This window comes from Anoplophora glabripennis, unplaced genomic scaffold (genome assembly GCF_000390285.2).
Source record: "Anoplophora glabripennis isolate ALB-LARVAE unplaced genomic scaffold, Agla_2.0 scaffold468, whole genome shotgun sequence".
In the NCBI taxonomy this organism is placed as follows: Eukaryota; Metazoa; Arthropoda; class Insecta; order Coleoptera; family Cerambycidae; genus Anoplophora; species Anoplophora glabripennis.
This window is the reverse complement of record NW_019416618.1, coordinates 249,474-385,738: the sequence shown is the minus strand read 5'-3', so window position 1 is coordinate 385,738 and position 136,265 is coordinate 249,474. Positions and strand designations below refer to the sequence as shown.

General features: G+C 32.4%; 3 protein-coding genes across 3 annotated transcripts; 1 reads left to right on the top strand and 2 right to left on the bottom strand.

Moving 5' to 3' along the window:
* The first annotated feature begins 7,042 nt into the window (after positions 1-7,042).
* On the top strand, positions 7,043-8,398 carry LOC108910201 (FERM domain-containing protein 3-like). The gene is made up of 2 exons (XM_018714744.1): positions 7,043-8,093; positions 8,394-8,398. Exons 1-2 carry the CDS (start codon positions 7,043-7,045, stop codon positions 8,396-8,398), a joined length of 1,056 nt encoding a protein of 351 aa, XP_018570260.1.
* A 9,121-nt stretch (positions 8,399-17,519) lies between these two features.
* Positions 17,520-113,147, bottom strand: LOC108910215 (zinc finger protein 836). Its single transcript, XM_018714763.2, has 5 exons — positions 112,799-113,147; positions 83,112-83,270; positions 60,262-61,159; positions 57,848-58,029; positions 17,520-17,727 (listed from the first exon to the last, which is right to left on the bottom strand). Exons 1-5 carry the CDS (start codon positions 112,959-112,961, stop codon positions 17,534-17,536), a joined length of 1,596 nt encoding a protein of 531 aa, XP_018570279.1. The 5' UTR covers positions 112,962-113,147; the 3' UTR covers positions 17,520-17,533.
* A 14,346-nt stretch (positions 113,148-127,493) lies between these two features.
* On the bottom strand, positions 127,494-132,299 carry LOC108910209. Its single transcript, XM_018714754.1, has 2 exons — positions 132,268-132,299; positions 127,494-128,098 (listed from the first exon to the last, which is right to left on the bottom strand). Exons 1-2 carry the CDS (start codon positions 132,296-132,298, stop codon positions 127,653-127,655), a joined length of 477 nt encoding a protein of 158 aa, XP_018570270.1. The 5' UTR covers position 132,299; the 3' UTR covers positions 127,494-127,652.
* Between the last annotated feature and the right edge of the window lie 3,966 nt (positions 132,300-136,265).

The following is a 136,265-nucleotide window of genomic DNA, read 5'->3' as shown; positions in this document are numbered from 1 at the left end:
TGTGATAAAACACGTACAGAAGTTCTTGGCGCATTTTCCATTATTTGTTGGACATTTTCTTTTAATTCTTCAGTCCGCTTTTTAGGTCGGCCGCTTCCTTCTTTTCTTGTTACACTGCCCGTTTCACGAAAAACATTAACACAACGCTGAACTGCACTTTGAAAAATTTTGTACTCAACAACGCCGGGAAATTGATTTTGAAATTCTATGAAACATTCCTCAATAGAATACTTCCATATTCCATCAATCTTGCGTCCATTTCTAAAGTAGGACTCTATGATAAACACTTTTTGTTCTTGAGAAAACACCATTTTAAACGCTTTTTAAAACGAAAATATTCAAATTGATAGCGGCGATATAGCGCTTTGACAGATGACGTTTAAGTTCATTTGCTATACGCTACGCCCTACGTCCAAATTTTCAGAACCAACTTGACCACGTTTTTATTTGAACGCTCGTTATATTTAGAAGGTTATATCTCAGTAGGCGTGCACTTTTGTATATGGGTAAGTTAGGCTAAATAGTCTTGTTTTCGTCCAAGGAACCTGTGGTCAAGCGTTGTCCATCCTTTTCAGGGACACCCTGTATATTTTGCCACTAAAGTGCCTGTACTAAACTAAAACATTTTTTTTTTCTATTTTCTGGTCAACAATGAATTGTAATTAAACGAATGAATCGTCCTTGGCGGAGTTAATGCACGACGTCAATTTACAACCTGCTGACAAAATTTTAAAACAAATACACGATACCGCGCGCAACATTGGAATCCACTTAGTTTAATAAAAACAAGAGTACAAATAATATGCTAATTCCCCTCATTACCAAAACCTCTAATTAATAAATCGCAAAGAGACAAATTATACCCCTCTATATCATGTCAGCGCTGTATGACACCTCTGGGAGATCGGAAGGGTTAGGCCGGGGCGGCATCGTCTCCAATGGCCCCGGATCAAATTATCGGGTCCGCGCGCCTCACGGAACACCCCGTCTCTCCTTTTTTTGCTCGTCGCGACGGAGGGAGAGCCGGCGGCGACGTGGGGACGGAAAAAATCGCTCCAAATCACACGCACATGTGCAGTTACATAAGACCAGCCCATACATACATTTTAAAATATTGGATATAATAGTCTTGAATTTAATCAGTACATCGTACGCGGATGTGTGATAGCGCTGTCATTTTAAAAGAACGATAGCACCTACGGGATATGCGCGTTTTCCCCATAGAAATATAGTAAATTTATTCGCATATTTGTATTATAATGTTATTTTCAGTTTTATATTATACGACACCATATGCGGAGAGCGTCAGAGCGGTAATAGAACATTATGGAATTAAATTATTTTCGGAATGGCTGCTCCGGTGAAATCGGGGGGAATTTCGCTAAATGATTTATTTAATGTCCGTGTTTTGATAAAAACACCGCGGGCCGTCGCGTCGCGTTTAATGAAATGGACATCGTACACAGAATTAAATTAAATTTTTAACTTCATAAGGTTCTAGGACGTGTCATTGTATCGTACAGCATACAACTGATTTATTTAAAATCATTTGGATAAAATTACAGAGGAATTGTTTCATATGGGACATTCTATGCTAAATCACTGAGGTCGTGACCCGACCATTTTTAATTTTCCTGATTTTTTTGGTATTACTTAGTACCCATTTAGGGTAGTAAATTTTTTTTTCAAATACCTGTAACTTGTCAAAAATTAAAAATATCATAAACTTTGTTTTCATTTTGTTCGTTCTGAGATGCAGTTTTATAAAAAAAATTATGAAAATAATTAATTTTTATTTTTATTTTGAAACCAAAAAAGTGATTTTTAAAAATGACTATTACTACTATATATTACTTCGAATAATTCTCAAAAAAAAAAATAGTCTTTCAATATTCAAATCTATAAAACTTATTTTTATTCAAATTTAGAAAAATTTGTTCAATTTTTTGCAGATAATGTACGCTATTAAAGTGTTAAAGTTTTTTCGATTTTTTAGGAATAATTTCCAAACAGATTTGAATGTTGGCATAAAACCTAAAACTAAGCAGTCATAGCCTACTGTTTTTTCTCTATGTATTTTGATAACGACCATACCTCCGTTTAGCCAGCAGCGATTTTCTCGAAAACTGTTAGTTGTATCAAAAAAATGTAGAGTTGAATTGATTAGATGGTGAATATAAATTTAAAAATTTTTCACCCTAAATAGTTAATAAAATTTGAAAACATGCTGTGTCTTTATTTTCCATCAGCGAATATCTCGGAAACGGTCGGTTTGAGAGATTTCGACCAAGTAGGTATACCTTTTTTGCTTAATATTGATGGGGTAATAAACGCCCTAATATGATGTAGGTCAATGTACAGGGTAGCAAAAAAGGTAGGGCAAATTTAATTCAAGCGTACCCTCATAGATCATCCTCTACAAGCAGCGTTATAAGCAATGACATATTTAAATTTAGTATCCCAAAAAACTTCCGTACCCCAAGTTTTATGCGAACATTCAAATCTGTTTGGAAATTATTCTTAAAAAAATCTAAAAAATCAAAAAACTTTAATACGCTGTATATCTAAAACTAAACATTTGTGGACCCACGTTCATAGGAAAAAAGTCTTATTTTCACCTCAAAAATGCGCCCCTAAATTCTTTGTACCGAATTTTGAGTCAACCTGTGTAAATGTTTTTACTAAATACAAATGGTCAAAACACAACAAGTGTTATGGCACTACGCAAAACAAACTTTTTAATATTGAAAAAAAAGTCGGAATATTTACATATTTAATAATGACAATATTAGTAGTATATAGTTTTAAAAATATGGTATTTTTAGTAATTAGTTATCGCGATTTACTTCTATAATAATATTGGTGTTGAATTTCTTGTATTTTCAGTGAGAACGACTCCCAGCATCTCAACCATTGGTTCACATATTTATATCTTATATCGATTAATTTGTACACTTAAATTAATCATTAGCCAAGTTTTACCATTTTCCATAATACGTTTTCAAATGTTTTCAAAAAAAGAAGAATTTTCTTAAACTTTAACACCGTGTATTGCAAAAACTGTCGATTTGTGAATCCATGCTTATATAACCTTTTTGGCTTAAAATATCTCAAAGAGTCACCCCTTGAGTTTGTCGACGTACTTAATTAACACCCTGAATATGTAGTAAGTAGTATTAAAAATTAAATATTTTGTGCTTCATAGCCATTGTTTCGTAAATGTCATGTTAAAATAAACATTTTTTTTATACGATCGTTACTCATTTGATATTTTCGCCAATTCTAAGTAGGTATTTTTGGTATGTTTTGGTGCTTGGGTAACATTGTTCATTATCGGAAAAATTTTTCGTTGTTAGTTTGCTCGCGTGATATTCGTTTTTTTTATTTTATGTTTGCAGAGATTGTTTCTTTAGACTAGGTTAGGTTAGGTTAGGTTAGGTTTAGATTGGTTGTGTTAGGTCATGTGAAGTACGTATTTTTAATAAAAAATTTTGCAATACTATTTTTTATTTACACCTCTATGGTGTATTTCTGTTTATTTTTTCTTCAACCATTCTAACTTTTTATCTTTTTACTACCTCTTTAATAAGTATTATTTTTCCATCGAAAAGTTTACCATTTGTATTAATTCTGTTAATTGATCAAACTGTTTTTTAATACTACTTTACTGATTTTAGACGAAATTGTTTTGGTTTTTCTCCAATTCGGTGAAAAAAAATTATATGCTACTATTAAATTTTCATGGAAACTAAGAAAAAAAATTAAAATAGTCATTCATGAAAATAGTCATTCATGTAAATTTAACAAAATATTATTTACATGTAAAAATGAGCGTTTTACGGTCGAATTCTCGCCGATATTGAGCACAATGCAAACAACGAGAAAATGAATGACTAACAACGCGTAATGACATCAATAAATAAGAGAGGAATAACAAAGTTCGGAATAATCGCCCTGCCCCTACAGAGCACTATCAAATACAATTTGTAATGGTTAAAGCAGCTTTTAGTTCACACCACACACAATGGTCCTGTGATTGCCAGAGGATAATCCTGGCTTACAACGGCGATTGACAGGATCCGTGACATTTCACCACAACACGGGGATCCAAAGCCGCCGCAGGATGTTTGTCTAGAGTTCGCTAGAGTCGCTGAACATACGCCGCTTGCCTCTTTGTTCGTTCTCCCGAAATACGAAACAATCCAAAAGAACCTCCATAATTTTTTGAGAAAGAATTCAAATTCTTCCAATATAGCAAACATTATAAAAAATTTATTGATTACCGGACTAAGAATAACATGATCTTTTTTAGATAATGTACTATCGGTATATTTTTCTGCATTGATTAAAAGTATGAAATCTTCATTATGGTCAATATATGCGATGCTCACAACTGGTTTGAATGTCTACAACATCGATATTGGAAAGCACCTAAAATTAAAAGCATTCTTTTACTCAGAATACTGACTATTTTTATTTAAGGTGGCAATGATTTTTGCCATATCTGGGGCGTGTCGATGTGATGAATTACTTCAAATAAAAATTGGAGATATGGAAGATATGGGAAATAGATTGCTGATCACTGCCAAATACAAAAACAAAGAAAAAAATCCTCTATTGTACGCTAATATTTGTCATATCGGAAACATTAACATATACTTTTTTTAAATATTCAAATGGTAAAGCGTATAATTAATTAATAGGAACCTAAATAGAATTGGTGCTACTGAATATATTAATAATCACTAAAAATCATCAAGATTGGTCAATAAATTATAATTGTAAATTAAGTTTTAGGAAATGTAGGTACTACAATTTATTGTTTTTAAAAAATATTTATATCAATTACATAGGGAGTTTCGGAGAAAGATACCATAAATTCAGGAATGTAAACAAAATTAAAAAGTAGCAAAAATTGGAGACCTATCATCTTTTGTTTTTCAGATACATATTAAAGACGATTTTTCAAAAATGTGTTGCATTGAAATTTTGTAAATTTTTAAGGACGCTAAATATGCCACTGTTATTAATTTTTGACCATCTGCTAGAAATCGCTAGTTACGATCTTTCAAAATGACATTTACGACAACTTTTATGCGAACAAATAACCACCATTGAAGTATGGCCTATTCATTTTCGGATACCCTGTATATTAAGGAATAGAATCTAGTTAGGTCTAGGTTAGCCCATCGTTTTTATTTTCATAAAATCTGTGTATTTTTTGCGTTTTCTATAAGACTACTTTTTTTTTTACTCAAAATGACACTGTACATTATAATATAAACTAATGCAAAAAATTAAAGGGTCAAAAGAATTTCCGAAATTTTTCCTTGATTTTTGATAGACTGTACCTATTTAGGTGAAAAATGGTGGTATCGGGAATTAAAAAAAGCATTTTGAAGCTCTTAAGATTCTAGTTTTTAGATCTTTCGGTATAAATTTTTTAGGAACTATGGTTATCAAGCATTTTGCAAATTTTCCACGGACTTGGAAAATTTTTTTCAGCTAAGTCATCGCATGGACCAGATAGCTTGTTTATTCAGCTTCAATTTATTCAATTTAAAAAAAAACAGTTTTTTAAGTAATTACAGATTGCACAAAAATTAATTAGAAATTTGTCTCAAAAAACGGTATGAATCGGGGTCGAAATCTGGTTTGGGTCATTAACTTTAATTTTAATTTAATTAAAAGTTGATGAACAGAAGTATAGGACGAAAAAGCCGAATCGTGCTGGAAATTATTGGATTTTATTTTCTTCAATGTCCGAAATGTTTTCCAAAAATCATTTCGTGAATATTTCTAATTTAGCCGTCAGTTTTCTAAAAAACCATAAATTACCTATTTTCCTGGTTTTTAAAATTCGTGTAAAAGATGAAAATAAAAATTTTTCCGAAAAGTTGCGACAGCATGTTATAGGAAATTTATTTCAGTTTTCGAAACTGCCCTTCAATTCTCTGTACGACCATTTGTCGCCGAGATATCGATGATTGAAGACAAAAGGATCCTTTTCCATTAAAAGTCCGATATTTCGATGAAAAATGGTCGTATCGAAATTTAAAAAAAAAAGGAAATTGAAGCTGAATAAACAAACTATCTAGTCCATGTGATGGCTTAGCTGAAAAAAAAAAATCCAAGTCCGTGGACTCGGAAAAGAAAAGAAAATTTGCAAAATTTTTTTGTCGCGCTATATCTTAGAATTGCATGATAATCGTAGCTCCTAAAAAATTTCAACTGAAAAATCTAAAAACAGAATCTTAGAGGTTCAAAATGCGTTTTTTAACTCCCAAAATGACCATTTTATGACCACATAACCTCAAAAAAGTTATGTCATGAAATGTCAATGGGGAAAGATGTAGCTTACGCCCTCTAGCAGATGATCAACACCTGTCAACGCTGACATGTTAGCTCCCTAAAAAATATAACCGTAGCAAATTTTAATGCGTTACAAGGTTACGTCGCTTTTTAGAAAAGATAGGGCTAAAATTTAATTTAAAAAGTCATATATAAAATATAGACACATAATCTACACCACAAAATCTTCTTGTTTTTGATGTTCTGCATTTATACTCCAACAACACTGCTTATAAACATAAAACCGGGCAAATAAAACATGTAAGAAACGTTAAAACTAATTAAACTTTGGTTTGTTGCTGTAAGAAAGAGATCTTACTTAAATGACAAAGACGGACAGATACCAAATTCGGTTATCTTGCTATTGATCTTGGTATGATATTTCTCTCACTCATCGCGGTAAGTTATACGTCACTAATATTCTCATTCGAAATATTTTGTATGTGTTATCCGAAAGGATTAATTATTTTTATAAGAAAATGCAAAAATCTGCTACTTTACTTTTTTTAAGTGTGAGCCAGACAAACTAACTGACATCTTACCAAAACAACAGTTATTATTGTCAAAATTGCCAAAATATACTGTCAAGATGCCATTTTCACAAACGTCAACAATATACCCAACATCCAGTTTACTTTCCCCATTCCACAAATTTTAACTTCGGAACCATACTAAATTGCTAATCGTGAATATGAAGACAGTACTTTCCAAAACTGGCATAGAGGTGCTGTATCCCTGCACTATACACCTGTTGAGAAATGGAGAAATTCTGGAGTGCGAATACAAATCAGACCACACGGGAAGGGAATTGCTAAACTATATCTGCGACTACCAGGGCTTATCAGAGAAGGAGTACTGGGGTTTGAAGTATGTCGACACCTTCGAACAGAGACATTGGTTGGAGCTCGACAAATTGATCAGAAGTCAAGTGAAGAATGTATGCCCCATACATTTCCATTTTAGAGTCAAAGTTTACCCACCAGAACCTTACAAACTCACGGATAAAGAAACCAAACACCAAATTTTCTTGCAACTCAGGTACGATCTCGTAAGTGGGCGTCTGTGTTGTGGCCCAAACGACTCAGCTCTACTCTTGGCGCTTATTCTCCAATACACCCACGGCGATTTCAATCCAGAGATACACATAGGGAACTACATCAAAGACAAAATCATACTGAACCAGAACTTCATGGTGGAGACCAAAGCCATCGAGATACACAGAAATCATTTGAGTGATCTAAAAAAATCGCACATAGAAGACCTTTTTCTTCGCATGGCTTGTCAACTGGAAGCTTACGGTATCGACCCCTATCTTGTAGAAGCGCACAATCACAGCAATTTGAACCTCTGGGTCAACCACAACGGGATGGTCACCTACGTCGAAAATAGGAAAGTGCATCACTTGAAGTGGATGGACATCGCCAAAGTAGAGCAAGACGATTGCAAGCTCATAGTGAAGATGGGAAACGACGAAGTCGTGGAATTCGTTTGTTTAACTAAAGCTGAGTGTAATTACATCTACAGAAACGTCGTGGATCATTTGATACATTTCACTGCTACGGATAAAAAGTCTACCGCGAGCTTAGTAGGAAGTGAATTTGCTGATATGTTTGACGAGGCAGAAGAAGAAGCGGCCAAAATTATAGAAACCATTACCAACAATGAAGGTTCTTTCGGAGAAGGAACGTCGAGTCAAGGTGCAGATGGTGTGACAGAAATCAATGTGCCCAAGTCGTCCATAGGTAAAAAAGTTTCGCAATCCCAAAATTATGCGATTTGCTTCTTGTTTTTGTTAGTTGTCATTGGAATCGTTTCAAATTGGGAAATGTTATTGGAACGTAATTATTTCGGGTTACAAATTCTGAATCGTACTGTAGGTTTCCTAATAAAACATGTTTTGTCAATAAAAAGATAAATTTGGCGGAGCTTTCTTTATCACTATTAATTAAACTGTTATGAAAAGATATTAATGTTTTCTCCAATAAAATTTATAGGACACATATTCTTTTATTACGTGTTACCTATTATACAAGGTGTTTCAGAATGACGTACTATGTGTAACTAAACGTCAAAACAAAAGATCTTTTTCCATGAATTATGAGTCTATCGTCGTTTGTTTTAGAGTTATTCTTTTCAATTACTTTTGGCTGTATCCGAAAATAATCGACATATTGTTTTGAAATTTGATGAACAAATGTTTCGAAATGCCCTAAACAAACCGGTTTTTTATTAACTATTCACGACGACTGTTATGCTGCAAACCAGAAATATACTTTGAAGAATAAATTCAGATTTTTTTCGCAAACGTTATGTGGTTTTAACATGAGTGCATTTTTTGTGTTGAATTAAAAAAAAAACAAAAGAAAATCGTGGATTAAGGATCGATAAATCGTGACTACAAAAATTTCACCCAAATCCATGCCTTTATATTTCAATGCAAATGTCATTTATATTTGGAGTTACAAGAAAATAATTTAAAAAAATTACTTTAACGCTAACATAGATAAAATTAATTTTCTTATTGCACTTTATTTTGAAAAACCTATATTTATTTTTTATCCTAAATATTTTTTAGTTAATGCTTTATTTTTGTTATCTTTTAAAATATACAAAATTCATGTTAAAGGTGATTTTTTTATTCGTAGGAAGTCCAGATTCTGGTATGTGGTTAGAAAAAAATTGTTTCGGATTGCAAATTTTACGTCGTGCTGCAGTTTTCTTAATAAAATATATTTTTTAATAAATGGCTAGTTCTAACAACGTCTTTTTTTTTCGACAATTTAATGAAAATTTAAAATTTATCATTAATACACCTTTTTTCAGAATTTATAATTGATTTATTTATTTAACCAAGTACGTTGTATATAAAATTCTACATAAACATAAATTGTTTCCTTACAAGGTGAACTTGGTTCAACATCTTCACGAAAATAACTTTGAAAAAAGAATAGTTCTGTCGCTGGTACTTCAATAATGTAAATAATAATCCCCACATTCCAAACATGATTTTATGGACAGATAAAAGTAATTTTTCTAACAACAGAATGTTTAACCATTTACCATTGGACCCATGATAACTTAGAAGTATAAGAGAAAGAAATTTTCAAAATCGATTTCATATTAATATGGTGTGGTACCCTAGGTTCAAAAATATTGAGGCCATCATCTATAATAATAATTCTTTAACTGATAAACGGTAGGTATTTTTTGAGAAATCAGTTACAAGAGTATTTGAAAGAATTAACAGTTAACGAGTACCTATGTCCATATTATTTCCACATAATGCCCATATAAACATAAATTATTTGAATGCTACATTTGAAGATCGCAGGATTGGTACCTATAAGAGGACCCATACATTGGCCGCCACGATTCCCAGATATTAATCTATTTGATTTCTTTTTCTGGTGTTTTTGGGAGAACAAGACATAAAGTCTTTGGTGCTGAAGAGCTGCAAGGGGTTGAGGTGGGAGACCTTCCATGGACCAAATTCCTGGCGTTCAACAGGGCGTCGGATAGGTCAGAGGCAGATGGTGGTTAGGTGATGGGACAGCGGGGTAGGCAAAAAGGGCCCACTTGTGGCCTAATTGCCATGCTGAGGCCGCCCCTTTTTTCTACTACTTCTCTGGTGTACCACCAAATAATAACACTGATCAGTTGAGAGGCAGAATTAGTATCGCATTCGCAATAAATTATATTGCACATAACGTTAAATTAAATGTAGTTAGAAGTGTAATTCGAAGATTCGAATAATGTATCGAAAGAAATAGACAACAGTTTGAACGGTACTTTTAAATTTCACTATTCATTTTACATTTTTTGTTTGCATTTAATATTGTATTGTGCAACTTTTTGTTTATTAATATTAGTAAGTTATTGTTATATACAGTTTGTTTCAGAAAGACCTCCCGTAAATACAGGGGACATAGTACTACAAAAATAGGGATTTTTTTGTACTATATGTCTATCTCCTCTTATTTTCGAGATACAGAGCGACAATATAAAATTTTTTAAATATAATTTTTAAGAAAACTTCCAAACGGTGCGAAATATTTTTATGAAATTTGGTATTTCGGGGTTTTTAAGGTTGCCAAATGCGCTGGTGTAATTATTTTTTGAATACTTCATAGAGGGCGCTAGTTATGCTATATTCCTATTACATTTTAACTTCTAATTTTTTTAAGGTTAGGTTTTTTACCATTCGGGCTCCAATTTCTAACGTACATTTTTATTTTCTAAAAATAATGTACTCATGTTAGAACTTCCTAATGTGGACGGTTTTCGAGGAAAAAGGCTTTTAAGGTGGCCATATTCCCGGCCGAGAAATAGTGAAATTTCTGGCGTTTTTAGGTACTGAAATCTTTGAAAGTAAAACGTGTAGAACAAAAGTAAGCACAAAAATAAAATCCTTGATGTTTTGTTTATTCATTGTTACCATTTAAATTTACTCAAATAAAATAATAACTAAAAAAAAGCGTTTGTAAAACATGCGTTTGCTGTTATTCTAACCCCACATTTTAAGAATTATTTTCACGTACTTATAAATAAAAGTAAACAATTTTATATGTAGGACTAAGCAAGTAAATGTTATAAGAATATTTACATGTGGAATTATATATAAAAAAGTTAGTATTTTCGTAGATTTCAGTACCTAAAACCTTGATGGTTTGATCGTTTTTTGCACCTGTTTATTCGTTTTACTGCGGCGTCTTTGAAAATAACCAGATGGCATGACATAACATTCCTATTATTTGATAAGCTTTAGATTATTCAGTTATTAAATGTTTGAAATTATTTGTCTTTGCGGAAAACACTATATAAAGAATATGGGGCCCTTAAGTATTTTCGTAAAAAATGTTTAAAAATTAAAAAATAGTACCAAAATTTCTAACGTACATTTTTATTTTCTAAAAATAATGTACTCTTGTTAGAACTTCCTAATGTGGACGGTTTTCGAGGAAAAAGGCTTTTAATTAATCTTTTACAATATTACGGTGTATAAAATAAGTGGGCTTATGTCAAAATTTATTTATAGATGTCTCATAAACAATGCATACATTCTTAGTAATATTTTAAACTCTAATTAACTTTATATCAAAATTTTAGTGATTTTAATTAGTCGTTACTAACTACAGTCACCAAAATCACTAACATTTTGATATAAAGTTAATTAGAGTTTAAAATATTACTAAGAATGTATGCGTTGTTTATGAGACATCCATCAATAAGTTGACATAAGCCTACTTAGAGAAAAGTCAGTTAATTTGTACACGGCAATATTGTAAGAGTTTAATTAAAAGCCATTTTTCTCGAAAACCGCCCACATTAGGAAGTTCTAACAAGAACACATTGTTTACACACAAAATAAAATTATACATCAGAAATTGGAGTCCGAATGGTAAAAAATCTAACTTTAAAAAAATTAGAACTTAAAATGTAATAGGAATGTAGCATAACTAGCGCCCTCTATGAATTATTCAAAAAATTATTAGACCAGCGTATTTGGCACCCTTAAAAACTCCAGAATACCAAATTTTATAAAAATATTTCGCACCGTTTGGAAATTTTCGTAAAAATTCTATTTAAACAATTTTATATTGTTGCTCGGTATCTCGAAAACAAGCGGAGATAGACATATAGTCCATAAGACAAAAAATTCTTATTTTTTGTCGTACTTATCACTCCCAGTATTTACGGGAGGTCTTTCTGAAACACCCTGTATATTTTTCCTATATCTTAACGGTCTTTAAGTTTACTAAACTTTCCTCTGCTAGGAAAAATTATGTTAGGATAACGTTGTCGATATATGTAAAATCGCTACACTGTTTTTTTATATTCATAATAAACCTGCAGTATATCAGCTAATTTATTAAAATCATTCATTTTGTTATACCTAAGTTGAAAGGTGACAGCAATTACAAACAAACCGATATGTGACAGATAGCAGCACACAAAATTGTTTTTCCAGCGCCTTCTATTTGATATGATTTAGAAAGCGAGCACCGTAAATAAAAGTCAAAGATTGAAAGTTTTCTAATTTTTTTCAAAAATTTCGTTATGCAAAGGCATACAAATTTTATATGGTTGGAAAGAAAATGAAAAAATCGATCAAAAGATGCAAAAAAACAATCCCATGTAAAAAATAGCAATGACGACACTACTCCACAGAATGACAAAAAAAATATTTGTGTCAATATAAAGGAAATAATATCCTATTTAAAAATATATATATATACTCTACAGGGTGTCCAAAAATGGGTAACCGAGGTTCGGGGTCTTTATAATCAAACAGACTTATTTAAACTGTGAACCTAAATCTGGGCTAGGGGAAGAAAAAAGCTGCGAGATCGATCACAATATTTTATTATCTTGTGTGTTGGAATAAGTTTTGTGTGATAAAACATTCACAAAGCTTAGGTACAGATATTTTACATACAAAGTGCTTTACAAATACTTACTTCAATAATAATTTACATATCTCATATACATTCAACACTTACTAGTACTATATCAAAAAGAAATAAAAAATTAACAATAGTCATAGTAATAAATATTTACATATATTATATAGGGCTGCTGCAGACTGCAACAAAAGGAACACGATATATAAAAATATAAATAAGGATGAATATTTTATAAAAATAATAATCCTGTTCTTGGTGCACCAATTTTTCATTTACCATGTTATTTTTTTTAGAGTAACTATAGCTAAAATTCAGGAAAAATCGTCACTGTAAAAAAAGCTACAGTTTTCGTCATTTTTTTTTTGTAAATTGCATCAAATTAAGGAACAATTTAATAAAATATAAATTTAAACAGACATGTCTTTCAGTGTATTCATAATATTTTATGTAGACATTTCACTACTTTCATTTTTGCATCTCCAGAGCTTTGAAAACAAGTTTTATTTTTGGCGCAACAAGAACAGACATTGCTTGTCCACAAGGACCTAGAACAACACTTTAACTAGCACAAGATAATGAATTCGATAGTGGGGTAATGAAAATTGCGCCCCGACGACGCTCCGAGGCGGGGCGTTTATAAATATTAAAGTGACACCTGAGCAGACGCTGAAAGTGGCAAATCCAGAATCGCACCAGCCAAATCACAAATTTAAGAGAATGCGAACTGACAGCCGGAGGCTCCGGGAGACCCGGAGCGGGGCGGCAGCGAGCTCTGTAACCGGAAACCTCTTTCCACTGTCGTCGTGATCTTCCCTAGCGGTGCTCGGGGAGTATGAGGTTACACGACGTGACAACACCGCTTTCTACATAATTTAATCAGCAACGTTAATCTTAATGACGCATCGCGGCGTTTCGGGTATAGGTCGTTTCGATATAGCACGCACCCGTTTCTCGGGTATGGCTGGACAGTTGGATAATTTTTAGGATTTCGTTACGGGGTGTTTAAAATTTAATACCTATATGATTTTGCAGTTTTTCTGATAAGGCCAACACTGTTCCACATTAAAACAAACCTTCCAATAGGAATAATATAAATCTGCACAACGTTTCGAATTTTTTATGTAAAACATGAAGGGTGTATTTTATTTACCAAAGTTTTGTTTTGAATATTTTTTATTGTTTTTTTTTAGAGTTACATAACCGATTTTACCAATTTGTGATAATATTTGAACTAAAACTGAGTATTTTCACTGAAATATAGTACCCGTTAAAGAAATTTTCCAGATAAACTCGCATTTGGTACACTTGTACCTAAATCGGAGTAAATGTCCTCATTATTGAATGACCCCACCCTATTCTATGGTTGTCGTGCGTTGTCTTTGTTTATTCCCATCGTCCCCATTAGATTATCTCGTGGTGTGCAGTGCTGGACAAGTATCCGTATATCCGGTTATTTTGGTGACAATAAACTGGTATGATTACAATAATTAAAAACAATATTGAGTCTCGATTAATATTTAGTTAAATAAACGGATAGTTAGATTGTTACTTATACTTACTTACATATTGATACATTTATTGTGCTCAAAATAGAATAGGTTTATTAAAATTCTCATTGCCAATATCAATTTTGGGTTTCTGAAAATTTGCCTTTTTTAAATTTTGTGTACCTTTCATTGTAACAGGAAACACCGATAAATCGTTATATATCTCCACAAATTTTGTTACATCGGTAGATCTAGCTAGTCAGTTAAGGAGCCTCATCTAATGTGGAAGACGTTGATTGAAAATATTTTATTTATTGTTGTTAGAAATATATCCTAGATTCTTAAAATTCGAAAAAAATTCAGTTAAACGTTAAATCAAGTTACACTGTAAAAAAAGTTCACTCAATTTTATTCAAAAACGTATCAATTTCTGTGGACACCCTATTGAGTCAAATATCAGACGAATAGATTGCCATAACCTATAGTCTACCTTACAAATACGTAATTATAGATCACAATTTAACTATCCTTTTATTTAACCAATCACCATCATTTTCAGAGTACATCTTAGCTTTGAAAATTCCATTATTATGTGGCATCCATTTTTTAACGGGAAAATTGCAACAAAAAATAAGAACCGTTAAAAAATTTGGCAAATTGTTAGAAATAGACTCCACATATCTTAATAAAATATACAAGTCAGTTAAATTTTGCATCTGTATTTATGAAATTTGATTTCATTTAAATTTCATTTAAAAAAAAATAAAAATATCCGTAATTGAAAAATTTTAAATTTCCAATAATAAATACTATTTTTATATTTCAAATGTATTAAGTAATGCAAAAGACTGGATTCGTCATGCTTGAACGGATGATACAGCAAAATCGCATCTTATCTAGTTTCGGAGATATTCGCTCCCAGCATCAATTTCTTATAGAAACATTAAGTAATTCCAAAAGTTAATCCTTAATATCTATTTATCAAGTAAGTAAGCTTAAAATTAAACTAGGAATTCGAAAATGTAATAATATGCAGCCCAGAAGAAATGAAACACCCTGTATAATTGAAATATTTATACTTCTTTAATATGCCGTCTTGAAATTTGTTGTTGCCTTACAGATAAAATAATTGCGGCGATGTTATTTTTGTGAAAGGTTGCTAATAAAATCAGTTAACAGTCCTTTTATTATTTTTTTTCTCTTAAAATCCACTGTCAAAAGATAATTTTGATTTCTATTTTCATTATCGAAACTCTCAATATTGCTTATATCAAAATTGGATCATTTTTATTGGCCATTACTATGACAAACAAGTAACTATATTGGCTTAAAATTTAATTATTGGGGCAGGCACTTTATGGGTTATTTCAAATTAATCAGAAAGATTTCTGAACAGAATTCGAAAATGTTGGAACCGACTGTAACTTCGTTGTTTTTGAAGATATCGGAAAAGTAAATTATCATTCATTGTTAATTGTTTATTAGGAAATCATTTTAAACATGAAATAGTATTTTTCAATATATTTTTCTAATTCACACGGAATATACAACCAAAACTACGACCAATAATTGATGTCGTCTACTCACGCTATAACAGTATCTGCAGGCCATGCGTGATTTTTTTTATTTTCAGATAAAAAAATGAAAAATTAGTGACTACCTCATATTTTGCGATGTCTTTAAAAACAACAAAGTTGATATATCAAATATAACACTTTTTGTGATGAATCTTCACATATTTATTGACAAAAATAAAACATTTTAAATTTCTAATTTTTGTGGCTAATATTCTCGCGACTGAAATTACATTTCTCACTTTTTGAAGCTATTAAACTAGATGTAACAAAAACCTTTAAATAATTTCATCAGTTCTTTACGTAAATTTTACGTTTAATTTTATGGAATTACTTAAATCACAGCTAACGAGAAACCGAAGGGAACGAGGCTTCTTTCCCGCTTTCTTCGCTTATTAAATCTGCACCTAAGACCCGGTCAACAAAAAGGAAACTCCAGGAAGTAATAGTACTCGAATCGGAAGAGATACGGTATCTCCTAGGGCGAGAGTTGGCGCGTAGAGGCCATATCTTTATTTACAAGGGAGCCGCGACGCCTCAGGAATACAAAGCAGGCTTCCTTGATTGAGCAACTTGATTTTTAACCAGACTCTCCTCCAACTACGGATTGAAATCGTAGTCTCGAGAAATCGCGAGATTTCTCCCGCAGCATCGCCGTAAATTCGAACAGACTCCCTTTTGCTGCATTTGAAATGAATATAAATGATATAAACTCAGGTATTTGGCGGTGGAGAAATTAAAATAAATCAAGTTCTTTCGGAAAATCGGTAGCTTGCTGTTCAAGTGACACAACTGCTTGCAGGTCATCAAATATAGCGAAAGCTTTGGTTTTGTCAGCCGACTGATGCGCAGTGGACATAGGTATCACGTACTGAACAGATCGAATGCATATCAGCTGCACTGAATCAGTAAATGTTACTTGAATGCAAAAATACAATTATTCACTATGATTTTTAATTCAATATTCTATTTTTAATAATAAGTTACGAGAGAATCCCAAAGCAGCGCAACCGAGTCCGCGCCAGACCCGTGTTCAGAATCAAATCCTGTTAAAATCGACGCGGTGGTGTCTTTTTTTTAACTGAGGTTCGGTTTGAGCTCAGGGTTTTTTCTACATTTGATGACCTGTGCCTCGGAGAAATCGTCGTTTGCATCTTCGTGATATGTAGGTTCTGTAATGATTAAAAAAATATCCTCTCAAATTGCACAGTGAACAAGGAATTGCACATGTAAAACATCCTGTGGCCAATTACGGGTAACACTTAGTACACTTATCAGATAGTGTTCTGGTAAAGATTCTTCCGGTAAGTCAAAAATAATAATAATAAACAAATAAAATTAACAAAGAAACTCTCAGTGTACAAATCCGTACCAAAACAGCCTACAACCTACTTAGCACCATATTTCATATGGCTAAAATCACAGATGAAACGTCTAGAATGTATAAAATCTTTTTTGGTAAGTCTTTGGTATTTTACGTCGTCCAGCAGACGTTGGAGAACACTGACCGTATCGGCGGCAGCGGCAACGGCGGGTTCACCCCCTCGCCGACCTCCTGGTTAGGGCTGGGCCTCAGCATCTGCGTGCAGGTTTGGTCCAGGTTCATGCCCATCTGGGGTCTGAACGGTTGCATCATTTTGTTGTCTTCTAGGGTATTTTGTACATCTTTGCTGAAGGTGGTGGCCGGAAGCGAACTGGTGCTTCCGGAGGTTTGGCACTATGTGACTATGGGGCGCAGCTCCGTGTGCTGCGTCTCCTTGTGTCTCCGGAGGTCGACCTTCCGCTGGAAGGCCCTGCCGCAGAGGTCGCAGGCGAAGGGCTTGAAGCCCGTGTGCTTCCTGGAGTGGGTGATGAGGTTGGAGGACTGGCTGAAGGCCTTCCCGCATACCGTGCACTTGTGGGGTTTCTCACCTGGAAGCAACAGAAAAATTCGATTAATTTTTATAACGCAGAAAGAGGAGAAGAATAGATTATAGATATGTAACCGAGAGAACGTCGATTGTAACAGCATTGAATTACACCCCCGCCTCTTTGCAGTAGATACGAAATACTGCTTTTAGACCAACCAATAGAGGGAAAAAGAGGTTGTTTTTACACTTAAATATTACAACAAATTTCATGTACTTCCTTTTGAAAAATGCTTAGTAAATGAAAACCCAAGTGATTTCCCCAGCAAAGTCGTGAACATTTTTTTTAAACAATAAAAACTGCAAAAAACTGACTTTTTTTGATTTTTTGTAGAGAATAAAAAACCTATAAAATGGTTTTTTGTGCGACCCGATCGGTTTATTTTTTACAGAGACAATCCGGAAAAACTTCTAAAATAGACCTTTTTTCAAAAATTTATAACTCCGTCAAATTTGAAACTGGAAAAATAATCTTGGGGAAAATGACAGATAATAATATGTTGTTTAATCGTGCGTAAGATGGTTTCTGTCCGATGCATAGTCTTTGCACAATTGCATTATAAGCAAATTAGGGTCTTTTTTGCAGGCAGCGTGGCGATTTATCAAAAATGGTCCGATTTAAATTCTGAGAACGGTATCTGAAAGTAGACGACAAAATCTCTAATTTGTATATACAGGGTGGTCCATCAGTGTGAGAAAGTAAAATGACACCCTTGCTATTCATAATACAGAAAAAAAGTTTATATAAAAGTTGTACAGAAATCTATACTACAAAATTAATATGAAACATACAGAGCAATGACTAAGAACGGGACACGCCAAAGATTACATTTTTTAAATGGAACACCCTGTATATTTTTTAAACATATGGATTTCTGGGAAAATTCTATATATGACAATATAAACAGTTTAAGATTTTAGTGCGGGGTTGCCAAGTTATGTAGAAAATTCTTCGAATTTTGGAAAAACATGACCTCGAAGAAGTTGTATTAACTTTCAACTACTAACACTTGGAGCAAAAATATTTGACAGAGTTGTAGACAAATGTTAGGCAATGATTCCTATATTAGCTAATATCGTTATTTTATACAAGGCATTTTTTATAGTTCGATCATTTTTAGAAAGTTCAAACTTGATTTTCTAAAATTTTTCTAGTGGAACACTTAGTATTTTATTGTTATATTTTATTCACGTATCAGTCCACTTCAACTTTTATTAAGTATGTTCTACACCTAAAGTTGTTAGTATTTAAGATAGCAACATTTCTGGAAAAACCTAATTTTTATTATTTTCGGTCGCACGAAATGGCTTTGGAAAAAACTGGCACATTGTGTCAACTTGTCAGTTCATAATTTATCATTCCATTTTGAGTTAATTTTATTATTTAATATTTATTTGTGGTTTTCTATAAAATAATAAAAATTAATTAATTTCTTTCAGAAATGTTGCTATATCTTAAAAACTAACAATTTTAGATATAGAACATGCTTAATAAAAGTTGAAGTGGACCGATATGTGAATAAAATAGAACAATAAAATACATACAAATACAATTTGAAAAATTTTAGAAAATCAACTTTAAACTTTCTAAAAATGATCGTATTATAAAAAATGCCCTGTAAAATTTCGATATTAGGTAATATAGCAGCGTTTGTCTAACATTTGCCTATAACTTAATACAACTTCTTCGAGGTCATGGTTTTTCCAAAATTCTAAGAACTTTCTACATAACTTGGCAACCCCGCCCTAAAATGATAAACTTATATAAAAATATACAGGGTATTCCATTTAAAAAATGTAGTTTAAGTTTCTTGATTCTGAACAACTTTTATATAAACTTGTTTTCTGTATTTTGAGTAACAATGGAGTTATTTTAGTTTCTCACACTAATGGCCCACCCTGTATATGCTAAAATTGCCCTTGAAAGTCGCCCGAAACGATAGAAAGTACTTCTATTTTCGAGAAAATTAATTAAGAAAATTAACCATAAATGTAAGTCGACCCTGTGCATCTTGTGCACGTGCATTGTGTATTACACTTAGCCGGCGTATAAAACGTTTTTTGATCAAGAACTAGCAGATATGGTGTTAATGTACGAAGAATGTCATTACAATTTAAATGAGACTTATCGTTACCGTAACAAACGACAACCTAACAATAAAACAGTGTAACAGGTTCAAAGATTACGGGATACCGGGAATGTCCACATATGAATGTGTTTTCGACAACGAAGAAAACAACATAAACCTCGTCGAGGAAGATCCGAGGCGCAGTACTCGCAACATTGGTCGGGAAATGGGTGTATCTAACAGTACCGTGTGGTGTGTACTAAGGGAACAATTATTATTATTACACTTATATCATGTAAAAGGGTTCAGGCATTAAATAACAATGATTTTCAGCCCCGTGTGAAATTCGATGGCTTCGACATCAAATAGCAGAAGATTTACAAGCAAGCTGCTTTTTACGGATGAATGTTGTTTTGCTAGACACGGCATACTAAATTTTCACAATATTCACATTAGTGTAATGCAAATTCTCAGATTGTACAGAGATCTCGGTTCCAGCAATAGTTTTCAATGAATGTGTGGTGTGGTGTTTTTGGTGATAGAATTGTGACCGTTCGTCGTTTGGAAGCATGTTTATTAGCACATGGAAACAGCTTTGAATAATTTCGGAAGAGCATATCGTCTATTGGTAAGTAACTCGTTTATTCGTTTAATTTTTTTGTTACTCTTAAACGAGATTTGAATAAATTTAATTTTCGTGTCCAAATTGCCTCCAGTGATTAAAATTACAAATTTCGAATAAACTATGAGAGTAATCGAGTCTTATCAAGAGTACCTCTTTTGTAGTAAATAATTTACTTAATCTAAATTTTATACTTAAAATTTTTTCCTTCCATTGGTGTAGAATTATGGAAGGTGTAATTACTAAAAAACCCAAGTTCTACGCCAATGAATGAATGATATGGGGTTTATTGTCCTATAGAGCGGTGTCGACTTAGCAAATTTAAGCAAAATCGCATAAGGCGTTTTAAATTTATAAAAAAACGCGTTTTCAGAATTATGACCAGAGCCGTATTCCGTCCAAACGAAGCAACTTTGAACTAAGGTAAGTTTAGCTAAATCGACTCATTTTGAGCAGCAACTGCATCTTGTGGAGCCTTGTAACGACCTTTTAGGGACACCCTGTATATTTTTGTATATTATTACGTACGTGCTGTTGGCAACGGTTCCGTGCTAACTTATTGGTCGTTACGCCATTAAACTGAGAAATTTGTTACGTATCAGTATTTGTGAAAAGCGGCACATATTTTAAATGCCTTTCTTTCGTCGTCCGCTAACTAGAGATTGATTCTACAGTTGTGTACCGCTATCCGGGCCCTAGATTACAGTTCTTGATTTATCCCTGAACGGGATATCCGTCCTCCCGGACCTTATTAAATAAAAACTCCTTTTATGGCCGACCTCAACTCCGGGCTCATCCGGCGATAATCGCGTCGGACGCCCTCCACATCCTTAAAGACTTCTCTATAAGTTACGTGTTATCGATTACTATCAGTTTGCGGCGGCCGTGATTCGCCCCGTCATTTCGGGAGAGGCCCCGCCCGGGCCCTCCCGTTGCCATGGGAACGGGATCCTCACGCTCGCGGGAGCGGGACGGAAGACGGGACACGGCGCGGGGGCGACAGAGACCGCCGAACTGATTCGCGAATCGTAAGGGAGACGAAACGGCGGGGCCATTCCATGAATAGCAAGGAGATAAAGTCAGCGGAACCGTAAGAACTCGCCTGCGTTGATAGGAAACGATATATCCGCGAGATTTACCTTAATTGGGTTAACCGCGGGCTTTATTGTTGGAGCGCTCCCGCTACCCGCTTTTTTAAGTGTTATACGATGGGCCCATAAATTCGAATGGTTTTATGGGCGTCGTAAATGATAAGCTGCGGTATGTCGTCCGAAAACCTTTATCTCCGCTTTTGTCTAAACCTAAATCTATTTTGCTGGATTACGAAAAAAAGTGAAATTGAAAACATCAGCAATTTTAATGGATACACCGAGAAAACAATTTGATATCTCGGTAATTATTTGCTCTACCGTAAGACTTTCTGATCTTCACGATATTTTGCTTACCCCTCTGTTGACGAGACCCAAACTAGTCTTATACCGAGCGAACCAGAATGATTGAAGCCGACGTCACACGTAAATGTTACCAACTATATTAAAATTTACTTCCATTTGATCAAAATTACTTTCCGTTGTCTTAGATTTCAGACCGACACGATATGTCAATTCAGAGACGTCTATGCTTTCTGTGTGTGCTTGCTGTTGTGTTTATTTGTGTTCGACGATTGTGTTTTTATTTGAATTTATCGTTAATCTTCTAAATAATCAGTGTTTTTCAACGCTAATCATCTGTTAATTGTTAGTTTTGTGGTAAGCAAGCAAATATTAATGGTTTTGGAGAAGCCTACTTTTGGAGTGGTCAACCAGATGAAAATGGATGGTATTATTCAATCCATTCATGTTTTTTGTTGCAGTTCCACGAAGAGTTTCCAAATCATGAAGCCGCAGATTATAATATTTTTGCTCAGCATGTTCGATGTTTGGTGACACGATTCAGAAAGCAGTGATTGTAAAGAGAAGTCATTTGGAAGAAAGTCAATTGAATATAAAAGTACAGAAATAATATTGAAATAGAAAATGTTAATTTACAGTACCTAATAGCTCCCTTTAAAAATCTTTTAAAACTAATGAGCGAGGAATGAAAGATATCTAGAGTACTATTCTATTTATAGGAGAGTTTTGACCAGAATTAGTTCGATAAAAAGTCTCATGAAACAGTGCATTTACTCTAAAATCATGTTTGTGGTACATGTAAACAGATCAAGGCTAATAAATCTGGTGAATCGATAAAATCATTAAGAAGCTTATACAGAAATACTGCTTCGGCAATTATTCTTCGATTCTCCAATGAAATAATATGATAATGATTTCGTAACATCGTGCTACAATGAAAAGAATACGCACCGCTCTCCTTGTAGTGTAAATATGTCAAAAATCTTCAACATGATTTAAAATATTCTTATTAAAGTTATAATTATTAGAGTATATATTTTGGTTACGGGTAAAACAAAATATAGAAACATTTACTTAAATTTGCTGGCTTGTTCAATTTACAGTATTCAAACAAAGAGTTTAAATCTTCCTGATAGGCAATACAATTATCGGAATTATTTATTTGAGAGTAAATTTTCAAATCGTCTGCGTAGAGTAAAAATTTACAAAATTTGAAACAATGACGGATATCGTTGATATAAATTAAAAATAGTAATGGTCCCAAATGTGATCCCTGAGGAACACCTGACATTACAACCTAGGAGGGAGATTTGTAACCACTAATAGTTACCAATTGCGACCTGTTGAAAACATAAGAGGTAAGCGATCTCAGTAGGTTACCATGTACACCAATTTCAGACAATTTAGATATAAGTATATTATGATTAATTTTATCGAATGCTTTGCTAAAATCAGTGTCTACGGCGTCCACCCGAGTCTGGCTATTCAAAGCAGTTGTATTGTATTGAGAGTATATTACTAAATTAGATTCAACTTTCAGCTCAGGGTAAATATTTATAAAATGTTAAATATCAGTATTTAAAAATATTAGTTATAGCAATGTCATATGGTTCAGTACACAGAGCTGTAAGAAAATTACTTTTACATCCATATAAAGTTTCCATGGTGAAAGAATTATTATATTAGATAATGAAAGAAGAGTAAACTATTGTGACGGGTTTAACAACAACTTAAACGATGACAATTGACAATCTTTTAGATATAACTTTTCTGGAGCTGCTGAGCGATATAGACAATACATTTTACAGTCATTTTTAAATCATGCATGATGACGAATTGCACAATGGTTAATTTCAACAAGATGGGGCAACAGAACACACAGCTAACACAACACCGGAGTTCCTAAGAGAATTTTATGATGATCGCATTATTAGTCGAGGCTTATGGCCTCCAAGATCTCCGGACTTAACTCCCTTAGATTATTATCTCTTTGGAATATTAAAAAATTCCATATATGTAAACTATTTACACACAGTGGATGAAGTAAAGGACGCCATAACAAATAAATTAGCTAATATTACAGAAAATTTATTAAATAATGTATTTAACAGTTGAGGTTGAAAAATCACATTATCCACTTTTTAAAATTTTTCAGGAAGAAGGAATAACTGATTTCTCACTTTTTAAGTGACTTATGGCTCTGAATTTTTTTTTTTTTTTTTGGTATTGTATTAGAACTTTAACTTTGCTTCTTAATTGATGAAATGACAGCACAACAATATTTGACTCCAAGAAAGTGAATTAAAGTTTGGATAATGTGAGTTTCGATACAACTTTTTGGATAATGGTAGTTTTGCTCCAAATTATTCTACATAATATTATTTTTTACACCAAAATTCATGAAGTTAAAGGAACTTTGAAACAAACTCGATATCAATAAAACTTTTATGTAATATGGAAGTTCATAATCAAAATAAAAAGCTGCACAAAGTACTTAGAATACGGTTTTATTATCAGTGAGAAGTGAAATATTTTTATAATGAATCTAAAATTGCAAAGTACAAAAAATGTTGATAGTAAAAAGTCCTAATATCCGATATTTAAATATGAAACTTCAGAACTAAACTTATCTTACTTATAATCAGAAACTCATAGAAAAACACGGAACGAACCATCTAGAAAAGCAAAACAATACGAGAAGCAAAACTCACATTCTCCTTAGGCAGTCGGCCATATTGGTTTATCGCTTTAAGCTTTTTCATTGGTGGATATATGAATAATGTGAGTTTTGACAACATCAGATCGTAGGAGAATTTGACTTTTGAAACAATTCACAGATTTCATACTTTAAAAATAAATACGAAAATGTGAGTTTGTACCACTTCTAAATTTTAAAAAGGTGTAGTTCAACACCATAAACAAGATAGCGCCACTAACTCTATTTCGAAAAATTATGGATGGATTCATTATAAAAATTATTATTAGTGGTAGAGACAGAATTTTGGTCAAATTTAAAAATATATATAAGTATTCACTATTTTTTAACTTTAAATCAATAAAGCAATTATTATTTTAAATTTTCTTATAGGTAACATGTCCTTTTTATGTTAGAATTGAAGAATATAAACGTAAATTTATATAAAAATTGAAGGTTTTACTTTGAAGTTCGCATAAAGAAAACTAGATAGATAAATAATTGTTAAAAATCGATTCTTATATTAGTTTTGAGGTTAATAATAATAATCTCTAAATTATTTTTATTAAATCCATTACTTTAACAAATTAATTATTGCCAACATTCTGCTTCTTGTGTTGTATTTTTGTGATTAAGATGAATATTTAACCATATTGCCATTGCACTTAACCCGCCACTGAATGAAGTAAATCATTGTCAGTGTTGCCAACTACGAATAGTGAAAATAATAAGAGAGCGGCACACAAAATACTTGTAAGTAGCGCTATCAATCGCTCTGGATCTCTCGGTACTTTAAAATTTTTACACTAAAAACGGATCTAGAGAACTTTTCAAGTTAATGATTTGCAAATACTGTCACTTTTCGAATTTTCCCTTCAATTTTAACACCCTGTAGACTAAAACGGAGCAACATTCGATGGAGGGATTTGGCTCAATCATCATTTTATTTTGCTCTCAGGAGGATAAATCAAACAAACAATTCTTCTCAGTGTATCCTTATAAAACGAAAAGTTGCAGCTTCTCAACTTACCCTGGAATTCACAGTGATCAGAATCAACTTTTCGGAACTAATAAACTTTCGGGTGTCACCCTGTACGCGAAAGTAAACAAAAAAAAATCGATTTGCTGCGGCGGAATCAGGCCATGATTCGGGGCGAACAGCGCATTACAAGGAAAACAAAATGAAAACAAGCCGCCGCGAATAGGTAGAAAAATTGTTCGGCAACAATAACAAATCCATCGCCGGTTTTGGAGCGAATGTAGCCGCTCGAACCGTTGCGCAAACTTTAATCCCGCCGTGTTAGCAAAGAAAATATTTAGCCAGAGGCCAATCTAAATTTGGTGGTTGAAGTGCGCGGCCTGATTGGCTGTATCGAGAGCGGCTCCGTCTAGTGTTGTCTTTCCTGGATTGCTTCGGCAAAGGAAGTGGATTTTTCATTAAATTGCGGGGTCGCCCCAAAAAAACCCGGGATTCCTATTACGTCGCACTCGAGTCAATTAATTTTTAGCTGCTAATTGTTTTGATTTATATTTAGCACATTTTAAAAAAGACCAGTTGTTATACTTTACACCAGTTGCATAGTATTTTTTCATACACTACGCCACGTTAGCAATCTTGTTTAAAATTTCACAAGATTGGGGGGGGGGCTTTTCCACCGCGGCACTTAGGCCTTATTAGGCTCCTTGTACACCCTCCTTCTTCATTATTCGACTACTTTTCTTCAAACCATCCTATTTACTACACGAGTGGCTTGGTGGTAAAGTCTCGTACAATTTTTTATGTATGATAGCAATGGTCTTGAGTTACAGAGATTTTTGCTCTATTCTCATTACCATTTTATTTGGTACCACACGCAGGCGGAAGGTATTGAGCGACCCAGGTCTTTGGTAGGCTGCCACAGCCACGTCCCCGAGACTGCCTTAGGTCACCCATCCAAATTTCAGCCTGCGTCCGTGATGCTTACCTAGGTCAAGACATCCGGCTAGGCGGTCCCCCAAAGTAAAGGGGTATTGCAACTTATTCAAATTGAACGTTTTGTTTTCCCTAAAACACAAAACATATCTAATAATGAACAAGCTATGTCCAAACACAACCACTTCCGGGAGCAGTCAATTTTCAGGTTGAACAATATTCATGTTGATTGCCACGTCATAGGTTCAGGCTTTTTGACGTTTCAAGAGGTGTACCGCCCTCTTGTTTAGCGGAAGCTCTGAAAGTGAGTTTCAGAATTTCAGAGATATTTTTCGAAACATCAAGAAGTCTAAACGCATGACGTGGCAACCATGGACCACTATCACCTGCAAAACTTTATTATTTTTCTGTATTTCACCTCCGCCTATTTTTGTAGCCTAATTAGGAACATTAATTAAAACAGAAACAAACAGTACTTAAAGTATTTTTGACGTAGGTATATTCTACAAAAATTTCACTTAATTTCACTAATCTACACCATGACCTAATGGGGATGATGGGAATAGACAAAGACAACGTACGACAACCATAGAATAGAGTGGGATCACTCAATAATGAGGACATTTTCTCCGATTTAGGTACAAGCATTATATTTGAGTGAAAGTACTCAGTTTTAGTTCAAATATTATGGCCCAAAAAAAAAACGATTTTTTTTTCGTGTCTCTTGTGAAAATATGTTAGTTTATCATATTTTAAGAGCCCCTTCAAAAAATCAGCTCAAAAAAAATTTTTTAGAGGTCGCTCTATTGAATTTTTTTTAATTTTTTTTCTCTTTATTTAATCATTTTCTAGGTTGAAAAAAATCTCGATTCTGAAAATTTCAAATCGAAATTTTAATTTCTAAAGGTCAATCAAAATTATTATTTTAATTTTCAAAATAGTGTACCTGTTTTCGAGCGACATCTAAAAAATAAATATCAACAAACTAATAGTTTTTTTTATTGAATTTGATGAACAAAAGAATAGAAATAAATCACGAGACACTTAAATTTTAAAAAATTTAAAAATTATAAATATTTGATACTCACAATGCGGTAGTAAATTTTGCATCGAAAAATTTTTTTAAGTGTCTCGTGATTTATTTTTATCTTTTGTTCATCAAATTCAGTAAAAAGAATATTAGTTCGTTGATATTTATTTTTAGAGGTCGCTCCTTTAGAAATAAAAATATCGATTTGAAATTTTCAGAATCGAGATTTTTTTTCAACCTATAAAATTATAAAATAACGAGAAAAAAAATTAAACAAAAAAAAATAAATTTTTGACGATTTTGGAAATTTTTAGAAAACTTGAGCAACCTCTAAAAAAATTTTTTTTTAGCTGATTTTTTGAGGGGGCTCTTAAAACATGATAAACTAACATATTTTTACAAGAGACACGAAAAAAATAATCGTTTTTTTTTGGGCCAACCTAGTGTATTGCTTTCACTTACACCAATTTTTTTACAGTGTATCGTAACAAACAAAGTATAAACAATAGCTAGTCTTTCCAATTTTTGATCTAATAAAATGTTCTAGAAATAATAAATCTATTAAGAATGTACAGGTACTTAAAATTGATGCCATTGAATAAACTTTGTCACTAAAAATCATCAAAACTTTAAATCAATTTTTGATCGATTTATTGAAGTTAGGAAATTTACTACATTTTATTACAATAGAAACACGGCTAACTAATTAATGAATTGATTATTACGTCAAAAAGTGATTAATGTAAGATAGCTTTAAATAGTTTATATTTAGCAGTAATGTATAAAATACGTAGTTACTTTTATAGATACAAGCGGACAAGTTAGTAGAAATAGAAAAAAAAAACATTTTCGGAAGTGTTTTACATTGCTTTATTCAACATAAATATTTTGTTGCAAAACTATGTGATTTTAGTTGGTCCCAATATAATCGTCTTATAGCCCTTGATCAGTTATAAATAATATTTTGCATGTTATTACGCTAAAGTCTAAATTTCATGAAGCGATATTCCTATATCCGTTTTTTACTGTATCGATATTGGTTTTTAACCTTCTTTTTTAAAGAAAAAGTATACCAAAAGAAAATTTAAAATTAAAAAAGTTTTAGGATTTCATTATTATCCAGTATTGTAAAACTGAAAAATAATTGTTCTCCACATTGTTCTCTTATCTAAAAAAAATCTGTGATGTGAATAAAATATTTTAATTAATATTTTTTGTAATAAAATTGTTTGTAGAAGCCCTGATAATGTGTATATAAATCATATATCAATTACCAGGTGTCGCACCAGAAAGTATAAAAACTTTAAGAGAACATACTTCGGGTTAAAATAAACGAAACAACAAATAAGCCTCGACCTGGCAATGCATCCTTTTTTGATATAGAAAGAAAAAAAAAATAAGTTTTTAAGTAGGTAGGTACATCACAACTTATAGATAGCTTCACAACATTTGACATGATAATACCTACATTTATATTTACATAATTATGTTAGTAATTATATATTGCAGTTGTCAGTGCCGTAGATATGGAAGGGTCAGTCCCTTCCGTGAAGAGTAACTTTCACGTCTATGTTTTGAAATATTGATTAGGTTGAACATTTATGGAAAATATTACTCTTGTCAAATTTTCGTTTCCTTAAATTTTGGAAAACCTTCTCTTTGCTTTACAACAGGAACTACAATTTTTCAAAAGCATTTTAATTAATTAGTTAAAAATAGAAAAACTAAATCCAACCTGGTTGATATATAAAAATAGTAAATATACCATAAAATATGTAAATATAGTCTAATTATTAGCACTTACAAATTAAAAAACATAGTCTTCTCAAAGAAACTGATTTTTTTCTTATTTAAACATTATTTTTTATCTCATTTACACCTTCGTTGAACATAACTTTCAAAATTTTGTTATTTTTCATAGTTATTTGTGCCATAATATTTTTAAAATGTTTACTCATTTTTTTTTTGTTTATATGTTAACTATTTTTGTGTATCAATATCGTTCAGACTTAACATTTTTGTGCGTTAACCCATTTATTAAAATTCGTTGAAGAAATCATAGAATCTTTTGCATTTTAAACACGAAATTAAAATACAATTTTTCAACTTAATGTTAATGGCAAGCGATTTTCCTTTTTGTTAGTACAAACAAAGTTACAGAAAAGGGGACTAACAAACAATTACCAAAAATACATTAAAAGAATTAGAACAATTTAAAGAATAATTATTCTTAATTTCATATTTAAAATATCCTATACGGAATTACAAATTTAGACTTATAAAACGATTTACTTCATTTTGCAAAGAAAATTAACTATTATCAGCTTTTATTTTTGTGTTTAATTATAGTAGTAGTAGTATAGCAGTAGTAATTGTTATACAGGGTGTTCGTAAATAAGTGATAAATATTTTAAGGGGTGGTTGCCGGTTATTTTGTGAAAAAATGTTATATAAATGTATGTCGAAATATATTTAAATTTTAAATTTTTATTTATTTTTATTAATTACTTCAAAGAGTTTTAAATTCGAAATTTGATAGTTGTATTTTATTTAGAAATATTGACAGCAACCTACTAGATAATGTATCAATAGAAATTAAAAATACACAACTTGCAATCAAATTTTATTTTTTTTATTTTGTCGCCTCAAAAAACGGTGCATCCTACGAAAAAAATTGAAGAGACCAATTTCGTTCAGAACTTATGGCGGATTTAAAAAAAATATCAAAATAGGAAAAGTCAGTGGCGTACCATTTTTTTTTATTAAAAAAAGTTGTAGCATTCTCGCAGGAACGTCACTGGTGCAAGTAGAAATATTCGGACTACCCCAAAAAATGCACATTTATCCCTCAAAAGCGTTTTACAAATTTCGAGTCAATATCTTTAAAACTCTTTGAAATAATTAACAAAAATAAATAAAAAATTTAAATTTAAACACTCTGTATCTCGGAAACGAAGCATATTTCGACCTACGTTTATATGAACTTTTTTTTTCAAACTAGCTTCGGCAACCACCCCCTAAAATATTTCGCACTTATTCACAAACACCCTGTATGTTAAAATTTATTATCTTTTCATTTTAAATACAAATACGGTAAATGTTTTAACTGTAGAATTCTGAGGATGTTGTAATCAAATCGCCAAAACATTGACAAAGCGTAATAGTCATTTTCTAATTATACTTTCCTACTTAATTCAGACAAAAAAAGGAAAACCGGTATTATTTTCAGCACTGAAAATACTCCAAACGTAGATACCAGGACCTTCCTGTAAAGCAAGGCTCCCGCTTCAGAGGTCGTGATCCCGAAGGCACTTACTTATACGCGTATTTCAATGTTTCGCACCTAGTTCGCACCCAGATTACTAAATAGCTGGCTCGTCCGAGGAAAATGATATTTCTCCTCCGTCTCTCTCCCCCATTCACGTCGCCTGCGAGCGTGAGAGAGAACGCGAGGGACCGAAAGGATACTCTCTCGTGATTTTTGTCGGACGTCCGCTAAGAAATGTCAAATCAGCCATAAATTTTATTTGTCCCGCGAGAGAGCTGTATATCCTGCTGATTTTGGATTACGGCAGTCCTGCAAGGCACAGATTACAGCTTGGCGTGATTTGTGTTTTTAAAAATTCACCGAGAACCTCTCCGGGAAATGTTGTTACTGTAAAATAAATGCTAGTAAGGTTCAGGTACGTTCAGAGGGAATAATTTTATTCCGAAATAATCTGATTAATGTTTTCTTCTTATACAGGGGCATGTTACTAAACAATTGGAGTTGCTTAAAAGGTTGTTACAACTTGGTGTCATCAGACTCTCACTTAGTTAGTTTTTTAAAAAATATATTTATCTTTACTGAAAATACTGAGCCAATAGAATAGAAGTTGGGCAAAGTTGATTAGAGCTGCAGCAAAGAGCAAAGCCAAAGCGTCAATTCAGATCTATTGACGATACATTTATCATATGGTCTTATTGGCACAACAACATGAAAATGAAGTACTTTCGGACATCTACTTGGCTGTACTAAGCAAGAAAACGGTACTTTTCCAGTCCTATGTCTTTATCAAAGGAAAATCTGATGTGGTTTTCTATACGACAAAATTGTATCTCAACGCAAAATTTGACAACCATCTCATCCAGAAACAATGTATTGTTTCATGCTGTCTTCTGTAGTAGAGAGTGGTTCTTTTTCGAATCTTCAGGAAGTCTAAACCAACGACGGAAGAATCAACCCAGAAAATATGACCAAAAATCCGAACGAGTTTCATAAGCACCTTTATAACATCGTTACTGAACAATTACTGTTTCATTATCAATTATTTCCCTTGTAATTTTATCAATAAATTGAAATTTTATTTAATCTACGTCTTCCAAAGTAATCGTAAATGGTTTTATCATCATTCATCAATCCTAATCTATTATAAACAGAACTGCAGGAAAAACTGACTAACTCAGACAGAAGCTGATTCATATTTCGAAATGTTGTGTTGGTGATTATAATAGACCAGCTTAAATCGATGTTTTCGGTCACTTGAAAAAAAAATACAATCGTTCATTCTGAATGGGTTCAGCAGAAAACGGTATTTTATCATACATATACAATAGCTGATTATGTAATAATCAATTTTGATTCTTCAAATGGTTTCAAAACATATACATCGGGTGGAAATTTAACTACAATTTATCAGAATTTAGGAATTCATTTGGTATAATGTTAGAATATACCAAGAACTATTTATAAAGAAACAGTGTCGTTGTAGGCAGGTCTATGATCTTCACACTTATTGTTATATCATCTAAGTAAGTAATCGCAGCTTTCAGTTTTTCCTCTCTAATGATTCAGCCAATAGTTCTTTGGAAACTTGCAAGGCCATTGATTACGCCAAAAGGAATAAGTCGAAATTGTCACAGGTTTGTACATGCATCAAATGCAATATACCGTTTCCTTTGTTTAAGATTGGTACTTGTTGTAAGCATTTTTAAGATCAATGGAACTAACATTCACCAAACTTAAATACAACGGTTGGTAGTTCTTTGAAACTGTTTATTGTTAGAGAACAATTAATAACTAAATCCTTTCTATGATATCACAATAATTCCAGCTCCCCATGGATAATTACTTTCTTCAATTACTCCACTACTTTTTGTTTTTCTATTTCAGATTGATTGAATTTTACTTTTTCTTCCAGAAATTATCCCTTTCCATAGACCTGATGAAGATCCAACAGAATTACATGAATATTGACAATCTTTCGTCTTCATTAATGGAAGCAACAAATTTCTTCATATATTTGCAGAATGTACATTCTTACAAAAGCAAGATTGAGAAGTTATATTAATCGTGGGACAAATAAATATATCGAACATGACATTTTCTTTCCACAGAAGTAACACTGTTTCTTTGGAAGTGAGTTAGATGCCGTAGCTTCATTTTTATAAATGTTCTTTTCTTTTATCCATCATATAATCATTCCTTATGTACAGAAATGAATTTAACCATGAATTTCAACTATTGTAATTTCATGTGTACGTATGTTCGGATGAATGACCATTTTGCCAAGAGGAAAAGGATGCAAATATTGTGAAAACGTATGTAATACTAGACTGAAAATTAAAAAGAAATCCTAAATTGTCGCTATTTACTTTTACATTTCCCCAACAATGCGTTGTCATATTGCGTAGTGTTGTCATCGCTATAATTTCGCAGTTCCATACATTTTCTTCCAGAAACACATAATCTGTACGTTTATATATCGATATTTGATTTTTATTACCATTTTTGGTTCGAATGCATCAATCCTTGCCTGCGGCATTGCGCCGCTATCAAGTTATAGACGATAAATAACCAGCCATCCCCATGTATCTGTTGTTCGCAATCCCGTTTACTGCCTCTACAATAAATCTCGAAAACAAGGGGAGCATAAAAAACAAAAATCAAAAATACATCCCGGGTCACGGATATAATAGCGGGGCAATCATTTCTTAAAACGACTTATATGAGCAATAGAGTTTAATAATTGAACATTATGGGTTTTGGAGAAGCTCTCAGAAAGATTGAGCGCTCAGCTGCTCCAAATAATGGCCTATATTAAACCCGGATACACTGAGAAAACAAGAAGTTTGATACAATATCCTATAAAAAGTAAGTAAAATATCTAGGTTTATCAATTTCTTTAAATTATTGATTTTTTTACACTATACGTGTACGTGGTGTTTTTATAAGTTTTTGTTTAAGCTGTAAGCAAATCGTTTGTTCTATTTTTATTTTAAAGTATTCTTATATAGTCCAGGCGATAGAGCAGTAAAAGTAGGCTTTGGCGTTTGAGTTTGAAGTCATCTATTTTGTTATACAGAAAAATATTAAATATTATGTAGAATAATGATCCAAATTTGCCTATTCCAGAAAACCATTGCTAAATTCAGGGGAACAACAAGCATATAAAAAGAACGAACAAATTTTCCGTTTTTCGACATATTTTTTACTGTAACATTGAAAGTAAGCTCTAAATAAAAAAAGTCATCCTTTTTTTTGTTTATTTGATGATTCTACAAAGTAGAATGCTGTCGTATTTGGCTAAAAAGCAAGGGGTTACCACGTAGTTTTTATGTGTGCAACATCTTGTCGATTGAAAAGAAAATTCCCTGGGCAATAAATAATTGTTTATAGAATAAAATGTTGAAAAATTTAAAAAATTTTAAATGGTTATAATAATGTAAAAATTGGTATTTTTAGTATTGATCATTGTTTATTATGACAATAAGTATCTCTAAAAAATTGTGTACCCTAAACCTTAATTTAAACCCACGGTACGCGACAAACTTTTTGAAATTTTCTTAATTAACAATCCTGTCAATCAAAAACCACGCGATCGATTGTTGCAAAATTTTTAGGGTAAAATTGACATGTTTTACTATTTGTTCATAAAGTTTCTTCATAAATAATAAATATTTACTTATTTTAAAAATTGCTCCAAATATACATATGATTTTCTACTATTTTTGACCCATTGTTAATGCAAAATTCAACTTTTTTGATTCGCAGTTGTTGTAACTTTATAGAATCGTCAAATAAACAAAAAATAAAGAATGACTTTTTTTGATTTAGGGATTTTTTAATTTTTTTAATGTTACAGGGAAAAATATGTCGAAAAACGGGTAATTTTTCGTTCCTTTTATATGTTTGTTGTTCCCCTGAATTTAGCGATAGTTTTTTTGGAATAGGCAAACTTGGATTCCTATTCTACATAATATTTGGGATTTTTCTGTACAACAAAATAGATGACTTCAAACACAAACGCCTCGAATGCTCTATCGCCTGGACTAATAAGCAACTTAGAAGAAATAATTAATAGTTTATGCAATTTTTTGACAATTATTGACAATCTACTTTAAGTTGGCATGTCGAAAAAAAAACAACTTGTTTATTTGGTATTTTTTAATTCCATGATATAATTAATTCTAAACGTCCTAGTTTCATAAACAAAGTAATTAATAAAGGACATTTTTATTGACATAATACACGCACATATCTACAAATTCATTCGTATAGTATGCTGTGAAACAAGAGAGAAAAACAGTTGTGGCTATTATAGAAAACATGAATCATGGAAGAAGCTTCAGGCAACTCGTTGCTTAATTTTGAGAAAATGTACTTTTTCTCAGTGTACCCTCCCGGTTTTCTTCCGTACGAGACCCTGCTGCCGGATATAAAACAGATGACTGTAGAAGCATCGCCGTAATGGCGGCAGATTTCGCGCCGTGGTTATGTTTTAATAGAATTTACGATTATTACCGTAAGGGGGTTGAACGCGCTGGCAAGGGCGGCAGATTTTAGCTCGGTTTAAGTGGATATTGCAATGCACTCTGCGAGATGATTTTCTTGTCTCGGAGTCGTTTAAACGAGGCTGCGACGCAATTGCCGTTTGTTGACAAATTTAAGAGCTTGTTTCCCGGGGTCTCCGCAGTCGTAGTTCTAGATGGGTATTTAATTACAGTGCTATTTTTTTTACGACTTCGAAAAGTATCTTTATTACTCGTTTAAGGCGGTAGGTGTTTACACGAATTCGCTGAAAGTTGCAAATTGTTGCAATTTGTAATTCTCGCATGAGATTGAATCATTTGTCATACATAGAACTGACGGAAAACCCCTGATTCGAGTGTCGCCTATGTATGGAACATGACGAAACAGCAAAGTACATAGTATTCGTAATGAGTGCATTCTCTGAATAATCAATCACCAAATGAAATTTTCGTGTTGAAATAGGAAGATTTATTTAACTTTATTAAGCATATTACTATAACTTTAAATAAATTGGGCAACCTTAATAGATAATGTTTTTATGTAAGGCAAGAAATATTGCGTATGGGTATTTAAAGGAAGACAGTTTTTGAGAAATGATACCGATTGTTAAAAATCACAGGTCAACAAGGGTCAAGAAGCAGACACACTAATATGCATTCCCGAAGGATTTTGGTGCGCTGAATCCGAATCTGGCCGCAGAATTGCTCTATCACGTCAGGTTTTTGAGATATGCTAACCTAAAAGTGCAAAAAATACTGGTTTTCGTCATATTTGAGGTTATGTAGTAATGCCATCTATTCTTTTTTTTTTAAAAAAAATACATATAATTTAAAAGTACAATGGAAGTTTATCAGTTTCTTAATATGCGAAAATCTACTAAGGATCTCTTAGACGTCAAACAATTGATTGCAGTTCAGAAACTTCATACTCAGAAACCTTTAATACATACGAACTCTAAATCCACAAATTCACAAACCCCAAACCCACAATCCTTAAACCCACAAACCCCAATCCCACAAAACCCGAACCTACAAACTCCAAGCTTACAAACCCCAAGCCCACCAACTCCAAACCCACAAACCATGGATATGAAGTTTCTGAATTGCAATCGACTGCTTGATGTCTAAGGGATCCTTAGTAGATTTTCGTATACATATGATATCTCAACGAAAAAAAAGGTATTTGAGCAAACTCAACGGCATTCGAAGGAGGGAGCCTTGTACTTTTAGATTCAATGTAATTAGTATTTTGAAAAAGAATAGATGGTGTTTTTTGCACTTTTAGGTTAGGATATCTCAAAGGCCTGACGGAAATGAAAGTTTCTGCTTCCAAAAAAAAGTCAAATTTTGTTGGTCTGTGAAATTAATAAAAGTTGGTTAATATTATAAGAATTTCATCTTAACAACGAATATTTTGTAATGTTTTATAACAATTTGTCACACTGTCATTTGCCCACAGCCAACTTAATAATAATAGGAATTTAAAAAAAACTCTCTTATTATTATTAAAAGGTAAATATCTCAGAAATTAATGATTTTAGCTATGGAGAATGCTTTATACAAATGAAAGAACATAAAGTGTATTTTCAGTTTTTAAAATAAAATACAGGGTGATTCAATAAAAAAATTGAGAAAATTATGTGCTCGAGTTTTGGCTCGCCCTATATTAAACTGTTGTAATAATAAAGAAATAGCACTTTCTCGGAAAACTGTACCAATATCAAAAAGTTATGCCTGCAAAAATATCGTTAAGTTGTTCTGTTTAGGGTATACAGGACGCTGAAATGGGAATGATTCTCGTATACAATTGACCATAACTTTTGAAATACCCTGTATAACATAAATAAACCCTATATTGGAAGCATGGAAGAGATGAGATTAATCTAAATTTGAAATAATATATAGGGTGACCTGTACATACAAAAATAATTTTAAAATGTGCAGTTTTAAGTTGGCTACAATTTTTGTAAATAACGTTTTTTGATACCTTCTATAATAAAGGAGATATCGTACTTCGATTGTTTACTATCGTATTGTTTTTAATTATTGTAATCAAACCACTGTATTAAAAAACACAGTTCTCACCAAAATAACCGGATAAACGGATATTTGTCCAGCACTACACGCTATACACCACTCCAGAGATGGGTGACCTAATGGGGACGATGGGAATAGACAAAGACAACGGACGACAACCATAGAATGGATTCACTCTGTACCTTCATTGCTTTCACTCACACCGATTTTTTTTTACAGTGCAGTCAAGTTTTATTAGAATGGGGCATAATTACAGTAATCACGAATTGATGAACATATTATTGACATACGATGAATGTAGACAAAATGCCGCGACCGCAGAAAGAATGTAGATGATTTTTTTTTTCACTTCTGCAAGATTTGTAACACTGGTTCAGATAGTGCGTAATACTGGTCAGTATTTAAAAAATTTGGTTTATGACAGAGAAATTAACGATGTTCTGATTGAAGTTGCAGCATAGATTATTAGTCTTAACTTCAGCTGTTCTCAATAATATGTTTGAACTTTTTTGTAAAGTAGATCGACTTTTTCTTTCAGATGGTAAGACACAATTCTTGATTTAAGATAGGTAATATATTTGTTTAATGTAGAACAACTACAATAGACCATGAAATTGATCGTTAATCTTATTCACAGGTACAATGCGCCTTTTTTCTTCAGAACTAGGACCTTCGCGGGGACACTTTCACCGTCTCCTTTGAACATTTTAAAGTCCCGAACATTCCGAAAAAGCAATAAACGCAGAATTTAACTTAGAATTCAGTAAGAGTAAATCGGGGGTTTCATATGTTTGAATAATGTTCGGCGGCGAATATCACAGGACACATTCCGGGGAAGTGAGTGAGAGCGCATACTTTAAGGATTGCGGGCTACGGACAGGACATTCAGGAATGTCCGGGATTCCCAGGATATTGGTCTCTGCCAACCTCTGCCAGGACGGGGATATTAATATTGCGCTGCCCTTCCGTAGCTGTCAGAAACTGTGGAAATCCTCGAATGCAGGGGACTTGTGAGCGGCGTCTGTACAGGGCGATATTTTGAAGAGCTGCAATGGTTCCGATTCTCAAGGATCTGCATAGAACGACTTAAAAGTCTTAAATCTCTTTTAGCTTTAGCGTCGTCTACAATTTGTTTTAGGAGATTTCTACTTGAAATCTTAACTAGGGTCTTCTAAGCCCTGCCTATCAACTAGATTTTAGAGAATAAAATTCTTTTTTTTTTATTCATCAACTTTTAATTTTAATTTAATTAAAGTTGATGAACATAGGACAAAAAAGCTGAATCTTACTGGACACAACTGGATTTTGTTTTTTTCAATGCCCGGAAGGTTTTTCGAAAAAACAAAAAAAAACTTTGAAAAATGTCAAAAATATTTTCGAAAATTTTATTTTTCATCAATATCAACGTTATTTGCGGTAAAAATGTGAGAGAACCTCAAAAATTTGTTTTCCATTTTAATCATGATTATGAAGTGTTTAAGCTCAAAAAACGTACCCTTTAAATTTTTTTTAAAGTTTGACTGTTTGAAACAAAGAAACGGTCAGCTAGATCGAGATGAAACTTCACAGGGTTCTTCTGGGTATATCGAATTGTAAAAATAATGCTTAACATTAGTCATTTCGTGAATATTTCTAATTTAGCCGTACATTTTCTAAAAAAACATAAACTACAGGAAAAATTTCTGTTAAAATTCGTATAAAAGATGAAAAAAAAAAATGTCCTAAAAGTTGGGACAGCATGTTATAGGAAATTTATTCCAGTTTTCGAAACTGCCCTTCAATTCTTTGTACGACTATTTGTCGCCGAGATATCGATGATTGAAGACAAAAAGACATCTGGTCCATGCAATGGCTTAGCTAAAAAAAATCTTTCCAAGTCGGTGGCGCGCTATTTCTTAGAATTGCATGATAACTGTAGCTTCTAAAAAATTTCGACCGAAAGATCTAAAAACTAGAATCTTAGAGCTTCAAAATGCTTTTTTTTAATTCCCGATACGACCAATTTTCACCTAAATACCTACAGTCTGTCAAAAATCACGGAAAAATTTCGGAAATTCTTTTGACCCTTTTATTTTTTGCATTAGGATTCTTCTGCATTGTTATGAGGCTGGGGAGTTTTACGTGAACCACCCTGTATATTTACATTTTACGTCCATGAGAAATTCCACATTTGTTAACACAAAATCTGGAGATCACTCGGAGGCATTCTTTCATGTTTATCTAACCAGCGACAGATCGTGTTTCTTTTTCTTCTATAAGGAATCACCGACGCTCTAACCCGCACGGAAATCTCCCACCGCGTGTCACCCGCCTACTTGTTACACATGTGACTGTACGTCAGCCCGCCGTATCCCGGAGGAATAGCCGCAATTAGACTGGATTCGTTAGGGGATCGCTCCGAAAAATTTATAGGCCCCGGAACGTGAGAACCCGGCACGGAAAAAATCCTTGTTTTCCATATTAATTTCTCTATTATTCGTAGGTGTTGTTTCAGCGCCGGCCAACCTGCTTAAAATCAACACGGGGAAGAGTTCAAGAGCACTCGCCGGACGGCCGGCAAGTGCACATCTGTGCTTGGGGGAAAAGAACCAAACACTTCACAGCGGCCCCTGATATGTGTAACGTTACTAACTTTATTATTTTCCTCTTATTGTTATTGTAGCTAAAGGGAATTGTGTTACTTCCGACTGCCGGCCGCAATGTTTATTATGTTAATGAAAATTTGAGGGCCAGCTTATTCCGGTGCTAATGTTATGAAATTACACTCCCAATTTTGTTATTTTATAAGAAGTTTCACGTAAATACTCAACAGAAAATGAAGGTTTAATTTCTAAACAAATATTCCATGTCCTGTAAATTTTTCATTCAATTCGCTGAACAAGATATGTTTATTTTCATTGTATTTTCCATAATATACCAATTTATTAGTTGGAATCATCTCAGACAACTGATAACTCATTATAAATTGGCCATATAGATATAATTTTTCATGTCTGTGCATCAAGATACCGGCAAGCGGTATATTGATTGGTGTTAATCTCAGTTTTTGTATAGTATTTTATATAAGGTACGGAAATTTGTCTAAACCTTAAATGTAATGTACTAGTAGGTCGCCCAATTACAGGAAGCATATAATAAACAGAAATAACAAATTATAAAAGAAAAGGTGGTCATTTTTTTGTGCTTTTAAGAAAATAAAAAAATAATATAGTAAATAAATAAGTAATAATATTTCAATTAATTTAACGTGTTAGCAGAATTACACCAATTTTTAACCTAAATCAGTGTTATTAACACCATTTAAGATAATGACTGGCTGTTCATGACTTAAAACAATTTCGTTATTTCGGAATTTTCCTATCTTATAAAATGACAATAAAACATGGCAGAATTGCCAACGAAAAAGTAACATAAATTCATCAAAAATATAAATAATTTATTCAAGACAATCTTAAGTTTTCAAATATTATTCGTGAATCCAAACGTCAGTTTAGAAAAAAACGTNTTTTACAGTGCAGTCAAGTTTTATTAGAATGGGGCATAATTACAGTAATCACGAATTGATGAACATATTATTGACATACGATGAATGTAGACAAAATGCCGCGACCGCAGAAAGAATGTAGATGATTTTTTTTTTCACTTCTGCAAGATTTGTAACACTGGTTCAGATAGTGCGTAATACTGGTCAGTATTTAAAAAATTTGGTTTATGACAGAGAAATTAACGATGTTCTGATTGAAGTTGCAGCATAGATTATTAGTCTTAACTTCAGCTGTTCTCAATAATATGTTTGAACTTTTTTGTAAAGTAGATCGACTTTTTCTTTCAGATGGTAAGACACAATTCTTGATTTAAGATAGGTAATATATTTGTTTAATGTAGAACAACTACAATAGACCATGAAATTGATCGTTAATCTTATTCACAGGTACAATGCGCCTTTTTTCTTCAGAACTAGGACCTTCGCGGGGACACTTTCACCGTCTCCTTTGAACATTTTAAAGTCCCGAACATTCCGAAAAAGCAATAAACGCAGAATTTAACTTAGAATTCAGTAAGAGTAAATCGGGGGTTTCATATGTTTGAATAATGTTCGGCGGCGAATATCACAGGACACATTCCGGGGAAGTGAGTGAGAGCGCATACTTTAAGGATTGCGGGCTACGGACAGGACATTCAGGAATGTCCGGGATTCCCAGGATATTGGTCTCTGCCAACCTCTGCCAGGACGGGGATATTAATATTGCGCTGCCCTTCCGTAGCTGTCAGAAACTGTGGAAATCCTCGAATGCAGGGGACTTGTGAGCGGCGTCTGTACAGGGCGATATTTTGAAGAGCTGCAATGGTTCCGATTCTCAAGGATCTGCATAGAACGACTTAAAAGTCTTAAATCTCTTTCAGCTTTAGCGTCGTCTACAATTTGTTTTAGGAGATTTCTACTTGAAATCTTAACTAGGGTCTTCTAAGCCCTGCCTATCAACTAGATTTTAGAGAATAAAATTCTTTTTTTTTTATTCATCAACTTTTAATTTTAATTTAATTAAAGTTGATGAATAGAAGCATATGACAAAAAAGCCGAATCGTATTGGACACAATTGGATTTTGTTCAATGCCTAGAAGGTTAAAAAAAAACAAAAAAAAACTTCGAAAAATGTCAAAAAAAATTTTTTTTTCATCAATTTCAACGTTATTTGCGGTAAAAATGTGAGCGAACCTCAAACTTTTTTTTCCATTTTAATCATAATTATGAAGTGTTTAAGCTCAAAAAACGTGACACTTTAATTTTTTTAAAAGTTTGACTGTTTGAAACAAAGAAACGGTTAGCTAGATCGAGATGAAACTTGAAAGGGTTCTCCTGGATATATCGAATTGTAAAAGTCATGCTTAACATTAGTCATTTCGTGAATATTTCTAATTTAGCCGTCAATTTTCTAAAAAAACATAAATTACAGGAAAAAATTATAAAGAAAGGAAATATGGAAAAGATATTTGTGCTCAGCTATATCAGTACTTTCGTCCACTAAAATGGAGAATTTTGTTTCTTGCAATTCCTTTACTGTCTCTTCAGTTTCAATTCTACCTAATATATTTTTATTATTTAAGTACACTTAGTTCTTTTTATTTAATATCATTTATTATTTTTGAGTTATCAATAATGTTCCTTAATAATGGTATTAAATGACCCACTACTTGAACTGCTACATTATGATCTGCAAAGAAACATGCAAGTTTAATTTCGACAATATCACTTTTTCTTCATGAGAAACTTCTGTATCAGTTTTGAAGAAGATATTAATTGGCTTCTGCTGATTTACAGCTTTCATGTTTTTAAGGTGAAATTTCCCTTCTGCTTTTAATAATTAATTTTTTCCAACAGCTATTATTTTATTGCATACTTTTACACCTGAAATTGATGTTCTGTTAAATGTGATTGGAAAAAATAATCAACCATTACTTAACATTTGTATTATTAGTACATCTTTCTACAAATAAATATAGAACAGGGTCATCCAACCACGTATTTTGAAATTTTTTATGTTCTTCACATTGTTTCTTCTTTTGTGGTGCATGTTCTAATCCACTACTACTACTATCATTACTAGCCATAATAGACGGTTGGTGTATGCATTTATCTCATATATTTAATTTGAGAAATAGTAATAAGAAATTACTTTTTTATTATTATTTTGTTCAGTCAGAATTCCTAGTTTAAAGTCAGAATTTAAAAAATNTTCAACGATTTTCATTATTGAAAATTTAGGTATTATTAATTTATTGTAAAAATTTAAAAACATAGACATAACAGTAACAATAATAAAAAAATCAGTAACGAGAAGAAATAACAAACTCAATAATAAAAACAAAGGAAATCAATCAATACTTCTAATAAGGACTTCAGATCGATAACTGAAAAGCAGTTAATCTTTTCATGATGAGTCAATCTCATTCCATATTTTTTATGTTTTCAAGGCCGTCAATCAATAACAGAGATAACGACGTGAATCAAAAAACAAATTGTTTAGGAAAGATGATATTACAGTTTTATTTAAGTAGAAATCCGCCATCTTAGCTGACGCATCCTACAAGGTGTTTCCAGTTTAGAAAAAAACGTAATCCCTCGCACCCATCGCATCCGATATTTCATCCTGAAAAATTTCCATCGCCCACGCGTCTCCCAACAAACAATTAAATCGTTCAGCGGCATTAGCGCCGACTGCAATAAAGAACTCGTTGAATTGCGACGATAAATCAAAAGCCATCATTAAGAGAGTCTCCGCCGGATTTCGGAGGCAAATTGGAATTCCGGACCGAGCTTCAATATCGCTGTTAATATTGCCCGTGCACGCGCTGGGCCGGATCGCCCACCAATTAAATTCAGATTGAATATCCCGAGACGAGTTTTTCATGCGATAAATATTTGAATCATAAACAGATATTCTATCTATAAATTTTTCTATGATTATTTCAGAAATAACAGTTGTATTTCAGATTAGTCAGTTTTATTTGAGAAAGTTTTAATTTGAATTAATTAGTTCACATATACAGGGTGCTTACAAACTTGTCCACAGTGACCATTTATTTATTTTTACTTTATACACACAGCGAAGGTATACTGTCCTTTCATAAAACCGTGTTTTCTACACGGTTAAAAGTAAAAATCTAGAAAAATAAACAACTTCAATCAAACATCCGTTTATTGATAATTATCACAATAAAATTACATATTTCGATATTGAAAACCACAGTAAAACTGATGATTACTTAAAACTGAACAAGCAATTCTTCTAAAAAACAAGTGACTTAAAAGTTAACGACACGGTATTTGCGGTCGTAACTATTGACCTCTTTTTATGTAGTATGTAAGTCTTGATTACGGTTTCAACGATTTTCATTATTGAAAATTTAGGTATTATTAATTTATTGTAAAAATTTAAAAACATAGACATAACAGTAACAATAATAAAAAAATCAGTAACGAGAAGAAATAACAAACTCAATAATAAAAACAAAGGAAATCAATCAATACTTCTAATATGGACTTCAGATCGATAACTGAAAAGCAGTTAATCTTTTCATGATGAGTCAATCTCATTCCATATTTTTTATGTTTTCAAGGCCGTCAATCAATAACAGAGATAACGACGTGAATCAAAAAACAAATTGTTTAGGAAAGATGATATTACAGTTTTATTTAAGTAGAAATCCGCCATCTTAGCTGACGCATCCTACAAGGTGTTTCCAGTTTAGAAAAAAAAAATATCTCTTTTCCCTTTCACCATATATGTACATATACATAAACCTGGGCCGCTACTTAGGGAGCGCATGCTACTTTAATAAAAAAAAGTTTAAAATTTTAATATTTAAAAACTTTGATTTGATTGAATATTCACAAAATTCTAATTGTTTATAAGTACAAAAATTCGACCAATGTTTAAACAAGCGCCAGAGCTTTCCTAATTCGACGGATTCGGATTTTTCAAAAAAAGTTTGAAAGTTTGAGAGCCCTTCTATATGTGATTAAATTTTCAAGTATCTAAGGGCCTTGGTTTTTGCTGTGCAAAATTTTGAAAATTTGCAATTTTTTTTTAAAATCTGGATTGCAAAATTATTATGCAAAATCTATCGAACCGATTTTGATGAAATTTGGTGTGATGATTCTACATAACATGAAGTTTTCTTGAGCCAAGTATAAAGGTCCTATACCCAATTTAAATACCCCAAAAAAATTCCCTAAAAAGTATTGTTTTTTAACCCCATTTTTGCGATTTTTTCGATTTTTACCATAATAATCATGATTCATTCGATTTGTAACTAGTCATGTTTTGTAAAAAATTTAATTACAAACATTTTTTTCCTCTTCCATTTTCGCCTAAAATCAACTCTTGAAAAGATACATAATTAAATAGGAAGAAAAATATGACATTTTTCGAATTTTTTTAACATATTGTGCCGCCAAAAGTTAAGCCCACGTTTTTTTTATGCGCATAGAAAAATTTTCATTTCTAGTGATATTTGAAAGCCAAAAAGCCAAAAATCTCCGTGGATATACGATTCGCCCAAACCAAATCAGATACCGCCTAGTCTAATAGGGGCTTTTTTGTTTACAATGTGCCAAAAAATCAAAAAAAAATTTCTGGAGTGAAAAAAACAATGTTTACAATTTGCTCAAAAAAAGTTTGTTTAAACAAATGGGCACCAGATTTCCGGCCGGCATCATCTTGATTCATGTTAAGGAACATCTCACGAATCTGAATATGCAAAAGAATCGAGTCGGAAAATTTCTCCCACGAATGCGAGGTTTTCGCCTGGTCTATAAATAAAGAGAAAAATGGAAGTATATTCCTTGATAACCATTTTGTAAAATGAAATATCAAGGGCGAAGTCGGAAGGACTTATCTCTTAAATTAGAGCGGAATTATTTCGCTGAAAACAGATTTTCAATTCGTCGAAGCGGGAGCAGCATCGAAACGGCCTCAGAGCAGCCAGAACCGAAAAACCTTTTTCCACTTAAGCCTCGCCTACGTGCCGGGAAAGTAATTAGCGATATAAAAATCCGTCGAGACTCAGAAACAAATGAAAGTGCGACTGGCGCCCCTCGTAATTGGCCGGGGACCGGGGGCGACGGAGTGACACTCCGCATGCAGGGCTTTCGCAATTAAAAAAGCCGAATTCCGGGCGAATCCTCTCTCCCTCATTTACGGCGAAAAAAAACTGTTTTCAAGACACAATCAAAATTACCCTTCGAGCAGCGCCAGCAATTTTAAAAATGGACTTTTTCTTAATTGCGAAAAAAGTCTAATTATAAGGAACACAGCGACGCTAATTGATTTGGTAACAAGAAAAGAATGCCCGGCTTTGGGATAATTATTATTTGACGCGGGGCTTAAGGCTTATTTATTATTTTGATGGGGACTACGTGAACACTCGCCTGACGTCGCCGTCATAAAAAATGAACGCGGATGATAATTAAACGCGACGCCCGGATAAATTTGTTGCCATTAAAGCCTTTAATTTGCACTATAAATCTCTTATAAAACAACAAAGTGACCTCCGGATCAACATAAATTCCTTATTATCACATTGACGTCAACCCGAGTATTCTATCTTATAAGTTATTGATAGGCCGCCCCTTCCTCCGCATAAAATTCCGTCGGACAATGTTCTGCATTGATTCATACACATTGGCATAAATATGTGACCAGTTTTTTTATATATTTTTCACTGTAAATTAATTGTGTATCTAGTGCAGGTTACAGGCCCCATACACGATCAAACAATTAGCGCAAACATTTGTTGTACAACATAATGTTGTACAACACCTTCAAACATCCACATACACGCTCAAACCTGTTTGAGTGTCACGCGTTGCACAAATAATTTCAAACAAGCTCGAATTTACTCAAACGGTTGCGCAACAGCTCCAATCAAGACATACATGTTCAAAATGTATGCACAACGCCCTCTGTTTTGCAAATTGTTTGATCGTGTATGGGGCCTATTACAATAGACTCTTTTAGTGTGACATAACATATTTAGGCAACGCGCAAGAAATTGTCGTAGTTGAAATTGTACACATCGAATCTGACCCTTGTTTACTGTTTACATATACTCGTATATTATAGAAATGAACTGTTTCAAATTATCTTATTTTTACAAGGATCCGTATTACACCTAATGCGCATGCTCCGGAAAAATAGCCTCATACGCAGGTGAGATCTTGTTCATTTGTCAGCGTATTTTCTCTTATTTTGTGTAATCTTGGCATTTTATAGTTCTACCAAGTATTTTTTATTGTTTTTCTTGATGCTCTGCTGCGTCAGCCTGTTTATCGAGTGTTTTTTTCTTCAAGTAGTTTATTGTAGACGTACTCTTAACCTTAAACAAACTTTTCTTGAATGGTATCCTGTTGCGAGGCTACTTCGCTTACATGAAATTATCCTTAATGCGCATGCTCAGTAACATTGATATAATTTTAATTTGTTAATTACTATCAATATTGTTCTATAAATTTAAAAATATAAATTCTATAACTCTTTTAGTTTGTCACTTGGGGTTTGAAACTTCTTAAATATTTTTAATATTACCCGAATATCGCAATATTTAAGGTCATGATAAAAACGAAATTTTTTTGGCACTTACGCAAGATCGAAAATCGATCTAGTAAAAATACTGAGAAATTCTGCATGATAGTGTGTATTATAAGGTTGCCTATTATTTGGGTGAACAAAAAAAAAAATAATAATAATAATAAACTTTAAACCCAAGGTTTCCTATGAAAAAAAAGCAAAGCTATTAACCAAAGCAGTTTTTTTTAAATTCACGAGCTTTTAAAGACATTTTTTTGTTTAATTTATTTCATTATTAAGATATTTCAATGGTATTTCGCGAAATAAATATATATTTAAAATTTACGCAATTGTAGTACGATGTGTTTTTATATTAGGTAATTATTTAAACATCTCATTTTTAGATTTTATTTTTGATAATTATTTTTTAAAAACTGTTTAATTATTTTATATTATTATTATTTAATTTAACTAAAAAAACTGTAACTGTAGATATCTAATATCCTGTGGTACAAAATTAAGCGTTCTTACTATTTTTTTTTGTTCAAATTTTTCTTAAAACTTTATTACATAAATTAATATCTTGAGTCGACTGGTGCTATGAAAATCGTTATCACTAACCGTCGAGCCATTCAAGAACGTTTGTCATTGTGCACCATTTTTTGTAATTTAGCTATCTTTTCACTTCGATTTTCATGCGACTATTCTCAAGTCAACACCCTGTATACAATTTCCGACCTATCTCCATCTGAACCCGACGAGCACAGCGTGAGAATCATCCACGACCGCATTACAATTCAACACTAATACAATTATCATTATTGGCTTTCCTAATCCAGCCAGCTAATATCGGGGGGCGACGCCACCGGTAACCCGACACCACGACGGGCCCCACGGCTGTCGCCCGATGCTCTTTTGTTCGGGAGCGTGCCTCTAATGGGCTGGAGAGGCTCCTCCACGCTATCCCGAGTGTATGTTTACGGCCAACGAACTGGAACCACGACAGACAGACGCGAAATAAGGTCGGGTACGCGAAGGAGGGATTTGATCGGTGGTTTTTGATGGGTAAGGAAAGATTTGCGTCGTGTGTCACTGTGTTAGCAAGTGTCAAGCTTTAAAGTTTTTTTTCACTACATGTAAATGTCTATAATTCATTCCACTTCCACAAAAATCTTTGGAAATCTCGTATTATCGCAAAATATTGCAATGCATTCGGACTTTAATGTGCTGTTGTTGGTGAGTCATAGCCTGTTTTGAAGGAGCTCGATGGTGCCAGATCTTCTGGTTTTTCTCTATACTTAACAATTCCAAGTATTGGTTTTATAAGCTACGCTATTTTATATCTTACGATTTCATCATCATGGTAGGTATTTAAAATTAAATAAGTCATTAAAATTAACGATAGTTAATACTAGTATTGTAATATTGTTGACATGGCATAACAAACGTACTTAATTGATATAGATTTCGATTACTTTTTTTATTTGATTGGATATTTCCGCTACAACTGAATTTGAAGTTGAAGTTGATAATTTTTCATGACACTATAAATCACTATAACGTATTATACCATATTTTGCAGATAAAATAAATTACTTCAAAGTCAATTTGAGAACAAAAGTTTTGATAATGAAGACAGAGAGTTTTCTGAAACTTATTTCTATATGTTTATATTCTTATTGCTAAAACGGAAAACTTAGAAATCTTACTAAAAGTGCAATATTTAAATCTCCTGAACCAATTACGATTTTTTTTACTCTCAAAAAAATAATAAATAAACAAAATAAATTATGTTAAGTAGTCAATATTAATTTGATTCATTTTATAATATGAAAAACAATATATAGAGTGTCCCGAATTTTAACCACGAGAATTCAATAGTTCATAGAGGTAGCAAAAATAATATAATTTTGCTATTTTGAATACATAATATATGAATAAAATGACATTAAACGTATAAAAATTAAGACCCAACTCAAACCAGTGGGGTATGTATGAGCTTTGTTAGTTCATTTTCCTTAAAAGCTATAATACGTAGGTATACTATGATCATATTCTCTTGACATTTTTGGGTTGCTTTTGCCGTTTTGATAAATGTAGAATTTAAATAAATTATTTTATAAAATGTTTTTAAAATAACTCTCGTATCACAAACACATTTTCTGACACATATGTATGCGCTTATTATCTTAAATATTTTTTTATTCTGATGAATCTGTCGATAACTTTTTCTAAACATTTAAAAACTTCAAGAGCGACTGTTTATATAAAGCAATATTCTTAAGTTTGGGCTAGGAAAACACTTTAATTTTTGATACGTTAATGAAACACCTATACAATTTTAAATTTAATTGAGTATGTCCTCTTTAAACTGCTGTTAAGATTACTTTCATTCAAAATAAAATTTACTATTCAAGATGACAACAAACTATTTTTTTTCTCGTGGTCTGCAACAATTTTTGAGAAAAATATAGTTAGCCTGTGGTTATAACTGAAACTTATTATTTTTTTAATTTAATGTGAATTTTGTTTGCCTATCTTCATTTGATTAGATATAAACATTTTACGATATAAATAATTAAAAAAAAAACAACATATTTTTTCTTAAATTTTAACGAACATACCTACTATATTTTAAAAACTGTGAGGTTTCGAAAAGAAGTTTTTATTGCAAAATGTCACTATTTTCACTTCCTCACGCTGTATACGAAAATAAATGAGGTGGTTTTGAAGTAATTTTTAAACATTTCTTTGAAAGCTGGGGGTCCGAATTTTCAAAATATTCAGAAGCGTCAAAGGTCTAGGGTTCCTAGTGATTACAGAGTTCTTCTTTTCCATACAGAAGTACGCTGGTTGTCTAAAAGCATCATGTTGGCACGAGTTTATGACTTGAAAATAATCCTCTTTCTTGATTTCAGAGAAAAAAAATGAATTGTTCAACGATAAACAATTTCAGTGGAGATTGGCCTATTTGAGTGATATATTTGAAGCATTAAATCAACTAAATTTGAAGCTTCAGGATTTTATATCAAAGTTACAACTTTGGTCTAAAAAGGTAATTGCTGAAAATGCATTATGATTTTCTCAACTACACGAAATAATTAAAAATCAAAAACTGGACGAAGACGTAAAAACTGATACAGCAGCTCAGCGACATTAAGTCAGAATTACCAATACGGCACATGACTAGAGATCCACTTGTGGTCGATGTCTCACAAATACCAGAAGATATCCAGGAAGAATTTCTAAAAATGAAGGACGATTCCATCACGAAGACGACTTCCACCTCGACATTGGAGAAGGTTTGGATAAAACGTTTTCTCCTTAATCCAAAAGTTGCTTCCCATGCTTAGCGAATAACTGTGTCGTTTCCTCAACTTACTTATGTGAAACAGGTTTTTCAAATCAAAACTAAGCAGCGAAATCGTGTTGACGATTGCCCTGGCAAAAACTGAAGCTGACATCGACCAACTGGTTCAGAACATGCAGGCACAAACATCGCATTAACACAATTTTATTATTTCATTAGAAATACGTAATTATTTTTAGGAATGAACACTAAAGTTTTAATTTATTTGATTATGCTTATTATTGAGAAATAAATATCGTGAAAATTATGTATTTTTTTACTACTTAGATATAGCAATGAAGAAAATTATAAGGGGATCAGGAATATATTTTTATAATCCAAGGAGGCTCAACGCAAAAAAGATTGAGAACCCCTGGGTTAGACAATTGTATTACTTTTCAAAAACTTCAACACTCTGTATCTCTAAAACCAGCAGTTTAATACATACACTTGTAGAAATTTTTCCTTTAAAGTTACTCAAGTGATCAATTTTTTTTATTATATTTATAATGTGTTTCTAATTTTACATTTTTATTTAGTTTATTTCTGTTTAGTCATTTATAACTGACATTTCGTTGCCTAAATTCAAATTTATTGAGCCACATCGAAACGCATCTGTTTTCTCAGTGTATTTTTTTCTATTGCAGAACCAATTAAGATTTACGAAAGGTTAGACGACCCGGGCATACAAATCGCGGGCATTTACGAATTTATACTCGGCCATAAATTCACCAATTCAGTGCCACGTAGCCGGGCGCAGAACTTTTTGGGCAGATTAATTAAGATTGGCATTCATTAAGCGCGTCTTAATATCAGTATTGTAACTAAGCACGAAGCAATATTGTATTCACCCTTTCAGCCCTCGCCGAGTTGCAGCGTCTTAGCTGTAAGCCCGTTATTAATTGCCGACGTGGCTTACCAGTGAATTATTTACTAATTAGACAAGGCACAGGGCTATAACTTTACACTCTGTTAACAGCCTTGCGGCTTAGATAACGCGCCCTCCCTTAAATGCCGCCTACCGAGCAGTTACCTATACTGGGAAGCGGGGTTTCGGATATAATTTATACGTCTCCAGGCGAAAATTTCCGAAATATAAGTCGGATGTAATTTTTGTTACGTCTGACGCTACTTTTGGGTTTAGGCATCGCGAATGGATAACCCCATAGATGGCGCTGCTGTCGCACTATATTGTTATGGATAGGAACTTGGTAATAATATACGGGGTGTAAATAAGTGAAGGCCAGTTTTTTAATTATAATAGTACGTATTTTCCAGAATGCTAATCTAAAATTATAATTTTGTTTTAATCAAATATACAGTTAGTTCCCGGATAGGGTTCTGCAGGCTTGTAAACTCTTTCATTGCCAATTTTTCGCGAAAACGTTATTTTTGATAACATATTTTGTTTATATCGATGCACCAGGGGGTGGAAGCCACCCCTTCTTGTGTGTGAAAAATAAAATATTGGAAATAACCCCAGAAATCGATAAAGCAATCAATTTTAAGCAAAAAGTATCTTATGAACATTTTTCGTTAAGTCATTATTTTCTGAGTTATTGGTGATTAAAGTGCACAAAAAAAGACATTTTTCAATAGTTTTTCTCGAATAACTCGGAAAATAGACATTCTACGAAAAATAATATAGATAATAATTATAGATAAAGAAAAAGATTGAGTTTTTTTCCATTTATGTAGGTGCAATAGGTGCTGAGATACGGCAGGTTGAAGATAATTTCATGTCATCCAGAAACTAAATTGGTAGCATTTAACGTAAAATAACTTAAAAAAATTCAATTTTTCAAGAAAAATGCTCTGAACATTTTTTAAAGTACTTTAAAAAATCTTTAAAATGAACTTGACTTTAAGTCATTAACATAAAAATTAACAGAGTTATGATCAAAATAAAACTGATGAAATTTTCACAAGACTTAAAATTAAAGGTAATCCTTCTAGAATTTACATTTTTTATGTGCTAACAATATATTATACAAGCTTAAACGGTTTAGAATGCATATTTTTTGTAAATATTTTTTTTAATTCCAAAAAAAATAACATATTATTAAAGATAACTTTAAAAATAGAAAAGATACGAAAAGAATTTTTTGTTTGATTTTTTATTTGTGTGCGATAAAAATTAACAAAGATGTCACTGCTAGAAGTTTGTAGTTGAAAGCGAAGAAAAGAGAAGGAAAAAGAAAAGAATTTAATTTATCCTGTTTGTACTATCAAATTATTTCAAACTATTTTTTTTTAATATTTTGTTATTAGGGGTAGTTTTTTAAAGGTTGAAATATTGCAATAAATTATTTATAATACCATAAACTAAAAACAACGACATCGAATCTAAGGCACCGATGTTGATAACGCTCTTAAATCTTGTTACTTGAACTGGTATCCTTAGACGACAGTATGCGTAAGGAGGATGCAATATTGAAAAGATTTCTGTCTATAATATATGCGCTATAAAAATATTTTAAGGTAAAAAAACTATTAATTTTATATTTTTATCATTAAGGGCGGTTTTTAAGGGTTGAAACTTTATAAAAATAACGTAAATTGTAACCCACAATATAGAACAATATTTTTCTATATTGAAGGTAATTTGTTTGGGAATGGGGTCAGTTTAAAAAAAAAACAGTTTATTGGTTAGTCGACGTTTCGGCTNTACAAACTTAAAATTGAATATTTGTCATAAGATGCAATATAATGTTTAATATGTAATAAAAATATTACTTAATCCGGATCTGCTTAAAGATGCGCGCGATCAGGTTGCCTTCCACACTCCACTTCCCCGGATTTTGCATTCACTGGTACCCGTGCATTGGAATTAGATACGGCCAGTCTAGGTGGTCTGTGGTAATAATATACAGGATGTAAATAAGCGAAGGCCAGTTTTTTAATGATAATAGTACCTACGTATTTTCCAGAATGCTAATCTAAAATTAATTTTTTTTTAAATCAAATATACAGTTAGTCCCCGGATAGGGTTCTGCAGGCTTGTAAACTTTTGCATTGCCAATTTTTCGCGAAAAACTTATTTTTGATAAAATATTTTGTTTAAATCCTCGGATGTCATGAGCAGTAATCAAATATGTGATAAAATGCAAGTTGCGTAAATAAAACTTTTTAAAAATAAGAATAACAAAAAGTTTTTTTTGTCAAAACCGATTTATTTTATTCAAAATAGTCCCCTTCCGACTTAATACAGCAATTTGCACGGTGGCAAATCACACGAATACGAGGAGTGGTTGACAGTTAAAATGCGATTTTTAGTAAAAAATCTGTCGCAAGTGGCGATCGATGAGATGGCGCATACGATGCACTAGGAGGTGGAAGCCACCTCTTCTTGTGGGTGAAAAATAAAATATTAGAAATAACCCCAGGAATCGATAAAGCAATCAATTTTAAGCAAAAAGTATCTTATGAACATTTTTCGATAAGTCATTTTCTGAGTTATTGTTGATTAAAAATGTACAAAAAAGACGTTTTTCACTAGTTTTTCTCGAATAACTCGGAAAATAGACATTCTACGAAAAAATAAACATCACGAGGAAAATTAAGCTTATAGAAAAAGAAAAACATTGAGTTTTTTTTTTTTCATTTATTTAGGTGCAATAGGTGCTGAGATACGGCAGGTTGAAGGTAATTTCATGTCATTCAGAAACTAAATTGGTAGCATTTAACGTAAAATAACTTACAAAAATTCTATTTTTCAAGAAAAATGCTCAGAACATTTTTTAAAGTACTTTAAAAAATCTTTAAAATGAACTTGACTTTAAGTCATTAGCATAAAAATTAACAGAGTTATGATCAAAATAAAACTGTTAATTCGCATTTTCGGAAAAAAAATCAGTACAAAAACTGATGAATTTTTTCAAGACTTAAAATTAAAGATAATCCTTCTAGAATTTACATATTTTATGTGCTATCAATATATATTGTACAAGCTTAAGCGGTTTAGAATGCATATTTCTTGTAAATTTTTTTTTTAATTCCAAAAAAAAAAATAACATATTATTAAAGATAACTTTAAAAATAGAAAAGATACGAAAAATATTCAAATGCACAAAAGTTTAGATTTTTTTTCACAGGATTTTTTGTTTGTTTTTTTATTTGTGTGGGATAAAAATTAACAAAGATGTCACTGCTAGAAGTTTGTAGTAGAGGGCGAAGGTCATGTCAAACCCTTTAACCTCAAAAACCTCAAAAATAACGCGTTAAAAAAATATTTAATTTTACAGTACTTTCAGCTGTCGAAATTTTCCGGTAAATCGTTTTTGGATAGCTTTAAAATTAAGGAAGTTATCATTAAAAAAAAAACGATACCTTACCGCTTCAATTTTCGGAGCATATCAATATTTTGGTTATCCACAACTTTGGAGCATTCGTAGATGCCTCGGTATATTTAATAAAATAATATACAGGGTGTCTCATAATTAGCTCCCAACCCTGAACAGGCCGATTCTATGATCCAAACTAAGTAAAAAAGTTCATATGAACATGGGTCCGGAAATGCTTCCTAAGGGCACAGGGACCCATTGAAGAGGGAGGAATGGAAATCATGTTTTTGCAATATCTCTCAATCGCGTTGTGATAAATGAATGAAATTTGGTATACANAAATTCAAAATATGTTTAAATTTTTAACTATCTTCCTTTATTTAGACAAAAATTATAAAAAAATAATAGGTACAACTTTTATTGAAAATGGCGAAAAATTAACTAATTGATAATTTTTTTAAACTGATAGTTGAAAACCGATATTTCGTACTAACCTGTTTGTTTCTAATTAAATTTGGAAAATTTTTGGTACAAAAACTATGTTATTAGAAGCTATTTGTATTATTTTATACAATTTATCGATAGCTACTTTAGGGGCATAGTTCCCTTGGCAGCCTTGTGCCCAAATTAAAATTTGAAAGTTTCCATTTTTTAATTTTGTAGCGTAAGTTTATTATTTCAGATGTACTGTGAAATTAATGAGAAACTGTTCATTCACTAATAATTAAAAATTCTCTCTTTTTTGGCAAAGCCCAAAGTCGCAAAATGCTCTTTCTACTTTGCCAAACACAGAAACTTTTTTATTAATTCACATAAAATATGCGATCGCTTGGCCCCCATCCGATACCTAACTGCTCCACTGAAAAATTCACCGTTTCGTAAGGTCCCATACGCCAATGCGCTCCTTGATTTTCGGAAAAGCCGTACGTCAGAATCCCGTTCTGCCGGGGTAAGGGGTCCAGTGCGGCCATAAACACCGTCTAGCCTACCCGTCCGCCTCCATTCCACTTTGTTTTAGCACCAGCTTTGCTTTCCACCAAGACTTACAGCCCTAAAGTGCTTGATAGTTAACACAAGACCTACATTATTCATGGCCCGGTACACAAATTCTCCAAACAACCCCCTTTACTTTATCGGAGATGGTGGAAAATGCATTTTAAATTTTCCTGCACGGTGCAGTTCTTATCATTTATAGCGGATGAAAAATGCAAACGATTCTTGAAACCGAATAGACTTTGAGAATGGAATTACGTTTGTTTATTAATACCACAGGACTTTCAATAAAAATTACGGTATTTGTAAGACAACAAAACTAAATAGTAAAATAACGATAATAATCAGTAGAAGAAAACTCTGATCAAGTGACAATTGGATAAAATCATAGAAAACATATTTAAAAAAGGAAAGGAAAGGGAAAAAAAGGAGCAAAAATTGAGTTATCTGATGTCACAAACTTGTATCCGAGGTTCAAGGTCACAGAGAAAAAACTAATTAAAAATGTGTTTAAAACTGTTTTGGAACTACGTGAAGTGTTGTGTATTCTACGGAAGTTCGTGACATCGACCAACTGCGACATCGTATTGCCGAAGTTTGTAATACGATTCGAGAGAACGTGGCAATGTTGCAACGCGTGCGAGCGAATTGGATACGTCGCGCTGAGGCTTGTGTGCAAGCAAATGGTGGGTACATCAAACATCTTCTATGAAAATCAGCAGTTCTCAAACGATGGCTCCTTGCAATGTTGAGATAAGTCAGATTTTAAAATTACATTTTACTCAACACAAATCCGTATATATATTTGACATAAGTTCATTAACGCCCTGTATATAACAAATTAAAGAAACGAACAAAAAGGAATGGATTACAGAACAATTTTCTTAGTGCTACTACAGATATTTAAAATTACGTAAAAATTCAAATATTGTCACGTAATCAAGAACACATTGTGACGTCATTTAGTGCGACCGACAAAAAACCTGTTTCTCATCCGTATGTCATCTATTCTACAATTCCTATGCCGACGAAGTGAATACGAACTGATTACTTTTTCTGTATTATCTTCCTTGTCAAATTTTCATATTTTTTTTCTAGGAAATCCCTTTTCAACATATTTGAGAACCTTTAAGAAAGTTCATGCACCTCTTAACGTTGCTTTCTACTGTTTTTTTTTCTTCCACGATTGTTTGAAAGCGCTCCGCGTAAAATACAACGCAATTAAAAAATTATCGCACGATCTGAAGGGCACAACTGACGGCCTAAACGCATTGCGTGGCGGACTTCGTTAGCATGTGGCGTGATGTTGGTACCGGGGGCCATTTGCTGCCTTAATTTTATTAGCACCCCTATGCGAGCGTCACCCACGACGAGTCTCCATCAGATATTGCCGGTATCGAGTAACAAATCATTGAAATGGGAGACTTAAATAGGATTTTATAAGTGCTTCAGTTACAGGAGCATGACGATTAGTCTGATTGCCGGCTTTATTGCCTCTGAATTGGATAAGACGGATTATGGCCGGGTGAATAGATTCAAAAATCGAGAAGATATTCTGTACTGCTTATTTTTGTACTACTGAAAGCGTTGGGTATCATAACTATCGTTTCATATTTTTAAAATTTAACGTGGAGAATACAAAGAACGTGGAAAATATATAGGTATAAGTTTGCGTCTGAGCAGCTCCCTCCAAACATGCGCACTAGACACGGCAGGGCAACCGCTCTTATCCCAAATCGCCGCGCATATATCTTATTCCTTCTAACCGAATGCGTTCTTTCTCAATCTCGCGCAGCTCATTCTAAGTCAGCGCAAACTTCTATATCTGTCTGTAAAATTCGAAACAATGGTGACAATAAGCTTGAGAGTCTAAAACGCTTACCAGTATGTATGTAGGTGTGTTTCTTCATATCCGATTTTTGGTGAAACCTCTTCCCACAGTACTGGCATGGGTAGGGCCTTGTATCTGAATGTATGAGGAGGTGTGTCGATAACGTCGACGATCTTTTGAAGGATTTACCGCACTGCTTGCACTCAAAAACTTTCTCTACGTTGTGGACAGCTCTGAAAATAAAACGTAGGAAGTAGAAAACGCTTTGATTTGTAATGAAAGAATCATATGATTTGAAATTATTTAACGTTTGTTTTTCAGTCACTACATATCGATTTTTTAAAGCGAATATGCAACTTTTTTCTTGAATTCTCGATATTTTAAATTGAATAAAAAACATTTTTTGATATTTTCATATCGTTAGTTAATTTTTTGGTAATTATATACTCGAATGGCACAGCCTCAGATCTCGATAAACCGTAGGCATAAAAACCTAACCTAATGAACCTAAATTCATTAAACTAACCCCATAAAACCCCGACCCATAAAATTTTAACCAATAAAATCAAATCTCACAAAACCTAAACCAACAGGTTTATGGTTTCAAGAATTTGTGGTTACAATTAACTGGTTTTAAAATTTATACCTTACATTTTTTATACTCGCTAAATATTGTTCATATTTTGTGGAATCATTTGCGATTGTAGTTTATAAGAGTGCTTAAGATTTCGACTTTCAAAAATACATATTACAATTTTGTTTTCTCAAACTGCGTCGTGAAATCTGAATTTTCTAAGCTACTTTTTTTATAATTTTCGTTCCCCTCCGCTGAATAAGCTAGTGTTCCCTCAAACCACAAACGCATACCCAATTGTCAATATTATCTTCCTTGATTCATAACAAGTGTTTTTTTTTTATAATAACACTTACATTTAACAATGAAGACACATAAACACGCCGTAAGGTAACTAAACACTGGAATAAATAACTTTATAAGGCTATACACTTACACTACACAAGACACTTCATTATCTTCTTAAATATAATAAAACACAACACTTCACTATACAAATTCCATCTCGATTCCAGTAAAAGCTAGTACATTACACCGAAAATCGCGAAATTACCTACTTACCACATCAGTTTCTCGTAAACCGATAAATTAAATAGTAAAATAAATGTAACAAATTGAAGGGGTGACATATTTGACCATTTTCGTTTTACTGAATTAACGTCGACTGCCTAGCGGCTTGTCATATCACATCAGGTGGATTGGTACATAGTTTACCTAAACTACGTGAATGGCAGAGGTCACTGACACTAAGATTCATAAACATAAACATTCATAAACAGTGCTTTAAAAAATAGTATAGTACAGTGACTGGTTAAGTTGACTTTAATTCTACCACCTAACGACAATTTCAGACTCATGTTCAAAATGTCAAAATTGTAATTTATATTCTGATAAGTAATCTATAATGTTGCTTATTTCTATAAAATGACCTAATCGTTCCAAAACAACTTCACATCCAAGTTGGGACCATCAAAATTAATGTTCGTAAAAAAATATGAGGATCTGACCATTCTTCTGCGGTGTGTTTCATTTCAAATGAATACAGCCTCATAATTTCCTTCACAAGGGAGATAAAGAAAAAATGTTTTAATTATCAAAACCACACACAAAAAAAGTTGTCTGTACTTTTCATGCGACATATGTTATCCGTAGTATTTTTGCCTACTGTTTACGAATCCGGTGTCAGAATTGATTATATGAATATAACTGAAAATAATTTTTTGCATTTTTCCTAGCACTTTTTTCGTGACTCTTTTCTATTTTTGACGTATTTTTTGAGGTTAGGAAATTCCTGTGGTGTGATAGTTCAATTCTGACACCGGATTCGTGATCAGGAGGCAAAAATACTACGGATAAAATTGTGTCGCATGAAAAGTACAGACTTTTTTTTTATGTGACTGTTATTGTTTAAAGGCCATCTTTGTGCAGTATTTGGTACCACAGTGTGACGTCTTGTTCATGCTATGACGTCACCAGATCGAAAAAACAAAATGATAAGAATAAAATAATGTCAGCGATGCGATGGCCATGGAGTAATATTTTCGTAACAAAATTTGAATATTAATAAGTATTTTCAAGCTATGCAATTTCAGTAATAGTAGTTTAGTTCCAAAATGGCGGATATTTTTTTTATTAAATGTAAGTGTAAAGCACGTAAAATATTAAAATTATGAGAAAATGTTTCCCATAAAAAAAATTTTAAATCCAGTTATTTTTAAATTCAAACTTTCATAATTTTGATTAGAAAAAACATTTTTTCTCTGTCTCCCACGTGAAGGAAGTTATGGCTATGTATTCATTTGAAATGAAACACACTGTATATGTATGTACAATTATCAAGTTTTTTAATCACCTCAACATAGCAACTTCTTAATGTAAAAAATCCACTCACCTATGTTGGCTCAAGCTGATTTCGTGACCGAAAGTCTTATTGCACAATTCGCAGGCGAAGGGCCTTTTCCCGTTATGCGACCTCCTAGCATGCACCTCAAGACCGTGAGGAGTGGAAAACATCTTCTCGCATTTGATGCAAGAATAAACGTCTCCAATGGGCATCATCCCAGGCCTCATCAGCAAATGGTGGTGGTGGGGGTGAACTCCAGAAGCGCCGCTCATGAAGTGGTGCCTTAACCTGTACAACTCCTCCGTGGTAGGGGGCACTGGGTACTGTCCGTGCTGGGATTGACCGCTGGCCATCGCGGCGGCCATAGCACTGAAATATAAGGATGTGGGCGTGGGTAGAAAACTTCTTTCTTCTCCTTCCTTCTGTGGGTAAAGTCCCGAAGGGAAGAAACCCGGATGTACGAAGTTTCGCGGTAGGAACTGGGCGTTGTACTCCTGTGCCGACTTGATTTGTGCATCCTTGACCAAATCCACGAACGGTGGGTACAGATACGACCTCGTAACCGATATCGTTTCCTGGTAGCAGGGATTGTCTTGTTTCTTCGGGTTGTCGGGTCGCAGCAACGCGCTGACCGAAAACGCCTCTGATTTCTTGCTCGGTGATTCGCTCTTTTGGATCTCCGTGACAGAACTTGGCCTGGGGGACGGTGAGTTCGTTCTGGAGTGAGGGGGAGAATCGACCTCTAGTTCCGGGGAGGTGCTTGGTGATGGTCTGGGGGACTGGTTATCCCACCTGTTGTCGCTGCTGTACCTCGGCGATGCCCTTTCGTCGCCGCTGTAACATGTACCCTCTTCCTTGCGGTAGTATTTGGAGTTGTTGTTGTTCGCTTGCTCGTCTTCGTCGTCGGATTTGGACACCAGCCTGCTGACGCCGAACTTGATGGGTTCTGAAACAAACAACAAATAAGTTATTTCTATGGTGTATTTTATCAAATTTAAAGATTAGCAGTTTCTAACAAGACAATTGGCACAAGTTTTAAAGGATTATTTCTATTACTTTTATTTTAAATGTCATCACTGCCAAATTCATACTTTCCTTGTGTATTTAAAGTATGAAAAAAATAATGTACCGGACTTCGGGAAATGATAGTACTTACTGATTAAAATAAAAAGAGAAAAGGAGAATAAGAAATAGTTATTTATTGCTTTAGTGCATGAACAATGAAGGATGATGGAGCAAGTGAATTAATGAGTCGTCAAAATATTTTATTGTCGTGTATAATATTTTGTTTTTTTTATATAAAAATTGATAAAATTTCTCTTACAAAAACTATTTTTTCTGAATGGATACGTCTATTCACAATATCACTATCGACATAAAAATTCCACTGTTCCTAAAAATAAAGAAAAACTTATTTTCCTCCGTTATCAATTTTCCATGACTATTAAGAAAGCTAATAGCACATCTACGGTTGACTGAAAATATTGAAGAAGTTGTAGACAATAATCTTACACTCTCTATCAACATGAATTTAATGCATTACATTTTTTATACAAGATCGCTGTCGCTGATATGTATAGAAACGGTCGATTATTTCCTAAAGTAAGATAACTATCGAAAAATTACAAGACACAAACGTTTCAAGGTTTTTTTAAGTCTATCACAATAAAAAAAATTAAGTATAAAAGTCATGACAAAACAAATTTGTTTTTTCTTTAATGGAACACCCTGTATATTATCTCATATTTCAATTCTTCTCGAAACTCTAAACAAAATTCATATGGTACATCATGTACCTAAACTTAACCGTTTCCAATATATCGAACTTTGAAAGTATTTTACTACTCTCAAATCAAAGAAAAAGGGTCCCAAATTATGGGTATTTATTTTGAAATAACACAAGCTGGAGGATATGGATATGATTTAATTTTATTATTAGTTTTTTACAGAAAATAAAAAAGCATAATAGTTCAGGGTCGATAAAAATGAATGAAACGAAAAAATGTATTTTTTAATAAATGTCCTGGATATTTTAAATTTTATGAAAACAATAGTTATGCCAGAATAAAAAAAGAGAAAACAAGTTTTATTAACAACAAATATTTTCTTTGGAATTCTATTTTATAAAGTGCTCAAAGTGGTCACCATTCCTGTATTCCTGACAGTAAAGGGTGTTGGGAGAAATAGTGAAAATTTCATGCCTTATCTATTCCTACATCTCTTCAATATTGTGCGGCCTATTTTTGAAGACTACATTTTTTATGTCACCCCTCAGCGAAAAGTCAAGTGGTGGCATGTCGGGACACCTAGCTGGTCATCAGGCCCGGATCCAGAGGGGGTGGCGATGTGGCGATCGCCACCCCCAAAGCACAACATTTTTTAAAGATCTTCAATTTCTCCAAACGACAACAGGCAGTTAGTCGATATTAATGCAAGTAGAAGGATTCATTAGTGTCAAGCTCCTCTGAAAGAAGTGCTTTGCGCCACCCCCAAAACCAGTCTCTGGATCCGGGCCTGCTGGTCATTCAATTGTTACACAGCTAGTCAGCTAGTCAGCACGATTTTTGCCTTAGTAAGTCGACAAATACAGCTATACTTGCATTTTATGAAAAATTAATTGAACGTTCGAGAGCGTTCGATTGTGTGGATCATAATAAATTATTATTGATAAAATTATATGCATATGGCATAAGGGTGTATCTTTAGATTGGATCACCTCGTTTTTGAAAGATAGGAGACAATATGTTGGCTTGACTCATCATTGTGATGAACAGGGTAGGGTGGCTTAAACAAAATTTTTAACTCGGAGAGTAAAGCAGTTGAAATAGGAGTTCCTCAAGGTCTAGTTCTGGGCCCAATACTGTTTATTTTATACACCAACGAATTGGATACATTAATACCAGAAACGTTTCTTTCTATGTATGCCGATAATCAATCTGTTATTATTTCAGCTAAATCAAATAATGATGTAGAATATAAATGCAACAGGGTGCTAGATCTCTTAAATAACTGGTACGCTTCTAACAAACAACACTGTAATGTAGAGAAAACTCAGTATATAATATTTCACAATCGTCAAAAAATTTGTAATTTATTGAATTTAAAAATTGGAAAGCACAATTTGGTTAGTAATAATACTATTAAGTTTTTGGGAATTGCTATTGACGAAGGTCTAAATTGGAAATTACATTGTGAACAATTGAATATTAAATTAAGTTCTGTGACATATTTCATTCGGAATGTAAAATTTGCTTTAACTAAAGAACAACTACTTAACGGTTTAGTCGAGTCTAGGTTGAGGTATGGTTTAGTTTGTAATACAATTATTTTGACAATTCCTATACAAATTTGTATTTTGTGTTAGAGAAAATAAAATTATTATTATTATTGTCCCTCTGCATCATCCAATCCATTTATTAGGAAAACTTTCATCTAGATATGCCCCTACCACACGTCCAAAATATGGAGGAGCCCCATCATGTTAAAACCATATTTGTTCTGCTGGTAAATTGTTATTGTTTAGAAATGATCGTCTAAGCTCTGGAATAATATGTTCTTGCAAAAGTAATAAATGTCGTTCAGAGGTCAAATTTCCGTTTATAAAATAGGGTCCTATGACGTGTCCGCCGACAATGCCACACCAGACATTTACTTTCTGTGGTCGTTGGGTGTGAATTTCCTCCATTCAATGTGGACTTTGGTCTGACCAATACCTACAGTTGTGTCGGTTTATGTGTTCGTTTAACAAAATGCCATCAGAAAACAATATGTGGGTGACAAAGTTAACATTTTCGTTTAATTTATCCATAATATCTTCGCAGAACTCGATTCTACGATCATAATCGTCTCCACACAACTCTTGTAACAAATGACTTTTTTCTACAAACGTCAAAAAATGACAAGGTTTGCGCATTGAAACAATATGCGAAGTGACACTTTTTTTCGGATTCTTACGTTACCATGACACCGTGCGCGAAATACTTCGCGCACTAGGGTGCGAAGTAAATTTTTTAATATCTACGTTTTCCTTAGCATTAAATGTTGATTTTAGCATAGAATATACTGCCCATAATGTGGAAGGCTTCACCTTCTTGGATCTTTCTGCAAAATATGTTAACAGCACATTTTCGGATGCTTTTCTTGCTTTATTTGTTTCACACCACTCCTTAAATTGCCGATATGCAATTGGCCGCATCTGCCAAATTAGGTGGGGTACTACTTAGTTCATCGTCACTAGCAATTTCCATTATTTTAAATAATATCTGGCACTTAAAAATTGAAGACGCGAGCACAAACGTCACTTTAAAATAATTATTATTGTTGTCAACAACAACCACTTTGTTTCCATAGTAACAGTGAAAATTTGATTAGGAAAGACATTTTAAGCCAGCTCAACACTATTTTCTATAATAAATTAGGCATTTTAATTATTTATAATATTTTTAAGAGATAGATTTTGACATTTGTAGAAAAAATATTGTTTGCATCTCGTGCGCGAACTACTTTGGTGGTCTCAAATAATTTTTTAACTCGGCTTCGCCTCGTTAAAAAATTCAATTCTCGATCACCAAAGTAGCATTTCGCGCACTAGATACAAATGGAATCTTTTGCATACCTACTTATTTGAATTACTTCACTATTTCCCTGTAACGGTTATTTCTTCTGGACTTTCCGTGTGCTCTACCGACGGGCGCATTTTCGGTGGCTGACAGCGTATCGCCGTATAACAAATGACAGCAATAATCGCGGTTGAATACGAGATGAGCCCCTAGGGCTGACACTGCCGTATTAATTGAAAGGGCAGGATTGCTGGTCGTGCCCCCCGCACCGCAACAATTCACACTCGGCAAAACACGGTACGGCTCATTGCACATTCGGTCCCGGCACAGATACAGGTTCTTGCCGGCGGGGGGTTGTTTTTTTTTTTTTGGATTTAATATCGCCTGTAGTGTAACTGTGAGTAATTGGCGCCGTTCGTCATCCCCTCCGGTTCCTCGGAATCATTTAGGAGACCGAATTCGCCGGCGCAGAGAGTTCTGAAAACGAGAGGTCCCGAGAAACGATTAGGATTTTTAGGTTGATGGGGCTAAATTGGTTAAATATTTTTTTTGTTTTGCGTAGAATTGTGAAAGTTTAAATAAGTGTGGTGGTAAAATGAGTAAGCTCGTCAACTACATAGAATTCCATGATTGAATGCAGTCTTATCAGCGTGGGAAAAACACAGAGGCAGATTTAGAACCGTCACGGTTAAAAACTGTGGAATAAAGTACGAGAAAGATTAATTGGTGTACTTTGATAACACAGACCCACAAAAAAAAAAGTATCGGATCTGGTATTCAGACCCATCTATTTCCATGTATTTTTTCCGCTGAATCCGAATCTGCCTTAAGATTTGGCCCAACGGGTCTGAGTTTTTGGGAAAATTAAAAAAACTGGTCAAAATTCACAAAAAACGGCATTTACGATCGACGAAAGTTTTAAAAAGTCAAATTATTCTACCAGCTCACTAGACGTATGATTTTTCACTCGTTTAATTCCAATTTATCATCATAGAGTCAGACAAGCTGGTGCAATTTCATTCAAAAACAGAAAATAGATCAAAAACTCTATTTTCATGGCATAATTCGTGTTGCAGAGTTCTGGATCCATCTTTTTATCCACCTACCCATTTATGATTTCATACATCTTTCTATCCAGTCGTTCATGCATGAATACGCATATTTATCCATCAACCTGTATCACCTATAAAACCCACCCATCCACCCATCTATCCATCTACTTTTTGTGCCCGTAGGGCCAAATCTGAAGGCAGATTCGGATTCAGCGGAAAAAATATATGGAAATACATGGGTCTGAATACCAGATCCGATACTTTTTTTTTGTGGGGCTGTGTAATTTGTCCAAAGAAAAAAATCATCTACTTTATAGCTATACTATTCAATATTCAAAGATTGAAGAAAAAATTCGACATTATTACATTTTTGAAGAGTAAATCTATTAAAAATCTAAAATTTTACCTAAGATGTCAAGTTTTTGACAAAAGCCGAAGATGAAACATTTTTAGTCACAAATGATTATTGGATGCGTGTTACTGACAACTGAAAGTCCAGTCGGTATCTGTTTCGGGATGGATGTTTTATATAGTAAAGCTAATTTTTGTTGGAAATAGTTCTAAATATTACCTAAAATGATAATTGCTATATGCGCTCGCTGAAAAAGTTGTGCATAATTGTTAGCGCAAGAAAATGTAAAAAAAATTTAAAAAGGCGCATTCTTCTTCCTTCTTTCATGTATAACTCGAACAATATTGACATTAGAGTCAAAGGAAAAAAAGTTTCGTTTTGAGATTCTCTTCAAAATAAAAGTGGTCCTAAATTTTTATGTGCATTATTGTTGCTGCAATACAGTATTGACCGAAAAAAAAAATAATTCGTGAAACAAGATGTTTTTTTCCACAAGATCAAAAGTGGATTTTGTTCGTCAATTCTTCCTTTATTTGATCCTATAATTACATTTGAAGAATATGCAAATACAGTAGCGCCAGTTCTAAATATTTATAATTATTTTTTCGAAGAAATTTTGAAAAAATTCTAATTGTTGCTAAAATGGATCAAATCGAAAATTTTTAAATAGGGATTGATAGTTGATACTCCAAAAGGTATGTATAAAAATTGGGGGCTCAAAATAATCATTGGTTTTACCGTGAGAGAGAATTGAAAAATAAGTAAAATTCTGTATTTCCTTAATTAACAATTGTGCGAAATCTATAAGGCGATTTCGATGAAAAAATTTCTGCAATACTACCATATCATGAAGTACTCAGAACCATACTTTTTATATGGTTGCTCTAGAGTCAAGTTCGGAAATAAATTAATAAAAAAACATCTTTTTTCACGATTTTTTTTTCGGTCTTATACTGTATTGCAGCAAAAATAATACACATAAAAATTTAGGACCACTTTTATTTTAAAGAGAATCTCAAAACGAAACTTTTTTCCTTTGACTATTTTCTCTAATGTCAATATTCTCCGAGTTATACATGAAAGAAAGCTGAAAAATGCGCCTTTTTTAATTTTGTTTTTAATATAAAGCGGGCGCATATCCAAATTATCATTTTACATAATATTTCCAACAAAAATTAACGTTACTATATGAACATCCAGACAACCTACTTTTAAAACAGATACCGACTGGACTATAATGGGTTTGGATCGTAACGAATTGAACCAAAAGATTTCCTGTATAATTCACATCCACAGATAAAACTGCTGTTTTCTAAAATTGAACAAAATTTATCAGTTACTTATAGTTCTGTAAGTAATTCAATTGTTGGTCTCTTAATCTGTGAAAATTAATTTAGATATAATAAACAAACTTATTAATTAACACAAACTTTCAGTGTGGAACTGTTTTCTTAGTGTATACTTACGTGATATTTCACTCAAGGAAAATTTTCCCCAACAAATGAAACTATATCTACACATTGTTTATTAAAGGTTTAAGGAATACAACTCCCCTATTCCGCATGATCATTGACCTGTCACCTGAAGAATAATATCCGTAGACGGAAGGGGGACTAGCGACAACTTCCCCAATATTGTCAAGTGTTTACATAATATTTCAATGTTTGCGTGGTTCCCATGCGACGAGGGGCGGTTTCTTGACGCTTGCAAATCAAGGGTAGAAGACAGGAGAGATTATTTGGGCTTAGCAGAACATTGCAAGAACTACGGTTGCATCCGCTTAAAAAAGCGGGAATTTTAAATGTTTACTAAAACGACGCCTCGTACGAAATGCAGCGAATGAACACATGTAGTGGATACGATAAATTCATGCAGATATGTTGCTACAAATTGACTTAAAATCAAAGTGTGTATGAAAATGCAGACAAATTTTATTTTATACTAAAAAGAACTTGCTGTATTTAAAAAATTTTGTGTATAAAATACATATAAATAGTATAATCCTATTCAATAACAGTATCTTTATTGTATATATTAATGTGTATTATTTACTTTTATTGGAAGATAAATTTAATTATGTACAAATTTCTACATTCCGTCACAATCAAAATAATTACAAAGAATTTTTACTTTTATAAATAGGCACACGATTTTCTGTAAGTGTAATTTAAGGATATAAAGGTGTTGTTAATAATTTAATTAATACTAAATCCTGTAATGTTCCCATATTTTCCGAAACTTACGAACATATCAGATAAAATCCACAACTTCACTTACTACTTACTACTAAATACTACTGCAGGCATTAAATTGTCAAATCGGAATGCATTGTTCTGAACAAGAAAGGTATTAATAAAAAAAATATTTTAAAAATGCACGTGGGCTGGTTATAAATATATCAGGTGTAATTCGTGACAAGATTAATTACCTCACTATCAATCAAGCATATATTCCACCGGCTACGGTGATCCCACGAAACAAATCAAACCATCAAAAATTCTATTGTTGGAAGATTTAATTTTGAGTAGAATAAAGCCCGCGATCACATTTATCGCAATTCGGATTTTAAACTTGCATTAATCAAGTAGGCTTCCAACAGTCGATCATTTTGTATAAGCGGAGTTAAGCTTAAAATTACAGATGATTGTGGAGTAATGTGCGTAATTGGAAGGCGGCAATTCGAAAGTTAGTAAAATACTTGGTCTTCAAAGGTTGGATTAGAGTTTCTTGACGTGAAAAATCTATTTGAAAATAGCTACGACTAGATAAGCTGTAATATTTTGCTACTTATTTGATCTTGTTCTTTAAATGCAATATAATAAAGTTGTAAAATTGATTTTAGTATTTATTTATGATGAATATATAATAATAGTTATTTATTGTATAAGTGTTTTAAGTAGCATTTTATTCACGCGAAAATGTTTAATCACGAGAACATAGTTCGAGCGTTTAATATTCTTAAGTGGATAAAAGGCAATTAAAACACGAACGCAATATAACGTTTTATCCATAATCGCATCACAATCATATTTGTGGAGTCAGAGTTATTGGAATTTAATAAAAAAATATTCGCACGACTTGATATTTCTTACTAGTACTCAATGAAACGTGGTAGGTTTGGTTATACCTACAAGTTGCTATGGTACATTGTTTATTATCAATTATTTAATAAACAGTTCTATCTGAATTTGGTAAAAATGCAAGAAAGTAAAATGATGTCCCAAAAGAAAAGCAGGTTTTCATATGTGGAACTAAGATTTTATTAACTGAAAAGTTGGCAAAGTTTTTACGTGATTTTAAAGGGTAGACATTGTCTTTAAATATGGTTGATATAGGACAAATGTCCTTCGCTACTCATTTGGCATACTCGATTTCTTTTAAGAAAATTCTGTGTCACGTTTTCGCATACCTGTAGCTGAATTTCATTGATAGCTCTCCGAATTTCTGCCTTTAATTCAGGAATGGCATTGATCTTCCATAACAAGTGTATAGTTTCACTTGTCGTATGCCAGGTGGTAACATCCTGCTGCAACCACACATCATCCATGCCATCCAAATGAGGATACAAAAAGTTCATTAGCTCTCGATATCATTCTCTATTGACAGTCACTGGGTTCCAGCTTCATTTTCAAAAAAGATCAAACCAGTCACCCCACCAGCGTAAAATCCACACCACACTGTCACTCTTTGGGTATACAGTGGTCGTTCTTGAATGACCCGATGATTGTATCTGCCCCAAAATTCGACAGTTTTGCTTGTTCACATACCCAAGATGGAAATGCGCCTCGTCGCTAAAGATGATTTTTTTTAGCAAAACCACCGTCCACTTGTTGATACTACAACATCCAGTCAACGAATCCGGCGCATTAAATAGTCGTCTGGTTTCAATTCATGGGTTAACTGAATCTTGAATGGATGCAGATGCAGATCTTTTGTTAAAATCCGCTGGATTGTGCTTTTTGAAATGTCTAATTGCAGTGACAGGCGGCGTACTGAGGTTGCGGGAATATCTGCCACACACCATAGCAATACTTTCGGCTAAACGGCTAGAACAAGGTCGGCCTGTTTTTTTTTCTGCAACCGAGCCTGTTTGTTCAGATTTGGCAACTAATCTTTTCATTCTTTCGACCGAAAATTCCGCGTAGTTTGCGCACAGTCTCAGCTACATACTCTCCGTACCTACTTGTAATGAATTTTTACAATTTCCACAATAATGCTAACACTTCGGAATGAAAATAGCGCAAAATTCAAATTCTGCGTTACCTTTGGGACATCCGTTGGTAAGAATGATCGTAGTTTATGACGTAATTAATATAAATAATTAAGTAATGGGTTACACAAATTTGATTTTGTATAAATGGGACCCTGTTGAAAATCTTAAGGTGGGAATACATTGATGGTGTAAAATATTTAAATAAAATTTCTCATACTAGACGAGAAATTGATCAACGCGATGAGCCGCAGGCGCCTTTATTTGAATTTCAATTATATCATTTGATTGATTATATTTACTTCGTTAGTGCCGGAGGGCGTGTCCGGAAATTCCAACTTAAATAAAGCCATTTATACCTAGCATTTGTTTCGACAAATTACCGTCGTGACGCCAAAGAAACTTATAATGTATTCTTTTGATAGTTTCACGAATCATTAGGTTGTGACCAAATAGTTAAACGGGGGCTAATTCTTAAGGGGATGCCTCCCCTGTTCGGTAAATATAGGCCTGTTCATTTATTCCGACACGATAAGCGCGCAACATAAAGAATGAGGGTGTAATATGTACAAGGGGTAGCTTTTGAATATTTCATGGCCTACACAGTGACAGCTGTTGTACTAACTTCTCTATATCGGCGCTATTTCGGCACTTGCTGCAGCCTCCTAGGGCGATGTTTGCTCTTTTCCGCGACGCAACAATAATATCGGGTGATTGGAAACGCGGCGAACTCGAACACCTGCTGTTTTCAGATTTTTCATGATTGTTTTCGTTGCGTGGAGTTCATTATTTATTGATTTAATTGTGATTTTGCGTATGCAGCCACGTATTGTTAAATCATTTCGATGCAGAGGTGCCAAACTCTATCCCAATCGCTTTTATTCCTATACTCAACAGATCCAGATACAAAATAATTGTGTTTCATTTGTGTCTGTAAATGTTACAGAAAATCGATTTGATGGAAGAACGTTAAACCTTTTCAACGACACCAAAATCACTCCGATCGAATCACCCCTGCGCCCAGCGGAACATTTACTAAACTTTTTATAGTTTATACCCCCCCTGGCACATATATTTTTCTAACACCTAGCGTTGAACTATCAATTTCTTAAACATTAAACATTTGTAGCAATTTGTAGTATATTCTTTGCTAATTAGGTTGAGCCGAGTCTGTAAATATATACAATTTTTTAAATCATCTTCAAAAACAAAATTGCAGTGAGATATAAAATTAAGTAAATTATTGACGAACAGAAGAAATGATAAGGCCCCAAAATTTGAACCTTGTGGAATTCCAGACTTCGCTTAACGAACAAGTCGACAGTTCTGTGAAGAAAGTTGTAGAAGTGTGGAAAAGTGTTGGAGAAGATTTCTACAGACAAACAATTTCCAATGCCGAAGACATGCTCCACAGACGAAACATTTTCCGTAAATAATAAACTTCGATTACTTTTCATTGCAATCCCTGTATAAACCTATTTAGACCATTGAAAATGAACCATCGATCAGTACTAGAAGTTTGTCTCGATAAACCAGGATATCACAAACTTCTCTAAACATAATCTCTAAATAATAATTATTTGACGAATGATGTCCAATTAGTTTAATTACTTCAAGATTTGGTTCAATGAGTGACCTTCTGGCAGTTAATTCATTATCACTATATTTTCATAAATTTTTTTTTGCTGGTGAGGTTTTTTCTACTCGCAAAGGAATTTGCAATGTCTGGATATTTTCAATAATATTTTTTTTGTAATTTCCGAACAATTACAATTGAACCATCATTCATTCATCATTCCTGTTTCACTTGAAGATATGCCATTACAACTAAGGTACAAAATGTCGTTTACGCATATCCAAATTTTAGTGTAGCTGTTAGAAATTTTTTCCATTTTTAAAATAAATAGGAGTAAAAGCCAAAAGCTTAACAAGGGTAGGAAAATTTGTAATATTTTGTTTATTCTGCACCAGTTTAAGTCCAAGAATATTTAAGAAATCATATGATAAACAAACATTAAACAACAACATTATGAGAAATCATCACCAGCTAGTTATTGAACACAGTGAACTATAATTTTCGATAGAAGTTAAAATACTTTAGAGAAAAAGTAATTTTCTTTTCTTCTTTACAACACTTACTTAACATCGAATGTTTATTAAACTATTTAACAATGTTTTCATTCAAATTATTGAACAAACTGGCTTATCAATTCCGTTGTGGTAATGAAATAAAAAAGCAGAAAAACCTGCAAACTGTTTACATAAATGAAATAAAACAATATTAAATTCATTCTTGAGCTAAAAATACTTTTTTTTTTCCGACAGTTGCCTTAAAATTAGCAATTTATAAGATGGTTCATGTTCATTACATAAATTATTATTTTCAAAAAGTTCTATATCTTGTCAAATAAACTACCCGTTGGTAATTTTATTAATTGGATGAAAATTGAAACAACGGGCCAAAATATTTAACGGGCGTTTTTATTAAACTGGCAATTTAAAAAAATATAAATGTGAAACGAATCTCGTTATGACATACTAGACTATGCTTTACTTGCGCCATCTGTTAATCGGAAGCTCAACTAAAATCCCATACCACTGCCCTTCTCGTTTTTAGTAACAAGGAGACAGAGAGGAGTTACTTAAATAAGAAGTTTATGTCCAGAATTTAGTACGTTACACGTTGATAAGAATGGCGTACAAATTTTTTAAATTAAATAAAGATTTTTATCAAAAGTTGTCAGCGAATAGAATATGTATGGAAATAGTATTCAATGACAAAACACTACACATATTTTTCATGCAAGCCCGCCATTGTTTTCATAGCATTTCGTGAACTCTGTGTGCGCAAATTCATATTTAAACTTGTAATGTTTTTAAGTTAATGTTAATCCAAAACGACTCAATTTACGAGAATAGATTTCCATTGTAAAACTATTTAAAACTTCTATTTTTGGCCAAAATTCAATCTTTTATTTTAAACAGTTTGGGAGGTAAAAAAACAACTTTCGGGGGCACTAAATTTTTTCGTTAATTTTTAGTCGCAGAATGCGTGTTGGTAAAGTATTGCAATCTAATATCGAAACATCCCGTATTCTGCCAGTTCATTTGTACAAATTTATTTTGGCAAAGTTTGTACATCACTGGAACTGGAAATTCGCTTTAAAAAAAATATAAAATCGATAAATTTTCAGTAAAACAAACGACTGGTCTGTCACCGTAAATATTTTATTGCGGTCTGCAAACAATCGTAAACGTAATGAAAGGGAATACGTGAATCATATTCTTAGTCAAACATTGCACTGAAAACAAAACCGTGCGGGACAATTTGTTATACAAATCAAATATTCTGTATTAGTTGTAACAGCCTTCCGTGATCCAACCGTATTATTTGACTGTAACAGAAAATTCCTGCTATTGTATAGCAGTTGGCAAACAGTAAAACAAACAATTTTCCTGGGTTAAGTAAAATGCGGACGTCCCTGATATTTTTGTTCTGTCGATTGGAGGATTAGATAATAACGAATTTAAAAGATTATCGATAACGGTTTAAGCTTTAAAAACCTTTACACACCGGATTAGATATTACGCGTTCAGAAATTACAACGTATTTTTCTTTCGTTAAGTAGTTTATCCTAGATTAAATAAATTGTATACGGAGGGCGGCAGAAATTTGCTCCTGCTGACGAAATTTATAATTGGTTTTGATATCGAGCAATTATCTACCATTTATGGCACGTATAATAATGTAGTTGAAATATTTCCATTCTACAAAGGTGAGTCTTTTATTGCCAAGTATAGAAATGAAGAAAGAAGTGTATCTACAGATACAGAATCATGATTCAAGATACTTTACAAATTACAGAATGAGGGAAATTTGATAATTGTACTGGGAAAATTATGAAAGCATAAATTGCAAAGGAATTGAATCTCAAGTCAGCTAAAGCTATCTAAGCAATTATTTCGATTAAAATGTCATAAAGTGACATATAGAGTGTCCCCAGATAGATGAAGCGCCTATTGACAAAAAACTTTTATTGATAAAAATTATTTTGGAAAAAATTAGATTTCAAATCCGTACTCCAATCTTTTGAAATTTGGAAAAATTTTGTGACATACCACAAAATGAGGTCTACTTTGACATTTTCCTTGATTATTAAATTATTTTCAAAGTAAGTGTAGGACAGTAAATAACATACTTAAATTTTTATTTTGAGAAACTTTTCTTAATAAGATTTTGTGGTGTATTATATAAAGTGGCACTTTACTGCTGAATAAAATCAGATCTTTTTAAATTTACAAGGCTTACTAGATTTTACGGACTTGAAATAATGGTAGATTTTGCTTATCAGACAATTAGAGCCGCATTTCAGAAGATCCTTGTTCAACACCATTTTTTATCTCTCACGTAAGTCACTTAAAAAAAAAGGTGCTATAAATTCAAAGGGTTGAAGAACGTAGGAAAGAAAACATTTTTCTACGGTGCGTTTTTAGTCACATATTTGCTCTTTTTAAAAAAATGTACTTAAAGAATTGTTGTTTTGACTCACTGTATCTTAAAAACGAATGAGATATGGTCTATGAAAAAAATCATCTTATTTTTTAATATACTATAAGCTCTTGAATTAGCATTTTTTAGCGAATGAAATAAATAAAGTTCTCAATAATGTATAGTGGTATTAACATACTCAAGCTGAGTTACGTACACCTTAAGCCTAAAAGCATATTCACAAAGAATCAATGAGATTGAAATCTGGTTAACTTGGCGGCCATTCTAAATTTATAACTGTTTCCCCCAAAAGTATATGTAATCGTCAGTCTATTGCGATACCAGTTTTTGATTACTGTCGTGACTATTGGCTCGATTAAATAACTTTGATAAAAAATGTTTATCCGAGTTTTATCAATTTCTAAACCTGGCACATGGCCGTATCGCCGCGGGGGCAAGATGTCACAACCAAACGAATATAACTAGACATTCGTGTAGTGTCGCAACACCGTTAAGGAAAAAAGATAACCGCCATTTATTGCCAATTTTAATTTATTGTCAACAGACAAAGGCCTAAAATAATCGGAGCGATAACTGGGGACCTTAATTTATCACAAATACGAAATAAAGAATTATTTGTTGTTGTAAGCTGTAAATCAATTTTATCAATTATTTTTATCGGGATAATCTCAGTATTAGCACTTTGATCTGGCCCGTATTAATTTTTCCAGTGCCGTTAGAGCTTGATCTGTATTATCTTTTTGTATTAGTCTGGAAATGTTTTTACTTCGTGCTTAGGAAAGCTTACCATGCGTTTTGTTTAAATTTAATCCTAGATGTCGCGATAGTAGGTTTAGATTTTAAAACTTGTGATACGGCTTACACGGAAATGTAGGTGTATAATTTATATTGAGAGAAAAAGGAGGGGCGAGCGGGGCAGTTTTGTAGAACAAGGGGAGATTAAAATGTTACTCAATCATGCACACTTTTTTAATTATCTAATAATATAAAATGTTTCACATGTGTAAGGATTTGGATATAAATTTACAGTGTGCTAAACGAAATAAAAAAACAGAAGACAACCACCTTCGTCCAATTGTCTCCTTAAAGTTTAACAGTCTATAAAAACGTATTTTTGCGTTTTATTTTCCCATCGATTACACATTTACCCCTATTTTGCGTATGACCTCAGAAAATGCATTCATACGAGGTTTTCATTTGTTTGCAGTCGATCACAATCGTTTTAATACACGGGAGAAGAACAAATAAAACTTAACGTTATGCAAACATCTGTGACCTGTGTTTTATAAAAACTATAATGCAGACACGATAGAAACAGTTCGCGCGACAACATTGTATTGTTTTTTCTGTCGGTATCAGATTGAAAATGTAACCTATACAACGTGTTTTTCAATAATTGCCTTTTTATTTTAAATACGCTGACAGCTCGCTTTGCACTCATTTGAAATACTGATTCAGAGATTTTAAGTAGAAAATTGGTATGTTTCATAATAATGCTTGAATTTTCTGTACAGTTTTGTAAAATAAATTGATATAAAAGAATAATAACAAATAAATGTAAATTAAACATAGCAAAATATGTCTTAAAACTTAGTCTAACATTGTTATAAACCAATAAATAAAAAAAAAGTTGAAAGTATGTTTAAGGAAGTTGCAAAATAAATAAGAAGTAATCATTTTCAAATAAAGAAAAGTGTAGTTTCTTAAAGATAAAGAGTACCGCGATGTTTTAATCTGATGATGGACACCCCATATCTACGCCCCTGGAAGCTGAAACGTAGTAGATATTACTAGTATAATTTACAAGTATTAAATGTAGGTATTATCCTACATAATTTTGCGATGTTATGATTTGGTATGCAAGAAACAAGACCCCTATTTTGAAAACGATAAGTTGCAGGTCCATAATTAATATATTTTTCCCTTATTACCTAAAGAATATCCTCATAAACTTCATTTCCTAGTAAGAAAAGAACAATGCTGCACTATTATTTAGGTGACATCATGGAAAAAGATTCCAAAGTTATATTTGACATAAAATAACGCAAAACAATCGATAATTTAGATATTATTGACAGCGAAGTTAAAAAAAATGTTGATGGTCATTAGCAGAGTTCGGGACTCGGTCGGATGATCATAACCGTCGCGTTGGCCTTTCGCTACAGCGCACCATACGAAACCGATAATAACAGCAGTTATTGGTTTCGCGTTTGCTTCGTGTATACGTGTTTTAATATTCCCAAAGGGGTAAAAACCTACCCGTTTATTTATTTGTTTACGACGAACACGCCTATGACTGGCCGACGAAAACCCCGAACTCTAGATTAGCTTAGACTTTAAAACCGAATTAAACAGAAATATCTCTGACGAACGGATTGTTTTTAATTACACCCAGTATATATCACTTTCAAGAATTTTGTAATTCTATTCTAGAAAATTCAGTGAAATAAGCAGGTAGATTTATGATAACCGTAATAAATTTTTCCTGCGAAGGATAAAATATGTCACAAAATGAAATAAATTTTCTGACAGATAAAATTGTCTAGAGCAATTAATCCAGAAGTGGAAAATATTTTGATTAATGTACACTGGAAAAAAAACGTATTATCGGCATATTCGTTTTTAACGAATAACCACTAAAGTTTTTAAAATAATTATGTTGTATAATTCGTGTACATATTCTGGATCTAAATCTACAGGATATGTTTGAAATAAACTTAAAATATTAGTACAGCTTCGTAAATTTTTTAGTTGGTACGACACATTATTAAGTTTTTGAATTCCGCATTGTGAATGCCAGTTTAAACATTCATCAATATGTAGATCGAGGAACCTCACACTATCAGAATCTCTGGGAATAATAGAATTATTGATTGTAATGTTAAGTGGATCACAATGTTTCTGTCTGGAATGAAAACGTAATAGTTGAGTCTTATCGGGATTCAAATACAAAAAGTTTTGTGAAAACCATTCACCTATATCTGACAGCACATATTTACACTTATTAGTTAAAATTCTGTCTAATTTGTCAGATAAAATGATTGAAGTATCATCTGCATATAAAGTAAAAAAAACTACATAGACAAATTTGTCAAGTCATTTATATACAACGAAAAAAAGGACAGGACCCAATATAGAACCCTGTGGTACACTGACTGTTATACTTCTTGTATTAGAATCAACATTGTTTATAGACACAAACTGAGTTCAATTATAAAGAAAACTTTTTATCCATAACAATGCCACACCTTGGATACCATATCTTTCTAGTTTATCCAACAGGACATTGTAATTTACAGTCGAACGCACTGCTGATATCACAAAATATCCCAACAGGGCACTCTCCTGCGTCCACTAACTCTATAGTGCGGTTATAATATGCGTGAATGGCCGTGGAGGTGGATGTACCAGCTAAGAAACCGTGTTGGTATGTAGAAAATATATTATTTTTATATAAAAATGGTAATAATCTATGTAAAAAGGAATATCCAAATATTTTAGAGAAATTAGAGGGTAACGTGACAGGCCTATAGTTATTTATATTTGTAGAATCCCCCTTTTTGTAAACTGGATTTATCTTTCCCTTTTTTAATGCCTCTGGAAAGCGTCTACTGGTTAAGGACAAATTGAATAGAGGATGTATAATAACACATAATTTTTTTTTAGTAGGAAGGCAGGTACTTCATCATAGCCTGAAGAATATTTGTTATGTAATTTTTCATTTAGAATAGCGAATAACTCGTTTTCAGTATATGAATGCAAAAAGATGGATTCTTTTTGGATATTTGTTTAATCAACAAATTTGCTTATACTTTTGCTATGAGAAATTTGATCTATTATCTTTTTAGGCTCATCCTTAAAATAATGTAAAAATAGTGACGCTATAAATTTTGAGTCAACAGTCAGTTCGTTATTATAATCTTCCCAGGATTGTGTGACTTACTAATTCTTTCTTGATAGTATTGTTTTTTTGTCCTTAAAACTAAATTATTATGTATAATTTTGTTGACATTATAAAATTCAGTCAGTTCTGGGTAAACAGTCTTTAGTTGAAACAAATCTTTCAGTTTTATGCTAGATATCCGGAATTCATTAGTAACCCATTTTTTATCACTAACTTTGTTATACAGGGTGTTTTTGAATGGAGTAGCATAAATGATACCAGTGAATCTACATTTCAAAAGAACACGATCTGCAAAAAATCGCCTTAGTAAAATGTTCACCCCTGAAGAGATATGGGTCATCAAAGTTTCCAAAAAAATTATGAAAATTGGCTGTAATTTGAAAACCGAACGAGGTACAAATAACAAATTTTTTACAGGTTGTTTACTAATACAGATGCGAGTTTTCAACTATTTTTCGAAAATTTTAACCCCTCGAAAGGGGTTGAAATAACCACCCCTCAAGCCATTTTTTGCCATAACTTTTATATTTCGTAAAAACTCGATATCCAAAAATACGCATTAGATAAACTGGTTCTTTTAGAAACTTTTACCTCTCTAGCAATTTTCCTTTAAAACTTTTCGTTTATTAATAAAAAAATAAAATGTATTACCATTCACCTCACACCGTATATGATTGCAATCAATCAAAGAAAAACTAAGTGTGCTGCTGTCATGCCAGTTGTCACAATTAACTCTTCTGTAAGTTGTCACTGTTATCAGCTAAATACTTTTTGGGTCATATCTCTTCAGGGGTGAACATTTTACTAAGGCGATTTTTTGCAGATCGCGTTCTTTTGAAATGTAGATTCACTGGTATCATTTATGCTACTCCATTCAAAAACACCCTGTATGTATATATTATATAAACGTTTGGGAAAATATACATTGAAACAATACATGAAGATAACAATAAAAAAATTATAAGCAGTGTCAATGTTGCAAATTGTAAAAAGGCCCTGCCAGTTATATAAATTGTGAAACAAAATAACTATATCAACATATTCTTGTATATGCCAAAAGCTGACCACGTCGTGAGAGACACGCTTTTTGCACTGAAACACCTCTACTTACTTATCACACAACATTGCGATGAATTTTTCATTTATCTTACTGCTACAATAAACACCTCAAAGACAAACATGGAAGTCTATATTCACAAACCGAGTTTTTGTCGATTAAACTTAATATCGAAGAAAAAAGTTGATGACATGGAAACTATCGATGCGCTGTATCACCATTTTCAGACGATATCGTAGTTTACACCCCGCGTAGGTACAAAAAATAGCTCCCTTAGAAAAACAAGTACCTACTCTGTAACATCAGACCGAGCACGATGTTTAAACTTATAAAATCAACAATCAAACAATAATTTGTGTTAGATTATATGTGATTTACAATCCGTAAGGCAATCCATCAAACTGCCATCGATATCTGAAATCCCTGCATTATCGGACCTTTCATCCGGCCGCTATCTCTTCACGTCTGCAATGCTAATCCCTAGGCATACATCAACACCAACGGAACGTATTCATCACAGCTGTTGGTTATAACGATTTAAAATTATCCGCTATTGCCAAACAGCGTTATTATAACGCTCGCAATTCATACAATGGAATAAGTAACAACGCGTTTGTGTCAGACGTTGTAAACGTAGCATATTGACACTCAGAATGCCTATCTCAGATAACGCACATTGAAAAATGTGTTCATAATATGACCTCGTTTCAATAATGACGGCCTTTACGGTTTTGTTTATCTATGGGGTGCCGCAGAGTTCAATATTAAACCCGGTGCTTGGCTCGGTACGTCAAATTGATCGCAAGAAGAGATATAATAGAAATCTTATCTCAGTTTTGTTGTAAAAGAGTCTAAATTACTATCATCGATAGTTAACTCTGTTACGTTTCATTGGAATATAGATTTTTGAGCCACTGTCACTTGAAATTTGTTACACATTTCATTATTTCTTCCAGTGCTTGTTTAAAAATAACCATGAGTACATAAATTAACAATATTGGAAGGCGTTTTTGATATTTTCACTTCAAAAGCAGACGTAGAAAGAGATAGACAGATGACGAGCAGACTGGAAAAGGATTCACATTAGAAACTAGATGGAAAAGGCGTGGAGAGAAAAGAGTGTGTACGAAGAATTGAAGGATGAAGAACTTCAATTAATGTGGTGATATGGTCTAGAATTACGATTTGGACACATTTTTTCACACTTAAACTGATAAAATCGCCACTTTTAGAGAAGATTAATTTGGAACAAATCTTTGACCTTCAGATATTATCGTTAACAGAAAATCGCGGTTTTCTGATTGCGACAAGCTTTCAAGTTTTATTCTAATTTACATTTTACACCATTCTCTATTGAAACTGAGATTTAGATAAGGAATCGTTTCCAAAACATCGGTAATATTTGAAACATCCGTTAAAACAAATTTTGTTTTATTTATAGAAAGATAGTCCAAATATTCTAACATATTAACAGATAGATAGAAAATAACTAAACTAACAAAAAACATTTACTGCATCCTTAGTAAAAATTGCATTTGTTGTGTAAGATTATTTCTACCGATTTAAACTATACAGGGTGATTCAGTACTGCTAAAAAAAACTCTTATCCGTCCATAGCACTTTGTTAATAAAGCTGGAATCCGCTACACTTTGATTTTGAAAAATTTCAAAATTCAAGGCGACATGGGAAATCAGCTGGTTCGCTTCAACGTTTGAACGTTTTGTAGTCCGCCGGCCGAAGCATTCCTTGTAGCGAAGTAAGGCGCCGAGTTAACGGGAGTTAAAGGGTAATTTGCCTATTTTTAAAACGTCGAATATGTATGTATGTATGTATGTATGTATGTATGTATGTATGTATGTATGTATGTATGTACGTACGTAGGTATGTATGTATGTATGTATGTATGTATGTATGTATGTATGTATGTATGTATGTATGTATGTATGTATGTATGTATGTATGTATGTATGTATGTATGTATGTATGTATGTATGTATGTATGTATGTATGTATGTATGTATGTATGTATGTATGTATGTATGTATTATTTGTATGTATGTATGTATGTATGTCGGAGGGTTGTTGGATTTTTTTTCCACCGCGGCACTTAGGCCTTATTAGGCCCCTTGTACACCCTCCTTCATTACTCGAGTACTTTTCTTCAAACCATCCTATTTACTACGCAGGTGGCTTGGTGGCAGTCTCCTACAGTTTATGTATGATAGCATGGTCTTGAGTTACAGAGATTTCTTGCTCTGTTCTCATTACCATTTATCGGGGGACCACACGCATGCGCGGCAAATGTTGGGCGACCCAGGTCTCTTGGTAGGCTGCCACAACCACGTTCCCGAGCCTGCCTTAGGTCACCCATCCAAATTCCAGCCCACGTCCGTGATGCTTGAATCGGCAGATCGAAATCCGCCGGCCTAGACACCCGGCAAGGCGGTCCTCTAAAAACGTCGAGTAATTTTTTTTATTTTCTTTCTTTATTAGACCTTCCGAATAAGTGGATAAATTTAATGACTTATGACTGACCCTCTCACCCTGCATAATAAACTTCTTGCTGATATCTTAGAAGTTTTTGATTTCTCATGAACAGATATGTACTGTTAAACTTATAAAAAAAATCTGCTGCACTAGTATCTACGTCTGTCCGAACAAACCCCACCGGTCGCCTCCCGAAGCCAATTCCGATGCTGCTCGTCCTCTTATTTGTATCTTAATAAACGCGAGCGGTAACGATCCTTCTTCAAATAAATTATTTCTGATTAATCCAAGACAGCAAACCCGATCGAGCGAGTAAATCATGGCTGCCTCGCAGTTTGTCAGCCGTCTAGATGTTTGCAGTTAGGTCACTATTCAAACAATTAATTAACCGAAGGGCTAATAGGAGGGTCGCCGCTCGCTTGTAGCGACTACCGGTTCGGAAATGACGTAAGGGCCGACTTGTGGGGTCCCCCCGGCCACGCACGAGCCGCCACTTTAATATCGGATGCAATTATATATTTAGCGATTCCTTCTTTGTCGGTGTCAGCGGGGTCACTGCTTTCGGAATCGGAAATTTTACTGTCGATAAGAAGTTTGTGGTCCCTTGTATAGTTCAAATTACTGATAAAAAAACTGATCATCCATAATTACTAGAGTACCCCATGGTTCTTACGTGGTACTCTTTTTATATATTATTTTATTGCTGATTACATCTGTTTTAGAAACTTAGTTAAATATCCCTTTAAATTTAAAGACATCATCTTACCTGGTGATTTTTCCTTTGTGGTTTGTCCATTCGAAAATGGGGAGAAGTACCTAGGACCACCAGGTACTATTGGGGCGCCCCAAAGGTTCCGACAGTACGCCACGAAACCTGTTGGTGAGGGAAACTGGGAAGGAGAACCAGTTCTGTCTGATGAGTTAGCTGAAAAGAAAGATGACCAGCATTATTTCGTGATTTTGCGCAATATGGTGTAATAGTTGTAATGGTTTATTGAATAATGAAAGATGGAAAAACTGTTAATATTTACAGAAAGTCTGTATGTACTTCCAAAGCATTAAACAACCAAATACAGCGGGTGTTGTCCTAGAAGCTGAGATGTAAGGAAAACAGAACAATCTTTCTACTATTCAAAGCTACTAAAATTTTTCTAGAAATAGTTGCAATCTCTGAAAGAGAAGATTACGTTAAATAAGAAGGTACTCTTAAATGGCAAAATGTGATTTTAAAACTCTTCTTGACAACATGCACAATAGGAGTTTAAAAGGGACTATGACGTTCAAGATATTTTATTACATGAATCGTTCAAATGATCATTTTAGATGAAAAAACCAAGGACTGCTATTAAATTAGAGGATGGAAATTGGAGATAGGGGTGAAAATGCACCCCTTTCAGTTTTTTAATTGTAGCTCGAAAATGAAGCAAAATTTCGCTATAGTTCATAAGAAAAATTATATAAAGGATTGAATTTCCCATCGAAATGACATATTTAAAAATATTAAAAGGAAAATTTTATGCAAAAAATCGTTAATAAACAATTTGAAAAAGGCAAAAAATTCGATTTTTTTATTTTTTTTTACTTTTTTGCCTCTAGTTTTGTTTGAGTGACGATAGGTATAGGCATTGCTTTATAGAAAAAAGAGTAGATAAAATTTCCTTCAAAATAAGAGGTTGAAAAGTATTTTTGGATGAAAATTGACTGATATATGGCCGGTCAAACTTTCGCTCAATTTTTCGATTTTCGACGGGTTTACCCTTATACCAAGGGTCGGCAACTGGCGGACCGCGGTACAGATCCGGACCGCGGAAGGTAAAATAATGGACTCCCAAAAATTTTTTTAAAGTATAAAATACTCAATTAAATTATTTAAATAGTTTGCTATTGATAATACTACGTTTGAGTGCCACCCTTATCATTTCCACTACAATTGCGTGATTGATTTGAGTTGTTAATGGTTAGTAGGTAGATTAAATTTGTAAGTGCAAATTAAAATAAAAATTAGTAAGGAATGTGAGTTTTTTTTGTGGACTTCGTAAAAAATTTTCAAAAGTATCCGGACCCCACCTAAAATTACTTGCCGACCCTTGCCTTATACGTTTTAATTGTCATTTTTTGCAAAAAAGGAAGGAAATAAGACGTTGAAGGATTTTCATCACATGAATTGTTTGAGGAGTCATTAAAAATGAAAAAACCTCAGGATGTTATTAAATTAGAGGGTCGAATTTGAAGATAGGGGTGAAAATGCACTTTAGCAGTTTTTTAAATATAACACTAAAACGAAGCAAAATTTTGGTATAGTTCATAGAAAAAATTTTGTAGAGAATTGAATTTCCCATCGAAATGGCTTATTTAAAAAATTTTAAAGAAAAATTTAATGCAAAAAATCGTTAATAAACAATTTTAAAAAGGCAAAAAATAAGATTTTTTTGATTTTATTTACTTTTTGACTAAGTTATGAAAATCTTTATTTAATATTAACAAATAAAACTTTTGAAATAATTTTTTTATCAAGTAAAGAACCAATTTACTTTAAAAATAATAATTATTAGGTATGTTAAAAACGACGAAAATCTTAAAAATATTTAAGTTTCACCGGTTATAATTCAGTCAATATTAGTCCAAAAATTTTTGAAAACACATCATTTTGAAGGGAATCTCATCTAGTTTTTTTGCACAGCAATTTTATTTGCCTACTTCTACTAAAAAAAAATTAGTCAAAAAAGTAAAAAAAATCAAAAAATCTTACTTTTTCCTTTCAAATTTTTTAAATAAGCCAAATGGCCATCGAAATGATGGGAAATTCAATTTTCTAAATAAAAAATGATTCCTATGAACTATAGTGAAATTTTGCTTCGTTTTCGAGCTACAATTAAAAAACTGAAAGGGGTGCATTTTCACCCTTATCTCCAATTTCCACCCTCTAATTTAATAGCACTCCGCGATTTTTTCATCTAAAATGACCCTTTGCACGATTCATGCAATAAAATTGCTCGAACGTTGTAGTTCCTTTTAACCATGTTTTTTTGGATATAATCAATAGCCTACAAGACAGTATAGATTATTATCGGTAGGTCACTTTCACTCGTTTCATTGAGTGTATTATTAAATATGAAAAAAAATATGGATAGTAAAGTTAGCCCTTCTATCTCCAGTATTGAATTAGAATCTAGATCTTCTGGGGTCTATAGAGTTCGTACCAAATTTTCTATTTTCTCACAGTTGGTAATGAAATCTGGTGCTTATTCGAGAAGAATGAAGGAAACGATTAGGATAGGACTCAGGTCGACGAGCTTCAATTCCATTACCATTGGCACGTCTGCCATTTCTGCATTGGTGTAGAGTGGCATTATTTATCTATTATTAAATAAAACACAAACAAACAATAAAAATCGAAGTTCACCTAACCGTTGCCACTAAGAACGAGTTTATTTGAATAAAAAATTAAAGTATTATTCTTAAAACAAAAACAAGGCACTTGTTTTAAGAACTCGCGATAAAGGATTAACTGGTATTTTTGTAAAATTCCAAGGATGATATTTTCCGGAGATAGTAAAATCACAAAAAATTAAAATTTTGTGTTATCATGTTCGTACTGTCTCGAAGGATTTTATAGTCCTGTTTTGAATTTTTTTCGAAAACTGTGCATCCTATCGATCTAATCCTAATTTATCCCGCTCTTTTAAAAAATGTTATTACTTTTGCAAAAATTTTAGTGGTGCAAACGAACAGAAAATATGACGATAATCCTGAACCTCTTAGGTAATACCTACTCTGTATGAAAATTCTAACACTATGTTCCTCGAAAATAGAATATTTTCGGATATACTCGTATGTTTGTGTGTAATTGTTTTCTTATTTATGTTTTATTTTTGTGTGCCTACATTTTTAAGATATTTTGTTTGAACATTGAATGCGATATATTGATGAAGGCTTTATTGGTAGAGATATTGATTTCATCCATACATGAAACTACTAACCAAATACTGTAATATAATACGAAGAACCTTTTCTGGCAACCGCCAGCTCATGAATATTTAGACGTAGGATTCTTCATGTTTCTGATCTATCCATTACAAGTTCCCAACTAATCCTCTTTTGCTCAGTCGCCAACTAAATCTTTCATGAATAATAGACAGCTATGCTCCTCGAATATGAAAAATCCCCAAACGAGAAATCGAATCGGGGATCTAAGCTGGAATTAGAGCTGACCACTTCATGTAAATACTTCAGCACTATAAATAACATAGTACTTCAGTCATATCGAGAGATCACCCGACATAACCAATATGTTTACTGAAAAAATCCTAAATCCAAATTAGATCGATTAAGATAAGATTAATGTCGGTTTTTAGAACAGCTTTGGAGTCACGTTTATTTTTTTTAATCAAATATTTGATATAAATATCTCTAACAAGATTATATGGATTGGAACTGTTTAAAGCTCTATAAAGAAAAAAGTTTAAAAAAATTATCTTATTTAAAAATAAGCCTCAGTTGCCAATTTATATTTATCACTTTTGAGGAAACTAATGGTTGATCGCATAAGTATTGTAAAAATTACAGTAATTCCTGTAACTTATATGTTTCACATTCATAAACAAAACATGTTTGAGATGCATTTGCTTGCGCTAACAAACTTTTTAAATGTCAATGGTCTACAATAATTATACAGGGTAGCCCATCGAAAACGTACCGCAAGGCATTACAGGGTAGTAAAGAACTTTTCGGCAAAATCCAAAAACAGGTCAAATTTGTTTCTGAGGGGGACAACTTTTGGCTCAAAAAGCATACCAAAATCTTCAACCCCCTAAGTGGGGGTGCTATCCCCTAAATTTTTTCAAATGGGAATGGGGGTCAAGTGGGGGGTCATTAGAAAGGGCTTTTAATTCTCTATACATCGATTCTTACTTTTTGAAAATCGATTCATTATTTTAGAAAATATGCAGCTTTGAAAATACGAACAATATTTTTGACGAGAAATGCGAAAATCGATTTAATTTTACTTCAAAACTTACGGTATTAGTCAAGTAAATGCTGAAAATGTTGTCCGCCAACTTGCATACAATGATACAGGTTGTCTTCAAACCGTTGTCGAACATTCTGGAGCACTTGCGGTGTTACTTCGCGACATACATTAATGATTCGTCCTCGCAGATCTTCCAAGGTATCAGGTGGAGTGCTGTAAACTTTGCTTTTAATGTGCCCCCAGAGAAAGAAATCTAAAGGATTTAAGTCGGGTGACCGAGGGGGCCACTCAATTGCACCTCTTCGTCCTATCCAGCGTCCTGGAAACGTCTCATTTAGGTAATTGCGCACATTGAGCGAGTAATGTGGAGGAGCTCCGTCTTGCTGGAAAATCAGTTCGTGTTCATTGTAAGCAGGGTCGTCCTCTATGATATTTGTTAGAGCTGGGTCGATGACATTTTGTAGTAAATCCAAGTACATATCGCCTGTCAAATTTCCAGGAAGGAAAAAAGGACCTACAATGGAATTTCCAAAAATACCTGCCCATACATTCAACTTCTGGGGGTGTTGGGAGTGTGTCTCATGGAAAATCCTTGGATTGGTATCAGCCCAGTAACGACAATTATGGCGATTCACTAAACCATTCAAGAAGAACGTACACTCGTCCGAAAAACACACATTAAAGAGGAAATTATCGTTTATCGCTCGTTCAGTCATTATTTCGCAAAATTGCAAACGACGATCAAAATCGTCTTCATTTAGCTCTTGCACTAGCCGAATCTTATAAGGATGGAATTTGTATTTTTTTAATATTCGTTGGACACTTGTACGACTCACTCCTGTCGCAGTAGCCAATTGCATTGTACTCAGCGTACTATCCATTGCCACTTGCCCCAATACCGCTATTTCCGTAGGTTCATTTAGTACCGGATTTTCAACCTGCCTCTTTTTGTTATGAACGGAGCCAGTTTCGCGAAATTTGGCCACCAATTCGCGAACAATTTTTCCAGACGCATGTTTCTCAGGATGCCGTTGGTTGAACAGTTCGGCGACCCGATTTCCGCATTCATTGTTTTTGAAAAAAAGCTCAATAATTTCTACTCTTTCTGGAATTGAGTACACCATAATTAATCAATTTAAAAGACTCGGCAGTATTGGTACTCTTCAACTACAAGTCACAAGACAGTTATCTAGCAACTTCTTGTGGCCTATCTAAATACGAAACAAAAAGCGGACAATTTTTTGCTCACCAAAATCAGGCTAAAGAATTCGCAAATCAGAAAAAAAACAGCGAATTCTTTTGAAGGAATTTACCAAGCTAATACCGTAAGTTTTGAAGTGAAATTAAATCGATTTTCGCATTTCTCGTCAAAAATATTGTTCGTATTTTCAAAGCTGCATATTTTCTAAAATAATGGATCGATTTTCAAAAAGGAAGAATCGATGTATAGAGAACTAAAAGTCCTTTCTAATGACCCCTCACTTGACCCCCATTCCCATTTGAAAAAATTTAGGGGATAGCACCCCCACTTAGGGGGTTGCAGATTTTGGTATGCTTTTTGAGCCAAAAGTTTTGAGCTCCTCAGAAACAAATTTGACCTGTTTTTGGATTTTGCCGAAAAGTTCTTTACTACCCTGTAATGCCTTGCGGTACGTTTTCGATGGGCTACCCTGTATATAAAAAAATGAAAGAAAAGGTCGTGATCTCAATCAATACCTACATGTTATTAACTGAAGGCCGTATGCAATCAGGTTTCTTCAGTTATCTCTCTACTTTATGACATATTGGTGAAATGGTGAAACCTAAATATTGTTATAAATCACATTTTTTCAAGAGGATAATAAATACAATAAAGTCTATTTATTGCGAAAAACTTTATCGCAGTAATCCCTTAATATCTAGTAGAAATTTTAAGTGATCTATGGTATTAGTCTATTTTTAGTGACTTACTAAGGTTAAATAAGCCTATATTTTGTTGAAAAAATTCCTGCTGCTGTCAAAAATCCACTTGCAGCAGGTCGTTATCGTTGACATGGCGGAATTATTTACTTTTTATTTCTCTGAATCACAGAATATTAATATGCCGCCTCCTCTCCCGCACAAACATTAGATTTTCTACTCTCCGCTTCTCCATTGAACTTACAGCCAAACTAGGGCTGACACAAGTTGGATCAGCTATCGGAAATAACAATTGAATGCGCAATTATCATTACAGCTACGATTTGCTCCATTATGGTGACGGCCCTGACGTAGTTTTAGGCGCCAGTGTCCAGGCAAATGCACTCAGCGCAGGGTTTTTTATACAGGGTCTTCTGTACTGCACATGTTGACATTATTTAATTACTCGCTTTTAGTGATGCATGTTTGATATTTTCTACATTGACGCGGTTGGCTACATACACATGTTAAATCAACGAATCCAATTAAATTAATAATAATAATAATAAGAATAAATAGTAGTTTGTTTTCCTTAGCAACAAAGTATGAATAGGAATAGCCAATAAAATTTACAAGCTCAGACAGAGTAGGCAAAAATGTCAATATAATAATAACATTAAAAATTGCTTTAAAGCTTCTTTAAGTAAATATTCTTAATTAGTTTTAATTCGTCAGGTAGTACATTTTAAGTCCTAAACAATCTGGAGAGTTATCAGTTATTTTTTTATTCTAGCCAATGGGATATGAAAGTCCATACTTTGTTCAGTACTGTACCTGTGAGACGAACTAGTTATAATAAATTTACTTTTATTATGAAATATGCACAAAGTGATTAAAAATTTCTTTACATGAATAATGGACTAGAATGTCCTGTCATACATATTAACATTTTTTTACAATAAAAACTTTTTTTTTATATGAAGACCTAGAAGTTTCACTGTTTCTTCAGAGTATTTAAAAGCTAGAGCTCGAACTAAATAAGGAAGTGTCATCAGCATAAACAGTAAAATCTTTAATGAAACGGATACGGTCGTTTATACAGGGTGGTCCGAATTTTATGCAGGAAACTTCGAGGGCATATAGATCTCTTTAAAATAATAGGTGTTTGCCTTATAAACATAGGTCTGGAACGGCCTCGTTTTAGAGATACAGAGTGTTGAAGTTGTTAAAAAAATTGATTTTTCATTTGTACGTCCGGAATCTATAAACCGATATCAATAAAATTTGGTACAGATAATGTATGATAGTAGGCCTTGTATTCCCTAAAATATGAGCCCTAAAGGTTCAACCAGTGGTGTACAACTGGACAGGGGTTACCCTCTTTTTATAAAAAAAACCTACACCATTGTATTTTTTTACAAGTTATTGGAACGGATTTATATTCTAATGCACTAACTACGTAAAAAAGGTAACTTGAATTTTTTCCCTAAGATTCGCCATTTTCAAGTTATTCATACCAATACAATCCCCTTGTGGTAGACACTTCAAATCATAATATGTATTATAAGCATATTTATGTTTATGCTTAAAAGTAAGTGCAATTTGTAAGCACATCAACAAAATTCTTTTCATATCACCTGTGAGGTAGTGTTCCTGGTGTGTTTTAGTTTCCCTTGGAGGCCTAATCTTTACAAATAAGAATAATTTATCAAAATAGTAATAGAAATACATTTACCTACCAAGCAAAAGCAACTTAACAAGAAACAAAATTAAAGTTACGTATTTACAGCTATTGTTCAAAATGCAAACCACCCACATCCATACATTTCTGACATCTTCTATTAATTGAACTAATTGAAGCTAATAACATGTGGTGATTTTCTTTTAATTCATTGCACCTGCGTTATATTCGCTACAGTAGTTGTAGTCTAGTATCTATTGGAGTAAACTTTACTTTTCAGATAGGTAACCCCAAACATAGAAATCCAGGAGGTTTAGATCTGGCGATCTGGCTGGCCGAGACACTGAACCCTTTCCAACATTATGGTTGACATTGGCATTTGGTCTTCTGCCTATCCATCACCCTATATAATTTTCATTAAGCCTTTCTTGTATTATTCTCCTCAAGGAGCATCATCCATTTGTATCGAGTATTTTGACTTATATTTAATGAAACATCCTCTAATAATTCAAATAGATGGTAGATCCATTTGTATCCAGTATTTTGACTTATATTTAATGAAACATTTTTAATAATTCAAATAGATGGTTTTTTAGAAAGTTTAGAAATGGCTGGGAAGTCAAATGGGGCGGCCATAAGAAAGGTCTGCATCCTTTATTGCGAATTATTCCGAGCCATACTTTCTCAGAAAATTCGGGTTGAAAAGGTTTTGTCCGAATTTTTTGAGGATTTTCTTGTGACCAAATATGCAAATTATGAAAATTCACTACCCCTCTCCTTGCGAACGCAGCCTCATCGGTCCAAAGTATTTCTAGTAAGAATTCTAAAAACCATTGATACAAATTCAGGCGTCTCTCTGCAGCTCTCGGAAGTAAATTTTGTACAGGTTGTAAATGGTACGGATTTCTGCCATGTTTATGTAGAATTTCCGATTTACTCACTCCAAGTTGCCGATGACAGAGTGTAAAGAATTTTGTTGATATGCTTACAAATTACACTTACTTTTAAGCATAAACATAAATATTCTTATAATATTATGGTTAGAAGTGTCTGCTACAAGGGGATTGTATTAGTATGAATAACTTGAGAACGGTGAACTTTAGGAAAAAAATGCAAGTTACCTTTTTTACGTATTTTGTGCAATAGAATATAAATCCGTTACAATAGCGTGTAAAAAATACAGTGGCGTAGGTTTTTTTTTTATAAAAAAGGGGGTGACCCTGTCCAGTTGTACACCACTGGTTGAACCTTTAGAGCTCATATTAGGAAATACAAGGCCTACTATCATACATTATCTGGACTAAATTTTATTGAAATCGGTTAATAGATTCCGGAGATATAAGCAAAAAATCATTTTTTTTAACAACTTCAACACCCTGTATCTCTAAAACGAGGCCGTTCCAGACCTATGTTTATAAGTCAAACACCTACTACTTTAAAGAGATCTATCTACCCTCGAAGTTTCCTGTATAAAATTCGGACCACCCTGTATAAATTAAGACAAGCACTAGGCATATAACTGAACCTTGTAGTACATCCATCTGTATAGAGTGTACAGAATCGATTTTCATGGAAATTTTGCACCCAATTCAGAGCTAAACCCTTCACACCATAATAAAACATTTTAGAAATCAGTCTTTGATGGTTGACGCAATCAAATGCCCTACTGAGATCGCAAGAGATCCCAATAGGGCTCTCATCGTGCTCAATGAAATACTATATTCTTCTTAATAATGACTGAATTGCTACTTGTCTAGGTACCACTATAAAATCCATACTGATTCTTGCTTAAAAGGTTAAATTTATCAAGAAAAATTAATAACAGGTCTCAGTAAAATCTTTGTTCCAATATAAAAGCTCGTTCCAAGCATGGTTCCCGCAAACATATGGCCGTTGTGTTTACCGAGTCGGCTCACATTTGATATCAAAATTACTAACCAATCGCATGGAACTCGAACAATATTGATACGCGTTACACGTTGACCGCGGTATGTAAATATCGCTCTTATCGGCTGCAAAGCTTTCGCATTGAGCCCTTTTTTAATTTAACGTACTATGGCGGCTGCTGATTGATTGTTGCCGATTGATTTTTTTAAGCAATGTAAGAACTAATATTTCTGTTGATATGGTTATTGAACAATCTAATTTATAACTTCTTGCATTAAAAAAAAATGTTAACATTACTTCACATATTACTTTCAACCAACAAAATATAGCCCATGTTTGCACTACTACACTGAAAACAATTTTTATTTTTTGTAATTTTAATTTTACTTCACAAAAAACTTATTATGTAATTTACAACTTTGATGTAAAGTATGTAAATTTAATTTTTATTATCATTTTTAGGTAACTCTTTTCTTTTACACCAATTATATTGGCATGACATTTTAGAAAAAATTACAATATTTTCACATTCAGTTTTTTTAGTGTACCAAAATATATCTCCTCAAGGGTAAACGTTCTCATCAGCGCTAAGCTGGATGAGAACTTTATAGATAAGTGAATCAGGTGGTTTTGTTGACACTACCACATTTCTCTGTCGTTTATTGTTTACATTCAATAATACGACCTTGGTACTTAGAAGAAATGACTAAATCTCATCTCAAACTAAATCTTCTTAAAATATTGACTTCGTAAGACCTAATTTTATGTTACGATTAGTTATATCTCTATGTGCACTAGAAAAAAATGACAATATATTATGGAATTAGTTTGGAAGTACTTGATTTTTTCATAAAGAAAATGGGGTACCTACTTTACAAAAAGGCTGTACGTTTTTGTTTCAAATTTGACTAATGTAGAGAAACAGTGGATTTTCGTCTTCTAGTTTCAACTGAACACAAAATGTGATAAAAATTGTCGTTATTGCTCTAAAATCTCAAGACTTCTACCTAACAAAAACACTGAGAAAAATTTGGAGGCTGTTTTTCTACACAAAAAAACTGTCAATATTGTGAGTTATCATGTATAAAAAGTGTTTTCATATAATTCCACAAAAAATGCATGTAAGGCAAAAATTTACAATATTGTTCATTGAATTCTGCAATTTGTACCTTCCTCTGCGCATTTGTTTAAAATTCTTTATATAAAAACAAATTTCTATAAAAAGATTTGCTTAAAATACTGTGGCAAAATTTCTTTTTTATCGACACTTATTAGCCCCAAAATGTTAGCAATATGTGATATATAAAAACATAAAAAGTTCATTTGTTGACTGCGTTTGATTACTATGAGTTGTATTTCAAGATTTTACTACTATTTTGTTCATATACTTAGGTCATTTTTATAACTTTAATTAGTGTAAATTTTTGAAATAAAATTTATATGTATAATAATTTGGGCATGTATATATTTTATTTAGTGGCTCTAGACTATTTCTACAACGTTTCAAAAATTTTTAGTAGTAATGTGGTAACAGAAGCTAAATGTACAAGCTAGATAGTCTTTTGTGATTTTAATAGCAATTATTTCAAAGAATTGTGTAATTCTTATAGAAAAATAGAGAATGAATACATTTAAGTAAAGTAAAGTACCTACATACTACATTTAGTTAGTCATATTTTGTATATAAATTACAGTCAAGACAATTGTGTAAATTGTTAATACCTTTTTTTCGCAGTATGAAGCAATTACTGAACCAATTGTCAAGCTGTCTTTTATTTTAAACCAACATTGCGAATATTTTTGGAAACTATAAATCAGTAATCCAAGCACAGTGATAATTTATTTATTATTTGTTTGCATTATTACTAAAAAACTACAAAAAGATCGATAAGTTCTCCGAATTTGTAGTAAAGCCATAAACGAAGCCATCGATCAACTAATAAAGAGAGCATTTTTCGGAAAATGACGTGAATGTCAAACAAACGCGATAAGAAATATTGTACAAATCTCAGTTTCCCCAAATCAGCAAACATACGGTGTTGCAAATGCGTAAATATAATTTGAGGAGAAATTAAGTAGGTATAAATTTCAACCACTTTTTTTGCACTAAATCAACTGGAAAAGAGTGTAAAAAAATTCAAATCTTAATCGTTGTAATGTAAACGGTTTCAAACTGATTTATCTTTTTACATCGGGATGAGATTATGTTTTGAATTTACAACAGATGAAGCTTATTCCGTTGTTTTTGTTAACATTCGAAATATCAAGTGAGCGACTCATGAAAAATTAATTCCATATAAGCTTGGCTTACAACCATCCGAAAATCCTTAGTACATCACCGAGAGAGACAGGTTGTCTAGTTAACTTAATCTTTTAGCAAATGAACAAAAATTTTAGGCGTGACAAAGGTCACGTTCCCAACAATTTGTGGAAGGAATTATGACATTATTTTACGTTAAGTTATTAGACGATTACTATTTTATGCTCACATCAGATTTTCTTGATCGATTGCGCCGATAAGTTGGAAGGGATCAGGTATCGTAAATAAAGAAATATTATTTTTACCATTCTGATAGCGGTGTTGCAACAGGGCTTATCGAGTCGCGATGGCCGTTGATTGATTTTACTGTTTTGGGAAACGCAATCATAAATTTTTTTTTTAAATATAGGTTAACTCCTAAGTGCCCTAGAAGTTTAAGCTGCATGTCATCTAGTTTGGTAATTGTAATTTAAAACCTTTTTTATTTTATATTTTACGGATAAAAAAACAAGCACATTTGATAAAAATCTTGTTTGTATTTAAAATCAGGTTGCCATAAAGAAAGATGACATTTCATGATCAGATAATTTAAAAATATGTAAACCACCTTTATTTTTACTCTTTCGAACAAGTTTAAAAAAAATAGTTACAAGATTGGCCCACTTTGATTATTAACAAATTTATGTCCACGAATAGAGTGAACAGGGTATGGAAATATGGAAGAACTAAAAATGTTGACATTTTTTTTATAATTTTATACCTATTAGTTTTTTGAAGTATAAAAAAAATTAATGAATCAATGAATTAAAAAATTCCAAGTTATGGCAAAATTGGTATACTTTGTATATTGAAAGATGTTTTCTCCATAATGAGAAATAAATATGTATATTGTAGAGAAAATGTTGCTTGTGATTTAAACTTTAAATGGTTAATCGTGATGAAAATGGCATTTTATTCTTCACTTGTGTCACTGTACTTCGTAACAAACCCAACAGTAATTATCGTAAAAATGCAAACTTTACAGCAAAAACTTACTGATGCTGTAAGGATAATAACATTTATCGCTGAATAATAGACGGAGACTTCAAGACTTCAACGCAAAATACCCAGGTTACATTTGACCCCGTCATCTTTATATAAAATAGTTCAACGTTTTTAAGAACAGGATCGCTGAAAACAGCGAGGCAAAAGGAAAACTATAACGATGAAGGTATCTCTATTATGCTAGTTCTACAGTCAGTAAATGAACATCCTAGGATGTCACAAAGGAAAGGGCTAGGGTACTTAGGGATTGTGAGAAAGTCTCATATACAAAAAATTTTGAAACAAAATAAAATTCTGACAAATCAGTTGTCAACCACACTTTATAGGCAGGTTAAGGAGCGAAACATCTTGATTTTTGGCTCAGAGATAATGGAATGAAACTTTCATCAACAGATTATGATTTCGGATGAATCCACTTTTTCGACAAATGGCATTGTTATTTTTATTTTTTTATTTATTATAATAAATTAAAATTACCTGAATGACTCAAATTCTGCATTGCTGCACTGCACTGCTAGGCAATTTGTCAACCACTTGTCAACAGCTGAGATTTATTGCCCAGTTGGCCAGTTCGGCTGTTTGCCCCCGCGCGTATTTTTCAACTGGGCGTATACATTTCTACCATCTCCACGTTTAATTCGACCAAACCTGTATATGGACATGGCTAAATAAATATGGGTACAAGTTTTTCAAATATTTCAATGCCAAGTTGCTGCGTCAGCGACCGAACCTGGTACATACTGCCAATTACTATTATAAAGGTTTTCGCACACTCCACGCCTTTATGGCAGTGTTGTGTATGATAACCTTTATTTCTCCACATGAAAACAGTTACCAACCTAATCACTTTTATCGCGTAAAATGTCGTGTCACGTATTTATTTACCTAAAAACAATATTTGGGATTAAAAAAGGATTTGTTCGCATATTTCAACAAAACGCGCGCGAACGAATCTACCTCTATCTCCGCTCCGCCCTCCGTCACTGTTTTTTTAAATTAACGTTTTTATTATGCGTATCGTACACGCAGATTGGCAAAGTTAAGCCTCCGCATCGTTTATGGTAACAGAAAGCGATACGTCGATATGATTTAGCTGCATTAAGTCAGCTTAGCCGTTTAAAAATAGAACTTATGTTATTCAATAAAACCTCTAATCGATAAATCGGCAATATAAAGGCATAAAAAATAATTGCTAATAAACATTGTTTGGTACTTAAATCTAGATTAGGGGTGATATTCGTAGCAAAGTAGAAACAATGTTTGTGTGTTATCGAATAAAATTTTTTGAATTTTTAGATTTTAAAATTGAGCATGTAAGCCTGTACCACTCTTTGTATAAACCTTTTTCATACGTAGTTTTTATCAGCTCCCATATTTTAGTCACGAAAATTATCATTAAATATAAGACCAGCAACATGTGCAACATCTTTAATAATCTTCGATTTTTTTTTTAACATTCTCCAAATAGGCCAGGAAATATAGAGTTGGGCGCGACTTTTTGTTTCGGCAAGCTGAATTTATCACTATAGATGCTAAATATTATGTACAATAACATACCTATTAGTTTCCACAGTCATAAAAATGGGGGGAAGATTGTTTACAGGGTGGTTAATTATATAATTTTTACGTAAATTCACGTTTTCCCTTATAACTTTTTTCCGTTCATTTCCACGAGAAAACAGTATGGTACTTTTTTTTCGTCTTCAAAAGACCTACAAAACTAGCCCTCGAGCGTCAAAAAATATTGATTAGATCAAAAGTTATAAACAGAAGAAGTTTATTTATGACTTTTGAATTAAACATTTATAAACTGCGTTATTATTACCAGAGCGTTTTGGCATCGCGTCATCTCATTCCTTATCACTGGCTAATAACTCACACGAAATCTGGAATCGGTAAGTTGAATAGTTTACAAGTTATGTTATGTTATAAACAAATTAACTAATTATTAGTCTGGACGATCCCGAGCATCTTCCACAATCGCACTGATTTCTTTCATTTTAAATTTCATAATAATACATCTATAATTTTTTAAATTTCAAATTTGCAACCTGGATTTTTGTTTTATTTTTTAGCCGTAGTTGCATAATTAAATATACGAGGCACGCGCGTGATATATTATTACATATTTGGAAAGCTTATGAAAAGAGCTTTAAGTTAAAAACAATTGTCAAGATTCGTTGAAAAACAACGAAGTTACAGATTGTCAAATATATTATTTTCACGCGAATTTCGCTTATTTAACGGCAGGACTATGAATATTATCGTCATTTTCTTCTGACTCGCTGTCGTTCGCTTCCCCCACCCTTCCGCCGCGCCACGGCTCGCCGAAAATCAAGCGACCCACTGACTTTTGACAATATTTCTTATGCACTTAACATACTTCCACAAATCAAATATTTTACCTGGGAAAGTACTCGGGTTGCCGGTTATGACACTATTTTTTTTGCCGCTACCAACCTAATTTGTTTAACAATAGGCCGTCAACTTTGACAGTTGTTTTTCCACGAATCTTGACATTTTTTTTAACTTAAAGCTCTTTTCATAAGCTTTCCGAATATGTAATAATATATAACTATATCACGCTCGTGCGTCGTATATTTAATTTGGAACTAAGGCTAAAAAAAAAAAATCTAGGTTGCAAATTTGAAATTAAAAAAAAATTATAAATTTCAATGTATTATTATGAAATCTACCGTGAAAAAAATCAGTGCGATTGTGGAAGATCCTCGGGATCGTCCAGACTAATAATTAGTTAATTTGTTTATAACATAACATAACTTGTAAACTATTCAACTTACCGATTCCAGATTTCGTGTGAGTTTATTAGACATTGATAAGGAATGAGAGGATGCAATACCAAAACGTTCTGGTAATAATAACGCAGTTTATAAAAGTCATAAATAAGCTTCTTCTGTTTATAACTTTTGAAATAATCAATATTTTTTGACATTCGAGGGTTAGTTTTGTAGGTCTTTTGAAGACGAAAAAAAAGTACATTACTGTTTTCTCGTGGAAATGAACGGAAAAAAGTTATAAGCGAAAAACGTGAATTTACGTAAAAATTATACAATTAACCACCCTGTAAACAATCTTCCCCCCATTTTTATGACTGTGAAAACTATAATATGTTATTGTACATAATATTTAGCATCTATAGTGATAAATTCAGCTTGCCGAAACAAAAAGTCGCGAAATGGTCATTTCCCAGCTTATTTTCCAGGCCTAAAATACTGATCTCAGATTATTGATTAATCTCTCTTAGCAAAATCGATGATTTATGTTTGGACAGAATATTGTCAGTATTGCTAGGGACGGTTTTTAATGAGAAACGTCTTAATTAATCAAATTGTGTGTGAAGTTTCACAACGGCGATTTACGCGGTTGATTTATTTGATTCAAAATAAGGTGTCGAATTTGGAACCTATCAATAATTCGAGATTACCCTGTATAGATACCAGTTTTCCAGGAAAAGGCTACAGATCCCTGTTGTGTCACTCGGCCTCATATGAAAACATTTTTAGATTATATATTTTCCCGGAAAGTATTAAGGTATCTAAGACAAGGAATGTGTAGATTTAAAATTAATCCATTCTCCAATAGTGGCACAGTTTCGTCCGTAGCTGAGACAGTAAGTCTGTCGCCTGCCGAAATTATAGGTATCCTTTAAAGGTCACGACTTAAGAACTGTTTTTCTTACAGTCAGATTTTTTTGATTGATATTGTTGACGAAGGGATAAAGCCTTCGAAGTTTGAACGATCAGCTCGACTATTTATATTTATTACATGTGTTACAACAACCAGATATACAATTAGAGGAAGGTAAATAATGCAACGACATGTAATAATCGTCGTAAAGTAAATAGCTTTAAATTTCACGTTAGAAATGTTACTGCTTCTGGTTCTCACAAATATTTTCCTTCTACGGTTAAATTTGTTAGTTATATTTATTACTAAACTAGTATTTAATGTTTATAACTATAATCTAAATCACTTTGGCGCAACTGGTATAGTCTTTCCGATCTCAATTGAAGAACCAAGAGATTGGCAGTATATACCAGGTTTGATCGCTGACGCAGGAACTCGGCATTGACATATTTGGAAAATTTGTTCTCAAACGGCGTACACAAACAGCCGAACTGGGCAACTGGGCAATAAATCTCAGCTGTTGACAAGTGGCTGCCAAATTGCCCAGCAGTGCAGTGCAGCAATGCGGAATTTGGTGTGATTCAGGTAACTTCTATTAATCATTCATATTACAATTGTGAAAGGGAGAAATAAGGGGGAAATTTTGTTTCCTAATATTATTACAACCTGGCATTTTGGAGACCTTTTGAAAGGGAGCAAAACGAAAATTACCATAAATATAATAAAATTGTTTGAGGACATAAATAATTAAAATATGTTGTTGATCAAATGAACATAAAATATAAATTTTCTACACATTATAATCAAATTATTATAATTTTTTACATTTAGCAGAAAACTTTTTTAGGGACGCCTATGACGCTCATTAAATTTTATTGCTAGGCGTTTTTGTACATGTTTAACTGACTTCGGAAAGTCTATACAAACAATTGAGTGAAACTAGTATTAAATTTAATTATGAAATTAAAAAAAATATGAGATTTTTTTAATGCATCATACTCAAAAATTGTGCAACTGGAATTACTAGGCTCTCACTACGGAACATTTCCAGAAGACCAAAAATTTTTTAAATTCTCCATTACCTTTTTCACAGTTTTTTGGGATATTTTTGTTCATATCGAGCAGCAAACGTGTCACAAGTTCTTGAAATAACTTTATCACATTGTCCATAAATAATGGACAAATTTAAATAATCTTCATGAGTATAATTTAATCTCTATGGCATTTTTAATGGTGAAATCTATTAGTGACAATAAAAAACCTGTGACAGTTGTCATGTTGATTGTTACTTACCTGTCACGGCAAACCTAAAATGTGCTGAACAAATGGAAATACCAGTTATACTCAAATTTAGTACACAATGGGAATACGTTAAAAAAATTGAGGCTTTCTATTTAAAAATTTCGAGTTTCCCACATTTTCTATAAATTACATATTCCTCTACAAATTCGCATAAAAAAATAAACCTGATTTTCCACGAAAACTAAATTTTGCTGACAGTCTGCATCTGTCAATTTTTGCCTAAAAATCAAAATATCTCGGAAACGGTCAATCCTAAGTATGGAGTGTGCTATATGTTTTCAACTTGAAAATAAGTGCGCTTTCTAAAAATGCAATAACATATAGGGAGTTCCAAGGGGGTTTAAAATAAGAAAGTTGGTATCGACTTCCGGACAATTTAAAAAAAAAATCCCAGCGGTTTCCCAGAATATTCATCGATGGAGTTCGTGGTGAGACACCCTGTATAATATGAAAATAATTGACATTGAAGATGTGTTTATAATAGTAGTTTCCCGACACAAATGTTTACAACATGGATCTAATTATTATTATTTACAATAACAAATCAAGGAAACGGAACAATTAATTATTCGAATTTTATAAATATTTTGATATTTTTTAAAATTATTAATGTAGTCGAAATAAAAGTACTACACTTGGTTTACCGAGTATAATTTAAAAAAAAAATGGAGGCAAGTGCAGGCATTGAAAAGCAACCAGTTTGCACACGAATATCATTTGAATGCGTCTCGTGATTCATCATTTTGTATGAGTCGAATTTGTTGAGACTGATTGACTTTTGACTACTTGATGTATATTTTCTGTCTATAACAGTTAAACCTTTGTTAGTGAAGTTCTCTATCATGAATCGTTATACGAACACCGAGATGACTGACGTGCATTCCTTTTACGGACTTGCTGATGGCAGTTCATTAAAAGCTAGGCGGTTCTACATTGAACGATTTCCTGACCGTAATATTCCTGATAGAAAACCCTTCCAAAATATTCATCAACGTCTTCATGAAACAGGCACATCGAAACGAAGTGGAGGACCGGGAAGGCTAATGACAGTCAGCACGATAGAAGTGGAAGAGAATGTGCTACACAAGATACAGGTAGATCCATATACTTCTACTCAAAAAATTGCCAATACTTTGAATGTAACTAATGAGACTGTTTGGAATATTCTTAGGGACTATTTGTTGCGCCAATACCACATACAACGCGTTCAAGGACTTCTTCCTGCTGACTTTCCTCCACATATTCTGTCAATGGTTTTTATACACATTGGTTCAAATCCCTCAACTACTGACGCTGGTTCTCAAGAAATGCAAAGAATTTTCATAATAACCATGTGTGGGCTGAAGAAAATCCACATGAGGTACTTGAAGATCGTTTTCAACATAATTTCTCGTTGAACGTTTGGGTTGGGGTGATTGGCTAAATGGACTGGTATTTCTACCAGAAAGACTTATCGGCGAGGTGTATCGCAAATACAGTGTGGTTTATGCACGATGGTGCACCAGCGCATTATTAGTTTAAAACTACTCCAATGAAAAATGTGGAGGATTTAAGAAATCGGATAATTGCTAGGTGCAACTCAATAAGAAATGATCCTGGTGTTTTTGAAAGAGTTCAGCAGTCAATGACGAGATTTTTGCATCCTGTCGGAAAGTAGTCATTTTCAACAGTTCTTATCAAGTTCTATAAAGAAGTTCTTAAGTTCTTATTAAGTTCTATTAAGAGTTCTTATTAAGTTCTATTAAAAAGTAAGTTCTATTAAGAAGTGTTATGTGTAATTTTCGGTAATAAAATGTCGTTATTTTATTTTTCTCGCTGTGTATCTTCGGAACAAAGCGGCTTTTCAAAGATCATCAGAGGACAAAATATTCTTGGAATAGTCCAAGGAATATCCCCGTACATTTTTGCCGTAGGTATGTTTAATAAACACTCTGTGCACAGGCTCTTTTAAAAACAAACTTTTTACACTGGAAATTATGTAAAAATTGTCACTTTTGACACGATCGTAAACAAAGTAGTTTTAGTTGTTCTTAGAGTAAAATTCAAATGAACCAGGATTGGAAATAGCAAATTTCTCCGTGTTTATAAAAACTCGCATCATCATCCTCATCATCCCGAGATTTAAAATGGAGTCAACGTCCAATTTAAAGCGAAACGGATCGTCTGGCCTACATAAAAATCTTTCCTCCTTTTAATAAACCGTGTGAAATAGTGACAGGCCACTTCCTGATTGAGCCTCATTAAGGAATCCGCTCCCAAAACAAAAACATTCGATAAAAAACGAACGAACTAAGTACTGTATCCTCTGACGCACTTATGTAAAAATAAAAATTAAATCTTTTTTAATTTTTTCTGTTCGGGGTATAGCGTTTCTCTGGTTGCACGTTATTCCATCCGGGAACAATGACTTATGTTCACCATCTGCGCCGCTTCTCCATAACAAATCCTTTATTTTTTACAATTGTTGTAAGTTATACCCTGCATGTGTTTCATTGAGTCGATTAGAGAGAGATGAGTAAGACGTTTTTATGTCCCGCATTGTACGACCTACGTACATGTGGTTCCCATTCAGATTTATTTTTAATAAAATTGTAATGGTATGTGAATCTACGGCCGCAATTACCATAACCGCATACTGTTTCAACTGAAAGAGCAAATAAAGAAGACCGACGTCGACTTGCACCTAAAAAAATGTAGTAATCTCTCCCTACTGGCGTATATCTCAAATGTATAGGTATATTCTCAACAACGATACAGTTTACTGTATACAATACATAATTAAAAGCTGTGAACAAATTTAGAATAAATGTGCAAGATTTTTTATCTAAATTCAAACTTGTTGAGAACCGCTGATTTCACTATGACATTTAAGCACAACATTAATCCTAAATGGGAGATCAACTATGCAATGTTGCCGGTGTTGCACAAAACTCATAAACTCTGACTTTTATATGAAATAAGAAAAAATAATTAAACAAATAAGTATTTTTATACGATATTTTGAAAAATCTGAGCAATGTTTGTCAGTGGTACCTACGCTCTGTGTCTTATTACTCCATAGTCCAGACGGTACCTGTTTCAAAGAGTCCATATTTGGGTGAATCGTATATCCACGGAGATTTTTAGCTTTTTGGCTTAAAAATATCACTGGAAATAAAAATTTTTCTATACGCATAAAAAAAACGTGGGCTTAACTTTTGGCGGCACAATATGTTAAAAAAATTCGAAAAATGTCATATTTTTCTTCCTATTTAATTATGTATCTTTTCAAGAGTTGATTTTAGGCGAAAATGGAAGAGGAAAAAAATGTTTGTAATTGAATTTTACAAAATATGACTAGTTACAAATCGAATGAATCATGATTATTATTGTAAAAATCGAAAAAATCGTCAAAATTGGGGTTAAAAAACGTTACTTTTAGGGAATTTTTTTGGGGTTTCATCAAAATCGGTTAGATAGATGTATAATAATTTTGCAATCCAGATTTTGAAAAAAAAAATTGCAAATTTTCAAAATTTTGCACAGGCGCAACGAACACTACTGGTCCACTGAAAATCCTCACACTGTAAATCCAGTCCAAAACCAAGGCCATTTTGGAGTAAATGTATGGTGAAAACTAATTAAATACTTTTGTTGTGTATACAGGGTGTTTTCACTTTAAATTTGGAAAATGCAGGAATGTATTCCCTATCAAAAATTAAATGTAGTTTGCTCTATAAAAATTTTTTATGAAAGCCTTTGTTTTGGAGATACAGGGCGTTGAAGCTTAAAAAAAATACTTTTTGACATATCTCCGCTATCCACGAGTAGATTTGATTTAAAATTGGTACACATTATGCGTATTGGGGGTTCTCATAATTAAGAGAATATTAATCCTATCGCATTAGCCAGTGGCATTCAAAGGGGGGATGCATGGCCCCTTTTTTCAAAAAAAAAGTACGTCATTGAGTTTTTCGAAGAATGTAAAGTAAATTTAAATACTACTATACAAAAGCAATCTAAATGGTCTCTTGGTATTTTTCGATAATACGCAGCATTCATGAGATTCTTGGACTATTAAGATTCCAATGCATGATAACATGGCACGGTAGTGCTGAATGAGAAAAAGAGATATTTTTCTTTGAATTCAAATGCTGCATTAAAATTTATAGCAACCTTTTTGTTTCGCAGCAAGCCAAGAACTTGTAAATATTTTCATTACTTTCCTCTACTCAATGTCGTAATTTTTTTGTTCATGCATTGAAATATTAATGGTCCAAGAATCTCATGAACGCCGTGTATTATCGAAAAATACCAAGATACCTTTTAGATTGCTTTTGTATGGTAGTATTTAAATTTACTTTACATTCTTCGAAAAACTCAATGGCGTACTTCTTTTTTGAAAAAGGGGCCACGCATCCCCCTTTGCACGCCACTGGCTAATGCGATAGGACTAATATTTTGTCAATTATGAAAACCCCCAATACGCATAATGTGTACCAAGTTTAAATCAAATCTACTCGTGGATAGCCGAGATATGTCAAAAAGTGTTTATTTTTTTTAAGCTTCAACGCTATGTATCTCCAAAACAAAGGCTTTCATAAAAAAAATTTATAGAGCAAATTACAGTTAATTTTTGATAGGGAATACATTCCTGCGTTTTCCAAATTTAAAGTGAAAACACCCTGTATATGCCTTTGGTGTCATAGAGAAAGATTATGACAATTTTATTTTAACAGGTTGTTGATTGCATATATTTTGCAGTAACAAACAGTTTAATTACCTTATTTTTCAATAACTATGCATGTATTTACTTTTTGGTCAATTTAACACTTTGCTTTTTCGATAGTGGAGTTTTAACCTTTAGGATAGTACGTATTTCACATGAAGCTAACTGAACTTAATTTGCCAATAGTTTTGGGATTTTATTATAAAATTAAGATTTCTGCATAATTTTATCTGAATATTACTCAGAATCAGTCACACTGCGTCAGAGTTAGATTTAGTCTGGAGTGAGTAAAAAACTAAAAGATTGATGTCATTCCAAATAATTTTCTTGACACATGACTTGAAAAACTCGCAATTCATTAGTGATCATGTATAAGTGATTATCCTCTATTTGTACAGCGGTTTTTAATAAGTATGAGGTGATTCAGAACTGATGTTCGACCGCCATTACAAGAAAACGGAAAGAGCAAAAGGAAAACCGCAAGACGGGCATGGTAATATAAATATTTGACTTAAAAATTCGTTCTGGTCGAAGAGCTGTGACGTCATCGAAATTATTTTTCCCTATTTCGTAGATATTTTTTTACATCTTCTATCTTCTAATTCAGAGAATGTTATGTAGGTATAGAGAAAAAGACTGGTTTGATCAAGTCTGTTACTGATTTTTTCAGTGGAATACAAGGTACTTTCAATGTTTATATTCATCATTCACATGAATTCGTTTTGCCAATTTCAAATATTTCTGAACTTCTCCCAAAATTTAGAGTACCTATTCATTTTTTTGACAAATGTAGTTTTGCACAAAAGTACCTCAAAGGGTAACGCTTACAAAATCGGTATAGACTTGATCCGCTAGTAGAAAGAGATTTGAGATTCTAAACTTTGTTGAAGAAAAAGAGATGAGATGTACAATTTTTTTTATAAAATTAAGAAAAATTATTTCGATCACAGACCTTTGGGGTAAACTTACCATTATGGAATTTTAAGTCTAATACTTATTAACCCACAAATGGCGGCCAGTCATCAGTGCTAGGTCAAATTTTAATTGTAAAAACTGTATTTGTAATTATAAGAAATTTTTGGTATGACTATATCAGGAACATCCAGTGTGTTTATCATAGTAGCAAATTTATTTTCTTTTATTTTAAATTTTAGTTATTACCCAACAAATTTTCGTTGTAACATTTCGACGAATGCGGCCCTGTGGAATAAGAGAGGAGTCCCGACAGAGCGAAATAGAGAAAACTAATTATTTTTTCGTCAATTTCAATTAACGCCAACGAAATGCAATCTAGCGCCTCACTTCAAAGGGAATTCTATATAGAAATCAAATTATTTCAACACTCACTCTCGGACCTATCCGTTTTATCTCTTCATTTATCATTTTTGTAATCGGTGCGTGGCCGTTTTGCTTATAATTATATTTCGCAACCAATCAGAATTATTAAATCAAAAATTCTGATGTTTAATGGAGTTTGGTCGTTATGGTATTAAAGCTATATTGCTCGTGACAGCTTATAGGGTTCAACCGGCCACCAGCAATTTATGTTCCTTTGAAATATTAGCAAAAAGAGAATTTTCAAAGGAATTAAAATGCAAAAATTAAATTTCAGCCATTGTCTACGTTTTTTTTATTGTAGCATATTTAAGAAACTTAAGATTTATATACAATTCGTAGTAGACGGAATGCAGAGTAACCCACAGCCACCTCTATCACCAGAACTGAAATTTTTAAGGCAAAAAATTGTTATTGTCCCTCTGTGACTCATCGCCACGTAAACTGACTTCCTAACCGTGACGTGATGACTGTGCATCCCACCAATCAAGCCGTTCTGAGTAATATTCTCTTAATTGTCCAAAATACAGCTGTCGAAATAAATCCTTTGACGGCAAAATATCTGTGTCCCTTTTATTTTTCCCCGACAAGCTCTAATGCTGTAATAAATACACATTTATTTTAATAAATCAATTTAAGAAAGCCTCGGTTAATTACGTCTGATTTGGTACCACGCTATCACAAACGACTTTAGGGAGACGGTGGAAGAACGCATTGATAGAAAAACACGCTCCAAAATGTGTTCTAGAAATGTCATACAGATATATTACATCATTGTTTTTAGTCATAAAATTCTGTTTGTAAAAGAATAAAATGTGTCGTAACATTCGAACGCTTTCAACGCTGCGTCGTATTGCGTAAAAGTCCCTAATACTTAAAATATAAATACATAAACAAACGTAGTCTTAAAAAATATAAGGATTATTATTAAGAGTTAAGTATATTCATGTGTTTTGCTTGCACAGTGTATTAAACTTTTTAACGCTGTACATCTTCACCGATTTAACTTTTAACGTTCATGTGTTGTAGGCTTAAAGCAACTTATGATGAGAAAATAAATTTTTGTATTTTCCTTTTACAAAGTAATCGTTTGTATGTCTAATCTTGATCAAAACAGTTTTAATTGGCAATCGCAATTATTTGATTATATATTTTTGTCAATGTAGGTATACCTACTAAAGGTATCTCAATTGGACTTTCGATGTTTGTTCTATGTCTTCGATCGAGGTTCCCTGTAGGGTAGTAGCTATTAATTGACAAAGCGAGGGTGCTGATAATTGAGGGTTTTAATTACAATAATTATTGGGTCATCTAAATCAATTAAAGGGCTATAAAACTGACAATTGGTTCTTATTGGTTGATTGCATGGGAAAACAAGAGAAAAATGTGTTTCATCATTGATTAGAACAAACTAATATATGTATTATCTACTCAGAAGCATTGTTACCCATTTCTGGAAATTTAATATTACAGATAAAATAAATTCATACTTTTAGGTTAGTTTTAGGTGGGTTATGTCCATAGAAAAGGTGTTGAATAGGAAAAACTTTCTTATTTTTCGTTTTAACGAAAAAAGTTACTCTTGATAAAAAATGTTGCTGGTTCTTAAAACAAGATTGGAATAGAGAAAGATTTAACTTTTCTTGTACGGGGTGCTCAAAAAATTGAAAAACTTTAAATGGTACAAGAGTAAAGTGCACTTATTTGTGAAGATGTGGAAATAAGTTGCTAGGAAAAGTTGTACAAAAGTAAAAGGAAGTCTTTAGAAAATTTGGTATTAGATCAATTTTCGACAATTTTTATTAATTTGTAATCATTAAATTTATTTTATACAAAGTAAATTATTCCAAATGAACAATTCGCAAATTTTAAAAGTTTATGTACTCAAACACACTGCCACCATATTGAGCACGTTTTTAAACGGACAAATAATTCATCAAAACTTCTTCTAACCTCATCTAAAGATATTGAAGCAATAACGGTATCTCTAATGGCATCCTTTTATTGATCAATATTGGAATCTATTAGAGGTGTGCGATAAAGTTTTGTACCATTTAAAGTTTTTTCAATTTTATGAACACCCTGTATAAGAAATGTTACATTTTTCTATTCCAATCCTACCTTAATTTAGAACCAGCAAAAATGTTTATCAAGAGTAACTTTTTTCGATAAAATGAAAAATAAGAAAGTTTTTCCTATTCAACACATTTTCTGTGGACATACTGTATAGAGGGTGTTAATTATATACTCTGCTTTATTAAAGGATTCTACGTCACATATCAGTACAGTTTATAAACCTTCGAATGGTGATCGAAAGTTATTTTACTATTTAAAAGCTTAAAATATCTCTCTAAAACAAAAATATGTAGTTATTTCTTTTCAATAAAGATAATAATGCTGAATGAATTTTCGGACAAGAGCAAAACTGTGTACTTACTTATTTTTATATTTTCGTTCGATTTCAAACAATTTTGTGAGAGTAACACAATATTTTGACGTTTTCGTAACATAATCTTAAAAAGAACATTAAAAACTTCCCCGCAAAGATTTGGAGACTTTACACCGAGAATATGACATGAACGACATGCCAGAAATGAGGACAAACTTTCCTAATCCACTTGAAATCTTTCCGATAAGTTTTTCCTTGATTCAACCTTAAGACAGTCGCTGTGGAGTCGATCGTAATTATGATTTGGTGCCAGGTAATACGGCGTATCTCTGGAGAGACCGCTGGCAAAGCTCCTTTCTCGATATTGGATTTATTATGGGAGATTTCGAGGGATTGCCCGTAACGTTGAAGATTCCGGCTTAGTTTCGAAATGTATATATCGCTAAAGGCAAAACCACGGCATTATCATTAAACATTTATGGGTTCGATGAAAAGATGTATCTAATTTTTCTTTCTGTAGGGTCGTAGGATGATTGTAATCTGGAGATCTGACCGAGTGATATTCACTAAACAAATTAAAATCTATATAGAATCGTTGTAGAACGAAAAATTAAGATATGTTGGGAATAGGTTTTTATCTGTTTTTAATTCCAATTTCAATCAGTCTAATTTTTTTCTGAAGCATGGGTATTTTTTTATTTTTAAAAATATGTATTCTCTAGTAAAATCGATCGAACGTAACTGAAATACCCAGTGTTGGATTTGGTGATGTTGCCGGTTATAAGTACAAATATCTTGGATAAGGCATATTATGATACTTAATTAACTTGTATTTCATCAGTTAGATAAATGTTTCCTTAGGTAATAGAAAATAATTTACTTACCTAATTAAAAATTATGATATGCTTATACTTATAGAAAAAAATATGATCTTGATTCATGACATTTTTCTTCTCTAAAGGTCAATACATATATAAATAAGGTATATTGTTACTGATACGAACATCTTCCCCTATTAAAATTATTATAATATCTAAACAAACTATAAAAAATAAAAGAATTAATTAAACTAAAGGAAGCAATTTTGGCGGAAGTTTTTAAACATTGCATAGGTATCTACATATAAACTGACAGCAGGTTCATATAAAAAACTTAATAGGTAATAGCGTTTTTTTTACTTCATTTAATGGGTTACAAAATTGCATATTGCAACCGAAAAATTTGCTCCTTTTTTTGCTGTGAAGATAAATAAATTCTTATTGGTTTAAAAAATTAACTAGATATAAGAAATTAATTTTTTTTAAATTGTACTTAGATATCTACCTATAAGGTAGAAGTTTTTTTAACATATTTAGTGTAAGTAAAAGTATCGAAGTACATAATTTTCTTAATTAAAAAAAATCATTAATATTATTTAATTAATTTTAACTTTGTCGACTGTATTTTTTATTTAGTCCTACATACGTAGTGGTTAACTTCTATAATTTTTTTATAACTTTTATAATTTGTGTTATTGTTAACTGTTTTTTAACTCTTGTACTTTAGTAATCTGATTTTGTTAATGCATCTATTTTTATTAGCTATTTCTCCCACCTATTAACTGGTTTCAACTGTCAGGTGGTGTAACTTTAATAAATAAATAAAATAAATAAATAAATAAAGAATATTCTCATATTAGGATTATGATTTAGCGTACCATTTTAGCAATTAATTGTTCTTAATTTAAAAATTACAAATCGCCATTTCAATAATATTTAAAAAATTTGTATGTTGCTGATTTGTATACAAAACTAAAAAAAAACTGTTTTACGGTTGATTTAATACTTATTTTTTGTTGAGTAAACGAATATGTTTTTAATAAATTTTAAAAATTTAGCCACAAGTAGTTACGTTCGTATTTTGTAATACTTAGAGGTACAAGAAGTTTTTTAACGTTTGTAAAGCTAGCAGAAGTATCTAATGTATAATTTCATTAATGAAGAAACCATTCACAATTATTATTCAACGATATTTCATATTACATAGGTATGTAAATGATTTGTCTGTAAACAATTAAGTACTGTTGGTATTTATCCCTGATAAAAACTATAAACCTCCGTACACCCTTTCAGTGACATCTTTACCTCAGAAAATTTAAGAATTTGTGTACGGAAAAAAAATCCAGTAAAAATATATGGCAATTTATTTACTCTTCATTTTTACTGTAATTTTCTTCTTGTCTGTGATTTTACAAATAAAATGTGAAGTTCCATTATACAATTACCTTTCAGTGTAATTTTACTTTTTCGTTTGTAACATTACTAATTTTTACAATTACTTGTAAAATTGTAAAGTAGATTTACAGGCAATTGTATAATTTCATCGTATAAAAATGCATTTTTGACAGCAACAACAATGTATTTTTTATTCCGTGTACAGTGTGTTAAAAAAAAGATACATATGTTGTTACAGCACTTCAATTTACTAAAATTTTGACATATCAAATATATTCGAATTTGGGAAACTCCTTATAACGATAAGAATAAAATTTAATATTCATATCAACTTTCCAAGTGTATTTGAAAAATGCTTCAAACTTTTACAATTTGTGGCTTGGCTATGTTCTTGTACAGTAAGAGTAATAATTTTGTAGCAAATAATATATTTTACCTTAATGTTAAATGAATGTCCACGTTAATACTATTCAACATTTTTTTTGAGCCAGTGTGAATTCTGATTGAATGATAATATAAAAAATTATATATTTTTTTTCTTTTGAGTTAATTATATGAAGTATTCTATCTAGTTAAAACAAAAAAATTGTGGATATTCTTCGTATCCACCTACATTAATGTAGGCTTTAGATTAAACAACAATTTTTTATGTAAGTTTTGGCGCTTTCAATTATTTTCAAAACTGACTACCTAACGAAAATTAGTCACATTACAAGATAAATTATCCATGACAAATTAAGTGCGGGACACTAAAATGAAGATCTACAAACAGAAAACTGCATTTTTCTCATTGTTGAAGTAAGTACACAAAGATTAAGTGTATTTTCGCAGATATTTAGATAATAAGTATCGTACATTTAGTAATTTTACAACGCAAAAGTTGAAGTTATGACATATTTTGCAAATATACGATTTACTTTATAATTACGAAGGGTGTTTTGTATATAAGTTTTTTTTTTGTAAACCTACGAGGGACACTGTAATATGGTGCTCATTTTTAAAAAAATTTTAAGACATTTATAAGCAAATTTTTACAAATTATATTTGTAAAGTCACTGTCCTTTTTTTCAGTGTATGTTCCTTTTAATTTTACAAATAATCTTCAATTCTCTGACCCTAAAAGCTCGACTATCCCTTACCTTCCCTGCCTTTCGGCGTGACGATGGTGAAAGCGCTGTGGCCCGCCGGACTGGAAGGTGCCGAATCCGACACGTTCACTTCCGGACTTCCGGAGCTGTTCCTGTTGGACCCGTTGCTGAAATCCAGCGGCATCGCCGGCTGAGTGCTGAGTTCAAGCGCCATTCTACCCGAAAATTAAAAAAAAAAAGAAACAACAAAATACCCGTTTCGACAACCGACTACCACATCACAGTTCACAAAACCACTTCGGAGATACCAAGCCGGAAGGTCACTAGTGTTTACGGGTGATAAGCGTGGCTGCACGCGATTTTTCGGTGTCCTTCTCAAGGATGTGGAGGTAAACGTGGTTTACCAAGATTCGACCGGCAGACAACTGTTTGATACGCGACTGTATGGAGTGATAAGCTGGAGTTTGGAGAGCGAGGAGGTCCCGGTGACGAAGTTCGAGCCGTTATGGTCTCTATCGCAAGGGTAAATTAGGAGAAGGGGAGGAGTTTGACGGCTGGCCCCGCCCTCGGTGACAATTGAATTATGAATGAAATAGTAAACAGTTTATATAAGGATTCGATTTTAATTGCCCACTTTGATTGCCAATTACTTCAAATCTATACAGGTGAATTAAAACTGCGAATTATACTTAAAAGTCAATGAAAATTGTGGAAAACTGAATAATAATTTCTTTATTTCTTATAAACTTAAGGTCCCTCCATGACCCAAAATACCTTTTAATAATTCAGTACGTTCAATATTTAAAAAATATTTTCATTTGTTAAAAATATCATTAAGAAAATTTGCAAACGTTAATTATTTTTTGTCCGTACCTATATTTTTTAACTAACCATTATTGAAAATAATTCCTATATCTATTGTTTTAGTTAATTTTTTATTATTAAATCAACCATTTCCATCTATGAAATATCAAAGCTTCAATAGATTACGAATAACCGTATACTAGATATGAACTAATTTCTTTTGTATTCTTAGTTTTACTAAGATTTTGTTCCATCAATTGCATTATTTTTACATTTTTCTACACCTCCGAAAAGAAAACTGCGATGAAAATCTACTAGATTTATCTCTATCCATTACTTTTTAAACATATGGACTCGAATTAATGCCCCATTCCTTGAAACCGATATTATCCTGAAAATCGGTCGATTAATAAGGCGCTAAGTGACTGCAGATCGTACAATTGTCCTTCATCTAGCTTGCTCGCTTTCTAATAGAGTAAAGAGTGGGGCCGCGCCACCACCCATTGGCTTCGGTCCGCGCCCCGCCCACTTCACTACCCGTGCAAATGTTTGAAGTCCTGTTTCAGCTATTGTTGCCAACTACTGCCGACTGAAATTTGCATCGGCTGGCACGACACTGGGGTAGCGATTGGGTATGATGAGAGAGTGTAGGATTTTCCGGGATGGATATTGTTATTTGGGTAATTTGGCGGTTAGAGGAGCAATCTTGCTTCTGACGGCCGAGCGAGATGGTTATTAGTTTCGGAATGAGTATAGAGAACTGTTACCGCTTGTGGGTTTTCTGTTTTGTAATAGAATTTTTAACGGCGCAGGTAAAAGGAGGCTGACATTTCCGTTTTACATAAATATTAATCCAGTGAGTGAACTTTTACTTAAAAATGAAAAGAAAATATGCAATTTTAAGTAGTTTTTTAGTTTTAAATACACATTTTTTATTGTTAGCCCCTGCATTTTTGTTTACTTTAAACGTCTTTAACTAGCGCAAACTAACTTTATTTTAACAGAAACAAATTATGTAATAAATTATAATTAAAGAAAAGGATAACATTTCAAAAAAATTGACGTTGTCAAAAGTTTATTTACCTACATCACTAGGTATATGGATTATAATTATTATTCTATCTAAAAAATTATTTATTTGCCCATGTTACTAAAGTTTCATTTAAAAATACTTATATTCTATTATTAGTTCTAACACATTTTTACTCATTTTTAAGGTTAAGTTAATTCAAACAAATTCAAAAAAATCTTATTAATTAATTTCTATGACAAAGCATGCAATTAAAAAGAAAATATCTTCTATTCTTGTTCTCATCTTTTCTAGAACTATAATATTACTTTGGACAACCATTAACAAGCATATTACTTTTATAAGCAGTCTCTTTTTAAAATATTAGAATTAAGTAGGTAACATTACTTAAATCAATGTGTTTTTGTTTTGTTTTTTTTAAGAAAAAGCAATCTTCAATCTATTCTATAGATTTAAAAACTTTATTTCCAAAAAAAAAACTGTTTACTTATATGTTAATATTCTTCAGATATATCTCTTCACATACAAAAAGATTACGTGTCAAAATGGTCCTAAATTGTCTCCTGTCATTTTTATTACCAATAGAATATTAAAAAGATATACAGGGTGAGCCATTAGTGCGAGAAAGTAAAATAACTTCCTTTTTACTCATAATACAGAAATAAAGTTTATATAATAGTTATACAGAATCAATAAACTTAAACTACAAAATTAATTTGATATATACAGGGCGATGAGTAAAAACGGGACACGCCAGATATTACATTTTTTAAATGCTATATCTTAAAAACTGACAACTTTAGGTGTAGAACATATTTAATAAAAGTTGAAGTGGACTGATATGTGAATAAAACAGAACGATAAAATACAGGGTGTTCCATTTGAAAAATTTTAGAAAATCAAGTTTGAACTTTCTTAAAATGATCGTATTATAAAAATGCCCTTTATAAAATATCGATATTAGCTAATATAGTCTTTGTCTAACATTTGCCTATAACTGTCAAATATTTTTGCACCAAGTGTTAGTAGTTGAAAGTTAATACAACTTCTTCGAGGTCATGTTTTTTCCAATATTTGAAGAATTTTCTACATAACTTGGCAACCTCGCATTAAAATATTAAACTGTGTATATTACCATATACAGAATTTTCTCAGAAATCCATGTTTAAAAATATACAAAGTGTTCTATTTAAAAAATGTTATATTTGGCCTGTGCCGTTTTTACTCATCGCCCTGTGTGTTTCAAATTAATTTTTTTTTATTCTGTACAACTATATACATTTTTTTTCTGTATTATGAATAACAAGTGAGTAACTCACTGTGAGTTATTTTACTTTCTCGCAGGTCGATACAGTGAACCTAAAAATATAGTGTTGTAAGATGTATGTATGTAACAACTTACCCTCTACTTCTAATTACTTCTTTTAGCCGCTAGATGGCACTAAACTTTTTGACATTATAGTGTACTCCCAGAACTTTAAAAGGTTTCTTTCGAGTTAAATGAAATTTGGTATTCTAGTACCCGCTTAAGTAAATTTTTGACATAGTAATCGATGCAAAGCTTGTAACTGCATTTATATAGGGTGTTTATTAGGTAAGTACTTTTAAGATAAACATTCATATGAACATGGGTCTGCAACGGCTTGGTTCTTGAGATAGAGTCCAAAAAAAATTTATGTTTCAGCAATTACTGTAAATGTTAACTTATTTGTAGGAGTACTTTGGTCTTAGTTTTATAAATGGTCTAAGTTCGTCACATCGCAATACAATCAATAAACATTTCGTTCGTAAAACTTAATGGAGAATAGGCATGTTTAGTCAAAAATGACATTGAGTTTCTCATCATCAATACTCCCAGTTTCTGTTACTGGACAAAAAATATAATCAAAATACCAAACAAAAATTTTTTTTGTTTGCTCTGTATCTCAAGAATAAAGCTGTTGCAGACCCATGTTCATATACTTTTTATATTAAAATTAGTAAAGGATTCACCCTTTAAAGTTTGTACAAGTTTGTATAAGCACCCTGTATAAGCTCATATATTTTACCATAAAGGCTTAATAATTCTTTCTCTCGTAAATTTTTTGGAAGTACAATTTTCATGAAATTCATTATTTTATTAGTCATCATCAATTTTTAATATAAATCTGATTTAACTTTCATCAAAAATTTTGTCGCGAGTGAAAGTTTCTATGACAAAACGTGCAATTACAAATTAGGTGTACAAAAAATTTGCAAGATGGAAGCTTCTGCCCTAATTTTGACATAAAAGCTAAAACCACTTGCCAAAAAACATGAAAATATTTACTTAGGGATGGAGATATTCTCCTCAATTTTGTAAATGTAATTGTTTTGGTTACTATATAACAAACTGATACTGATATACAAAATTTCATCTCAATCGAATTTCTGTAAGTACATATTTAATAAAAATAATTGTGTTCATAAATGTATTCAATTAACTTTACTATCCAGCACAAACAGCGTAGGATAAATATCACACACACACACACACATATCACACTTTTAATTACAACTTAAAAAATAACAAAATAAAACTACAGTAATTGCCCCCTTAAGTTCCTCACACATTCCACATTTAATTATTCGAAAACATGCGAGCTCTATTCTAGATTTACTGAAACGATCAACTTCAGAAATAGATCAATTTTTAAAGCAGAGTACCACAGTGAGACAGCAAGGATTACCCAACCAAAAACTGTAATTAGGAAACGGAAAAATTGGCTTAATTAAGAAATTTACATATCTACGAAGAGTGTCAGGGCAGAGGCCATGGGAAGGGTGTTATTGTTCCAGTTAACAAGTGCTGCTCACAGAAATCATAGTTACCACATGATATCATTGGCGTTAGTCGCAGCTGTCTTGTCAGATGGCTCAAAAAATAAAAAACGCATTGTACAACTTAATAATCATGTTAGTATACATCCGGTACAGAGACCTCGCAGAGAAAGGTCGTAAGTATAGAGAAATCCAAAATAAATCTTTTACGTCAAACACTAAATCTTAGGGGTGTTCCGCACAGTCCGACTTTGAGCGGTACTGGTAGCGATACGACAGATTTTAGCACATATTACACTTATTGTAAAGTGACAAATTCCACGAGTAATAATTAAAGATCATTTGTCATGTGTGTACGTTATCCTTTACTGTTTCCAAAACATAATAAAACGTCAAAACGTAAGTAAAATATGGCACCGAACTGATGAAATACTCGGGTACAATTGCAAGTGCGAATACGTGAAAATATCTAACCTTGTATTGTAAATAATAAAAAATCATAAAAAAAGTTATCGTTTAAAGTAAAACATATATATTATCACTGAATTAACGTAATCTGTTACTAAATCTATACCGTGTTAACTTTGTTAGATATATATTTAATTAGTAATAAATTAAGTGATAATGACAAATCATAAAATCGCAATAATTTTTCTCTGACATTAATTTATATGCCAAGATTTAAAATCAGACGTTATATCCCACCTATTATTAGAATACAATAACTGTTATCAGTAGTAAATTAAATATTTTATAGGCGTTGTATATAAAAATGTGGAAAATGTGGGTTTTATTATGTCCTTGGATGATTCACTGCCTTCTGCCTTCACATGATTTATGGAATCAATCCTTAAATCCAAAGATAGTGAGTAGTTTATTTTATGGTAGTTTCAGCGGAAAGCAGGCAACCAACTACACAGGTATGGATTAAGTGTGTGTGCACCGTTAACAATAAATTTTCACTCAGTCAACAGAATTTAAAAAAAAAACTAGTCCGCACATAATTGTGATGAAATAATAACGATAATCGTTGAGTAATTACAACCAAGTAAATGTTTTTATTTGTTCAAACAGCAAACTCCTACACAGCAAAAAAGGGACAAAATTTACACTATCTTTGGTCCAGAGAAGTAAAGAAAAAGGTAAAACTTACCCCATTGCAATTTAGTAACTTATTTTAAAAAAGATTTGGTTATAATGTATTTGTGGTAGTATAAATCTGGTAAATTACTATATGTGGTGTAGATTTTCAAATATTATTCTTGTAAACTACACCACTTGGTGTTAATTTTAATTTATAAGGAGCATTACAGTAAAATGGGCCAATTCGAATATTATTTTACAAAAAACAAAATACTTCGTTTACCCTACTCTCATTTGTAAATCAAATATAATAAATATTTCATTTTGATAAGCTCAAACCTATTTTAAAATTTGTGTTCTCAGATTTGATATACATATAACACTATAAAATCTATAAAAAATACATAGCGACTTTTACAATTTTGGAACAGTAACACTACAAATTATAGAGTTAATGAAAAAATTGCACGCATACCTATATATTTTTTATTTAATTATGCAGAAAATGTCAGTTAAATAAAATAATTTACAGAAAATAAGTACATACTTTTACATACATTACGTTTAAAAAGTATCCGGAATTTGTTAATAAAATACAATATATTCAATTAACGTTCATAATTTATTTTGTGTTTCAAAATAGGCTCCATTTGAAGCAATACACTTCAACTCCTTCAGCGATTTTTGTTTTGTGGGTTCCTTCGACTCAAAAACCACCAGGAAATGGTAATTTGATTACGATAACTTGACTTGGGCAGAAGATATACGCGCTTGCATTTTCGACTTTATAATTTTGCAGCAGGCCGCCATTTTGAAATTGGGGTCCGGATTGCGGGTATCTGTTGAGCATCCCAACAGGTATCTTTTCCAGTAGTTTCATCCATTTTCAGTAGAATTCGTTCGTTTTATTTAATGCTGAATATTTTGCACATTTTTTTCTTCAGTGCTAATTTTGCCATGTAAAAAAATGCTAAATTTAATGATTAAAAGAAGATTTTAACAAAATTTAAAAAGAACAAGGAATCATGTGTTAGTAATAAATTAAATAGTATAAAAAAAGAAATATAAATAGGTACTAACTAAATAAGCAATTTAACTATCTAACTAAATGTTCAAAGTGTCTTCCATTAAATTTAAACTCCATCTATTTTGTGAGTCGTCTCCAAAAAGGACAAAATCTGCAAAATTGCGTTCTATTCTAATTTTGTTTTGAACCCACTCGCAGAACTCTGCGCTTGCACTTAATTCCTGCAATGATTGGATATGGTTTGGATTCTTTTATCGTCCTTTAATATTCTTTGAACAGATGTTCTTCCAATATCTATTTGAATACCAAAAGAACGTTTAATTCATTTTCTTCAGTGACTGTTCTTTTCTTCCTAACATGTTTACAATAAGCTATAGTACCGGAATTATCAAAACGATCCATTATTTTTCTAAATGTTCGCACACTGAGCTGCCTTCTTTAAAGGTAGCGTTGATGATAATTTCGTGTTGTTCATTTTGAAGTATTTTTAAACTTACAACCCAGCAGTTTACAATACTGGCAATTAAACAACAGCAGTAAACTTGCAGATTTTGTTATTTTATGTCAAACTCATGGCCTACTAGAGTAATAAAAAGTAAAATTTGCAAAATTAAAGGGGTTTTGTAAGAAAAGTGCCAATATTTCCGAAAATAGTGATTTTAGGCATAGGGTATTATTTACAAAAGTTGTAGGTAATTAACATATTAATCCAAAAATAAAATAATATACCGGGCGTTTCATTTAAAAAAATCGAGAAAATGTCCTTCGAAATTAGCTAAACTGGGGCTTGTGTGTAGAACACAAAGATTTTGCTATTTTGTTGTCCCAGCGAAAATTATTTTAATTTTTCAAATAACTTGGCATCGCCGCATTGAATACAAAAACAAAGACATCGCTAGAAAGAGAATTTTCTGTAGAATACAAATTTGTAAAAATATACAGTGTTCCATTTAAAAAAAACACCTTAAAGATGCTCCACCCTAATGCATCACCCTGTATAATTCATAATATTTTTAAAATGTGAACTTTCTTAAGTACCTACATCACTCCCATAAAATATTTCATTTCAAATCTTTATAATCAGGGAGATATTGAACTTTGACATACTATTGGGCCACTCCGTATGTTATTTTTTACTGTGAATACGTTACTCCGGAGATAATGCACATGTAGGAAATACTACAAGCTCGTTCATCACATGACAAACGTGTGAATTCGGAATTGTGAATTTTAGAATGTCTGGCCCATAAAAACGTCAAAAACACTGTAAGCGAGAAGACGGGGGCCGCGGTGCCATTAATTCCAGTAGCGACTAATTCATGGATATAAAATTATACCAAAACACACTTTGTGGCGCACTCCGAAAGAATTCGAGCGTTAAGGGTGACATTTATGACGTTTTACGAGCAAGAATACATTAGTACGCATTGTGGGATGACAGTCGCGATGATATTTTGGTTCGCCGAAGACAATAATACGGATTAAATGTAACAATTAGGTGGTGGAGTGAGACAGACAAAGGAACTGGTGTCGTTTCCCACAGGATTACTTGCTGATTCACAACGTCACAACTCGACGCCAAGGATTATACCACTATTATGCCAGATATTTATGTGTTGCGGTGCCTTGACTGGTTCACACTAGTTCGTCCGACAGGACTTGCACCGAGGACTAAACTAGAATTCCCAGACGTCTAGAGTGGAAATCAAAATAATCTTTCTAGTCTTACCGTCAGTTTCATCGGACATAATAGGCCAGGAAAATAAGCTGGATAGTACTTTTTTTTCGTCTTCAAAAGACCTACAAAACTAGCTCTTGAGTGTCAAAAAATATTGATTAGATCAAAAGTTATAAACAGAAGAAGTTTATTTATGACTTTTGAATTAAACATTTATAAACTGCGTTATTATTACCAGAACGTTTTGGCATTGCATCCTCTCATTTCTTATCACTGTCCAATAACTCAGACGAAATCTGGAATCGGTAAGTTGAATAGTTTACAAGTTATGGCCTTAAGTAAATAGAGTGTAATTTATTACTAGAAAAATCGAAGAAGGTATCACCAAACATATAAAAAATTTGTTAATTAACGGGCTGAGAATAACATTGTCTTTTTCAGAAAATGTTCTATTTGTATATTTTTCTGAATTAAGCAAAGGTGTGAAATCTTCTTCATTATGGTCAAATATATCGCACCTCCGCTAGAAAGGAGTCACAACTCAAAAAAAAATGGTTTTGAGAAAAACTGTGTTTAAGTATTTAATTAACTCTTGGACTCAATTTTTCGTAACAATAACAAAATATAAAGTATACGTCGCTTTATTTTAAATGTAGATATAATACATATTATGTTAGAATATACTAGACTTGTGAGCAAGATCGGTTTGTGTTCATTTTTGGTTGAAAAAGGAAAATGGTTGAAGTTGTGATACTTTTTTAGAATAACATATTAATTCTTTTAAAAATCAGACACAGTATATAATACACAATAAATAAATAATATACAAAAATAAAGTAGAAAACATGTTTATTTGTTTATTATTATAAGGCATTATAAAACGGCAAGTAATATTTAGGAATATTATGGTTATGTTCTATTAAATTCAGAAGATCTTTTTTTTTGTTTTCTTTAATTTTGATTGCATTGATTGATTTGATTGATCGATTGCAAAAACTGTCATAATACGAAATATGACATTTTTCTCGACCTGCTGCTGCAAGTCGAAATGTAACACTGTTTTTGAATGCAGAGCTGACAACCTATCACAAAATACAAGTGTCACTTCTGCCATCTAGCGAGTAATAGTTCAAATAAAAATATGACGCTTTTGTGGAAGAAAGAACTAGTCATTTTAAATCTTGCTGCATATTTAACTCATTAAGTACGTTTTTTGACTTGTGACTCTTTTTTTGCGAGGGTGCGATATGTGATGGTCAGAGCTACTTTGAATGTCTACAACATGGATATTGGAAAGTACCTATCTAAAATTAAAAGATAGATAACTCTTAAGTTTAGTCAGTCTTAATGTCTATAGCATAGTATATATATACTGGACCGCCAAAATTTTTTTGAACTTATCATTTTTTCTAGTATTTTACAATTGTGACTGATTTGAGTTCTTAATGCAAATGAAAATAAAAAATTAGTAAGAAATATGAATTTTTTTCTAAAATTACTTGCCGACCCCTGGTCTAGAGGTTACTGATTCAAGAATTTAATACCCATATATGATGGAGATTTTTCATAAAACGATATTCTATGGGAAGGTATTCTTAATACATTGCTATATCTAGTTTGGTAACTGTGACTGTCACAGTTTCTAACAACATAACTTCTCTTTTTTAAAACAGTTCATACACCATCTAGATACTAGTGAAATCACTTCAGCCTACATAGACGAAGTAAATGTTTCAAAACAAATAGAACAAGGGATATCCCTCACAGGCTGTTCTAATTTCTCTATAAATGTTTACAATAAATAAAATTCTAATTTTTAATTTAGCTACATCAAAATGATTCTAATGCCTAGACAGTAAACGTGATATTTTAGTGCCTGATAGCTATCACTGAAACTACGCCCTTAATCAGCGAAAAATAAAACATTAAAATCACGTACGTAACATTAGTTTAGATCTCACATCAGAGAAGACCTTGGCCAGTTCAACTATTGCACTTTTAATATGCATTTTGACAATTTGACGTAGTTTTTCATTTCGGTAATCAATTTTAAGCTAAGGAGAGGCGATGACTCTTATATCCGTAGGTATATCGGATTCATGAATATGGATGAATATGATGCTCGATGTTGATTTGCAGCTTTGTTATAATAATAGTCATTCTCTTATTTCAATTAATTTTGCATTAAATAGATATTGGTCTTATTTTTGCCGAAATTGTAACGCGCTAATTTTTTTATACTTTCACATCGGAACACCCTGTATAGTATATCCTGTGCGTAACAAGTGTAATAAAATTTAAGATATTGTATTTCGTAGATTTTCACTGATCTATTCCATTTTTAATGTCCTTGAGACCTCAGAAGAAAATATTATTCTTTCCATAGTCAAAATAAACATAGATGTAAATTAAATCATCTATAAATATTATTATAAGTAAGTCCATAGAGATTGTATTGACTTTTAAAACATAATTCATTCTTTAATAGTAAACTGGTGAAAAATACTTTCACAATTCATACATAAATCTACAAAAGATTGCATTAACAATATTACAACAAAGACAGACATGATAAAACCAGCTTTAGATCGACTTAATATTCACCTCGCCTGATACGAAACAGGGAATAAATCATTTTTAATTAGAGTTCCATTGCTGAGATCCCCAATTTAAAGCTCTTCAAAGAAGCTGAAAAATTATAAAGCTCCAGACAGTAAAGGAGAAATCGGGAGGTGTTAAAGTGCTCTTTGAACATTGAAGGATTTGTTTGAGATGAAAAAAGGCGAAACTAATTCGTTCTTAATTCCTTTCTTGGAGAAGAATGAGAAATTCTCAGGAGCATGCTCTAGTTTTATGTAACGTAGATTGAATTTGCTTCTGCGGATTTTTTCAGGAGCAGTCTTTAATAATGCCTGCTAATAATAAAACAATTAATAAAAAGAAAACAACACAAATCTACAATAAAAATCTTCCTCAGTGCTAAATAATTTCGAGTATAATGTTTCTACAAAGTCTCTTTTTTGCATATATTATTTTGCATCGTGAAAGGCGAATAATAAATTGTAGGTACTTGTTATAAATCCAGAAAAAAGTAAGTCAGATTTTGTTGGATTCGAAGATCTAGCTAACCAATCATAGAAAATGTAGTACTTATATTTTCTATGTAACCAATTAACCCTTTATATACTGGGTGCTTCCTAAGTACGATCCGTAACTTCATGACACAATTTCTTATGGTATTTAAAGAAAAAAGTTCCTATAAACATGAGGCCGGAAACGCTTACATTCCGAGATACAGGGTGTTGAAAATAAAAAAAATAGGTGTATTAATATTTAAAATAAATTTAGAACAGTCAATGTTAGGTTCTTAAAATTTGGCAGCTATTCTACGTTGGTAAAGAGCTGCATTTTTACTATAAAGTCAATTTGTATCTGCCGCCAGTGGCGTAGTTAGACATGAGTGAGTTGACGTTTATTTATCTAATCCACAGTTTTGATTGACCACTTATAACTAGCAAAATGCTAACGTACCAACGTGTCCTAAAGTTACGGACCGTACTTAGGAAACATCCTGTATATGAAAATTGCCGATGTGAACATTATTTTTACTATTTTGGATTTGAAACAGTGCTTTTATGAGACATTCATTTTTTACACAAAACAGTAACAACAAATATGAAAAACTTCGAAAATCTGGTACTAAGAAATAAAATATTTTTTGGGTCACTTACCTTATGAAGATTGATTATGGTATTTTCCAAATGTCACATTAAATATAATATATAAAAGCGATCTATAAATACTAATCGTCTGATGACAATTATAGATGGGCAAAGAACAAACAATAAAAGAATAGATTGGAATATAAAACAACGGTAAAACTTAATATAAAAGATATTGTAATTAATATCTAACATTTAATATTGAAAATGGGCATTCTTGTTACAAAGAAAAGTGCAGGTATTTATATTAAAAACTAAATCATTTTAACTCTTCACTATATTCCTATAAACTTTCATCAGATTAGTCTGAATCCACATTAGGTGCTTCTAAATCTTTGAATGGTTCTGACAGCAAGAAAATCCGGTCTGGACTAATCCTTTATGACTTTCTTCTGAGGTGTACCTTAAGCTAGTTAATAAAGCACACGCGAAACTCTTTTTAGTGTAATCATTCCGTATTACTCTTTACAAACAGACCATGAGGTACAGTCCGTACGACGTTTGTTGAGATATTGAAGAAGAGCCTTGCATCATATTCTTGGAATTAAGTGCATTCGACACCCGAGGTAGAAGAAATTGGCGGAAAATTTCAAGGCACGCCCCTGCGCGGTAAATTGTTACAGTAGTTCTTAGAATTCTACCTCAACAAATATTGTATGGACTGTATATGCCGTTTACACCATTTTATATCGATTTGCTGACAGAGGGTTTTCAAAAACACTTTTCCAGGCAGAACTGCATTGTTATGTTTAGTTTTACTAGCAGAAATCCACAGTTTCTTTTAATGTAATAATGAGAGCGAATACTACACCTAAAAACGATTACAAAAAATAAAAATTGACTGTCATATTCACACTTATAAGAAAGTTCTGTTTACAGTAATTTGATTTCGTAAACAAATTGGAGTAACTTTGATCTGTATATTTTCTAAATTTAGTGCTAAACTTACATCGATGACACATACCTCAATGAACTTGACAAACTTCACTGTAATCACAAACATCAAAAACACTATGCAATACAACCTCTTAAATAAAAGAAACAAATGATGGTCTACTCGAAATAATAAATGAAAAGAGTACCTACTTGCTTTGTTGTAATTGCACCCTTAGTAATTCCTTTCGGTATTTACCTTCCAAATAATTAATACAGTTTTCTTGTACCTGGAGTATTATCATTAAGTTTACAATTAGTGCACATGCAGAGTCTAACAGAGCCGGCGCGAAGGTTTGTGGCTTTCACAGCTGACTTGCGTTTTGAACTGTTCAATTATTTACGGACATAGAACATTTTCCCTAAACAAGTTAATATTAAGTGATAAACATTGCCGTTTCACTAAAGAAAACATAGAAAAGCACGTAGTGATATGTTTTAACTCCTTCCAATATGCCACTGAAGCCTTGTCTCAACACTAAGGTTGATCGGGTAAGTGGTGTCATTTAAATTTATATAGGTATTTTATCCTCTACTTAGTCTTGCTCTTTGGTAATAGTACTATGTTGCGACATATTTTCTGTAAACATATTAATATTTTCATTCGTAATCTGAGTACGGTCCTGTTAAACTCCACGCCGCACTAAGCTTAATTATCATATACAATAAATTTGTTAATAATAGGTTGATACAAAAAACTAAAACTGACTAGCTGACCCAACAGACGCTGTCCTGTCCAAATTTCAATAAATTTGTTTGTGATCGTTTTGTGAAAAAAAAAACGTATTTATAAGTAATCATTGTATCTGTTAACGATTGTGGACATGGATATTCAATTTGGGCAGGAGTACATTCATAAGTACGTCAATGGAAAATTTCCATGCGTTAGGCTGAAATGAGCTTTTTCACATTTTTCTTCAGATCTTCCAGATTTTTGTTACAATTGAAAGCATTCAATTGAGTTATGTATTTTCATCCCGGGAGCAAAACGAACAAAACAGAAAAGGAATCAACCAAATATGTCGTTCCTATGATCGAGAGTGCATATAAAAATTATGACTTTTTTTTCGAATTTTTTTCATTTGTAATTGTACCGAATTTTTTTTTTAAAACTTTCTCAGGACCATAACGAACAAAAAAAGTATTTTGTATATCTACATTTCAAATCGTGAGTTATGGTCTCGAGTTTATACAAAAATACCATACAAAAAAGCTACCATTTATACTATAAAATATAGTAATCGGTAATGTTATAGGTCTGGCAAAAATGGCTCAAAAAAATAGAAATTATTGGCGAAAAGTGGCAATTTCTATTTTCTAATTAGCTTGTTTCAATTTTAAATTTCAACTATGAATTTTGTTCCATCATTTTGGGATACAGTGTATAGATTAGTTCCCATTGTTTATACTCCTTTTCGTTTATTGTAAGCTCAACTAAACGTTTTGACATATGGTCTGGTGGTGGATAACAAAAATTTAAAATTAAAAAAAATTTTAAAGACTAAGAGGTTGTCAAAAAAAATATTAGAAAAGAATTAGATTAGATTAGTAAAATGTGTGGACAAAATTTTGACACTATAAATAAAACACTGATCAGATGTATTTATTGTTAGCTATAAGCTTTTTATTTTATTTGCTTCTCGTAATAAAAACAATTAGTAACCTGGAAACAGTTGTGTGCTCATCTTAGATATCACCTTGTATTTATTTAAAAACTAAAAATATTGCTTATTATTATTTTCATTTGTGCTTAAATCTAATTATGTATTTGATAAACCAAAAGACGCAGTGTTTTATTCGATTTATGACAAGCGAGACTCCAACAAATTTTACATTTTATCATGCTTGAACTCGATACCATAAGCCTGACCATTCTTCGCCACACACTCCACGATTTTCTGGACCACTTCGCAATTCTCGTACTTCTTCCCTCCTATCTCCTTTTCGCACACCTCCGACAATTTCCTCAACTTGCCGATTTTGCTCAAGTCGCCCTTCATGGCAGCCGAAAAAGCAATGATCATTCCCTGCTTGCTAAATTTTCCGTCATCCATCAGCTTGACACTATTGAAAAGACATTGCAGGAAACAGCGCCCCGTTTTGGTTCTAGGAACCTTTCTCATCTTCAGGGATTCAAGGTCGGCTTTCGTGGCGCCAGTTTGAGACTGGCAGGTTTTGAGCGACGGTTTGACGCTTGACTGCAGGGTGTCGGCGAATTTGTTGATGACACTGTCGGCTGCGAGGGGATACGGCATACACGAGAAGAAAATACACACTAAAAAATAGTAAATGTTATTATATAGGGTATTTTACAATGATGTGCAAATATTTTAAGGAGGTTTTTAGAAAGTAATTTTAGGGGGGTACTTCCTATATATTTTTTTAATTTGAGTCCTCCTAAGAAAATATTCAAATCTCAAAACGGCTGAAAAAATTAGCTTTTATTTTTTTTTCACGAAAACAATCAAACTTTCAAATAAATCGAAATTTGAATTTTGGTACATTAGCAACTAGTTGAACGGTATTTTTAGGAATTCTTTTTTGTCTTCAAATATGAACTAAAAATTTCATAAAAAAAATGAAAGCTAATTTTTTCGGCCATTTTGAGATTTGAATATTTTCTGAGGGGTGGGGCTCAAATCGAAAAAATGTATTGGAAGTACATCCCCTAAAGTTACTTTTCAAAGATCTCCTTAAAATATTTGCACATCATTATGAAACACCCTGTACATTTGTAGATCTTTGATTAGGCAATTCTGAATGGAAAAGTTATTTTAAATTTTTTGTTGCTCTTTTTGTTAATGTTTTAATACAATTCAATAATAAAGTAAGAACACTTAGGTGATAGTATACGGGACGTCCCCTAAACAGCCAGTGGCGGAGATATTGTCAATCTCTTCAATGAATTCAATAAAAAAAAGTACAATACAGCCTTATACCAAATAAAAATGTATCTGGATATTTTTATATTCATCACAGTTTCAAAGCATATTCTGATTTTTTTTATTTTCATATTCAAATACATTGCAAATGTTTCAAAATGATGTTAGTAAAGAAATTTTATCACTCTGTATAACGAAGAAAAAGCATTTTTGGAAAGATATTCACATGAAACACAATTTTTATTTTTAAAAGTAATATTTACCCACACTGCCTCGAGCCTAACGCAAAATCAGTCTATATACTGCAATTAGAGACAATACCTTCTTCTTTAAAGTTATAGTCTTTCCAATGTTAATTGAAGAACCAAGAGGTTGGCAGTATGTACCAGGTTCGGTCGCTGACGCAACAACTCGGCATTGAAATATTTGAAAAACTTGTTCCCATATTTATTTAGCTATATCCATATACAGGTCTGGTCGAATTAAACAAAGAACGCGCGCGCGGGCAACACAGCCGCACTGGTCGACTAGACAATAAATCTCAGTTGTTGACAAGTGGTTGAAAAATTGCCTAGCAGTGCGGTGCAGCAATACAGAACAAAACGAATTTACCATCAATATAAGAAAATTGTTTGAGGCCATAAATAATTAAAATATGCTGTTGGCCAAATGAACATATAATAGAAAATTTCTACACATTATATACAAATTATTATAATTTTTTACCCTTAGCAGAAAACTTTTTTAGGGACGCCTATGAAGCTCATTAAATTTTATTGCTAGGCGTTTTTATACATGTTGAACTAACTTCGGAGAGACTATACCTGTATTTATTTGAAATTATTAATTAAAAAATTTTCATATAAGATTGAAATGAGCAATAGAAATATAAAAATTAATATATATTATTGTCATATCCGGCAATTTTTATAATTTTAATTTAATGATTTCCTGTTTTCTTTTGATGGAATAATGTACGAATCATACAGGGGGAACTTAAAATGTGTACATATACATATTTTAAACGAAGATATAATTCACGATGTACCTACAGTAAAAGTAATTTTTCAAAGTTGCAAATATTTCCTGAGATATATTTTTTTTTAATTTACCCATCGATACAATTTGAGAATCGTTGTTGACATAAGTAATCATTTATGCATGGACAGCAATGTACAGAAAATATTGTCAGGTCATGTGTCGAGCAAACCCCAATCTTTTAGTTTAAAATCAAGTTAAATCTAACTCTAGAACGCTTTAAGAATTCTAGTTTTAAGACTGGATTAAGATTAAATTATACAGTACTATATATATATCTATTTTTTTTCTTTTTTTCATAATACGGAAAACCCTAAACACTTGTTAAGTTAATTTTAATAAACTTAAAAAACCATCATCAAATTTAAAATTGCTCTATTTAAGAAGCAATTCTACTAAATTACTTCAAAAGTAAATAAAACAAAATATGATTCTTAAGTTCTTATTATACTACAAGCGACAAAAACACATGTCTAATATATTGTCTGAATTGGTTTAATGCACTTAAAATATAATAAAAAATATGGAAGCTAATAACAGAATTTTTTAAAAAGTTACTAGCACTTGAACAATAAGCTACTTGAGTTGTAAAAATAGTTACCTACAAAAAAATAGTTGAGTCAACTACCTGTCAAGGCAAAATTGTCATAACCTTCCACATGCATACAACTGAAGCCAACACTTCATTGGGTTTTATAATAAAAATGTAACCCCTAACTATGTACAACAGTATTAAAAAGTAGATTGCAATGCACAATTAATAAATATGACATCTAAAATCAGAAATACGCATTTTGATATTGTATATAAGTTTTAAGGGGCGTGTTTATATGCGCAATGTTTTGTCCAGCATTTTAGAAAATCTAAGCAGGTTGGAAATAATATCTCTTCTCTTCACATTCATTTCTTCAGGGTATACAGGGTGATTCATTAATAATAGGACAGAGCTTAAGGGCATGTTACTGACCTCAAAATAGAGCGATTAAGCCAAATATGCCTTATCCGAATGTTGTTCCTTTTCGATCTATAGGGTGTTTAAGTTGAAAAAATATTTTCGATTTTTTTAAATATCTTGAGCATCTTTGAACGGATTGTCTTGAAAGTTTGTACACCCATGTTTTCTGAGATGGTAGTTACGGAAATGGTAACTATTTTGCAATCACATTTAGGATGCGCTAGTTGTAGTGTTCCGTCTGAGTAAACATATGTCAAACTTTTTTGTCCTTCAAAAATCTGAATTTCCAATAAGAAATTATTAAACTACGTTCAATTCTAAATAAAAAAGATATACCTGTTAAAAATCGATAAACTTAACCGTTTTCGAAATAAGAACGATTTACTATTTCTTTACAAAATTACTTGTTTGAACATACGCCTTTAAATAAGATGACTTAAATGAAGTAGGCCGCTGTCAATGAAATGTCATGTATGTACTAAAAGTGCGATTTCCTGTCTATAAAACGCCAGCCATAAGTAAAATAAATGGCACTAGTAAAAATCTAATGTAAACCTCAACACTTATTTCGAGAATCATGTGAATAATTGAGTATCGCATTTAGCTAGATACAAATAGCAGAACACATTATTGCCAAAACCATTTCCGGAAAGTAATATCAACAAGAAGACCATAAACATTTTTATAAAAAAAAATTTTGGCATATCGTATGGTCTAAACAAATACTTATTTATACGACTCTTTTCTTCCTACATGTTCGACTCAGTAAACAATAAATATATGTATACTTTTAATATTTATCAATATTATACTGTTTATTTGTGTTTTATAAATTGGAAAAGAAAAAAGACGCTAACGTAATATTCATATGATTATATATTATTTATTGTACACCCTCAGAATTTATTACTCAAAATATCATACGTCCTTTAGCAATAAAACTGTAGTAACCCTGCTAGTCATATTTACTTCAAGTTTTTTTTTAATTCATATGAAATATACCAACACTTTCCCTATCTAAATAATAATTTCATCACGGACGGTGGAAAAGGAGACACACAAATAAATAACCATAAATAGGAGTTTAAAAAAATAACAAAGGAATAAATCACCAGCATTAACAAATCAACACAGTGTTTGTGTAGCTCAGTAATATTTATCATTATTTAAATGATCCAATATTTTATTGGATTATGTCCCTTAAAAGTGTCTTAACTCGGAGCAAATTTATACTGAGTAATACCGGTACTTTCATGTGTCACATCGTATTAGCAGGCAAATCAGTTAGATTTATCAGAAGGTAACGTCAATGCAGTCAGTCTGGCGTTCTAAAAATATCTCTAGGTTTATATTCCGTAAAATTAATCTTTTCTGCAAATTAATGTGAATTTATTAGAGGAAAAGCTACGGTTGTACAAGGACTTAGCGACATGTTTATAATAGATTTATAAACATTAGTTTATTTGGATAAGATTAAGTTCTACTTGGAAATTTTCGCCATATTTTGCTCAGGTTTCGGGTGAAAGGTATTCGGAAAGAAAAAAATAATTAGAAAAGTCTAATACTTACCAAATGCAATGATAACTATTGTTCTAATCATATTTGACAACACCACTACATCTAAATGAGCCGAGTAATTTTCTAAGCATGGGTATTGTGACCCATACAATGATTGACATTGAGCCTTTCCTGTATTTACCAAATATAATTTAGCATAATATAAAAACAGATCAAAGCGATATTCATCATTTGAGAGAATATTCAGAATCACACTGGAATAAATGGAAGTGGAATTTTACAAATTTTCCTAAATCAAATAACAACTAAAAAGAACCAACGTTCACAGTTTTTTTTATTTGGAGAAAACAGATTTTTCAAATTTGCAAATTTTAAGCCACTACGATTTTTTTACTTTTTTCAAAATTATGTTAGAATTTTTTTATCTGAAATTTTTCACCCCTTGATTCCTGATAATTTTCAGTTTTTTTTTCTGTATTACTATCGAAAAAAAAATGCAAATTGCACTTTTGCACTGACCTTTTATAAATTTCTTGCAATTTAAGCTTTTATGAAAAAAATTGTAGTAGACAAAGGGCATAAAAATTATAGTTTTTAAAAAATTGGCAGATAAAATTGTAGCAGGTTTAAAATTTTCAATTTAGAGTAATATACTTTTATTTTAAAGAATTTAGAGAGAAGTTTTTATTTTTTATGTTAATCAATAGCTAAGATCATGTGTCAATGTTCTATTGACCAGGTTGAAATCGGCAGATTAGTTGTTTCCTACATATTATTAATTAAAAACCAGATGTCGCCTAGCGGTGCTGATCTGTTTGCTTTCATAGTTTTCGCTTAAAAAGGGTATACTTAGGTAAAACGCATATGATCAGAGATTTTTGCTTTAACGGCTTCTAAATAACATCAGAAATGATAATTTTTCTATGCAAATAAAAAAACGTGGGCTTTATTGTTATTGCAATAATGTATAAAAAAAAACAAAAAATAATCATTTTTTTCTTGGATTTCTTGTCGACAACTTAGCAACTATTCATTTTAGACAAAAATGGAAAATGAAAAAAAGTTTTGTAATTAAATTTTGAACAAGATAGAGATAGAGATAGAGAGAGAGTTAAATTTAAAAAAAAATAATTATTGTTATTGCAAAAATCGGAAAAATCATTTAAAAAATTGCAAAAAACGCTAGTTTATTTGTCAATTTTTTCAGACACTTGAATAATACCTAGGATCTCCATACTTTTTCCAATTAAACTTCTTAGTGCATAGAATCATCACACCAAATTTCATCCAATTCGGTTATATAGTTTTTATATAATAATTGTTTAAATTCTTTATTTTTTTTATTAAAAAATTTTCTAAATCAAATTTCTAAAAATCTAAAGCCTTTGAATACTTGAAAATTTCATCGCAAAAAGAAGAGCTCTCAAGCTTTAAAATGGTTTTTGAAAAATTCAAATCGGACTATTAGGTGAGCCGTGGTGATTGTTTAAACATTTTCGCAATTTTCACGCTTATAAACAGTTGCAATAATTTAATGTTTTTTAAATTTTTTTTTAATTTTAAAATATGGTTTGAAAGTACTCGAAAAGACGAGTTTAAAAAAAAACTGACGATCCGCCCATTATTTTCGGATAACCCGTTAAAGTTAACCCTTATTTACAGTAAAATTGTAAGGTTATAAGGGCTGTTTTTTGAACTAATAGGTTTGTCATTCCGAGTACTTTCTAGATATAAATTTTCAAAATTTGCAATCACGGGCGTCCCATTTAAAATGCCACTCAAAGATATTCAAGACCGCGTGAAATCAATGAGGTATCAGTGGTGGCGGGAGCAAACACACAGGTACTCCGATCTGAATTCTCGAGTTCAAAACTGCGACGCTCGGAAAAATTTCACGTATCTCAGCTTCTAATGGACCAATTTTCACTTATCTGAATTTAAACATATATTTTTTCTAACATAACAATCATTAATTGTTTGATTGATAATAGAAATTTTAGAAAAAAAATGAAGGTCATGTGCATGTAATAAAGAATTTACCGCTAAATTATGAACTACATCATTTATTAATAGACTGGATAATATGGGACCAAGGATTGAACCTTGAGGCATTCCCACTATGGCTTCTAGTTCTACAAATTTTTTATTATGGTCCGTTGTTGAAAAATAATATTTGATCAGGTTTATCAAACTAATAAAAAAACAAAAGAAATCTGTCTGCTAATAATATTCCCTCATCAACTCTAGTGCAGGCTTTCAAAAAACAGGTGGTAAATAACATTATTATTGGAAGAAATAAGTTCAGTTATACAAAATAAATTAGTTATTTTTGTTGACACTCAGTACGTCATACTTCTTGTATGGAAAAAATATCAAATAGGAACATTTCAATGAAAATTTTGACTTCAGACAGGGCATATCGATATTAAATTTCATTATTTACTTTCAATGATAAAAATACAGGGTGTCCGCAAATTTCACTGACAACGTTTGACTGCATATTCACGATGAATAAATAAATACGATCTACGAAAAAAAAAGTTAAATAAAAACTTTTGGGTTTTTGAGTTACAGGCCTTCAAAGTTGTCAAAAATAAAACTAATTTAATTAATAACTTCATAACCCTTTTGCCGATCGCGTTAAAATTTGGCATATTTATTTGGACTATTATAGTGCATTATTTCTTATAGCTTTAGTCAAATCGATATACTGGCTGATAGTTTTCTCCTGTTACCTCTCCCTTTTAGCGGTCAAAACATTTACAGTGGTCGTATTTTTTTTTAACTAACAGCAACACTGAAAAGGTCGTTTTATTTAAAAAAAATACTGTCCCTTGAGAAAATCGCCTACAGAAAGCCATTCTTGAGAAAAATGGCATTATTTGCAGGTTTGTGCGTTTCGGTTTGCGTAACAGTGTCACTGTTATCGGTGAAATTTGCGGACACCCTGTATATGGAACGTATAAGAAAAGTAAAATTTTCAATTTTTTTGGAATATTTCAGGACAATAAGACATTTTTTTACAATCTAGAAACTTTTTCGTGTAATTTAACTAAACCAGTTTAGAAGGATGATAAACACAGACATCGACATAGAAACGTAAACAGGAACAATAATTTATTTTCTGGCTACACATTGTTGAATGGATATTTTTCCAATCAGAATATGAGAAATATTTACTCAATTATTTATCAGCTTTGTCACACCTATATAAAGTTACCGGACGAAATATTTTTGGATAAACTTGTCAGATTAGATTTTTCGTCATTAAATGCAAAGGCCATTGTTGCACTAATACTAGGCGTTTAAAGCATATAAATCTCCTAGTGTATCTTTAGACATAGATTTTTATATTGATGCAAAAGATTCCATGACGCAAACCAGTACTTGGAGTCTTTTATTTATTTAAAAAATTTACTACCTATAATCCTACAGTCGCATAAAGATAACCCTATCTTTACGGGCAGATAATGCTGAAAATTTACGTTTACCGAATCGAACTTTTCAATATTCATTGCATTCATAACGTTTTATTTTCCCATTCCCGCTGAACGAAAAGGTTGTATAGATTAGCTACCGATTTGTAGCTGCCAGCAGGTCATAAGCAGCGGTGAAAAAAGTGCATGCACTTCCATTTTCGAAATTAATTGCATAAAGGCTAAAGGGTTGATGTAAACACATCGCGTGCCCAACAGAGGCCGATGTGGGCAGCGATAAGGGCGTTAATACTATTCGGATCAGATTAGGGTAGAAGTTGTACATTGTACAATGACTGTTTACACTCTGTAAATTCATCCTGCTATCACACAGAACTTTTACTCAACCTTATTTGAAAAATTATTATATGCTGTCTTTTACACCTTATCAAAATCGTAAAATAATTGTTTCAGGCATATGAAGTTTCTAACGCTTAGTCCAGATCTGCAAACAATGCTCACATGCAAATGTTTCAAACGAATTCCCGATGCAAAGACAGAAATTTGCCGACTAATAAGAACAAGCGTTAGTGAGATGTTTCTTGTTTGTCCCTAAACAAAAGTTTATGGGCA

Coding starts and splice junctions, on each gene's coding strand:
- LOC108910201 (XM_018714744.1), top strand. CDS start 7,043: ATGAAGACAGTACTTTCCAAAACTGGCATAGAGGTGCTGTATCCCTGC.
- LOC108910209 (XM_018714754.1), bottom strand. CDS start 132,298: ATGATTAGAACAATAGTTATCATTGCATTTG. Junction 128,099..132,267: donor AATAGTTATCATTGCATTTG/GTAAGTATTAGA, acceptor ACTATTTTTTAG/TGTGTATTTTCTTCTCGTGT.
- LOC108910215 (XM_018714763.2), bottom strand. CDS start 112,961: ATGGCGCTTGAACTCAGCACTCAGCCGGCGATGCCGCTGGATTTCAGC. Junction 83,271..112,798: donor CACGCCGAAAGGCAGGGAAG/GTAAGGGATAGT, acceptor CTTTCTTTTCAG/CTAACTCATCAGACAGAACT. Junction 61,160..83,111: donor CACAAAGGAAAAATCACCAG/GTAAGATGATGT, acceptor TGTTTGTTTCAG/AACCCATCAAGTTCGGCGTC.